Raw genomic sequence first — 144179 nt, 5'->3', positions numbered from 1 at the left:
ATTTATCATTGAAACTTCATTTTACTAAGATGGTAAATTCAATATAATAGGTAATACTATTTTAAAGCAGAACTAAAACTTTAAATTACATGTTTACATGCGTCTTAACAAATATTTAGAAGGCTTTAGAAAGCTGCATTAATGAAAGGCAGACAGAGCCTTCACTGTGAATCATTATTTGGGTGATATAACACAAGAATCAAATTAAAATTAGGGTTTTCTTTCTGTAAAATGACCCAACTCATTTTGTGCCCAGATAGTTTCTTCTTAAAGATAAAAATATTGTGAAATCTATGTGTTTTTGGTATACTCTTAAATAATTTTTTCAAAAAGAAGAAACTTTGTGTTAAAGTTTCCTATAATCATCACTTATTGCTGCTGTTTTTACATTGTCATCTTGTAAAAACTGCAGTTAGATACTTCTTACTATGTTTCTATCTTGTCTCCTTGTCAATCTTCTTTATTTTTGCCTTTCCCAATTTGAGAACACTAAAACTTCCAATGTGTCTTTTACAACTCAGTGTTTTTTGGGTCCTGTAATGGTTACAAGGTAACTTGTGATTTGCTTCTTCACATTATAAAAGGAAGAAAAGTAGAAATAACTTAATTTGTTTGGTAATTTGAATTTTAACTAACTTAAAAGTATTCTGAGAGCTCTCTTTAATTTTCAAAACTAGGGCTAAAAGAACAAAAACTTACAAATCATAAGAGAAATTTTAAAAGTGTTTTAATATCAGAGAAAAATTATCAATACCTTTGAGTCCTGATGAATAGACCTTTCCAGGAGAGCTTAAGCTCGAGTCTTAACAATCCTCTAGGAGCAGATGATCTGCAGATGAAGACTGCCAACCCGAGGTCCTCAGATCAAAGAGATGACGACAAAACAGACAGCCTCCACCCAACGTGGCAGAATAAGATTAATTTCCTGGTATCTCAGATTTTCTTCTTTACTGCTCATCTTATTTGTTACCGTACTTTGGTGCCCCCTAGCCATCACCTAATGTTTTCACAGAATGCTTTCACAATTCTCACTGCTCTATTTTCATTCTCCCACTGTCTCTGCGGTATAGGAAAAGGCAAAACCCCTCCTGTGTTCTTCTCAGTCCAGTTACTGCTCTACATCTGACTGACTGCTAGATTATTTTCATCCCCAACCTGACCTCACTGACAAACATTTAAACTGACAGCTGTTACTTTATATGCATCGGAGGGCAGGTCTTTTATGATTTTTGAATTTTCCTCACATTTATTAACCCCAACCCTTCAGTCTTATAAAAATTGGAGCCTAACCTCAAGTCAACAAAATACTTCTGCTGACATCATTACTGTACAAACATTATAAGCTCATTAGGAGCGGGAACAGATACTAGCGCTATCCTGGTGGCAATGGTCAGTCTGTTCTCTTCAGAGACTCTTCAGCCTGATTTGGAAGAATTCTTTGTCTTCACTCAGGGAATCTGTCTGCCTCAAGAGACAAGCAGTTGGCTCAAGTCTAATGTGATAAATGTTATTTATACTACCAATATAGTCTACCCCCATCCTTGTTTTCAACCAACCTTGTTTTCAACCAGCATATCACAGTTTGTGGGATACAGCTAAAGAAGAGCACAAAGGAAATTTTACAGCATTCTATACAAACTCTTTCAGAAAATAAAAGAGGAAGGAACACGTCTCAACATCTTTTAATGAGACTTCCATTACCCTGCAAAGATACTGCAAGAAAAGAAAACTATAGACCAACATCCTTCCTGGCCATAGAAGAAAAAAAAAAATCCTTAACTAATATTAGCAAATTGAATTGAGAAATATATAAAAGGTTGGTTCAACATTCAAAAATCAGTGAAATTCATATTAGCAGATCAAAGAAGAAAAACCTCATAAGCATCTCAATAGATGAGAGAAAAAGCACTTGACAAAATTCAATATCCATTCATGATAAATTGTCTTAGGAAATAGGAACAAAAGGCAACTTCCTCAATTTTATAAATGGCATCTACAAAACACCTAAGCTAACATAAACTTAGTAGTGAGACTGAACGCTTTCCTTTTAAGTTCCAGAACAAGCAAGGTTCTCAGCTTTTAGCATTTTCATTCACATCACACTGGAGATCCTAGCCAATGTAATAAAAGGGAAGTAGGAACGGAGAGGAGGGGAAGGAGGGAGGGAGGAACTAAAAAAACTAAAATATTTGGTGGAAAAAAAAAGAATAAAGTTGGAAGACTCACATTACCTCATTTCAAGACTTACTACAAAGCACAAAGCTACAGTAATCAAGATAGTGTAGTACAGGGGAAGGGCAGAAACAGAGGCAGAACAGAGAATCCAGAAACAAACCCACACATGTACAGATAATTGATTTTTGACACAATATAATCAAAGAACAGTCTTTTAAACAAGTGGTGCTAGAATAATTGTTCATATGCGAAAAAAGAAAAATAAAAGTGCCTTGACCCATACTTTGTACCACAGTTAAAAAAAAAAGGAAATGGATCACAGGCTAAATATAACACCTAAATCTCCTAGAACACGAGTCAGCAAACTAAGGCTCATAGGCCAAATTCGTCAAATATGTGATATAGAAAAAGAGTGAGGCAGGGGAAGGAAAATAGGAGATGTGAGGGGAGCTCAGTGGGCTGGTAAGGTATTCCAGTTCTGTACTGTATGGTTAAGGAAAGTCTCTCTGATACGGCAACAGCTGAACCAAAGCGACAAAAAAAGTGGAAGAGGATGCTTGTGAGACCTGAAGGAAGGTCACAGGCGGAGAGAAGAGCAAGTGCAAAGGCTCTGGTGCAGGGGCTTGCCTGCTGTATTTTAGGAACATTAAATGATCAACATGGCCACAAGGGAACAGGAGGAAGAGCGGGGGAAACGACTTACAGCCACTGGAATGTATACGTCTGTGTATGCATGCACACACTCCAGATGTTATAGGGTCTTTTAGGTCATGGTGAAGACTTCAGCTGTGGCTTTGAGTAAGATGGGATCCATGGAGGATTTTCAGCAGAGGAGTAACATGATCTGATAATACTTAATGGAATCCCATGAACATACAGGCATAGAATAAGAGTCTGGAATGATACATACCAATTAAGGGGGAAAAAAAATTAAGGGAAATGGGGAAGGGAAAAACATGATGTTTTCTCCTTTGTGCTTTACTCGTATTTTTGAAAATTTCTACAACAAATATCCAGTATTTTGCTGAAATTTTTTTATTTTAAAATTATCAAAAGGATTATTAGAACCATCAACTAAAATAACCTTTTTCTTTGCTTTACCTTAAGCTCCAAACAATTATACACAGCCCATTTCAGCTCCTAGGAAAATAAGCAAAAATGAATATTAACTAAGCAGCATGTATGTGGCTAACAAATATCTAGAATGAGCCACTGACATTCAGGAAGGGCTTAAAGAGAACAAGGTTAACTGTCCTCAACAACTGTTTTAACTTGTACTACTTTCCTTCTTGCTTGAATTTAGTAGTATCTTTATTGATTTAACTTTGCTTGCCCATTTTTGGAAAGTTGTGTGTACATCTCTTGTAGCTGCAAGGATTCCAAGAGCATGAGGATGCAGAGACAAAGAGAAGCTTTTGTAAGAGCCCTGGTCAACAGAGGATTTAGAAAAAACACATGCCATGGGCACTGCTTGAGAAGTAGCCAAACATGAAGATGGTGAAGGACCATCCCAGTGGATGTTCTCCAGTGTTTCTTCTAGAGGTCTCTGTTCTAGTGACTGCTGTGTAACAAACTACCCCAAATTTAGTAGCATAAAACAAAAATATCATGTATCATCATCTCTCACAATTCTGGGGGTCGAATGGACTCAGCTAGGTAGTTCTCACCCAGGGTCTCTCGCATGGTTGTAATCTGATAGCAGCTGGGGTTGGAGTCATCCAGAAGGCTTCCTCACTCAAATATCTGGCATCTGATATGGCCTGGACTTCCCCAGAGCATGAAAACTTGGCCCCATGGGAAAACCTCCTGAGAGAGCCAGACAGAAGCATACTGCCTTTTCTAACCAAGCCTCAGAAGTCATACAGTATCACTTCCACTGCATTCGTTAGAAATTAGGAGGGCCAGTCTGTACTCAAGAGAAATGAAGTTGATATTTACCTCTTGACTGGAGAAACACCAAAGAATTTGTGGACATGATTTAAAACTAGTTCACCCTCTGGCTTAAAGGCTATTAGATGGAATCAGACAAGAAAATAAATAGCTAATGAAAGGCATTAGGCTAAGTGTGATGAAGGAAGTATTTACAAATTATTAATTATGGGGTGTGGTTCATAATAGGTTAGCACCATCAGAAGCAGCTTTCTCTAAGAAAGGACATTTTGAAAGGTCTTATAGAATGGCAGAATGTTCATAAGCAAAGATGTGAGGGAAAAATAATCTAGACATCCATTCCCTTGGATTGCTACAAAGGTCTTTTGAAGATATTGCAAATGATTTTAACTGGGGCTTAGGGTACATGGAAAAGTATAGTGTATGTGGTTGAAAAGATAGAGTTTGGTTACAGTATTAAAGTACTGTATTTCAAATCTGAGGCATTAAAAGCTCCTAGGCACACTCAGGTGAGGTTTACGAAGGGCCTTATTCTCCTCAGCTACAAATTAAGTGCCTAACTAAATCTGTAACCATGTAGCCCCCTACAACTTCTCCAAACTGACCTTCAACTTAGGTCCTACTCCCCCTCATTGGGCTTTGAGGTTTCCACTCAATCTGCCTTTGGAGATAGAGGATCCTCAAGGTCCTTGACACATCTGTGCTCTGTTTAACCTCTATTGAGGCATCCCATGACTAATCAAGCAACCTACTTACTATAAGATAGCTTCACTGATCAGCTCCATTAAGATAAAAGGGTTTGCTATTTCTGATACTAGGAAATCCTAGACTAACATCAACCTCTGCTTTTATAACCTCTCTATAATCTTCTGGTGGTACACTATCAAATTTCTGGAGCCAGGAACCCTAATATTCATAATCACAATTTTGGTTCAGTCACCTACCTACCCATGGTTTTCCCTTGGTCAAATCACTTAACCTCAAGCTTCCTCATCTATGAAGGTAAGGATAAAAATCCCTTTCTGACAAGGCTGTTCTAAGCATTAAATGAGATACCTGTGCTTAGCATGACTGTTGGCACACAGTGAGTGTTCCAAAATACAAGATATCATTTTTATTAGCATAAGCTCATTACACAAAATCCTAATAAAAGAACTATCAAAGGGCTGATGTGAAAAGCTTAATTAATAGTTTTATTTTTATCATCATGTGTGGTTAACTTATGCCCCTGGCATTACACAACTCCAGTTTCATTTTGTACTCAATTATACTCTTCAGTTGTCCTCTTTTTAATTTCAAGAGATATTGGTGGATAAGTAAACTTCTTTCACACATCTTAACAGAAGAAAATTAAACAGGGAAGAGGATATAGAACAATGGTAGATATAGCAAAGATAGAAAAATAGTGACAAAATTCAGTTTTGCCCAAAGTAAAACTTGAACTTACATGTCCTGTTGGTGGGAGTGTTAAGTTGGATAAAACTTGAAATTTCAACAATAAGAGTATTAATGAAATTACAGTTACTTCAACAGTGGTATAATGCTATCATCAAAACTATGAAATACATCTGTATTTAATGACAAAGATATCTATGGTATATTTGTTGGATGTGCAGACTGAAAGACAACAAGTATGGTATGACACTATTTATGTAAAATTATGTTTGCACAGGTAGATAAGTGATATATTCACCAAATATTAACAGTGGTTTATACTGTAAGATCTGAGGTAGTATTACTTCTTAAGTACTTACATATTTACTTTTGCAATTGTCTCAAAGAAAGATTTTATTTTTTTATTCCACCAGGTATTTTTAAATTGAAGTATAGTTAATTTACAATGTTGTGTTAGTTTCCGGTGTACAGCAAAGTGATTCAGTTTATGTATATATGTATAAAACTGTCTTCCATAGTGGCTGTACGAATTTACATTCCCACCAACAGTGTAGGAGGGTCCCCTTTCCTCCACACCCTCTCCAGCATTTGTTATTTATAGACTTTTTAATGATGGCCATTCTGACTGGTGTGAGGTGATACCTCACTGTAGGTTTTTTTTTTTTTTGCGGTACGTGGGCCTCTCACTGTTGTGGCCTCTCCCGTTGCAGAGCACAGGCTTCGGACGCGCAGGCTCAGCGGCCATGGCTCACGGGCCCAGCCGCTCCGCGGCACGTGGGATCTTCCCGGACCGGGTCACAAACCCGGGTCCCCTGCATCAGCAGGCAGACTCTCAACCACTGCGCCACCAGGGAAGCCCAACCTCACTGTAGTTTTGATTTGCATTTCTGTCCCAATTAGGGAAGTTGAACATCTTTTCATGTGCCTACTGGCCATTTATATGTCTTCTTTGGAGGAATGTCTATTTAGGTCTTCCGCCCATCTTTTCATAGGGCTTTGTTGGTTTTTTGTTTGTTTATTAAACTGTATGAGCTGTTTTTATATTTTGGGAATTAAGCCCTTGTCAGCTGCATCATTTGCAAATATTTTCTCCCAGTCTGTAGGTTGCCTTTTCGTTTTATGGTTTCTTTTGCTGTGCAAAGGAAGCCTGTAAGTCTGATTAGGTCCCATTTGTTCATTTTTGCTTTTATTTCTATTGCCTTGGGAGAATGACTTAAAACACTGCTACAATTTATGTCAGAGAATGTTTTGCCTATGTTCTCTTCTAGGAGTGTTATGGCGTTATGTCTTCTATTCAAGTCTTTAAGCCATTTTGAGTTTTTTTGTGTAGGGTTTGAGGGAGACTTCTAACTTCATTGATTTACAGGCAGGCGGCTGTCCAGCTTTCCCGACACCACTTGCTGAAGAGACTGTCTTTTCTCCACTGAATATTCTTGCCTCCTCTGTCGAAAATTAATTGACCTTAGGTGTGTGGGTTTGAGGCTCTCTATTCTGTTCCATTGATCCATATGTCTGTTTTTGTGCCAATACCATGCTGTTTTGATTACTTCAGCTGTGTAGTATTTTCTTAAGTCTGGGAGGGTTATGCCTCCACCTTTGTTCTTTTTCCTCAGGATTCCTTTGGCAATTCTGGGTCTTTTATGGCTCCGCATAAATTTCAGGATTACTTGTTCTAGTTCTGTGAAAGATGACATGGGTAATTTGATAGGGATCACATTAAATCTGTAGACTGCTTTGGGTAGTAGGGCCATTTTAAAAATATTAATTCTTCCAATCCAAGAGCAAGGGATATCTTCAAAGGAAGATTTTTTAGAAGCTGTCCTGACTTGACTGTCAGCTAACAAATCAAATACCAGCAACCATCAACATGGTTTGAGGTCTCACCTTGCTAGACAAGGTAAAGTACAGTATAGTATTTATGAAAATACTATCAAGCAAAAATTCATCAACTCTAATAGTGGAAGAGTGCCCAATCAAGGATCTTCCTACCATTTGGATTACATCATCATTTACTGTGTACAAAAATGTAAAGCTATGCTAATACTTACAAACTGGTATCACCTTATCTTTAGGTCAACTGCCATGGAAAACTTCCTACATTTCTAAGCCAAGAACACTTCCCAGCTTCAAAACATATTACAGATAGTGATCAGGACTGTGTGATACTGGCATAAGGACAGACATAGATCAATAGAATAAAACTGAGTTGAGAAATTAATCCATACATTTATAGTCAACTGACTTTCAAAAAAGGAAGATGCGGCAAAGAACAGTCTTTTCAATAAATAGTGCTGGAACTGGATACTTACACGCAAAAGAGTGAACTTGGACCCCAATACCTCATACTATACATAAAAATTAACTCCAAATTGATCAAAGACCTTACCTAAATGTAAGGGCTTAAATTATAAAATTCTTAGAAGAAAACACAGGTGTAAATCTTTCTAACTTTGGATTAGGCAATGGTTTCACAGATGACACCTAAACACAAGAAGCCAAGGAAAAAAATAGATAAGACTGTACTTCATCAAAATTAAAATCTTTTGTGTTACAAAAGTCACTTTATCAAAAATGTGAAAAGACAACCCAGAAAATATTTAAATATTTGCAAATCATATATCTGATAAGGGTCTAAGAATCCAGAACATATTAAAAAGAATTCTTGAAACTCAACAATAAAAAGACAAATAATTTAAAATGGGGAAAGGATCTGAAGACATTTCTCCAAAGATATACAAATGGCCAATAAGCACATGAAAAGATGCTGAACATAGTCATGGAAATGCAAATCAAAGCCACAATGAAATACTACTTCACAAAGTCACTAGGATGGCTATATTAAAAAAGATGGGGCTTCCCTGGTGGCACAGTGGTTGAGAGTCCGCCTGCCGATGCAGGGGACATGGGTTTGTGCCCCAGTCCGGGAAGATCCCACATGCCGCGGAGCGGCTGGGCCTGTAAGCCATGGCTGCTGAGCCTGCGCATCCGGAGCCTGTGCTCCGCAACGGGAGAGGCCACAACAATGAGAGGCCCGCGTACCGCAAAAAAAAAAAAAAAAAGATGAACAACGTGTTGGTGAGGATGTGGAGAAATTGGAACCTTTATGCATTGCTGGTGGGAATGTAAATTGATGCAGCCATTTTGGAGAAAGTTTGGTAGTTTACAGAAAGTTAATCACAGAGTTGCCATATATATGACCCAGCAATTCTACTACTAGGTGTATACCAAAGGTAATTGAAAACATACTTTTACAAAAAGACTTGTACACAAAAGATCGCAGTAACACTATTTAAGATAGTAAAAAATGGAAACAACCCAATGTCCATCAAAAAAATGTGGTATATCCATACAATGGAATATTATTCAACCATAAAAAGAAATGAAGTACTACTATGTATTACAGCATGGATAAACCTTGAGAACATCATGCTAAGTGAAAGAAACCAAATACCAAAGAACACATATTCTATGATTCCATTTCATGAAATATCCAGAATAGGTAGATCCATAGAGAGAGAAAGCAGTTTAGCAGTTACCAGGGGCAAGGGGGAAGGGGACATTGGGTGGGACTACTGATGGGCATGGGGTTTCCTTCTGGAGTAGTGTACATGTGTTGGAATTAGACAGTCGTGGTGGTTGCATAACCTTGTGAATATACCAAAAACACTGAATAGTACACTTCAAAATGGTGAATTGTATGGTATACAAATTACGTCTCAATTAAAAAATTTTTTAAAAAGAATGATGGCAAACCTCTTGCCTGAAGCTATGTAAGAGAGAAGACGATGAAGCAGTATCTTTAAAGTACTGAAGGAAAAAAAAATTACAATGTAGAATTCTATGCCCAGCAAATTTTTTTTCAAAACTGAAGGCAATGATTTAAGACTATACAATAATCAAGACAATGTAACATTGGCATAAGACATATAGTTCAATGGAACAAAATAGATCCCAGAAACAGATCCACACATATCATTTGATTTTCAACAAAATGCCAAGTTAATTTCAACAAAATGCCAAGTTAATTCAACAGGGAAAAGAGAATCATTTCAACAAATGATCTAAATAAGCTGGAGAGTCATATGGATAAACATAAACCTCAATACTTACCTTCACACCATATACAACAATTATCTCAAATTGTATCACAGATCTAAATGTAAGAGCTATGGACAAAGATCTCTGTATTAAGCAAGGATTTCTTAGGACACAAAAAGCATAAACAGGAAAAAAATAAGGAAATTGAACTTCATCAAAATTGAAAACTTTTGCTCTTTCAAAGACACTGTTAAGAAAATGAAAAGGCAAGCCACAGACTGAAAGTATTTGCAAATCATATATCTGATTACAGATTTGTGTGCAGAACATATAAAGAACTCTTGCAACTCAATAATGAAATGATGCACAACCCAATTTAAAAATAAGCAGCCCTGTGAGACTTTAGGAATAACTGGTAAGAAGTATGGCAAATTTCATCCCCACAAAATAATGATAAAATATGACAAAACTATCATTTCAAAACTGGAAACTGGCCAAAGGCATGCAAAAAACAGGCAACATTTACTTAAGAAAACCTACTGAATCTTGGCAAAATCAGTGGGAGCCCAGCACTTCAGCCTGGAGCAGCTCCACCTCTCCCCAGAAATCTCCCAAGTTGGTGGCACTGTAATTCGACCAGAGTGGGCAGGCTGTATCTGCAGCCTTCCTGCTGGAGGGGTTGGACTGATTTGGAGCAAAATGTAAGAAAACTCATGCTCAGGGGTATTGTTGGAAAAAGTATCATCTTGGGGGCAACCAGAGAAGGCCAAACATTACAGCTAGCCTGAGGATGAGACACTACTTGTGCCAAGCAAAAGGTGAACAGAACAGCAGAAACTTAACATAGTGATATGGGAATGAGATAATAGTGAGCCTCCACCATATCCTCAGGCTGGGATGGGATGACGACTACATGCATATAACCCAACAATTCTACTTCTAGGTACTTACCTAAGACAAATGAAAAATATATATCCACACAGACTTGAAGGTGAATGTTTCTAACAGCATTATTCATAACAAAAAAGAGTGGGAACAACCCAAATTTTATCCATCAGTAAAAGAACAAATGTGGTATATATCAATACATACAACAGAATACTATTCAGCAAAACTAGGTAAAGAATTATTAATACATGCTAAACATGTGTGAACCTCAGAAACACGTTAGGTGAAAGAAGCTAGATGCAAAAGACCATATTTTGTATTATTCTCTTTATATGAAATATCCAGAAAAGGGAAATTATGGTGACAGAATATAGACTAGTGGTTGCCTAAGTGCTGAGAAGGGGGAAATGAGGAGTGATTGTTAATGGGTATAAAGTTTCTTTATGGTGATGAAAATATTATAGAATTAGACGGGTTGAGGATTGCACAACTTTGTAAATATACTAAAAGCCACGGAACTGTGCACTTTAAATGGTTGGATTTTATGCTTACGTAAATTATACCTCAACCAAACTGTTAAAAGTAATAGGATAAATACTTGAACAGACCTTTCACTAAAAAAATGAGTGGCAAATGAGCACATAAAAAGATGCTTAACATTATTAGTGGTTAGGTCTATTCAAACTGAACCAGAAGATACCACAACATACCCCACTAGAATGGTCAAAATTAAAAAGACAGTGATGTGGCAAAATCCTCATGCATTGCTGGTGGAAATGTAAAATGGTACAGCCAACTCTGGAAACAGTCTGGTGGTATCTTATAAATTTAAACAAATATTTACCATACAATTCAGTCATTCCACTCATAGGTATTTATTAAAGAGAAATTAAATCACATGTTCACATAAAGATTTATATATAAATGTTCATAGCCACTTTATTCATAATAGCCCCAAACTAGAAATAGCTCAGGTGTCCACCAACAGGAGAATGAATAACACACTATATGATATTCACATTCATACACTACTACTCAGCAATAAAAAAGAACTGATTCAAGCAACAACACTGATGCTTCTCACAAATATGCTGAGCCAAACAAGCCTGACACAAAGTACACACTGAATGTTTTCGTCTAATCTATAGTGGCACAAAGCAGATCAACGGCTGTCCAAGCCTGAGGGTGGATGGGTGGAAACTGACTGTAAAGGGGCTTGAGGTAACTTTTGAGGGGGGATGGAAATGTACTCATCTTGGTTGTAGTGATAGTTTCACAAGTGTATGTGTGTGTCCAAACTCATCAGATTGTATACTTACAATGGATGTTATTGCCCTATGTAAATTATAAAGTATCAGTTGCTTTTAATATGCTGAGAAGAAAAAAATTTGATTAGAAATATAACACCGTTCTCATTGAGGAAACAGGCCTCTAAAAATGGAAATGAGTTAACAAATCTATCTGCTTGTCTTTACTGTAATCCTAGCATTTGGAACACTTTCATCTGTTTTCACCTTTGTTTTAGCAGTACTGACACATACCCAGGTCTGGCACAAGGTATGCAACTGTTACCAGATGCACAAATATTTTCTGATGACTTTAATAACCTTAGGCCTTGAAAGATCTGACACAAATGCTTATTCAAGAACCAGGCTAGGGCTTCCCTGGTGGCGCAGTGGTTGAGAGTCCGCCTGCCGATGCAGGGGAAGCGGGTTCGTGCCCCGGTCTGGGAGGATCCCACATGCCGCGGAGCGGCTGGGCCCGTGAGCCATGGCCGCTGAGCCTGCGCGTCCGGAGCCTGTGCTCCGCAATGGGAGAGGCCACAACAGTGAGAGGCCCGCGTACCACAAAAAAAAAAAAAAAAAAAAAAAAAAAAAAAAAAAAGAACCAGGCTAGAAGGTGGTCAAAAGGCACAAACTTTCAGTTATAAGATAAATAATTATTAGGGATGTAATATTCAACATGATAAATATAATACTGATGTATTATATATGAAAGTTAAGTCAGTAAATCCTAAGAGTTTTCAGCACAAAGAAAATTTTTTCTTTTTCTTTTATTCTGTATCTACATGAGATGATAGATGTGGTAATCATTTCATGATGTATGTAAGTCAAATCATTACGCTGTACACATTAAACTTACACGTGCTTGATAAAACTGGAAAGAAAGAAAAAGAGCTAGATTTCATGCATCCACGTTACTTATGTATCTGCTGTGCCATAGCTGATTACCAACTTCTGCTATAGGAATAATGAACCATAAGCTCCCTAAAGGCAGGATCTATCTTTTTTCCTGATCAGTGTCCACACAGTGTCTCACACAGTATCTTCCATCTCTCAAATGTTCAATCAATATGTGCTAAATGAATGAACCACTTCAGTTTACCCTGCATTCTAGTTCAAGTAACTCCCACACATTCTTCTTCATGGTGAGAAGACTTCTGAACATCACCAACATTAAGAATGAAAACTATACGAGACTATAGCTACTCACATGCCCACACAGTTACCACAGTGCTTTCTAGTGATTGATGTGAGTGTAATAAAACACTATCTTTGAATTATTAACTGCTACATTTTTCATTCCTTGCATTCCTGGTTGCTATGGCAGCTTACTCAGTGACTCATTGGCAGCTGCTGCTTCAGTAGGGAGAGACAATATGGATTAAAACAAAGACAATTTCAATTTCAATTTCAAGTGTCAAAGCTGAGTTTTTGAAAGCCAAAGGAAGAGACGGGAGCCTGAAAGCCAAAGGGCTTTTGATTTATCAGAGCCGTATTCTGGAGGCAGAAAGGGCTTTTAAGAATCTATAAACTTCGCTGTGCAAATCAAGGATGTAAGCCTGGCTGAATAAAGTAGTTTATTCTACGAACCACAGAGCTGGGAAGAATGCATAACAATACAGGAGCAGTTCTCTCATTCAAAAAGATCCAAGAGTTCGATCAAGCAGGAAAGAGAATTGGAGGGGATGAAGCTACAGCTTAGTTGCAGAGGTCTGAAACATGTCTGGCACTCTCCTCCTCAACGGCTGACACCCTAGTTTGGGGGTATGAGGAAGCCCTAGATAAGGGCTGTACACTGGCTACACAACAGGATCACACCAGAACAATCAACTCAAGAATCTCTGGGGTGGGACCTTTAATATCTTTAAAAAGCTGCCTCTGATTCCCTTCCTACCTTCTGAGTTGATCTAATGTTTAGCCAAGTGCTGAGAATCACTGGCTTATGAGGATCCCAAAGCAGAAGAGTATAATAACTGTCTTCCCTCGGTGTAGTCCATTCTTGCAGACAAACTCCCTGGCAATCCCACCCCCTGACTCCTTTCAACAGCTCACTTGAGCACAGAATCCCACACAAACTAGAGAACATCTTACTGAAGAGAGCTTAGAATTGACTATTGGTGACTCTCAAGCTGGATTCTGAAGAGTCTCAGTTTTGTGAATGAGGGTCAGGTGAACAAGTTTAGAAGTTTAAGCATGGATGTGGTAAAAAAGTCAACTACTGGCTAGAAGGCCTGAAACTCATGAAACTGCCCCCACAGAGCTCGACACAGGGGACAACTTAGACTAGTGCTATCATCAGCACTGCTCACAATTCCTACTGGTCATTTGGCTAAAACTTCATACACTAATTCCTAACTATCAAACTGACCAGTTATTCAGAGCCTGTGTGTGCTCACCAAAAAAACTGATGATGACAAAAGCCAGTGACATCTATAAGAGCACACAAAGAGGATTCATTAGACCATCAACCTTTTCAAGATATTTCCACCCCTTTTCATTGAAAAAAATCTGGCAACTCTGCCTCAATTTAGTAACAACATAGGACCAATTCTGCTCATGCGTAGTAGCTACATTAACTTTGAGAAACTCAGGTCTTCACAAGTTGGAATTACAAGGCTTTCAAAAACATTCAGGTTAAGGACAGAGTAGAAAAACAACCTCCCAGTCATCTAGACCTGTGCAACCAACACGGTAGCCACTGGTTTCATATGGCTCTTGAGCACTTAAAATATGGCTAGTTCTGAACACAGATCTGCTATAAATATAAAATATATACCAGATTTCAAAGACTGAAAAACAAAAAGAATGTAAAATATTTCATTGATAGTTTTTAAACTGATTATATACTAAAATGATAATAGTTTGGATACTGAAGTACCTCAGGAAGGCCTTTATAGCCTTTGCAATGTTTGAGTTCCAGCAATGGTTGAACCATATACCATTTGACTTCCTTGACGGCTATCCTCTGAATACCTGGACATGAATATCCTTAACGTTTACAGATTTAATAACATTTCAAATATTAATGAGTTACTCTGAAAGGCTCATGACATACAGTAACTTGATATTTTTCCAAAATACAAATTTACATTGCTAATACTGTACAGTTTGCTTTCAGTTATCCAGCTACTAAATGATCAAGACAATCCAAAAGTATTTAAATCTCAAACTGATTTTGTTGGAAAGATTTTTTGGTCAGGTAGTTTTAGAAATCTCACAAAATAATGAACACTGAATTCATAAGTTTACAGGAAAGAACCACAGAAATAAGGCACTGTATGGTATAACAACTCTGTCATTAAGGTACTTACTGCAGAAAAACTGTTTTCACTCTATGTGGGAAACCAAATTTTAAATCATGTGGTAATATTTATGAATATAAGCATTTTTGACATTTTAGAACAATTCCCTTTCAGGTGTTAAGTTTCTATTATTCTCACAGGCTTTCCTTGTAGAAACTCCTAGTCTAGGAAGTTCCAAGTTATCTTCAGGAGCACCTTTGAAACAATTTGGAGATTTTGTGAAAGTTCCCATGGCTACGCTGTATTAGATTAGTGAATGGGGGGGGCGGGGCTTGACTCCTTGACCTAATCTAATACAAAGATATCCCAAGGTCTTTCAGGAACTAATAAACCTCTTCTGGCCCTCCTCTTGCATAGCCTAACCCTCTCATCCCAACAGCAATATCCATCAGGAAAGCAGGATTCATCCTTCCTATTACTAAAAAGACTCTGCTTCCAAGAGTAGTGGAAGACTGGTACAACGCACAGGGTATGGGACAAATGAATCAAAGAGAAAACCTCAAGAATGCTTCAGAAAAAAAAAAAAAAGAATGCTTCAGAGTACATCTTGGCATTTCACTAAGCAAACCTACTTAGTGAAATGGCTCTACTCCAACAGGTATCTGAGGTTAAGGGAGAGATTAGTGGTGGAGGAGTCCAAGTCACCCAACCCACCCATTTGAGATCTTTCATGTTAGAATTGTTGTTCTTTATCTCTAGTTCTCCAGCAGATACTTCTGGCATAATTGGCTTTTCCCAGGGAGAGACATTCTGTCCTTAAGAGTCCACCCTTCAGGGACTTCCCCTGGTGGTGCAGTGGTTAAGACTCCGCCTGCCAATGCAGGGAACAAGGGTTCGAGCCCTGGTCCGGGAAGATCCCACATGCCATGGAGCAGCAACTAAGCCCGTGAACCACAACTACTGAGCCTGCGCTCTGGAGCCCACGAGCCGCAACTACAGAGCCCACGTGCCTAGAGCCCGTGCTCCGCAACAAGAGAAGCCACCGCAATGAGAAGCCCGCGCACCACAACTAAGAGTAGCCCCGACTCACCGCAACTAGAGAAAGCCCGCACGCAGCAATGAAGACCCAACACAGCCCAATAAATAAATAAATAAATAAAATAAATTTATATATAAAAAAAAAGATTCCACCCTTCAAGATGTGGAAAAAGTACAGCGGGGAGTACAGCGGGGAGTTGTCTTGGTCTTATCTGTCATCCCTTACATCTAAATGACTACCAAGGTGAGTTAAGTTCTTCCATCTTTGCTTTCCCTATTGTCATTGCTTTAGTTTTGCCCCTCATCATCTTGCCTGAATTACTATAAATTTTCTACAGGTCTCTCTGCCTCTAGTCCCATTCGTCTCTAACCTGAAGGGTAAATCTGATTGTCTTTTTCCTGCTTAAAATCCTTCAATCATAGTTTGGCACATACACCTCTTCATGATTTGTCACCTGCTTACCTCTCTACACATAGCAACCCTCCAAGAGTGCCATGCTTGTATGTGCTAAGCTTTCTGCCTGGGAATCCCATTCACAGCCTCCTGCTCCACATGTCCTTTGATCCATATCCCTAGAGCTATGATTATTTCTTCTTAAAGACTTAGTCATTCTCTTGCCCAGTCTGAGTTTAATGACCCTTCTCATTACCTCCACAACAGCCTCTGTGTGTACTGATGGCTATCAAGGCATTTACTACTCCTTATTTGCTTCACCCACTAAAGATTAAATTCCTAGAGGTCAGTTTTCCTTGATTTCTGTATTCTTGGCTCTGTAACAGCCCACAGAACCAAGCAGTGCTTAATATATAATTGTTGAAATAATAAATCTCTAGATTTCAGCAAGAGCAAGATCAGAATCCGCACTGTCCTCTGGAATACTTAGGTTTCTTCAACATATCAGTTAAGGTTTATGAATTACTCCTACACATCATGAATGAAGAGAATAACAAAATTCATTCACAGATGGGCACAACTATTTTTATTGTTTATAAAAACTACTAACATTATTAAGTGCTTACTCTGTGCCTGGTGCATACACGTACTTTCCCATTTAATCCTCACAACAACCCTGAGGTAGGCAGAAGTATTACCTCTTTTTATAGGTGAAAGCGAGGCACAGAGAAGTATCTCACCCAATGTCAAGGAGATGGCAAAACTAGGCAGTCTGGCTCCAGAACTCATGTGGTTAACCATTATGCTACAAAATTCAATACCTCTTCCATCATGAAAATTGTGCTTCAAAAGATTAATAACTCTCCTTTTAAAAACATAATGGAATGTTACTAAAATACAATCTAAATTTTAAGAGTTATGATTGTGCACTGGCAGACCATCCCTCCCCAAAACTTAATAGCTCTCCAGTAATATTTCAATTACAAATTTACAGAATAGGTTTTACATTAGAAATTTCACAGTACATCTTTCCTAATGGTTACGGTAAAAAGGCCTCTTTGTCCATTACCACTACAAACAGTCGTTTATTAAGCTATTACAGAATTTCAACTAATATTTTTAGATCCAATTTTTGTGGTAATGGGTTGAATTGAAAAAAATTCAATTTTTTCTGTATACAAAAATAAACTGTGACATCAGTTAATTCATGGTAACCTTTCAGCATTCAGGTAATTCTGTTTTACTGTAATGCACTGTCAACTTCTAGACATAAGGGTGGATGTGATAAACTTCCTTGAAAACATTCTTCTCATTTTCTACTTCTAAATAATGGGATAATTTGGCAAGATCATTTTGAAGTCTTATTTATTAAAATATCAATAATGAATTGTTCCATTTTAGTTTAGAACATACTAATACAAGTTGTTCCTAACACATTTTCTATATTTCTTGTGATTGATGCTTTTGATACCTTATTTAACAGGAAAATATTTTCTAATAGAGGAAATTATAAAGTATTACAGAAGAGTTGAGGAAACCATGAGAAGAGCAGTAGAGGTAAATATCTAACATTATCATGATTTTCAAATAAGGAAACTCATATAGTCATTGCAAAGCAATAAAATGTAATGGACTGCTATAATGCAGATCAATATCATCATCAAGTTCCAAAATCTCTTTTGTATCTCTCTATAGGGTCTGCTAACTGTATTACATGCACATAGATGCTCAAAATGCTTTTGACTAATAATGAAAGCTTTTCAAGATGCTGGCACCAGATTCAATGGTAACAGGATACTGATAGAACTCTAAGTTTATAAATATAAATCATCAGTATTTATCAATCTCAGCATACCAAATCAAAAAGGAAGTCATGAGAATTTAGTAACAGAAAAAATTAATCACTTCTGATTCTAAGACTCGGGGTCCTGAAAGGTGCCTCACAGTCCAGGGCAGAGTTAAGAAGCACAAGGTCGGTTAACAGATACTATAATATCACTTTTTAAAATTTCATTTATTTCTGGGATGTGAGTTTATGCCATGCCACTCTTTGCCTCTCTATAAACAAGCAACCAACAATCTATCTTATTATTAGCTATTGGTCTAAAATTAATGATGGCTTAAATATCTGAAAATATGCCAACTCCCCTAAGTATAGTAATGTTGCATTTTCAATAAAACTCAACATTAACGTATCTGGTTTTCACTGATGCCTTCTACTTTCCATAGAGAATCAGATAACTTAAAAGACAAGGTATTTCCCATTCATATAATACAGGAATTCTGTGATTTGAAAAGAACATCCAGTTTCTTAGCTTAAGCACAGCATTCACAGAATATGGTATTCGAAGTATTGTCTGGGTAAGTTATTACCAAAAAAATTTTACCAGCGGTTCCTGAATAAGGATCACTACTAGGAGTATACGAAGTAGCAATTTCCTGTAAAGAAAACCAAGTAACAATTTAGTTTCAGAATGAAAAGATCTGGGTAGAGAAGGAAAGTGGACAATAACACAGATAATGTAACTACCATAATGTTCCTCACAGTATGTTGTAGCAAAGAAAAAGATCAGAAGTTACATACTTCAGAAACAAAGGGGAATGGGCCAAAGACAAAATATTGGCATGCTAGATTTTTTTTTTAACCTTAGAAAATATCTAAGAAAGAACAAGGGACACTTCACATTTAACCACCCGCTGTCAATATGTTCTGAGTTTACCTCAGGATAAATCAAAATGCAAGAAAATGGCCCAAATGAATTAGAAAACTTCCTGCAACTAACAAACTGTACTCATATTTAAAGCAATATTTACCTCTATGTAGTTTTATAAAATTCCTAATCATCTGATTTATATGGAAACTTTCTCTTTGAAAACATAAGATGACTGGATATTAATATCCACATATAATGTGGATGTCAATCAGATGGTAAGTTCAATTATTCTTTAATTTTAAAAAAGAGTTTCATGCATTGTTCAAATGTAGCTTATTGTTAGAAAACTTCCCTTCTTTAACTCTCTTCTAGTAAATAAAATTAGGTAATATTTACATTAAATTTACAGTCTTTTTTCATTTAAAGGAATATCCCTGTGACTTGCTATAATATGTTAAACAATTGCTCTTAAACTTCACTAAACCCAAATTTAGCAAGCAAACTAAGCTTTGAAAAAAATCTGGTATTTTCATTAACTCATTTAAACTGGAATCTTTTTGAAATACATACTGCAAGTATGCTTCTCAGGCATTTTGGGGCTACATTCTAGTAGACTGTTTAGTAGGTGAAAACTGAAATAACTGTAAAACATTTAAAAGAAATAGAAGACTTGCACTAAGAAACTAAAACCTACCCAGTACCCAACAGTTAACAACATGACTTTTTAGTTGTTTTGGCTCCCACAAAATAATGAGTTATAGAAACCATTATTTATATTTCAATCAGACACTGCTCTTAAAACACAATCTATATCTGATTTATAACCAGATCTGAAAAACATAGATTAAGACTATTCTTAGTTTATTTCTCTGGGAAAGAGCCAAAAGAAGACAATAATTGTACTCATATACATTCTTACACTCTCTTACACATTTAGGGGGAAAAAAAGCCAGATCACCGTAAGATGAGTCAAAATTGGCAATAAACCCATTATGAAGAAAAGAGCGGCACTGAAGTGAAATTTCAAACACATTGCTTTCTATATACCCAACTGTGATCTTATTTGAAAACAATTATTTACAAAGATTCTAGAAAACTATAACCAACTTGAAACTAGGGTTTCATTCTTTATTTTGTCTCCATAATATTCAGTTGTCAGTAGTTTCAGCTACACATTTAAACATGTAATGTGATTTTATGTCCTACATACACTATTCAGTGCCTGTATATAAATTTACAAATATTATAAGTGACATTATGTACAATATTACTTATAATATTTTCCAGATTAGCATTTTTGACTTTAAATAAAAACTGGAGCATCTGGGCTTTAAAAAAATTTCAATTTCTAAATTCTTCTTTTTAGGAAGTCACTGATGGAGACTGAATTTAAAGTGAAAAAAAAATGCTACCTTTTGTAAATTTTAACAAAAAAGGGATCACTATAAACAGATTTAAGTAGACACTGTTCTAGACAAATAATCAAGTAGCACCTGACACTGACAAACACTGAACTTTCTCTTAAACCACAGGAGCTTCTACTGTAGGAGCTGCAGCACAGAACCTTATGACAAACAAAGAAAGGCTAAGTAAATACGATTGTGAGAGTATCGTACAGGATAAAGAAGGAAAAGAGAATTTAGGCCAATAAACTTTAAAAGTCAATGAGTAAATTATATGAGAAAATCAACTTCCAAGAGAATATCAATAGTTAACTACCACAGCTATAGTAAATCTTTTCCTTTAAGAATGGAAGACAACAAAATAATTCTTACCATAACAATATACCAGTAGAAAAAAAACTTCACATTCTAAGAGGTTTTTCTTGGTGTGTGTGTGTGTGAGAGAGAGAGAAAGAGGGAGAGCGAGAGGGAGAGAAAGCTTACAAAATTGAAAATGTGAACTGAAGTGTATTCATATTAAGATTTCATGATAACAGAAAAAATTTAAGGCAAGGAATATTTTCTTTGAGGGAAGAATATTTTCCATAACTCGTTAAAAAAAGCACCTATGAAACTGTGCTGTCAGCTGTCACATGGAGATTTTGGACTCTTCTATCAACTGCAGCATAACAAAAGACATTTCACAGTAAAACTTTAGGGAAAACATTACCTGGTTTAGAATCACACTGAAAGCAATGAAAAACTCTTTGTTTATAATATACATATTTTTCTGGGTAGCAGCAGTTGCTCCTGTACGTGCCCTTTTAAAAAATATGAAACAGAAGCAATAGAGTAGAAAAAAAATTGAGAAGGATAAGAATAGCAGCAATAAACAGAAAAGCAAACACAAATACATTAGAGTAAAGAAAGCTTAAAATAAGGAAACAGTACTGTGTAACTCTCAATTATACTGAGTAAAGTGCACTGCTTAAATTGATCACTGATAATATTTTCCCTATGTTGAAAACATGAAATCTATTTATTGGTATTTTTGATATTAAAAAAAAAAAGACATCCACTGTTGCAGCCCTGATAGCTCTCCTCCAGTATTTTTTAACCATTCAGATGTATTTTGTGGGAATATTTATTCACATAATTTTGCTTAATACATTTCTTTCTAAACAAGACTGAATTTAAAAGTCTCTGTAACATTTTCAATTACAGTAGTAACACATTAATAAATTATAAATTAACAAAATCTTCATGTTTGCTTTAAAAAATCATTTATCAAATGCTAAACCCCAGATTACCTGGAAAATTAAAGATGCAAATTGCTATAAATCTGGCATCCCAATTAAATTCTGATTTTTAAAAGTATATAAAAATGTCCCTCAAATTATTCCAAGTTCCACTCAAGAAAATTTTATTTTACCCTTTTCATAAGTTATTAAGTTTACAACCTGCTAAACATTTTACCCAAATGTAGGAAAACTGCCTGGAGATGCAAAGCACAATAAAATAATTACATGAAAAGAACAAACAAAAATACCCGTTAAAACAAAGTTACTGTAGCTGGAAGCACTTAAAATTGGTAATTAGTATTTTTTTAAAGTTGTATAGCTGCAAAATGATTCATTGCTGATTAACTGTTGAGCAGTTTTATTTAAAAAGGAAACAACATATTTAATAAACTGCAATTCTGTAGATAATCCAAATTTAATTAATTAAAATATAATTATGTAACTTGATTTTTTTACTCTTTGGAATGCATTCTGATAATCTTAAACCTTTAATTTAAAGTATTAACATACTTTAGCTTTCCTATGTAGAAGTCTATTTTCCACTCTTGGGGGAAAAAAAAATCAAAGAACTTGAGATCATGGTCTACATTCAGAGAATGTTTTACTGCTTGATTATATTTCTTGGTTTCACATTCAAGACTTTAATTTTTAAGAAGTAAATTACGTGGTCTTCAATTTAAGAATAGATGAATGCAGGAACATCATGTTGGGGAAAATAAAGGGACCCCAAACTAAAAACCAAAACAAATTAAAAACAACTAGTTGCGCAGCTCTAGAGAACTTAATAAAAAGTAAATCAACTTTTAAATCAATTAACTTTGGTGTCTGAATATAAAATGATCATCAGTATTACCTATGTAGATGACTATTAAGGGATGTGCAGCATTTTCAAAATCCCTGTGTGTCCTTTATATTCATGTTTGGTACACTGAGTTCTGTGACAATTGTCCTCTCCTCAGCAGGATTTTTTTTTCCTGTATGATTGTCCATCTCTGCATTACTGAGTCTCACAGAACTTAGATTTCTGGCTGAGTGTGCCTGCATTTTTGTTTTTGCTTTTCCAGAGATAATCTTCGTATCCTCTCAGTTTTTCAAGCATCTTGAAAAAGACAAGGAAACCTGTGTAAAAGTGGATACATTTAGTTTAAGCAATCGTCCATGATAGTAATACAAATCAAAATACAACATCCATTTCCCCATGAACACTGCTTTAGAATGTAAATTTTCATACACTTACTTAGTATTTTAAAAACTGATAAAAATTTGTTTTCTGCAAAAGAACAAATCAAGGACACAGACGGACCAATTAAAGCTTAAAATAGTTACAAAAAATAGACACTAAGTAACAGTCGTTCCCCCTCCACAATAAAGACTACACCAAACTACAGACAACACACACACACACACCATTTACTAAACCCTCTCCAAGTAACTAAAAACCTCGAATTACAAATAGTGAACAATTTCTTAACTAATCAAGACCTTAGATATTCATGTATCTCTGTTTTGGGCTGACTACTAAATTCGTATGCTGAAGAGTATCAGAAGTGCTACTTACATGTTGCCTTAAAAAAAAAAGTTTTAATAACACTGAATCCTCTTCAAACCCACACATTTTTTTTTTACATTTTTATTGGAGTATAATTGCTTTACAATGTTGTGTTAGCTTCTGCTGTACAACAAAGTGAATCAGCTATATGTATACATATATCCCCATATCCCCTCCCTCTTGAGCCTCCCTCCCACCCAAACCCATACACTTTTAATCTAGGACAGCAAAAGGGATAGGAAGAATTTATCATTTGACAAATAAGGGTAGTCAGAACAAAAGCAAAAATGTGAAAGAGTTGAGATATTCCATGTCTACACATCCTCAAAAATGACTCTTCAAGACCCATAGAGAAAGATTCCATTCGTTCACATTTCTGAGGGCAGCTCCCACCGAACTCAGGTTCCACAATGAAAAAAAAAATGAGTAAGAAGATAACATTGATATATAGGGTAAGGAAACTGAAATGCTGTTTAAAACCAACAGACATGCATATTGACCATGAGATGAGATGCATGTTCCACATATCCCATAACCTCATTGTGACACTAAAAGAAAAATTTAGCTGATTAGACTATGTAATAAAATATTTTATATCATAAAATTCCATTTTCACACAAAAAAGTTTATTGACTAAAAAGATAAATTTTATCTATGGGTGAAAGATTTAGACATATTATTTTGATATGTGGAATACTAAGATAAAAATTTCATTTTATTAGCATTGGTTTTTTGTTTGTTTGTTTGTTTTTTGTGGTATGCGGGCCTCTCACTGTTGTGGCCTCTCCCATTGTGGAGCACAGGCTCTGGACGCGCAGGCTCAACGGCCATGGCTCATGCGCCTAGCCGCTCCACGGCATGCCGGATCTTCCCGGACCAGGGCACGAACCCGCGTCCCCTGCATCGGCAGGCAGACTCTCAACCACTGCACCACCAGGGAAGCCCATAGCATTGGTTTTTAGTACTTAAAAAGCTTCTAAAATTTTAGCTATAGCTTTACTTTATTGGCCCAGATGTAAGGTGACCCTGAAGACATTCCAAAGCATCCTCCTCTTCAAAAAACCCTTTACACAGTAAAATAAAAACATACATACATGCATGTATCCTCAAAATACCACTCCATCACCACACTTCTCTTATACAGCAACCTAATCCCAATTCGTACCTCAGATGTGTCAAGGTATGATCTGAATCATCTCACAGTAAAAGGTTCAAAAGCTGATAGTTTACCCAGGCCTTCACATTTCACAGGCATAACCCTAATGTTATTAAGACAGAGGTCTCTCTCAATGTTGCAGCTCTTATTTCAGCTGCTATAGCTGCTATTAAGTTATCTCAAATATATTTTGTCAATATTCTAATCTGCTGCTATTAAATGACCCTCATTAAGAGGGAACAGAACTCCTTGAATGTGTTTATTATCTCAACACCTCAAATTTAAGACCAGGAGTTATTGAAATAAAAGGAAATGGGGGAACAGCACAGGACTAGATCTCAGGTATTATCTGCTCTCGTTTCCTGCCTCCGGTCTTAGACATTGAGAAAAGATTGTTGTCTGTAACTATCTTGAGGCTCTGAACACAGAGGTTCTAATTCCTTCCAAAACAATTCCAAGATTGGCTAAAATATTCTGCCTTCATATAAAACACAATGTTTTATATCATTTTTGAAATGATAAAGATAAAAAGCTTTCCATATACACGAAAATAGCAATTAACTTTTTTCAAAGCTAAATGATGGAATATGAAAAATAGCAATACTCAAGTGAGGTTTTCATTTCAATTTGCTAAACATTTTCAGAAAATGCAGAATCATGAATAAGCTACATCAATAGTGGAAAACAAATTCTGTATTTGGTTTAAAATTCAATTTTTTTTTTTTGTCTACTGTATAGGTAGGATACAAAAGTGAAAGATTAAATTGAACGAATGAATACAAATGCAACTTTCTCAAGAAACTGTTCCTACCTAATAATAGCAGAATAGCAAAGAACACAGTCTTTTGATTCAATTCCCAGCTCTACTAAGGAACTAGCTATGTGACCTTGACAAGTCAAGTTTCTTACCCTCTCTAAAACTTAATCTCCTCATCATCTGCATAACGTGAGTAGTTAAGAGTACTGAGCTCAAAGGGTTGTTATACCAATTAGATGAGTTATAAATAGATGTAAAATGCTTAGACCAATCCCTGGCACATAATAATGCAATATAAATGCTAACTAATTATTATGATTAGAATTATATTATATTGCATTACCTAAAAACATATCTGGGAAGTTATGGATAAGAGTATGGAATTTGATTCTGTTGCTAACTACATGTCCTTGGACTGTTGGTGCAATGTGCTTCTTAATGTCATAGAACTTAATTACTCTGACCCTTAGGTTTCTCATTGGTAAAATGGGGTCATGATATTTACTTCATGGGGTTTTTTAAAGTATTAAACTAAAATTAAATAAGCTAAAGTGTTTTAAAGTACCAAAAATGTAGAGTTTACTTAATATATGACTCTCTTCGGGAAATCAAGAAAGTTGTTTTTATGTGTCTTTTAATGTGAGTTTTCTATACAGTAGCCTAATACAATGTCTGGAACACATACACACACACACACACACCCCTTAATTAATAAATGAGTGAATAAAAATGGTGGTTGAGAATGTATAACTCAGGTAACAGTTTAAAAAGCAATTAAAACAGAAAATGGGAGAATTACCTATAAAACAGGAAGCTGATGCTTAATCTGAAGGGTGCTCAGGGCAAGATCTATTTACTTCAAACCATTCATCTATGCAGCTAGAAAAGAAAAAAACCAGAAAAATTGAAACACTTATGTTTAATTATTTATATCATAACAGTCATAATAAAAATGTTTACTTCTTGATATTAATATATCTCTGTGGAAAAAATATTCAGTATTTTTAATGACCATATTTGGCATATAGAAATAAAAGATAAGAATATGTTTATTACATTCTGATTATTCTAAGCAGTTAGGGAAATGAATCTTTGCAAAATTATGCTATAAAGTACTTTAAAGTTTAAACAGAACAACCATTCCCAAAACAGAACCTAAAGAACTACCACTTTACCAATATTCAAAATAAAAGGACAAATCTGGACAGATATTTCTCTCTTCAAACTAGTTGTTCACTTATGCCAATGTCAACCAGTTCATGCCATAGATCAAGCTTTTAAGCTTTAATTCTTGACAATACTGCATTATATTTTAAAAGGCCATATTTATGTGATGTATTGAAAACTTAATTTAATTCTATCCCTTCCTTCCTGTAATACATATACATATACAAATAAATATAGCATCATCCATTTGTATTTATAAACTATTGATTTTATAAGAAGTTAAATATTAGGGTCTGCACTGTCCAGTGCAGTAAGCCACAAGCCACAGTGGCTATTTAAATTTAAATTAATTAAAATTAAATAAAAGAAAAATGCACTTCCTCAGTCACACTAGCCACATTTCAAGTGCTCAACAGCCACATGGCTAGTGGCTACTCTACTAGATAGCACAGATATATAACATTTCCATCACTGCAGAAAGTTCTAATGATAAACTCAAGGCCTTAAGAAGGTTAACTAACTTGCTCAACAGCTAGGAAGTTACCCAAGCAGATTTTAAACTGTTCAACATTCTCACTGTTGACACATTGCAAATTTGCATATGCCACAAAGCTAGAAGGCTTGGCTAATACGTTGAAGGGTAAAATTAATATTTATCCAACCTCATATCCTGACAGTTGGTTTGATAGGTAAAAATGATGGATATATTTAAAAGGAAAGAAGGTAAAAGATCTCAACCATATGACATTCTTTCAATATCTAAAACAATTTCTGTTGTCATTAAGAATTTTGCTGTTTAAATAAACATGCCCAATTTGGCTTATGACACTTTTTTTATTCAGCCTGCTCTCTATTCGACTCACTTGGCTCTAGACGTCCTCTGGTCTACCAGAATACCTCTTACAACAAAGTACTGAGAAATGAACAAAATACTCCAGATGTGTTAACAATTCCCAATACATCTGAATAGTAAACCTCTGTGATCTAAAATGGGTACTTCTTATTTTACAATCATATGATTTTGGCTCATCTAGACAAAGAAACCATTTAAAATCCCAGGTCCTTCTTACATAAATTGCTATCAACCCATGTTATTTAAAATATTATATTCCTCTCTCCAAAATCCAGCAGAAAATCACTCTCCTGATTTTGGTGCTTTACTTCCTTAGGCATTTTCTTACTCTAAAACTATATATATGAGTATTCCAAAACAACGTATAGTACTGTTTCCATGTTTTAAATTTTATTTGAATACTACTATAAGGTATGCTTTTTTCTAGTGGCTTTTTTCCAGTCAATTTGAGGTTCACAAAATTGTTAATAAATAAGGCTCTAGCTTTTACATTTTCACTGTGTATAGTGTTCCACTGTATAAGCACACTGCAATTTATGTATCCATTCTCTTACCAATGGACACTTTCAGTGATGCTATGAACATTCTTATACATCTTTTAGCCAGCACTACTCAAAGGGTGGTACACACAGTGCTAATCCTTGAGCTATTTGTTACCAGTCCTCTGAACACACTGTTTTGACTTTTTTTTTTTTTTTTTTTTTAAGCACTACACAGCTTTCTCAATGAAGACAGCACTGTATTGATTTATTTTCTGGTAAAAGCTCCTTGATCTCACCCTGTACCTGCACACTAAGTAGTAGTAGCAGCACTGTCCTGGAGCACAAGATCAAAAATCCCTCCAGAGCACATACCTAGGAGTGGAATTACTGAGTTGTAGGATATGTACAGCAGACACATTTGTATGCTTACTGGACACTTGCGGCTCCTTTTTATGAACTGGCTGTCAACAACTTTTGACAATTTTTCTATTTTGATTTGTCTTTTCCTTATAGACTTGTAAGAAGTTATTATCCAGATATTTCAGCTGTAACATAATATACACATTTTTGATGAACCTTGCTTTCTTCAAAACTATTCACTAAAAATAACAGGGTTTATGAGAGAAAAAAAAACAGGTTAAAGGCAGACCACTCAAATAATACAACCCTGTAACCGGAACAAAGCTGTGTTCCTTCCAAACAAATAAAATACCTCTGTAAATATAGGATTTTTTTTAAAAGGGTGAGGTTAGCTTGATATAAAGAGGATTAAGGAAGGACTGATACTGTTTGAGTTACGGAGACAAAAGCCAAAGGACAAAATTTGAGAACTGTGAAGTAAACAGGCACTTCCAAAAAAAATCCCAGAGCCTAACTGAATTGGGTGTGAGACTACTTGGTGAATGGGCATCCTTAAAGTTAACTGTATTCTTCCATGGCTTGCTTCCATATTTGCTTTTATTTGATGGAGCAAAGCATTAATGTGTTGAAAAATATTATATATGAACCAGTATGATGTGATTATATTGTCGCTCTTCTATACCATTTACCAACTACAATGAGCTAACTGCATTACAGAAAGCTGCTGAAGGAGAGTACTCTTTCAGATGGCAAAACTCTGTTGTTATGAAAACACTCTGAGGTCTAGTTTTTAACTTTTCCACAGTATCATGATGCAAAAAAAGTTTTAAATTTTAACGTAGTCAAATTCATCAACTTTTCTTCTTTTTTTTTTTTTTAATTAATTAATTTATTTATTTTAGGCTGTGTTGGGTCTTCATTTCTGTGCGAGGGCTTTCTCTAGTTGTGGCAAGCGGGGGCCACTCTTCATCGCGCTGTGCGGGCCTCTCACTGTCGCGGCCTCTCGTTGCGGAACACAGGCTCCAGACACGCAGGCTCAGTAGTTGTGGCTCACGGGCCCAGCTGCTCCGCGGCATGTGGGATCTTCCCAGACCAGGGCTCGAACCCGTGTCCCCTGCATTGGCAGGCAGATTCTCAACCACTGTGCCACCAGGGAACCCTCTTCTAACTTTTTATGGGGAGGTTATCTTAGTCCCCCAAATAATTCCTTACCATGAGGTTAAGAACATCTCTCTATATTCTTTCCAACACTTTAGATTTTAGTTTCCACGGGCAGTTAATTTGGAATTCTTATTTCAAATGTAAAATAGGATTCAATTATTTTTTCATATCAATAACAGTATTTTTTCATATCAATAACATATCAATCGATCCCAGTGCCATCCACTGAATAGTTCATTCTTATGAACTAATTGGGAAACCAATTTTTCCATTTATTCATGTTAAACAAACCTTATATAGCACCTATTACGTGCCAGAACTTTCTAAAAATAACTCATTTAAAACTTCAGAAGAGGGACTTCCCTGGTGGTCCAGTGGTAAAGAATTTGCCTTTCAATGCAGGGGACACAGGTTCGATCCCTGGTCAGGGAATTAAGATCCCACATGCTGCAGGGCAACTAAGCCTGGGCACCGCAACTACTGAGCCCACATGCCTCACTACAGAGCCTGCGTGCGGCAAACTACAGAACCTACGTGCTCTGGAGCCCGCATGCCACAACCAGAGAGAGAAAAACTGCACGCCACAACGAAGAACCCGTGCCCCGCAACGAAAGATCCCACATGCCACAACTAAGGCCCGACGCAGCCAAAAATAAATAAATAAATAATAATAATAATAATTTAAAAACCTCAGAACAACTCTATGAAGTTGGTACTATTGCCTCATTTTACACATTAAGGCAGAGAAAAATTAAGTAACTTGACCAAGATGACACAGTGAATTAACAGAGGGGTTGGAATTCAAACCTTAGGAATCCTGACTCCCAACAGTCCATGCTCTTAACCTCCATGTTATGCTGTCTCTCCATATATGCATGAGTGTTTATGGACTATTCATTCCCACTTACCCACCTATATCCTTTCCACACTGTCTTAATTAATAGTTCTATAGTGAATTTGTACAGGACAAGCTCCCTGCCCCTAGCATCGCTTTCTTCTTTATGCGTGTCTCGACTATTCTTGGCCCTTTGTTCTTTTATCCGTATATATTTAAGAATCAACTTGTCAAGTTACATGAAAAAACTAGTTGAGATTTGACTGGAATAGCATTAACTACATAGATTTGGGGTGAAGTGACATCTCTATGACACTGAGTTTTCCTAGCCACAAAAAGGTACCTGTATTTATTTTAAACTTTCTATAATATCTTTCAATAAAGTTTTAAAGTCTTGAATATCTTAAGATTTATTCTCAACATACTTTATTCCTATTGTAGTTTCTGTTGCTGTTAATGTTTTTATTCTAAAAAAAAGTTATATATATTTTTTGTACTGGGATATGAATGCAGCTGGTTTTCATATGTTGAGCTCATACCTGGCAACCCAGCTAAATTCTTATTAATTTTATTATCTAATATTTATTCTTTGCTTTTGATTTTAAATTATTAATAATATAGAATTTATTAATATGGTCCTCTTCCTCTGTTAATGTGGTAACTTATATACATAAATTTTCTAATCATATATTTCTCTGCATTCATAGCATAAATCCAATTTGGTTGAAAGGCATTATTTTCAATCTATATTGACGAATTTGGTTTGCTAGTATGTTTTTGGATTTTGCATTTATGTTCATAAATGAGAGTTTCTTTTAATTTTCTTTCTTATCCTGTCCTTGTCTGATTTGGGTTATCAAGTTTATACTATTCTCATAAAATAAGTGGGAGAACCTTCCATCATCTTCTACTTTTGGAGGGAATTTACAACTGTTAACATGGTGTTCTTTGGATATCTAGTAAATTTGCTGTCAAACTGTCGTCGTGGGCCTGTTTTTAGGTTTTTGGTTTGGTTTTTTAAAAAATATTTGTGGTTTTTCAGGGTTAGTCTTAATAACTACTTATGATAGTTATTAGTCTATTCAGGTTCCTATTTCTTTTTGTGTCATTTTGGACAATATTATATTTTTAAGGAAACTGCCTGTTTTAAATTTTTTACTTGAAAAGTATAAAATTTTTCACAGAATTTTCCAATCATTTTAAATTTCTGCCATATCTAGAGTTATGTGTTCCTTTTCATTCCTATACTGTTTATTTTTTCCTTCTAGAGATAATCTTGCCAGAGGCTAATCTATTTTATTATTCTTCTCAAAGAACCAACTTCTTTGTCAGTCTCTACTCTGTAGTTTTTTCATTCAATTTTTTTCTTCTCTGATCTTTATTGTTTTCATTGTGTTTATTCTGTTACCAATTTTCTAATTTCAGTAAGAACTTGGATTATTGATTTTCAGTCTTTAAAAAAATATTTTAAATTAATTAATTTATTTATTTATTTTTGGCTGCGTAGGGTCTTTGTTGCTGTGCACGGGCTTTCTCCAGTTGCAGCAAGCATGGGCTACTCTTCGTTGCAGTGCGTGGGCTTACTGTGGTGGCTTCTCTTGTTGCGGAGCATGGGCTCTAGGTGTGCAGGCTCAGTAGTTGTGGCACATGGGCTTAGCTGCTCTGTGGCATGTGGGACCCTCCCGGACCAGGGATCAAACCCGTGTCCCCTGCATTGGCAGGAGGATTCTTAACCACTGCACCACCAGGGGAGTCCCTTTCAGTCTTTCTTTTAACACAAGCCTTGGTTTTCACTATTATTCAGTTCAGATTATTTTCTAAGTTCCCTTATGACTTCTTTGATCCCAGAATATTTATCTTTTCTCACTGACATCAAACTGAGCTCAGAGAACAGCTTTCTGTATGGTACCAATGTTTTGTGGTTTGTTAAGACTTGTCTTATGGTCTAGTACATGATCAATTTCTACAATACTTCATACGTACTTGAAAAAAAAAATGTACTCTCTAATAGCTGGGTGCAGATATACACATACACACCATTAGATCAAATCTGTTAACTGTATTGCTCAGTTTTTCTAGGTCTTAACTAATTTTGTGTATGTCTGCTTGACTCAGTGAGAAGTGTGTTGAAATTTCCCATTATCATGATGGATTTGTCAATTTTTTCTGACAGTTCTACGAATATTTTGAGACTGTGTTCTTTGGTACACAAAGAATTGAATTTTATATACTTTTATCATCATAAAATATTAATAATACTTTCTGCAATAAAGTTAATTTTGTCCAATATTAATTTAGCTTTGTCAGTTTTACTTTAGTTAATATTTTCCTGGATATAGTTTACTATCCCTTTACATCCATATTTTTCTATATCCCTTACGTTTAAGTGTGTTGCTCATCAACAGCATATCCCAATCTTTTGATTTGTTTTCAATTGGTTACTTTGATCTATTTGGATTTATTATAATTACTGATTTTGGATTTATTTTTGCCTCTTTGTTTTGGTACTATTTACTATTTTCTCTATGTTTTCCCCAACCCCCATGCCCTGCTTTTAAATAAAATTCCACATTATTTCTTTTATTGCTTTTAAAGTTATAGTTTTCTATTCTTTTTGTAGGTTACCTTAAATCACCTTAAATCAAATTTTTCCTGAAACCAAGAACACTTTATGAGAAACCAGATGGGCTCTGAAGTCAAACAGACATGGCTAGAATCTCAGTTCTTCCATTTATTACCAGCTATGCGACCTTGGAGAGATTGCCTATGGTCCCCCAGCTTAATTCCTCAGCTGTACAATGAGATTATTACAAGGCTTATATACGATAACCTATTCAAGAAGCTATGGACAACACCTGGATCACAGTAAATGCTTAACAAATGGTAGCCTTTGGGATACAAACAGATATGGGCTTAAGTTTTAGTACTAGCAGGTAAAAGAAGGCCATTTTTTTAAACATCTTTATTGGAGTATAATTGCTTCACAATGGTGTGTCAGCTTCTGCTGTATGACAAAGCGAACCAGCCATATGTGTGTGTTTGTGTGTGTGTGTGTGTATATATATATATATATCCCCATATCTCCTCCCTCCTGTGTCTCCCTCCCACCCCTCTAGGTGGACACAAAGCACCAAGCTGATCTCCCTGTGCTATGCGGCTGCTTCCCACTAGCTATCTATTTTACATTTGGTAGTGTATATATGCCCATGCCACCCTCTCACTTCGTCCCAGCTTACCCTTCCCCCTCCCTGTGTCCTCAAGTCCATTCTCTACACCTGCGTCTTTATTCCTGTCCTTCCCCTAGGTTCTTCAGAACTTTTTTTTTTTTTTTTAAGATTCCACATATTTGTGTTATTTAGCATACGGTATTTGTTTTAGTCTTTCTGACTTACTTCACTCTGTATGACAGTCTCTAGGTCCATCCACCTCACTACAAATAACTCAGTTTCGTTTCTTTTTATGGCTGAGTAATATTCCATTGTATGTATGTGTCACATCTTCTTTATCCATTCATCTGTCAATGGACACTTAGGTTGCTTCCATGTCCTGGTATTGTAAATAGTGCTGCAATGAACATTGTGGTACATGACTCTTATTCAATTATGGTTTTCTCAGGGTATATGCCCAGTAGTGGGATTGCTGGGCCGTATGGTAGTTCTATTTTTAGTTTTTTAAGAACCTCCATACTGTTCTCCATAGTGGCTCTATCAATTTACATTCCCACCAACAGTAAGGCTATTGTTTTTTAAGAAATGGGGAAAGGGAGTTTCAATGAGGAAGAAATCTTTTCAGCCCTAACTACAAAAGTGTGAAACTTGAGAAAGGTCTTTTAGTCTAACATCAATTTGGTTAACATAAAAATAAACTTACCCTTTATGATATATGCATAGACAAGGCAGTCGTGCTATAGTATCTCCCTGCTGCAATTCTTCAAGGCATATTGCACATTCCCCAGCATCTTTACTCAGCACATCCTCTGAGAAAAAAGAAAATGAGTTTAGGACAATAAAACTGAAAGAAAATTATGTGAATGCTAATTTATGAAGAGTGGTGACTGGCATATTTTGTCAGAAATACATAAAACTCAGCACCTATATTTGAAATGCTATTCACAAATCAGTGAATAATGTTTACCTTTACTTATGGACAGTGTCTCTCATTTCCATTTAGATTTCACTGAGGCATTGCAGTTAGTAATTAAGAACAGTATGGAATCCTCCAACTTGCAAATGACTTTGCTATAAAACTTTATCAGTAAGTCAGTTATTTGGAATTTGGAATTTATTGCCCTTATCCTACTAATCAATATTAATCTGGTGCCCAAGCTAGTTCAAAAAAGTGTATAGAGTATAACATGGCAGAAAAGACATGAAAATACTATTGTAATTTTTAAAATTCTAAAATAACAAAACTGCATAAGTTAAAGAAATCATCTTGAATACAGGACTTTAAAAAAAATCTGCTTAATTCAAGAAAATACAAAGGCAAATCAAAGCTTTTATGTAGAGTCTGAAAGGGATATTTGGAAACTTGAGGATTTCAGGCATTAGGCTCAACAATTCTTCTTAATCCTTTTTTTTTCTTTTTAACATTAAATTTCCCAATTTTAATAACTGTACTATATTTAGGTCTTAATCCTTTCCCATGACAATGCCAAGTCTACTCCAGGCGGCAATTAGACTAACTTGCAGGGTATTTGAATCACTTTGTTTAAAATATTCCTATGGTGAAACCCTTTATAAAGCAAAAATTCCTTTCGAGGAAAAAAAAAAAGTTCTCTCAATTTATGTTTTATACTGAAAATTTAATTTAAATTACCTTTTATTAACGTTAAATTTTAATTTTAAAAGGATCTTGCCTAAAATAGAGTATATTAGCCGGACATACTTTGTGACTCTTTTTAAATGAGGAATAACTAAAACATGCCATTAAAACTGTTGAAGAGTACACACTTAGTAAGTTTAGAGAACAAAAAGCAAAAGCAGGAACATGCAGTATAAATTTATATCACAAATAGATAAATTACTGCTTTTGGAAATAAAACCAAACAAGCTAAAGGGGAAAGGCTGCATTAATCTCTACCTAAGTGCTTAAACACAGAGCAAGGTAGGAAAGTTTCCTAAAATTAAGTACTTATCTGCTAGTCCCATACCTCTTATAAACACCAACAAATTTAATTGTGCACATATCTGTAATAGTTCCTTTTAGAAAAATCCATTCTATAAGTAGTTCCCCCTTTAGTTATTCATTTTGAGATAGCACATTAAGATGAAATACAGACTCTATTTGGTCTACAGAAAGTAAGGTACCAGCAGATGATTTACTCATAAGGCTAGAGGGGGTAAGAGGGCAACTTCCACAGAAAAAGGAAAGGCCTTAGCAAGAAGGCTTATGCTTTCAGAATCTAGGGAATATGGTTGAAGTAATTTTAGCTAACTATTGGGTAGCTCACAAGCTAATATATCACATCAAAGACTTAACCAGAAGAAGATTTTTGGGCAAGTGGAACTGGGTAAATGGAAAATGATGCCTATTGACACTCCCCTCAAGAGTCCTCTCCCCATTTTTCTTTTCTTGACCCTGGAGGTCCCAACCACAACCCCGACCCCACCTGCAACCCCAAGTCTTTCCTCCTTCTCTTGATCTCCATTTTCCTCTTAGTGTTCTTGATAGCTTTCCACAGACAGGGAACCAGTTTAATGTAAAGCACCTAACTAGTGTTAAAGTTAATTGGTATATTGGAACCCACAAAATGGAAGTCATCTCAGTGGCTCTGACCACGTCCCAAACCTATACCTAAGTCAGCCTGCACTACAGAAAATACCTCACTCTCAGGGAAACCCAACACCAATCACAATCCTCCAACTCAGCTTTAGCTAGCCTACTTTGCCCTAGAAAATAGAACCTGCTAGCCTTATAAGGAAACCCCCAGCCTCCTAGCCAATCGTGTCCTGTTTTCACAGTGCCTCTTCTAAGGCCCCATAAAACTCACTCTTGCCCAAAATCCCCTGGGGAGGTGCTTATTAGGCACTGTAGTCCCCCATCTATGGACTGTTTTTCCCATGAATAAAGGACGTCAAACTTGTTACCAAATTTTTTAGTTTTATTATTTAACACTAGGATGATAGCAATGAAGAAAAGAGGAAAAGATCTGAAGGAAACACTAAAAGATCATAGTACAGGTATAATTCCAAATAATATGGAATTTTTGTGGTACGTTCTCACCACTTAGATTTTTTTCACCACAAAGATATACCACATCATAATGTAAATCTAAGTCCCACAACTAACTTCAAAAAATTAACCATCACTTTTTATCAAGGCTAAGACATCAATAATTATAAGATGCACCATGAGTTTTATATTTCACCAAGAAAAAAATGCTTCCGTTAAACTACGACACAAATCAATTTTAATACATGTCTCATTTTTCAGAGCTGTTAAAATTTATAAAAAGAAGTGTGTCTTAGAATTGGTGGACTAGGGTATCAAATTTTCTACCTTTTGCAATACAGTAACAATGCATCTAGATTTAAGTATAAAGGAACCAAAAAATCTCTATTAACATAAATTAGATAGACCAGCTTTTAAAAAATAAAAAGTATTGCCACAGTTTTGCCATATAAATCTATGTAACAGATTCTCAACACAAAATAAAAAGAGGTAGAAATCCACGAAGTAAAAGCTTCTGAATTCATTGTTCACAGAAATGTAAGTGTCTTACAATGCTTTTATGTTGACCTATAACTACCAACTCTCATTTCTTTATTGGGAAAATTTTAATATCTTAAAAGGCCTTGGTTATCCTGTTTATAAGAAAATTTATTTATAGTACAACAAAGACAAATCCAATCTGCATATAATTAACAGAATAATATATATTTTAAGAATATAAGGCTTCCCTGGTGGCGCAGTGGTTGAGAGTCCGCCTGCCGATGCAGGGGACACGGGTTCGTGCCCCGGTCTGGGAAGATCCCACATGCCGCGGAGCAGTTGGGCCCGTGAGCCATGGCCGCTGAGCCTGCGCGTCCGGAGCCTGTGCTCCGCAATGGGAGAGGCCACAACAGTGAGGCCCGCATATGGCAAAAAAAATTAAATTAAATTAAAAAATAATAAAAATAATGATATGCTTTGCAGGTGCTAATTACAAAAAATCTTTTTAGTTTAATCTAGAATGACATATTATTGTCAGTCATTTTAATCAGAAGGTCCTAAAGCCCAAGTAATAAAAAATATGCAGAACTGTATTTTCTATGTTAAGATATATATATATACACACACATACACATATATGTGTGTATGTGTATATATATATACACACATATACATATATAGAACATTCCAAGCACATTAATTTCAGTGCAGAAGCAGCCCAATATCCAAAGTAAACAGTTTGTAATGAAATGATCTCTGCTCAGAAAATTAAAAGTTAACATTAACATATTATAGCCACTGCTCAACTGCATTTTGATAAGCAACTCTGAATTAAAAGACAGTTCGTTCTCCACAGTTACTGCCCCAAGTAGCAAATGCTTAATTTTCAAATTTGAAAGTCTTATTTCCAAAAGAATCTGTCTTTGTATGTTTGAAGGTAGTTTTTATTTTTGAAAAGTTACTATGCAACGTGATTAACTTTTGACTGGCAGTTTTCTAGAGTATGCCCCTCTCCTACCCCATTGTGACATTGTACTTTCTTTCAAAGGGAAATTTTCAGCTTAGTAATGAGACACATGCAGAGTTAAATAGGGCCTAGAAATACCACTAAATCCAGGACATTGAAACATCTTTAAGACAGCTAGGAAAAGGTTATTAAAAGTCTTTAGCTAATCAATTGAAAACATTCATGAAGAAACCATCTCAGGCAATAAGGAGTCAATGTTTTAGGCCTAGAATACCTTAAGGGTAGACTACTAACTAGCCAAAATTAATATGAGAAAAGCAGAGAAGGGAACACAAATAGATTGAACTACGACGGTTGGCTAGTATGGAATTCCCGCTCTCCACAAGCACTGATGAGTGGAGAGATACTCAAGACTGTGAACAGGAAACTAAACTTGTGTTGCTTTTTCAAAAGTGTTGTTGATGTCCCACCTAACAGCTGGAATCAGTGTATTCCTTATCAGTCTAATTCTTTGATTTATTCACATGGTCTATGCATTGATTTAGAGGTACTGATACAGGAAAAGAAGAATTTAACCTAGAATAGAACAATGATTTTATCAAGAAGTAGGCACCAGAATCACTTGGGTATGTATTCTGCTCAACAGAGAAACAAAACAAAACAAAAAAAACATATACCTGCTGGGCCCCATCCCTAGAGATTCTGAAATATACACCTGCTTCAGGAAACAACTGCTATCAAGGAAAGAGCATGCTGAAGTAGAAAGAGCATAAGATTTAAAGCTGCAAACAATATATGAATTTCCATTCTATTAGTTAGGTACATAACCTCCAAAATGTTGGTCACCCATGAGTTTCCTTTTACTCTTCTTTAATACTAGCATTAATAAAGGTATTCAAAATATTATAGAGATGAAATTTTAAAGACTCTTGTGTAAAAATTCATGTTATAAAAACACTATACAAAATATCAGTTTTTATCATTATTATCAGAAAAACCTTTATGGACTTCTTGAAAAACAAAGTTGGTCATTTTTCTCTTTCCTCTTCTCCCCATTCTGGTTATTCTAGTTGTTGCAATTTTATAAAGTGTCATAAACAATCCCATGGCCAACAGAAACTTCTATAGGATACTGTCGACCCAGCCATTTCTAGAGACCTATTATAATTGCCAGACTGGTAACAGCTCCATACAAACGATACTGCCTAATTAACTTTTAAACGTTTTGGCTTCATTCTATATTTAAAAGTATTATAAATGTCCACTTTGTTACATGCTTTTAGACGTACTTAAGTCTTTTATTAATCCTATGAGGTAACTAAGGTTACCTCCATTTTACAGATAAAGAAACTGAGGCTCAAATAAATTAAGTAACTTACCAGAAGTTACTAAACTAGTAAGTTCTAGGGTCAGAATTCAAATTTAGGGTAAGTCTTTGGCCTTTCTACAACTTCATGAATTTTTCTACAAAACAATTTCACTTTAGGAGTATACAGAAGCAAACTGTTTTAGGCAACGTTAGGTTTGAAATATTAAAGGTGAGGATGGTTATCTATTTAGAGGAAGTATGTTAAAACTGGTCATATGCTTTATCTTCTGGAGTTATTAATCTGCTATAAAAACTGGTATCAGAAATGAGCTCACACTTTACCACTTACTTCCTTCTATGGAAAAGGAAAACAGCCCTGTCCAATAGAACTTTCTATGATGACAGAAATAATCTTTTATCTGTGTTGTCCAAAACAGTAGCTACTAGCCACATATGGCCTGAAAATAGCACTTGAAATGTGTGCAACTGAGAAACTGAATTGTAAATTTAATTTTTGTAAAATGTGAAATCTATATATTTCAATACAGTAGATAAAGAACATACATTTATAAACTAAAAACATCTGTAAAATGTTATTTTACTTATAGCCTCAAGCTCTTAATTTGCATCACCCAAAGAAATTACTTAAAATTCAAGCAGCCAAATATGCAAAATTAAAATATTTAGCAAGTACAAGCACATATCCATATAGTTATTGCAGATCAAGACAACATGAAAAAAAGCAGACAGCCAAAATCCTTCGGGGTGGTGGGGGAGAAAAACAATAAATAAGACCAAATTTGTTAGAGGCAGCCAACAAAACTCCATGCGAAAAATTCATAATCATCACAACCTTATTTTCAGATCAAGCATCCAAAGGTGTATGATCTTTTCAGCAAAATACAATGCCAAGCACTATTATGGATCAGGCATTTTACCTGAAGACTTATTTTTTGTTCTTGAACCCTCAATGATAGCAGTAGAAAACAAAAGCAGCTGAAATGTGAAATAATCCCTAGAAAAATCAAGAATTAAAAAAATTCACAACATTAGTAAGAAGCAATTACTCAAAGAATGAAAAACTGCGGCTCACAAGGTTTATTAATAAAAACTTTCAGATATAAAGTTATATCTAATGGACTTAAGAGAAGTCAACATTAATATTCTAGATTATAGATCCTTGAGATGTTACTGCACTCAAGTATCATTAAGGGGAGTTAGAAATGATATTTAACAAAGGGAAACAGTCATTTTCACTGTAAGATTAATATTTCAAATAAAAACATGGGGATAACCTTTACTAAACTGTCTAAAACTCAAAGTTCATGGTCAGTGTCAAATTTTACCCTGTTTGGAAACTTCTTATTCTGGTTCCATGAGAAATTGTGGACTTCCTCTGCCTCGATGCTACTGACATTTACTGCATCAATGCTTTCTTTAGGTTAAATATAATTGAGAATTGGCTAAACACATAGCCACTTTTAATTTGCATTGTTAGAAACTTACTTTAAAATTAAGACTATTGGGCTTCCCTGGTGGTGCAGTGGTTGAGAGTCCGCCTGCCAATGCAGGGGACACGGGTTTGTGCCCCGGTCCGGGAAGATCCCACATGCTGCGGAGCGGCTGGGCCCGTGAGCCGTGGCCACTGAGCCTGCGCGTCCGGAGCCTGTGCTCCGCAATGGGAGAGGCCACAACAGTGAGAGGCCCGCATAATGAAAAAATAAAAAAAAATAAAAAAATTAAGACTATTCTTCAAGAGGAGACAGAAGTTGTGACTCTTGTGATGACTTTTAAGGAAAGATGTGTACTCTTGGGAATATTTTGGAAATTGACATTTGGCACCTTCTCCAAGAAAATGTAAGTAAAATAAAATGGAACCCAAAGTATATACTCCAAAAGGTAAAATATACAAAAACAACACTAACTAAAAAGTTATAGATTTAGCTTTCTTGGACCTTTTTGTTTCTAACTCGCCTAAAAAAATAGCTCAGGATTAAGTATTTTATAAAACCAGGTACCGTGACTTCCCTGGTGGCTCCGTGGTTAAGAATCCGCCTGCCAATGCAGGGAACATGGTTCGATCCCCGGTCCAGGAAGATCCCACATGTCACGGAGCAACTAAGCTCGTGCGCCACAACTACTGAGCCTGCGTTCTAGAGCTGGCGAGCTACATTACTGAGCCCATGCGCCACAACTACTGAAGCCTGCACGCTTAGAGCCGTGCTCCGCAAGAGAAGCCACTGCAATGAGAAGCCCGTGCGCAGCAACGAAGACCCAATGCAGCCAAAAATTAATTTTAAAAAAAGGTACTAATAAGCTGCAAGAGGTTATACAAGTCATCTAAGAAATTTTTAAATTACCAAATTACTCCCCAATCTTCATACCAAATTAAGATGACTTTCCTTTACTCCCTCCCTGTTACAAATCGCTGATTTGCTAAACCCTGAACAAGTGTTTACCTAAATGAATTGTCCACATTAAAAAGTTAAAAAAAAAACCAAAAACCAAACAAAAGAATACCCCAAAACACACACGTATAGAAAAGAAAAGAAAAAAGAAACTCCTGAATATATACAAAAATAGAATAAAATATACTTTGAACTAAAAAGTTTCAGGTCCATTTTTGTTTTGAATCAATTTAGACAGAAAAACATCAGTCCTAAAAAAAACCAAAAAAGCTGATTTTCAAACTTAATTTATGATTGTATACTTTTAGAATTAGATTAATGTATTAAATTATAATGTAGACTTTAATGGCAATAACAAAAGAGTCAAACAATCTGGGTAATATAATGTAGCAAATTTTTAAAAAGTGTTACTTATAGACAGTTCTAGGTTCAAATTCCAACTCTGCAACGGGTTTAGGAATATAATGGGGTAACAATACCTACTTCATAGGGCAGTGGTAAGAATTAAATAATATCCGTTAAATACCTACCACTGTACCTGGCAAGGAGCAGGTATGTTCTGAATACTAGCTATGTGATTACTGGCAAGAAAGGACACTTCCTGAGTTTGTTTTCTCCAATCTAAAGAAATGATGAAACCTGCTAGACTTGTCTCTTAAAAGTGTTATGAAGATCTAATGAGATAACGCAAATGGAATGCAGTCTTACGGAAAAGAACAGGCCTGAACTTTGGACAATGCACAAAATTCTGAGTCTCGTTTTCTTCAAATAAATTGCAAGTCATAATACCTGCATCTCACAGTCTTTCATATTGATGATTAAAAATAAAAGAACTAATTAATATAAAAATGCTTAAGGCTCTAAATGTTAGCTAAATTAAACAAAATTCTACTATCATATTGAAACTGAAAAATGTCAATACAATGGTATTGTATTATAGCATACAACAAAACATATTATGTCAGAACTATTATCAGATTTATGAACTACGATTCTATCTATCATTCTGTTAGAATGAATCTGAGAAGGCGTATTACAATGTGTATGTATACGTACTGAGGCTAAAGCGTGATGGTCTTTCCCTGCTGCTTCCCCCTGAGGCTACAAGGTAATTAGCAGGCTGACTGGTAGATAATGTACAGGGTCAAAACTCAAAATGCCTAAAGGGGGATAAGCCAGAAAACGTTCAAAAAGTAGCTCATCTTTTAAACTACTTCATAAGAAAAAAGAACATCACAGTTGTGACAATAAATGCCAACTGAATTTGGCCTTAGTTTTAGGGGTTAACAGGTAATTGTGAAAAACTGGTGCCCACAGTCCTATCAAAAGGGGCAGTTGCTACTACAGTAGAATGCCATGTGGGAATAAAGAGCCAGTGTGGCTAGGTATATTTAAAGCAGCTGCAAATTTAGGTTTTTAAATGAAATTTCTTCATTTTCAAAATACTGACTCAAAAACATTTTTGATACTGTGTAAGCAAACAAAAAAGTCTGTGAGCCTGATGTAGCCAATACTTTGCAACCTCTGTATTCAAGAAACAGTGAATTCCATGAGGGCAGGGAACCTTGTAGGTTCTGCTTACTCAGGCAGGTAGCATAGTGTTTTGTACACAGTAACTGCTTGATAAATATTTTTTGAATAGCTAATGAAGCAAAAGATCTCCGAAGACTAAAGAAAGCAACAAATTAACCAATGGCAGAGAAAATGCCCCAAAGCCAGGGGGTTGGTGTTTCAGTGACTTGGGCACTTCACTTGCAGTCTGGGGACTCAGCTGAGCTCAGACCTATTTTTTTTTTAAGTGTACTAACTTCTTTATCCAGTGGTTCATATCAGCCCATCAACCAGAAAGCACTGAATATATGCGGAGTTTGCCAATAAATAATTATAGGTTGATTAGCATGTATGGGTAAAGAATTAAAAGCACTATGTATGCACAGGAGATTTTAAATGTCCCCTCCTAAGATAATAAAGCAAAGTGTGAAACTCAAATGTACCTGAAGGAAAAAGCAGGAAGGTGAGAACCAGTAGCTCTGACAACAGCCATGTAACATTAACTACTCAGAGTTCTTTCTTGATCCCTCTTCACCCTGCTACTAAATGACTAAATACTGTGACTAAACTACTAAAATAACTGTAACTAATTGCTGGATCCTGGAGAATCTAAATCTAGATTCATCTGAAACTTCAGATAATGAAACCTCATGAAAAATCAAGAGAGAGCAAGTGTAAAATGGGTTTATAAAAAAATTGTTTCAAGAGGGGAAACACACTGATTTTGAAACAGGTTTATTTCTTTCTGCTCAAAGTTTACCAATCCTTCAGTTGCCCAGGCAACTTCAGTACCTGAGTGAATCCCACTGGAACAAGGGAAGAAGGCTGCTCTGACAGTGAAAGCACTACTGAAAGAAAGAAGCTACTGAGTTGGCCTGAGGACAGAACTCTCTCTGCACCCAAGAACAGGGAAACTTCTTTCCTCACACTTTTAAACAAAAAGGGCTAGTGTGTGCCAAGCTAATGACCACAAGGCTCACAAGAGAAGAATATCCTACATTCTATCCACTTAAATATTTGAGAAAGAAATAATAGTATGATCTACATGTGTGCTAACATTATGGAACAGAGAAAGGTCATAAACTAAGTATACACAACAATGTGAATGAAGGTGAAGCAAGCTGATAAACTGAAATAGACACCTACTATAATATCAGAACAAATGAATGAATGGAAGAAAGGGAAGGAGGAAAGGGATGATGACTTTACAAGTAGAAACTCCTAGAACCAAAACCCGTTATTTTTTAATATTTCAGAAGGGAAAAAGGAAGGCCAATGCAGAACACTAAGTTAGTAATCTAGAATAAATATCATGTAACTAAAAAAAAAAAATTAACAAAAACATAAGACACAGAGGATAAACCCAGGAGCTCTAATGTTGAAATGATAGGAATCACAGGAAGAGAAAAAGGAACAAGAAAATAATAATCAAAGAAATACTAGAAGAAAATAATCCCTGAGCTGACTAAACATTTGAGTTGCTAGACTGAAAAGGTTTATAAAGTCTCAAGCAGGATTAATAAAGATGGGAGTAGAGTGAAGAAACACTTAAATAGATGCATCCTGGGAAAAAAAGAGGATTTCCAACCTTCAAAAAAAAATTAACCTGTAAGCTTCCAAATGGAAAGAACAGGTAAATTAAGATGAAAAAACAATGAGACCCAGCAAGACTTCACACCTATAATACTGGGAGTAAGACAGTACACAATTTTACAGACTTAAAGGGAAAAGGAAAAGAAAAAGAAAAAGAAAATTAAAATATCCTATATTCAGCAAAAGATAGTAATCATATATGAAGGTGAACAAGAAACACTTGGGAATCCAACAGCTCATTAAATATACCATCCATGAAAGGCTTTCTAAGGAAATTATTCATGAAAATGCTTTTAACAAAAAAGAAAATTAAAATAAGAAAAAAACCCTCAATATACAGAAAGAGAAAATTAAAGAGTACAAAAAACAGCAGTGAGCAATGAAATATGTGTAAGTGAAATTTAAATCTAAATAGATAATACTGTGACTGAAACTGTAATATAACTAAGGATTTTTGAAACAAAAGGAACATCCTGCCAGTGCAAAACTTAATATGTAATGTAGGATGTAGAGTCTAAATTATTTCATAATATCCAGGACTTGGAGATAGAGGGGGAGGGGAGTAGGGGACAGGAAAGTGAGCAAGAATAATATATTAGGGGGATGAGCACAAAGAAAACTCCTAATTTTGATAGAATAAAACAGAAGTATATGTTTAAAAATATATATTAGGGCTTCCCTGGTGGCGCAGTGGTTGAGAGTCCGCCTGCCGATGCAGGGGACACGGGTTCGTGCCCCGGTCTGGGAAAATCCCACATGCCGCGGAGCAGCTGGGCCCGTGAGCCGTGGCCGTTGGGCCTGCGCGTCCGGAGCCTGTGCTCCGCAACGGGAGAGGCCACAACAGTGAGAGGCCCACATACCGCAAAAAATAAAAAATAAAAAATAAAAAATAAGAATATATATTAAAGCAAGGTAATCAACAAAGGAATGAAAGATGTATAGTAAAAGTTCCGAACTAATCTGGAGGAAAGGGAAAGTAACTTGATCAATCCAGAGAAGGCTGGGAAGAACAAAGTAAAACAGACAATAAATACAAAATAAGGGAAAAAACAACACTAAATTTACCAGTTATAATGTAAATGTATGTGTGTTGAACAGTATAATAGGACATCATATAACTACTATCTAGCCTCAACAAATCAACTTATTTACTATGAATTTAAAAAAAAAAACAACAGGGAAACATAGAGAAGCAACTGTCCTAGAACACATGCCAAGATATAAGAGCTCAGGAGTGAAGATGAAAAAGAAGAGGGAAAAAAGCCTATTACAAAATGAAGGTGAAACTAGAAGGAGAACAAGAAAGAATAGACATACCTGATATCACAGTTAGGATCACAAGGGGTCAAAAGTGAGGACAGTAAACTGGAAATGAAAAAAGCTTTAATAATTACAGAAAAAAATGTTACTTAAGGAAGACAAGAAAAGGAGATCCTATTACACACCTACAGTTTTGTAAAAAAAACAAAATTACATCACAGAAACAAAAATAGATCTAGATCTATATACTTAAATCCTAGAATTGAATTGAATCCTAGAAAAAACTAATAATGAAAAATCAACACTATTTAAAATATATGCTAGTAGATATTGGTCATAAAAAATAGAGTTCTTTGGGCACCTTGGCAAAAAGACTGTCAATTCTAAAAGGAGGTGAAATCAGGCTGGTCTCAGACATCTCCACAGAAGCATTTTACACTGTAAGACTGGAAGAAAGCTTATAATATCCTCAAGTAAAGGAAGCGCAACCCAAAGATTTTACACCCAAACTGTTATTCAGAAACAAAAACAAAAAACACAGACAACCAATATTAAACATGCAAGCAGTCTAGTGAACTGTTTCCCATGAGCCCTTCTCAAAGGATTTATATGAGGATAAACCTCAGCTAATCAAGAGATGCCTGGAATAGCTAAAGCAAAAGGATTTGCAGTGAGAACTGAATCTACTTAACTGTAAGATTAAAACAAATGTGGGAATTATGATTAGATAATATATAACTTATACACCTAAAAAATTAAAACTTCATTATTATCTATAATAATTGGGTGTAAAAAAGTATCATTTGAAGTTGACAAGGCAAATAAGAGAAGTATAAATATATTTAATAGCATAAGAGTAAAGATTAAGATAATGTAATAACTAAAATTGGGACAGAGCGGTACGAAAGGCAGAAAGAGGAAATATATTCAATTTCATCACTGCTCATAGAAAGAAATTAATAGTGTCTAAAAATATAAACTTAAGGATACTATATAGTTATATTTATGAAAATAATCTCTAAAGAAACAACAATAGTTCTTCCTAAGTAAAAGAAGAGGCATATGGAACAGAAAAACTGGCCACTTGGTGAAACGTTTTTTAAAAGCCATAAAAACAGAAAGTATCAATACATAACGACAGAATTAAAACTAGCCATATTAATAAATGTAAATGGACTAAACCAACACAATAAAAAGGAAAGATTAGATTGGATCCTAAATGAAATTAACCCTGCATCGTATACAAGAAGCATATGTGAAACAAAAAGATGAAAGTTGAAAGGAAGAGAAAACATTTATCAGGCAAATACAAACTAGACAAACTAAAAGAAATAAAGAATTACAATCTTAACATTAGACAAGGTTGAATATAATGAGATAGCATTAAAGAAGACAAAGGGCCGTTTATAGTACTAAAAGGTGCAACGGCACCTAAGTTGTAATAGTTAGGAATAACATTCATTCATAGCATCAGCATTCATAAAGCAAAAAAGTATAGGCAATACAGATAAAAACAGAAAAATTAGCAATAGAAGCCTTTAATTTACCTCAGTCCATGACAAACAAAGTGAGAAAAAAGATGGATATAAAAGACCTTTTAAACTGAACACAAATATGGAACACTTGCCCCAAATGACCACATATTAAACTACACAAAGAAAATCCTAATAAACTAAAATATAGAAATAGTATAGATAACATCCACTGATCACAATATAGTAAAACTAGAAAATAGCAAAACCAGAGGGAAAAAGCCCCTCAGCCCCTAGCATCTAGGAATTTAAAAACACTCAACAACTTTTGAGTCAAAGAAGGTATTCCCCCAAAATACAGAATATCTGAATAAATTTTTAAAAAGTAACAATTTTTGCAAATATCCTATATATTAGCAAATACACTCCAGCATTAAAATGAAATACTAGAAGTATTACCAGCAATACAAATGTACATACATCCTGACGAAGCAAGATTTCAAGGACTACATCCCATAGACCTACCATACACATACAAAATACCAGGAACAACTTAAACACCCATCCACAAGAGACTGGTTAATTAACTGTGGTTCATCCACCTATAAAATATAAGGTAACTGAACATCCCTGGTGGGGTGGTGGTTAAGAATCCACCTGCCAATGCAGGGGACACGGGTTCGATCCCTGGTCCAGTAAGACTCCACATGCCACAAAGCAACTAAGCCCGTGCGCCACAACTCCTGAGCCTGTGTGCCACAGTTACTGAGCCCGCGCACCTAGAGCCCATGCTCCACAACGAGAAGCCACCGCAACGAGAAGCACATGCACCACAACAAAGAATAGTCCCTGCTTGCCGCAACAAGAGAAAGCCCACGCGTAGCAAGACTCAACGCAGCCAAAAATTAAACGATAAATTTATTTTAAAAATATATACATATATATAAGGTAATAATAGTAAAGAGAACGATGAAGATCATTTGGAATAATTTCCAGGATATATAAAAAAATCTCAAGGTTCAGAATGTTTACAGCATGATACCATGGTGTAAAGAGTGTGTGGGAACAGAACATATGTATATATTTGTTTGCATATGCATTAAATATCTCTGGAAGGATCACAAGAAATTGACAGTATTGGCCACCTCTGGAAAGGGTGACTGAGGGACTGAGGTGAGGGGAAGACTTCACAGTACATCCTTTGTACCTCTCTGCTTTGGCAAACGTATTACCTATTTAAAAATAAAATTTAAATTAATTAAAGAAAAAAAGGAATAAGCAAAGATAGGCAAGTACAAATAAAAACAAACTGTTGGGTAACAATTCTCCATGGGTCTCTCCTGTTTAAGTCTTGGACTATCTTTTCAAGGATCTCTGTAGAGCAAACAGCCTTGAAAGATACAGTGTCCCCTCCAGCGCAAGGGTGGACCTGCTTACTTCCCTAAGCTCAGGGTTCCTCTTGTGTAATGCAAATCGCTGAGCATGCAGATATCCCCTTGCCCTCTTCACCATCACCCTGTGGGAATAGGGACTTTAGGAAGTGGCACAAGAAAATGCTCATACTCTGGCTGCTGTTATGATTAATAATAATAGAAGTCCTTTGATTCTCCTTTTCTGCCAAAATTCATGAAACTGTGGCAGGCTGATATGTTAACTTACAAGTAGGGTAAAATCTCAGACCCTTCACAGTTTCTGGTAAACGTAAGTCAAAATAATCTTGGAGAGGGCTTCCCTGGTGGTGCAGTGGTTGAGAGTCCACCTGCTGATGCAGGGGACACGGGTTCGTGCCCTGGTCCAGGAAGATCCCACATGCCGCAGAGCGGCTAGGCCCGTGAGCCATGGCCGCTGAGCCTGTGCGTCTGGAGCCTGTGCTCCACAGCGGGAGAGGCCACAACAGTGAGAGGCCCACGTATCGCAAAAAAAAACAAAAAACAAAAAAAAACTTGGAGAATGCAGAAGAGAGAGACGTGTACTTTATAATATAAAAAGATTCAACTCAAATGGAAAATAAGTCATAAATAGTTTTTCAAATAACATAGCTATGAAATATATAAAGCCAGAAAAAGATTGTTGCAAGGACACTATCACCAAAAGGAACTTAAAAATAAGAAAAAATTAGTAAAACTATGCCACAGAGGGGACAGATACTTTAACAAACTTCTCCCCAAATTTGTCAGACTATGTAAACCAAAGCAAGGATATAGAATATTTCAATAATACAACCAAACTCAATTTACTGGAAGTACTTATATACACATGAATTAAAAAGAATAATGGCAGAAGTAAATTTTTTACTCTACAGAAAACATATATGCTTCTCTTATATTCATGATTTACAGAGGTTAGTGAAGTACGTGGTCACAAAGAAAACATCAATGAATTTCAAAAACATAGCTATTATAGGCAGCATTCTCTAATATCAAGATCAAAAAGACTTCCCATTATATATACCCCTCCCCTCATAAAAAAATTTATCTTCAAAATTAAGAAGGGGGCTTCCCTGGTGGCGCAGTGGTTGAGAGTCCGCCTGCCGATGCAGGGGACATGGGTTCATACCCCGGTCCAGGAAGATCCCACATGCCGCGGAGCGGCTGGGCCTGTGAGCCAAGGCCACTGAGCTTGTGCGTCCGGAGGCTGTGCTCCGCAACGGGAGAGGCCACAACAGTGAGAGGCCCGCGTACCGCAAAAAAAAAAAAAAAAAAAATTAAGAAGGATTTTTTTCTAGTTAACCTCTGAATCAAAATAAGATTAAAAGTTGAAATGAGAAATTATCTAGACATTAACAAAAATAATATTTCATATTAAAACCTCAGATACAAATAAAGCTCTTATAAGAAAATATTTCTATTTCTAAAATACTTTTATTAAAATTTAGAAATTGAGAAGAAATAAGTAGCTTTATTCAGTACATAGTACTAATAAATTAGTAGCTTTATTTACAAATCTAAAGTAGCTTCTTTGAAAATATCAATTAAACATAAGCCCTTTTAACTAGCCTAAGGTTCAAAAGTACAAAAATATATAACATTAGAACGAAAAGGGCAATATAATCAAAAATATTTTAAAAATTAAAATATTTGTAAGAAAACGTTAATGCAATGCTATGGCAATTAATTAAGACATTCAGAAGAAAACAATTATTTTCTAACAAAATACAAATTCCCAAAATTGACTGAGGAAGTAGAAGAACATGAATATACTAATAATCACAGAAGTTATAAGGACTGTCAAAGATCTACCTTAAAAAAAAGGGGTAGATGGTTTTACAGTCAAATTCTATCTGATATGAAAAGAACAGTCCTTCCTGGGTTTTTCAAATTATTCCAGAGAAGAGAAAAGATGGAAACCTTTCCCACTTATTTTACTAGCATAATCTTTAGCTAGCACAAACTTGGTAGCATTGTTTTAAAAAAGTAATAATCCATGATCAAACAGTTAAATCCAGCAACATTAGAAATCAACACAATTCAACTGAAACATCAGAAAATCTACCAACGTAATTTATCAACAAATAAAAAGGGGAAAAAGCATTTACTAAAATTAGGCTGTTTCTTGCCCTAAGTAAAAAAGAATGAGACAAGAATGACATACATACAATAAAGATGATTTACCAAAATTCTAAGCAAGCACCTATGAAACAATGAAACACTACAGACACATAAGACGGGCATGTCCACTGGCACCACTGTTATCAACATCATTTGTAAGCTTCAAACTAATGCAGTAAGACAAAGAAACAACACATGTGCATAAACTCATGTGCATAAACACTTGAAAATATTATCTTCATTTGCAGATGAAGTCATAAATCTAGAAAATCCAAAGACTCGCCTACAACCAGCCTTCTTTTTCTACCAGCAAAACCAATTTGATATTCAAATGGTAAGCAAATGTCATCCATAACAGTAGCAAAACTATAAAATACTAGACAAAAATTTAACAAGTTTAACACTAAACATATAGGTTCTCAATGAATCAAAACAAATGTAGAGACAAATCATGCTGCTTAATAGATAAACTGAAAATCTTAAAAAAAAAAAAAAGCATTGAGCAAGACAGTGAACATCTTTCTTTGTAAGATTTAATAAAGTGTAAAACATGTAGAGTCCAGTTGAGTCTTATGTTAATGAATAATAGGCTATACTTTATATTCACTCATCTGTATTCTGTATGTAATAAACATAAAATGTCTGAAGCTAGAAAGTAAGACTTTATAAACAGGAGCCCTTCACTATGAGAATTCCACAATATAAAACCTAAGAAAATTAACTCGTATTTTCCTTCTAAAACCTGAGGAAGAGAAAATTACAAAGTCTTTTGTTGCTGGGGCTTACAACAGTAGCTCTCATCCCCCTGAAAATCCCTTTCATCCATTATTGAAATGGTGATAATAAACTAAGATTACGTATTTCAAGTTATATTTGTGCCATATACAATATGTCTTAGTGTGTCTTGGGGATACTTAAAATCAGAGAGTACCTACGGCCCATTAAAAAATTCTTTTAAATCACCACAAATAGGAACGTTAAAATTTTTTTTTAAAAAACAACTTTTTTTTTTTAAAGAAATATCTCTTAGGCTTAATCTCCAAGTTAAACTTTTACTCTTCTGTTTTACTGACTGATTGATGGAACTAGATATATTTATTTTATACTTTGAGTTATAATCCAATACCATGCTATATTAATTTTCTTGCTCAAATTATTCACTGGGAGCTCATTCAGGTTGGCTCCTATGCCCTCATCTTTTTGATTTTTGAGCACTTTCCTGCTTTCAGACAACACAAGATCTCCAGGCTTTTATTTTCTCTGCTCCAGCCCTCGAAGCAGCCATTTCTCCAAGAAGCCCTGTTTTCTTTTTACAGGAGAATGGTATTTAGAAACCAAGATCTGGGTACTGGGTGTCAAAGATTTTTCAGCTACAGAAAGGTCTCTCATACCAAAAAGCATTATAAGGAAAGGTCTAAGAACTGAATACCAAGAAATATAGTTTAAAGGGAGCAAGATAAAAGAAATCCTAAGTAACAATAATCTAGGAGGTATTTAGAGGTCAAGAAACCTAGAGATCCCAAAATCAGTCCAGCAAAAAATGGAAAAAATCATAAATATTATAAATATTTAGATAGCAAAGGAGTGAAACTACCTAGAATATTTTTATTATGTTTATTGTTCTATTACCTTAATACACTGTTAAAATGTTAAGAGTTAAATACAATTCACCAAAAAGGCAAAGCCACTCTGTTAATACTGCCTTCCCTGAAACCAAACCACTCGGTAGCTGGGAAGATATTTCTCAAGGCCATCTCTGAGGCAAATGCAGGGCAGTGTTGTGAATTATCAGGGCCAAGATGACTTAAAGGAGAGAGAAAAACCATTAAAAAAAAAAAGTTATACAAGTAATAAATGGTCATTGAAAAAATATTCACAAGCCATTTCTTCAATAGTCCTCTGTAAAATCTTTCTTGAAAGCAACAAAATACTCAGTGACCCTAACCCTAACCCTTACTCATTTTGGAAAAATCCTTTGAAAAAAATCACATTTCACAATTTTCACATTTTGCAAAGACCAACATCCCTGGCACAAAGTTTAGAGCAGCTAGGTACTCTCTTACAATCTCTTTACCTGAAATTGAGTCCTCCACTGCCATCCTCGAGTCACCTGTGACACCTCCCTCCCCATTTCCAGCACTCACTAAACCCAGTTCATTCTTTCTTCATCTGTCTCTTTCTCCTCCTAATACATCATCTAACCACTTCCTACATAAAATATCACACCACTCTCCAAACTGGTCTTTAAAGAAATTACATCCCTTACAAACATTTCTGCACATGAACGCAAGATTAATCTTCCAAATTCCAAATAATTTTTTAAAAACTGCCCTAAATTTATCTTCTCACCTACAATTCCCTTTTATCATGCTCTGCTCCCCTAAACTATACCTACCTAGTTGTTATTTCTCAGCTCACCCTGCATTTCTCTCCAAATCTTATTAATCCTTTGAAGGTCTAGAATAAATATCTAAATAGACTAGTTTACCTTTTACTATGTACATACATATAAAATATTTTACGAAGGGACAAAACTGTTGATAGACTTGAGCTGAGTCCTACGTTTGCTCTAATATAGAAGAAACTTAAAAATGAGATAAATTTGGAAATGCATTTTATTAATTTGCATTAGAATTTCTTTAAGATGAGAGTCTGCCAATACCACATCCCAACCAAAGTAAGAACTGGGACCAGAGGAAAAAATAATTTCCCACTGTGGACAGCTCTAAAGGTTTACTGGGTTTCCTTGAACTCCAAAAGTCTTTTCAATGTCTCTGTGTTGTTACTTCTGATTTCTTATGATCAGGAAAACTTGCCTTGAATGTTGGAATGATTTAAAAAAATTATCAAAGTAATATGATAAGAAGAAAACAAAAGGCAAGACATAAAGATTTATGAAATGGAACTACAGTCCTGCAGCCTGTCAAACAAAAACCACATTCACAGAAAGACAAAATGAAAAGGCAGAGGACTATGTATCAGATGATGGAACAAGATAAAATCCCAGAAAAACAACTAAATGAAGTGGAGACAGGCAACCTTCCAAGGAAAGAATTCAGAATAATGATAGTAAAGATAATCCAGCACCTCGGAAAAAGAATGGAGGCAAAGATCAAGAAGATGCAAGAAATGTTTAACAAAGACTTAGAAGAATCAAAGAAAAAACAAACAGAGATGAACAATACAATAACTGAAATGAAAAATACACTAGAAGGAATCAATAGCAGAATAACTGAGGCAGAAGAACGGATAAGTGACCTGGAAGGCAGAATGGTGGAATTCACTGCCGCGGAACAGAATAAAGAAAAAAGAATGAAAAGAAATGAAGACAGCCTAAGAGACCTCTGGGACAACATTAAATGCACCAACATTCACATTATAGGGGTTCCAGAAGGAGAAGACAGAGGGAAACAACCTGAGAAAATATCTGAAGAGATAATAGTCGAAAACTTCCCTAACATGGGAAAGGAAATAGCCACCCAAGTCCAGGAAGCGCAGAGTCCCAGGCAGGATAAACCCAAGGAGAAAAACGCTGAGACACATGGTAATCAAATTGACAAAAATTAAAGACAAAGAAAAATTATTAAAAGCAACAAGGGAAAAATGACAAATAACTAACAAGGGAACTCCCATAAGGTTAACAGCTGATTTCTCAGCAGAAACTGTACAAGCCAGAAGGGAGTGGCATGAAAGTGATGAAAGGGAAGAAACTACAACCAAGATTACTCTAACCCAGCAAGGATCTCATTCAGATTGCACAGAGAAATCAAAAGCTTTAAAGACAAGCAAAAGCTAAGAGAATTCAGCACCACCAAACCAGCTCTACAACAAATGCTAAAGGAACTTCTCTAAGTGGGAAACACAAGAGAAGAAAAGGACCTACAGAAACAAACCCAAAACAATTAAGAAAATGGTAATAGGAACATACATATCAATAATTACCTTAATGTGAACAGATTAAATGATCCAACCAAAAGACACAGGCTCACTGAATGGATACAAAAACAAGGCCCATGTATATGCTGTCTACAAGACACCCACTTCAGACCTAGGGACACATACAGACTGAAAGTGACGGGATGGAAGAAGGTATTCTATGCAAATGGTAATCAAAAGAAAACTGTAGTAGCAATTATCAGATAGAACAGACTTTAAAGAATGCTACAAGAGACACAGAAGGACACTACATAACGATCAAGGGATCAATCCAAGAAGAAGATGTAACAATTATAAAAATATATGCACCCGACATAGGAGCACCTCAATACATAAGGCAAATGCTAACAGCTATAAAAGAGGAAATGGACAGTAACACAATAATGGGGGGGGGCACTTTAACACCCCACTTACACCAATGGACAGATCATCCAGACAGAAAATTATTAAGGAAACACAAGCTTTAAATGACACAATAGACAAGATAGATTTAATTGATATTTATAGGACATTCCATCCAAAAACAGATTACACTTTCTTCTCAAGTGCTCATGGAACATTCTCCAGGACAGATCACATCTTGAGTCACAAATCAAGCCTCAGTAAATTCAAGAAAATTGAAATCATATCAAGCACCTTTTCTTACCACAACGCTACGAGACTTAGAAATCAATTACAGGGGAAAAAAATGTAAAAAACACAAACATACGCAGGCTAAACAAAATGTTATTAAATAACCAAGAGATCACTGAAGAACTCAAAGAGGAAATCAAAAAATACCTAGAGACAAATGACAACAAAAACACAGTGATCCAAAACCTATGGGATGCAACAAAAGCAGTTCTAAGAGGGATGTTTATAGCAATACAATCCTACCTCAAGAAACAAGAAAACTCTCAAATAAACAATCTAACCTTACACCTAAAGGAACCAGAGAAAGAAGAACAAACAAAACCCTAAGTTAGTAGAAGGAAAGAAATCATAAAGATCAGAGCAGAAATAAATGAAATAGAAACAAAGAAAACAATAGCAAAGATCAATAAAACTAAAAGCTGGTTCTTTGAGAAGATAAACAAAATTGATAAATGATTAGCCAGACTCATCAAGAAAAAGGAGAGGACTCAAATCAATAAAATTAGAAATGAAAAAGGAGACGTTACAATGGACACTGCAGAAATACAAAGCATCCTAAGAGACTACTACAAGCAACTCTATACCAATAAAATGGACAACCTGGAAGAAATGAACAAATTCTTAGAAAGGTACAACCTTCCAAGAATGAACCAGGAAGAAACAGAAAATATGAACAGACCAATCACAAGTAATGAAATTGAAACTGTGATTAAAAATCTTCCAACAAACAAAAGGACCAGATGGCTTCACAGGTAATTCTATGAAACATTTAGAGAAGAGCTAACACCCATCCTTCTCAAACTGTTCCAAAAAATTGCAGAGGAAGAAACACACCCAAACTCACTCTACGAGGCCACCATCACCCTGATACCAAAACCAGACAAAGATACTACAAAAAAAGAAAATTACAGACCAATATCACTGATGAACATAGATGCAAAAATCCTCAACAAACTACTAGCAAACAGAATCCAGTAACACATTAAAAGGATCATACACCATGATCAAGTGGGATTTATCCCAGGAAGGCAAGGATTCTTCAATATACGCAAATCAATCAATGTGATACACCAATATTAACAAACTGAAGAATAAAAATCACATGATCATCTCAATAGATGCAGAAAAAGCTTTTGACAAAATTCAACACCCATTTATGATAAAAACTCTCCAGAAAGTGGGCACAGAGGAGCCTACCTCAACATAATAAAGGCCATATATGACAGAACCACAGCAAACATCATTCTCAATGGTGAAAAACTGAAACCATTTCCTCTAAGATCAGGAAGAAGACAAGGATGTCCACTCTCGCCACTCTTAGTCAACATAGTTTTGGAAGTCCTAGCCACGGCAATCAGAGAAGAAAAAGAAATAAAAGGAATATACAAATTGGAAAAGAAAAAGTAACTGTCACTGTTTGCAGATGACATGATACTATACATAGAGAATCCTAAAGATGCCACCAGAAAACTACTAGAGCTAATCAATGAATTTGGTAAAGGTGCAGGATACAAAATTAATGCACACAAATCTCTTGCATTCCTATACACTAGCAATGAAAGATCAGAAAGAGAAATTAAGGAAACAATCTCATTCACCACTGCAACAAAAAGAATAAAATATGTAGGAATAAATCTACCTAAGGAGGTAAAAGACCTGTACTCAGAAAACTATAAGACATTCATGAAAGAAATCAAAGATGACACAAACAGATGGAGAGGTATACCATGTTCTTGGATTGGAAGAAGCAATACTGTGAGAATGCCTATAGTACCTAAAGCAATCTACAGATTCAGTGCAATCCCTATCAAATTACCAATGGCAATTTTTATAGAACTAGAACAAAAAATCTTAAAATTTGTATGGAGACACAAAAGACCCTGAATAGCCAAAGCAATCTTGAGGGAGAAAAACGGAGCTGGAGGAATCAGACTCCCTGACTTCAGACTATACTACAAACCTACAAGTAATCAAGACAATGTGGTACTGGCATGAAAACAGAAATATAGATCAATGGAACAGGACAGAAAGCCCAGAGATAAACCCACGCACCTATGGTCAGCTCATCTATGATACAGGAGGCAAGGATATACAGTGGAGAAGACAGTCTCTTCAATAAGTGGTGCTGGGAAAACTGGAGAGCTACATGTAAAAGAATGAAATCAGAACATTCCCTAACACCATACACAAAAATAAACTCAAAATGAATTCAAGACCTAAATGTAAGACCGGACACTATAAAACTCTTAGAGGAAAACACAGGAAGGAAACTCTTTGACATAAATCACAGCAAGATCTTTTTTAACCCACCTCCTAGAGTAATGGAAATAAAAACAAAAATAAACAAATGGGACCCAATGAAAGTTCAAAGCTTTTGCACAGCAAAGGAAACCATAAACACGATGAAAAGACAACCCTCAGAATGGGAGAAAATATTTGCAAACGAATCAACGGACAAAGGATTAACCTCCAAAATATATAAACAGCTCATGCAGCTCAATATTTAAAAAAACAAACAACCCAATCAAAAAATGGGCAGAAGACCTAAGTAGACATCTCTCCAAAGAAGACATACAGATGGACAAAAAGCACATGAACAGATGCTCAACATTACTAATTATTAGGGAAATGCAAATCAAAACTGCAATGAGGTATCACCTCACATCAGTCAGAATGGCCATCAACAAAAAAATCTACAAACAATAAATGCTGAAGAGGGTGTGGAGAAAAGGGACCCCTCTTACACTGTTGGTGGGAATGTAAACTGGTACAGCCACTATAGAGAACAGTATGGAGGTTCCTTAAAAAACTAGAAACAGGGCTTCCCTGGTGGCGCAGTGGTTGAGTCCGCCTGCCGATGCAGGGTACATGGGTTCGTGCCCCGGTCCGGGAAGATCCCACGTGCCGCGGAGCGGCTGGGCCCGTGAGCCATGGCTGCTGAGCCTGCGCGTCCGGAGCCTGTGCTCCGCAACGAGAGAGGCCACAGCAGTGAGAGGCCTGCGTACCGCAAAAAAAAAAAAAAAAAAAAAAAAAAAACTAGAAACAGAACTACCATGTGACCCAGTAATCCCACTCCTCAGCATATATCCAGAGAAGATCATAATACGAAAAGATACATGCATGCACCCCAATGTCCACTGCAGCACTATTTACAATAGCCAGGACATGGAAGCAACCTAAATGTTCAAGAACAGAGGAATGAACAAATAAGATGTGGTACATATATACAATGGAATATTACTCAGCCATAAAGACCAAACTAATGCCATTTGCTGCAACATGGATGGACCTAGAGATTCTCATACTGAGTGACGTCAGACAGAGAAAGACAAATATCATATGATATCGCTTATATGTGAAATCTAAAAAATGGGTACAAATGAACTTACTTACAAAACAGAAGTAGAGTCGTAGATGTAGAATACAAACTTATGGCTACCAGGGAGTAAGGGGATAAATCGGGAGATTGGAACTGACATATACACACTACTATATATAAAATAGGTAACTAACAAGGAACTACTGTGTAGCACAGGGGACTCTACTCAATACTCTGTAATGATGTGTATGGGAAAAGAATAAAAAAAAGAGTGGATATATGTATAACTGATTCACTTTGCTGTACACCTGAAACTAACACAACATTATAAATCAACTATACTCCAATAAAAGTTTAAGAGAACAAAAAACCCAAACAAACAAACAGTGTTTCTCAGGATTTCTTCTCCCGCATTAGGTAGAACAGGATGGCTAGAGTGGGCCCGAGTTGAGTATTACCCTTCTCCCAGGTCAGTTAGGCTCTGGTTAACTAGTTTCCCTTGAGGCAAACCTTGTTAAGAGTCCTCTGGCATATTTCAAGATAGTTCATTTTCCCTTCCCCCTGCCAGAAGGAGAAGGGTATTTTTCTCTGACATTTACCGTGGGAACCTGCTTCAGCTCCTAGCGGTAAATCTTAAAATATTGTGGGGATCTCCCTGGAGTTTTTAAACTCTCAGATTTGTCCACGCTGAGCCCCCAGCAATTCAACATTTACAGTCCAGGTTTTCCTTACCCTGACACTGGTTCCCACTGAGTCTGCTGCAGTAAGCTGAAACCCGTGACTCTCTGTATTTGCCTATCTCCACAATCTGTGGGGGGGCGGTGGTTTGCCCTGTGTCTTCCCATCTCTTTTGGATCTAAGAAGAGTTGTTGATTTTTCAGTCTGTTTGGTTTTTACTTGTTTTTAGGACTGAGTGGCTACTTCCAGACTTCTTACATGTGGAACTGGAAACCAGAAGTCAATTCCATCTCTTTTTAGGAGACTACTGTATGTATGGTAGATCTTTTGTTACAGGCTCCATGCCATGTACCTCGCTATTACACTCTGTGTCATTTCCTCAGATCCATCTTATACTTTACTAATTCTCCTTGCAGCTCTGTCTAATCTTCTGCTTAACCTATCAGTTGAGATTTTAATTTCAGTGACTAATGTCTAAAGAGTTCAATTCTCATCTTATTCACAATATATCTTATGTTTTACTTACTTCCTATTCATTTTTTAATGATTTAAAAACAAGCATTTTGGGCTTCCCTGGTGGCTCAGTAGTTAGGAATCTGCCTGCCAATGCAGGGGACACGGGGGTTCAAGCCGTGGTCCGGTTAGATCCCACATGCCACAGAGCAACTAAGCCCGTGTGCTATAACTACTGAGCCCACGAGCCATAACTACTGAAGCCCACATGCCTAGAGCCTGTGTTCTGAAACAAGAGAAGTCACTGCAATGAGAAGTCCGCAACGACCCCACTTGCCACAACTAGAGAAAGCCCACGTACAGCAACGAAGACCCAACACAACCATAAATAAATAATTAAATAAATTTTTAAAAATAAATAAAACCACTATTAAGGAATCCACATTTTGTGGTTAAAACTCAACCACAGGGCTTCCCTGGTGGCGCAGTGGTTGGGAATCTGTCTGCCAATGCAGGGGACACGGGTTCGATCCCTGGTCCGGGAGGATCCCACAAGCCGCAGAGCAACTAGGCCCGTGAGCCACAACTACTGAGCCTGCGCTCTGGAGCCCGTGGGTCACAACTACTGAGCCCGCGCTCCACAGCTACTGAAGCCCACGTGCCTAGAGCCCGTGTTCCACAAGAGAAGCCACCGCAATGGGAAGCCCACGCACCGCACTGAAGAGTAGCCCCCACTCGCCACAGAGAAAAGCCCGCACGCAGCAACGAAGACCCAACGCAGCCAAAAATTTTAAAAAATAATAAAATAAAATTTATAAAAAAAGAAAAATGAAAAGAAAACTCAACCACAAAAATTAATGCAAATAGATGAACAGAGTCATCAGATCAGACAGTAGATGCCTTCCACAGAAGGCAAAGGTCACACAAATTCAGGCAATGATAACTACCTCCTTATTTAAAATTCTGCTCCATAATTGACAAATATATTTTTTAACCTTAATTATAAGAGACATGCCAATTTCAGAAAGCCTCCTGAATTCAGAAAGATTAAAATGTGTGTGTTGGAGTGCCGACGGCGTGGGTGGGGGTGGGGGGGAGGTCTTAAAACCAAGAAAATGTAGTATGTAAGGAAGAAAGCAAGTTTATAACTTAAGATGAGACCCACAACTGCCTGGAAAGCCAGACAGTAATTACAGAGGGAGAAAATACGTACTTTCTTGCAAACATGCTACACGGAGGAAAGCCAGGTCATTAGAAGACTGCATGTGCACATTGGAATCAAGCACTGACTGTCTGCTGCAACTTTTCTTCAACATCCAAGTAAGCAGATAAGATACACTCTCCCACCGACAGCACAGAAGATGAGATCCTTTTCCCTCACTTTTATTACAGTACAAGTTTGCTTCGAAATTGGCTCAGTCTTTGGGATTGACATGTACACACTGCTGTATTTAAAGCAGATAACCAACAAGGACCTACTGTATAGCACAAGGAACTCTGCTCAATATTCTGTAATAACCTAAATGGGAAAAGAATCTGAACAACAGATACATGTATATGTATAACTGAATCACTTTGCTGTACACCTGAAACTAACACAACATTGTTAATCAACTATACTCCAATATAAAATAAAAGTTAAAAAAAAAAAAAGAAATTGGGGCTTCCCTGGTGGCGCAGTGGTTAAGAATCTGCCTGCCAATGCAGGGGACACGGATTTGAGCCCTGCTCTGGGAAGATCCCACATGCAGCAGAGCAACTAAGCCCGTGCGCCACAACTACTGAGCCTGCACTCTAGAGCCCGCGTGCCACAACTACTGAAGCCTGCACACCTAGAGCCCGTGCTCCGCAACAAGAGAAGCCACTGCAAGCCCGCACACCGCAACGAAGAGTAGCCCACGCTCATCGCAACTAGAGAAAGCCGCGCGCAGCAATGAAGACCCAACGCAGCCAAAAATAAATAAATTTATTAAAAAAGAAACTGACTCAATCTTTCTTCAAAAATGATTACTGTAAAAGAGTAATATTCATCTTACTCTGTCCATAAAGTCAGTCTTCTTTCTGACGATTGTGAAAAGCTCTCTTTTGATTCACTATATAGGTTTATAATTAACTCCCAGAAGACAAACTTATTTCAAGTTACACCTCCTTCTGGTGCACATGCACACACAGAGTACTAACTACAAATAAAACAACACAAAGATTTCTTAAATACAGAGTTCAATCACAGAAGTCTAAAATGAAAACTGAACTTTATATGATGCAAAACATGCTAAGATCCAGTAAAGTTTAAAGACCAAGAAAATCAAGAGTAAAAATTTGCTAGCAATATTTATTTCACGTTTGTTTGTTCTGAAATACTTTAGAAGATGAGGAACAAGGAAATAGAGACTCTATGCTTGCAACATTTATATTACGTTCATAAGACCATACGTCAAATTACTAGGTCCATGAACTAAACAATGAAGCCCATGAAAGAGGGGAAAGTAAATGAAGCAGGCAGTCTCTGACTTAAGGGCTATCTATCTACGAACACTCATTGTGTCATTCTGAACTTTTTTTCCATTCTGCCAAAAATACCACCTGCAAATACATAACCACTCACATCACTCTGAATCATTCCCTGCCATGATTGCTTTGGGCCTCCTACCTGAACTTCTGCTGAGCCAGTTGCCTAAATCCTGAGAGCTTTCACCTGGCGAGTCAATTTTCTTCTTCAATTGCCAGGACTTGGGTATTTGAATATATTACAGATTAAAAAACAGTAAGAAAGCTTCTGTGGGCTAGCCTGGTAAATCAAACCAACATTCAGAATATCATCTCTGTGAATATGAATTCGAAACTCCGAATCACCAAGTTATATTCAAATTTCTGGAATTCATCCTATTCAGGAGTTTGACTATAAATAATACCCAGCCTGAAAAATAAGCCCAACTATTCTCCTTGCTAACTGTTAATGTCTGTAGACAGTTCAATTAACATACATTTAACAAATAAATTTAAAAATTATAGATCTAGCTACTTTAGGAAAGGCTGCAAAAGGTTTTAGTTAATAAGCACTACACTGAATAAAATTCTTGTTTGAGTATTTAACACTATTTAGAGACCCAATCTCTCTAATGCATCTCGCTCTATGAAATCAACTTTTAGGAATTAAAATATGAAGCTGTGAGGAGTCCAGCTGACTAAAAAGATTCCATTTCAGGATTCTCCAACTCACCTTGTTCTAAACTTCATAATAATCCTAGATTATTGCTTAGGTGTTAAAGGGGCTGGTTCTCACACAGGCTCATATCCTTGATAGATCAGATTTTGGTGACTGAAGGGTAGCAGAATATGCTACCCTAAAATATGCTTCTTTGGCATAAGGATTATTTTTTAAATGACTGAGAAATAGCAGACTCAAGAGAAGCTCTGAAAGTAGAAGTTACCCTTTAGTAAGGGAAATTTACATTAAAAAAAAAAACTATTTTGGGGCTTCCCTGGTGGCGCAGTGGTTGAGAATCCCCTGCCGATGCAGGGGACACGGGTTCGTGCCCCGGGCCGGGAAGATCCCACATGCCGCGGAGCGGCTGGGCCCGTGAGCCATGGCCGTTGAGCCTGCGAGTCCGGAGCCTGTGCTCCGCAACGGGAGAAGCCACAACAGTGAGAGGCCCATGTACCACAGCAAATAAATAAATAAATAAATAAATAAATAAATAAATAAATAAAACTATTTTATATTGGAGCATAGTTGATTAACCATGTTGTGATAGTTTCAGTTATACATATACATGTGTCTATTTTTTTCCCATTTAGGTTGTTACATAATATTGAACAGAAGAACTCTCCATTTGCAAAGGTGTCTTCCTTCTCACTACCAGGAAGAGAAGGAGGGCTGCTCTAAATCACAAAGTTTACCCCAAGAGAATCTTCTCAGTGGAGCAGGCACTAACCTATATCCGTGTAACAGACCTCTTGTTTGTCATGATTTTCCTGGTGACCCCCCACAACTGGCCTCCTCACCCTCACTTTCTTCTTTGTCTTTAGCTGAAGATGCTATTTAAGCCCACACTCTAAACCACCTTGGAGATCAGCTCATTTTTCCCCTGGGTACCTCCTATGTACACCAGGAGGTATACTTGTTAATAAATTTGTATTTGTTTTCCTCTTGTTAATCTGTCTTTTATTACAGGGGTCTCAGCCAAGAACTCAGAAAGGTAAAGGGATTATTTTTTCCTCCCCTACAGGGCTCTGCCCTCAAAACCTTAGAATTCTCCTAGCCTGTGATGGGAAAGTACATTACCAATCTGCCACCTCTATCTAACCTAAACCCATCAATCACAGCTCCTCCTTCTTTTAACTCACAGTTGGCCACTGTCCACATTTAAAAAATTCAAGAATCATATATGTTTATAAAGAAGCTGTTTTTGCCTCTTGTTGTGAATGTTTATAGACGTTAATCTATAGGTAACAAATTTAAAAATTTCAGGTCTAACTACCTTAAAGTAGGAAGCCATTCCTAAAAATGGCTGCAACTTTATTTACTTTTTGTATTAAGTTTACTAACTTCTAAATTGGAATACTGTCAAATATTTAAAACCTGAATTCTTGGATCACAGTAGCCCCAAGCAGAAGGTTACATATTGCTTTTTAAGCCACCACACAAGTGATCTAGTAGAAAACTTTAATGACTTGAGCACAGTTAAATCAGGAAATTAAAAACTGCCAAATATCAACACATAAAAAGACTATATCCAAATATACTACACAAAAAGTAAATAAACAGAATACTAAGATTATATGCAAATATATTATATGGGAAAAGGAAATACACTTGGCTTTTAAAATTCAAGGCCAGAGTCTTAAGATTTAAGGATATTTATTTTAAAAACACTTGTAATAAACATAATAATTATGGAGGGTAATGATAAGATAATAGAGTAAGTATAAGAAACAAGCCCAATCAATTTTACCTCAAATTTTGAACCTGAATAAAAATGTCTTTTATTTCTTAAGTAACTAAATCTCAGTTAGATTATGAAAAGTAGCCAATTCAATTTCCTAATGCAGAAAGGTTTATATATAATAATCAACAGGTACATTTACTATTCAAATGAAATGCTAAAAGCTACTTATACACTGGAAATGGGAAAAAGTGCTCAACTATTACTGTAATAGTGTGGCTGAAGCACTACCTTATCAAGACAGAGATTCCTAACTCATTTTGCAAAAAAGCTACTCAAAATAATGTGTTCACTTCAGTGTTAAATTTTACCCCAACAAGATTTCTGTAATCTGAGGAGAAATCTCAGATTATTGACTAACTGTTACTACATTGATTAACCTTTGGTTGATCCTAGGCTGTAGGATCCATCTGTTTTATTCACTGCTATATTCCAAGTTCCTAATACTATATACCTCATACCTGACAGGTACTGAAAAAACATTTGCTGATCAAGAAGTCGATCTTTCAATTGGCTTCATTGTTTACTGGTACTCTTCTTACTCATTCTATTTCAAACCAAATTTTACATTTGAAAAATCTAAAATTTCTCCACGGATTTTGAAGTTTGTCTTTTTATCTATAAAATTTTGAAAAAAGCTCTCATTTTTCCTTTATTTCATTCTATTCATCTAAAGTCACGAATGAGCTATTCCTTTTTTTTTTTCAAGTCTATTTCAAAATGTACCAGGACTACACTGAAAATCTCTCCTACGGTTTTGAGTATCTGGAGATTGTGGTCAGGTCAGAATGGCACAGCCAAAGCACCAGACCTAATTAGGATACCAGTTAGCTCAGTGCTCATAGATAGTCCTTCCTGGCCTTTTAACTTTTACCTGAAACATGAAATTCATAAAATCTAAGATAATTCTAATTTAAAGTATTATTTTAAAGCACTGGACTTACCATTATAGGTTATTCTTGGCTTTGTTAAACACATCACAAGATGCAAATCCATTTCATCTGAGGGTACAAATTTTGAGCATACAGGACACTTAAATCCTAAAAAGTAAAAGAAATCCATGTTACTTCACTATTTTGAATATCCAACTATGCTTTTTAAAAAAGCAGGGAAGAAGAAGAATTTCAAACTTCAGTATTACACTTACACTAATACACTACCTATGTGCAACTTAAGTTGGGAAAACAGTTTGTGACTATAATATCTGACTTAAATCAGTTTATAAACAGCATCCGATTTCAAATATAACAAGTTTAAATGAGGAGAATTTAGTTCACTACAAAACTCTCACACCCTTTTCTAATGTATGGGTCCAATCATTCTGGTTTCTAATTTTTTACATTAATCTGAACTTATGATTTCATTATAATAGTTGTGTATTCTGACCATCCTTGCGGAAGGTACCTTTCCCAGCTTAGTTATAGTACAATTTGAGTCGCAAGGTTTTATAGCTAGGTAGTACCTTAGAAACTATTCTACTCCACTGACCTTTTAAAAATTTATCTAATGAAGAAAGTGAAGCCTTTCACAGAACAGCAAAATCAGGTCTAGAATCTATCCTGACTCCTAGTATAGGGGTCTTATGGCCATACCATGCTACTAAAGTCACAATGCAAACAGAAAATAGCACCAAACAGCAGATTTCTCGTCAATTTTGACACAAATATTAGCTAGTTTCCTACAATATTCAATCTGTACTAAGTATTTGCCTGAAGTACTCTATTAAAAATAAACCGGTAGACTGAAGGAGGAGATGTTATGCGTTCAGCTCTATCCTGCTCCCTCACTTAACAAGGGCAACTGTCGATCCATGGTTCCTTGCTGCTTCCCTGCTGACCTACTGCTCCCTTCTCCAACATCCCCAACCTGCTTGAGAAGTGAACTGATCCAAGAAAGTCCATTTATGGTTTGGTTAGGAACAACAAACCAGGGTGGCACAAAAAGATGGTCTGGGCCAATTTGTTTTTATTGGAAATACGACTTAAGAAACAGCAGGAGGTACACTGGTCAGCTGTAGACAGCTGAAGCAGAAAGGTCACATGTAGGTAAAGGTAAGAGAGACTGGGGTGGGGTGTCTATTCTGTAGGCTGAATTTATAAGAGAACAGAAACTATCAGTAAGCACAGGAAAATGGTTCACATGGAGATCTTAGAGCAGATGTGCAGAGAGGAGCAAAGTGCTGTGAAAGACAACAACTAATAAGAAGGGTGGTGAAAAAAAAAACAGTCCCTAAAGCTGCCTCAGATTCTAGTAGCTCTACTTCTAGCACATGTGTGTTCTTACAGACACTCTCCTCCCTTTGTTGTGACATGAAACTCACTGCAACCCAACATGTCAGACTAGAGTCATACCTCGTGCAAAGCTTTACTGAATACGAAAAGGTTTTGGCATGGGTACTTAATCCAGTTATTCGACTTCTTAAATGAAATACATGTTTTTGAGCCCTGATTTTCACACTGTATTAAATACATTTTTAAAAGAAAGGAACAAAAGTATGTTTACTTCCCACTTCTTCAAAACCACCAAAATGAAAAAGAAGAAAAAGCAAAGGGGATTAATCTAAAATCAAACTACAAAATAGCTATAATCCCCAAACACAGACTATAGCAATACTGCAAAATATGGATCAAATGGGGAGAAGACAAAGAGACTCTCAAGCAGCATTCCTATTTCCAGGACCAATAACAATCTTTTGCTTAAAATTGTAAAAACTTTCTTCCCTTGAAGTTACACAGGACTTAAAAAAAAAAAAAAAAGTAACCAATTTTCCAACTGCTGATCAAAATCATCTGAGTACTGGCACATAAACTCTAAATTATCAAACAAAAGTGCAATACCATGAACCATTGAGAGCCATCCAACTGCCCACAAAGTAGAGCCTAAGGAGAGAAACTGTATGTATAAAGAACCACTGCATTTCTAATTAAATACAATGAATTGATGTGTTTCTTTCTCCTTACACCTAAAATCTGCTGAAAGTGAGAATAAGTATAACAAGATAAAGAACTTGAAAGGAGACAGCAGCAGATGAGAACAGATGAAGGAATTAACAGGATTGAGAAAACAGACATCTTAAGTGTCTGCAGAAGCCAATTCTCACTACATAATTCTCGAAGGACTCAGGAATCTATACCTCCAATAACTTCCCAAAACAATGGTGAGGCATGAGGTTAAAATCTAGACTGACTGAAAGACTTAATAAAAAAGATCCCCAAGTCTCCAATGCATGATAAATAGCCAAGCAACTACAGTTCCCCAAATAGAGCAGGAGAATGAAGGTCTACTACAGGAAAAAAAAAAAAAAGACCCAAAATAGATTGGCTTGAGGACACCAGGCACAGTAAGGGGAAGGGAAAAAAACAAGGGAATAAATAAATATCTATGTATGGAAAAGGGCCCTTCCCAACAATCTCCTTTTCTCTATCTCTACCAAGACATTGGTAGAGTCTTCTCTTAAATCAAAAGTTCCACAGAATGAAACAGCAAGAGATTCTTGTCTGTTCACAAGTCTTAGTCTTACATATAGAGCTTCCAAATAGCTTTTCAGGGCTTCTCTCATAAACATAATGCAATAAAAGAAAGAAATTTGCACATGAAAACACAGCAGAAACAAATTCAAAAGACTAATGAAAATATTTACAACTCTTATAACAAAAGGACAATATCCTTAATATACAAAGAACTCTTAAAAAATGAGGAAAACCAAACACCTCTTAGAAAAATGGGCAAAAGTTTTAAACAGGCATCTCACCAAAAAGAAAGATATGCAACTAACCCTTAAACACATGAAAAACTGCACAGTGTCATAATGAAAGAAGCACTTTCCTCTCAAGTTCTTCTGTTTATTTCTTTACCCTCATTTTAGTGTGTTAAGGAGGGAGGAAAGAAACACATGTGTTTAATTCACTCTGTTTTAACTAAAAATCCAGGTGGTTCTTTGTACATACTGTTTTCTCTCCTTGGGCTTTACTTTATCTCTACATTAAGATATCATTACTCATCCCAGATTGGCAAGAACTCAAAAGTTTGACAACACATGGTTGGTGAGGCTGTGGAGAAACAGGTACTTTCATATGTTACTAGTAGGAGTGCAAAATTGTACAACCTCTACAGAGGGTAATTTCACATCTAACTAGATTACATGTGCATTTACCTTCTGATCCTGCAATCCCACTTCTAGGATGTCTCCTTGAAGGTATGCCCCCAACAATACCAGAAAACACATGCACAGATAGAGGATATGGGAAGATGGCAAAGTAGGAAGCACTGAGGGAATCTACCTCCCCACCTAGACAAAAATTGAATGGGCGGAATTTGTTTGAAGGAACTATTTTGGAAGTCTGGAATCTGTTGAAGGCTTGCAACTTCCAAGGGAAAGAAGACTTGGACAATACATTGTGGTTCATTTCAGCTCTTAGCACAGAGGCAGTTATCCTTCCCCCCATCCCAGCCACATGGCAGGCAGTGGTGCACTTGTTCCTGGAGCACCTTGCACACAGATTATAGGAGGGCAGGCAAAAAGGACCCTGTGCTCCAAATACTGGGAATCTGCACTCTGATTGCTGCTTCTGATCCAGGAGGTACAAAGAAAAAGGCAGTCACTGTTGTTGGACCTCCCTCTATTGTTGTAAGCCCCTTCCCCTCTAGCTGAAGAGACTTCAAGGGGATTTAAAGGGATTGTGCCTCTCTGCCCCTCTTCGTTTTTCTCTTTTTCCCCTTTGGAGAGCCAGACATTAAAGACTAGCACATTTCAAAACAATTGGTTATATGAGGAAAATTAAAAAGTGACTATGCAGATTCAGAAAAGAGTCCGAAAAGACCTGAGAAGTTTATACCTCAGGCTGATGATCCTCAGCACAGAGACAGCCTACAACACCCCAAAAAACAATAATAAAAAACAGCAGGCCCCAGGGAAGGGGCAAAATCTGATTTCCAGAGTTACCACATTATTAGATTTAAATGTCCAGTTTTCAGAAAAAAAAAACAAGGCATACAAATGAACAAGAAAGTATGGCCCATTCAAAGAAAAAAAATCAGCAGAAACTGTCCATGAAAAAGAACTGATGGCAGATATACTAGAAAATGACTTTAAAATGCCTGTCTTAGAGATAGATGCTCAAAGAACTAAAGAAAGGTGTGGAGAAACTCAAGAAAATGACATATGAACAAAATATCAATAGATAGAAAACTTAAATAGAAACGAAGAAGAAATTCTAGAGCTGAAAAGTATAACAACTGAAATGAAAAACTCACTAGAGGGATTCAAAGGCAGATTTGAACAAGGCGAAGAAAGAATCAGTGAACGTTAAGATAGAACAACAGAAGTTATCATATCTGAGGAACAGAAAGAAAAAAGTTTGAAAAAGTGAACAGAGTCTAAGAGAGACCTGTGGGACACCAACAAGCAAACCAAAATATGCATTTGGGAGTCTCAGAAGGAGAATAGAGAACAGAGTAGAGAAAATATTTGAATAATAGCTGAAAACTTCCCAAATTTGATGAAACACATGAATATAAACATCTGAGAAGCTCAACAACCTCCATGTAAGATGAGGCCACATCAGGATACATTATAATCAAACTTTCAAAAGACAAACAGATAATATTGAAAACAGCAAGAGAGAAGTGAGTCATTGCATACAAGGGATCCTCAATAAGATTACAAGCAGATTTCTCATGATACACTTTGGACTCCAGAAGGCAGTTGGCGGATATATTTAAAGTGCTCAAAGGAAAAAACTGTCAATTAAGAAACTTATATCCAGCAAAACTTCTTCAAAAGTGAGGGAGAAATTCTGAAATTCCCAGATAAACAAAAGCTGAGGGAGTTTGTTACCACTAGCCCTGCCCTACAAGATATGTTCAATGGAGTCCTACAAGGTGAAATAAAAGGTTACTAGATAATAACTCAAAGCCGTATGGAGAAATAAAGATCTCTGTAAAGGTCTTCAGGTCAAGAGAAACTGTTTACAAGGTGCTGTACTGGAGGAACTGCACCTAAGAAGCTTCAACCATATCTGGACTTGACTTAGATAATAAGATCCTGGACCTCAAATTGATCCCTTAATGGAATGAGACTGTCTGGGTCTTAGGAACAAAGTGAGTACGCTTTACACATGGAAGGGATGTGAGTTATGGTTGCTAGAAAGTGCACTAGCAACCTACCTATATAGAAATACACACACACACACACACACACACACAAACTTATTTATTAGCTCAGTCCACTAAAAGAGCCTAGAAACAATGACATTTCAGTTGCAAAAAGGATCCACCCCCAGATTTTGGGTTCTATCATTCCCCCCACAAAAAGCTATCCAGAGATAGCTGCTGTCAATTTCATGCATCCTGTTCCTCACATTAAGGAGTCTAATTCTCCTCCCCTTGAATCTGGGCCAGCCTTAATAACTTGCTTGATCAATGGAATGCATGACTGATATTCTGGAATTTCTAAGATAAATCTTAAGATGGCTTACAGCTCCCATTTGGGCCTTCTGGGATGCTCACTTTGGGGACATTCCCTCTCAAACCCAGCTGGCATGCTCTGGGAAGTCCCAGGCACACAGAGAGGTCATGGGTAGGCATTCCAGCTGACAGCCCAAGCTGAACTCTGAGCTAACAACCAATATCATTAAGTTCAGGCATACTGAGTGAGCTACCTTGAATGTTGAGTTACTCTGACTTTCAGATGACTCCAATCCCGACTTCCAACTGCAACTGCCTGGGAGATCCCAAGTGGGAAGCCCATCTACTGGTCCTACCTTACTCACAGAACCTCAAGACATAATACATTTATGTTCTAATTAAAACATACACACACACACACACAGTAATTTACTGTGGCACTCTTTGAAATAGCATAATATTGGAAACACATAAGAGATTCAGTGAATAAACAATTATGCATCTATGCAACGGAGTTACCACACAACTATAAAAAAGAAATGAGAACAGTCTCTATAAACTGCTATGAAGAGATACCCAGGCTATATTAAGTGGAAAAAACAATGTGAAAAAGCAGGCATATGTTATGCTAGCTACTGTGCAAGAAAGAAGATTAACTAAGAATACATGTGTATGTGTATACCTGCAAAAAGAAAAAAGGATAAATTTCTAATTAAGGTTTACAGGGGCTTCCCTGGTGGCACAGTGGTTGGGAATCTGCCTGCCAATGCAGGGGACATGGGTTCAAGCCCTGGTCCGGGAAGATCCCACATGCCACGGAGCACCTAAGCCCGTGTGCCACAACTACTGAGCCTGCGCTCTAGAGCCCGTGAGCCACAACTACTGAGCCCATGCGCCTAAAACCACGCTCTGCAACAAGAGAAGCCACCACGAGAAGCCCTCGCACCGCAATGAAGAGTAGCCCTCGCTCGCCACAGTCAGAGAAAAGCCTGTGCGCGGCAACAAAGATCCAACACAGCCAAAAACAATAAATAAATAAAATTAAATAAATAAAAAAAATTTTAAACTATAAAAAAAAAAGGTTTACATACATGTTACCTACAGGTGGTAAATGAGAATGCAGTGAAAGAAAAACTTAAAGAAGGTACTCCTGAGTCCACCTTTTTATTAAGTTTTTAAAAAAATATTCATTTATTTATTTGGCTGCACCAAGTAATAAAGTTTTTGACTTTTGAACAATGTTAATAATATATGTAGTCAAAAATTAAAAATAAAAAAGGATGAGGAAAGTCCCTAGTAAAAGTAAATATAAATGGAAACAAATGAACTTAACTATATATCAAATAGATACAAAGAAAAATATATACATACACACACACACACACACACACAAACTTATTTAGCTCAGTCCACTAAAAGAGCCTAGAAGCAATGACACTTCAGTAGCAAAAAGGATCCACCCCCAGATCTTGGGTTCTAAATATCATTCCCCCCACAAAAAGGAACCAGGGATCCTTGAAAAAATGGCTGGTTCTAAGTCTGGGGCAGGGAGTAAAAGGTGAGCCTTGAATATCTTGTTGTGCCAGATTAAGAAGTGCTCAAAAACTGATATGGACACACAAAAAGGCACAGAAGCCAGTTTCAAAGGGCTTCTCCCTGTCAAATTTGGACAATCTAAACATCAAAATGGATGACATAATAAATTAAATATTTTAAATTTAATAAGAATGCAAAAGTACAAATGGATAATTACACATTCTGAAATATCAACCCTAAATCACTTAATTAACAAAGATTAAAAGGTACTTTTAAAATGGAGAAACTGGCTGACATTACCTTAAACAAATGTCTAAACTTAGTATCACCAACAAAAGGGCAAGCTGACTATCTGTGCTCCCTGATATGACACACTGAGAACATGATACTTAAGTATATTACTGCCAAATATAATTTGAACCTAAGTATGAGGAAATTTAGAAAAAGCCTCCAACATATAAGATGTACACCAAAACAAATTAATAGAAAAGGGAAACTGATAAAACAGTCAATGCAGAAAACAAAAAAACTTCAACACTGCTGACACCCCAAAAATCTTATAACTAATTAAAAGATTTCTATTTATTTTTGTTTCTATCTATTTATTTATTTAATTTTGTTTCTATATATCTGTTTTGGTGTCCACCTTATATGTCGGAGGTTTTTTCCAAATTTCCTCAGTTGTCCCAATAATTCAAGATGATACTACATCCATGAAATAAGAACAAGAGGCTATAAAACTAGGAACAGAGAAACAAACAAAAGCTCTGGAAAACTAAACTTTTGGTAGAAATTAAGAATTCGAATAGATGGTTAAAGTATTAACTTTGAGGTAATAATGATGCCAAACGATAATAACAATTAACATTTACTATGTACCAGGAAATTATCTAAGCACTTTGGATGAATTAACTTATTTATCCTCACATCCTTTGAGTTAGGCATTGCTATTCAATATTAACCCTATTTTACAGATAAAAAAAGAGAAAGGGCAATTAACTTATATAAGATCACACAGTTAGAAACTGGCAATGCGGAATTCAAACAGGCCTTCTGGATCCAGAGCCTAATTCTTAGCCTAATCCATTACTCATCTTTTTTAATCTCCCAGGAAGTAAAACCAAAAGTCAAACAGGAGAGTAAAATCAGAAGATCAATCCAGGCGGTCTAACATCTAATCAGCTAGAAACAGAATTGAAAAAAGAGGAAGAAACTATCAAAGACATAATTTCCCAAACTGAAGCTCATGAGCATACAGATTGAAAGAATGTACCCATCAACAACTGAAAATAAAGAGCCATACCAAAGTACATTACCAGGAAATAACAGAGCATTAGGGAATAAAGAACAAAATTTAAAAGTTTTCAAAAAGAAAAAAGATCAATGTAAAGTATCTAAAACAGTTTCCCAGACTTTTATATTCTGTCTTTCATGATAGTAATATTTTTGGAGAGTCTAGTCCAATTGTTTTTCAAAATCAGAATGGCATTAAGTGTTCTCAACAGCAACACTTGAAAGAAGATGTGAAGCAATAACTTCAAAATTCTACAAAAACTTTCACTTAGACTATATATACAAACTATTACATATTCACACTTGATTGATAAAAACATATTTTCCTGATTAAAAAAGCATCAAAAACTTTCCTTCCCATGTGCACTCTTGAGAAACTTCTAAGAACATGTGATCCACTAAAACAAGGGAGCAAACAGAGCAGAGGAAAACAAGACAAAGACACCAAGATCAAGGAAACAAGATCTCTCACAGGAGAAAGGTGAAGGAAAGTCCTTGGATAGTTGTATAGCAGGTCTGGAAGGCTATTAGTCCAGACTGTAAGGAGAGTAGACTGCTCAAGAAGCGGGAGAAGGCAGAGGAGAGGAGGACAGAGAAGAGGAAGGGAGGAGAGGGAAATGCAGGGGAGGAGGGGATCAGGGAGGAGTCGGGAGTGAACTGATAAGGTTTCTTCATGTGTTTAATCATGTGGAAAACAGTACTGTACTTAGTTTTATAATTCTTTGGGCAAGTTTGGGAAAAACTGATAGGAACTTAGAAAATTAAGTAAGCAAATAGATGAGGCAATTATTAACTATGAGACAAACACACAAAAGGAAATATAATCCATAGTCATAAACAATGAGCATCAACTTAAGCAAACTGTCATTTAAAAAGACATTCAAAAGGTGGAAAGAGGGCTTCCCCGGTGGCGCAGTGGTTGGGAGTCCGCCTGCCGATGCGGGGGACACTGGTTCATGCCCCGGTCTGGGAAGATCCCACATGCCGCAGAGTGGCTGGGCCCGTGAGCCATGGCCGCTGAGCCTGCGCGTCCGGAGCCTGTGCTCTGTCTGCAACGGGAGAGGCCACAACAGTGAGAGGCCCTCGTACCGCAAAAAAAAAAAAAAAAAAAAAGGTGGAAAGATAAAAATAAAGCCAGGTGAGGTATGTAAATCCTCATCTTCCATAATAGGCAGTTAATAGTTAGCATCTAAAGTAAATTAAAAACAGGAAAATAGGCATATTATTTATAAATAGTAATATTCAGTAAATATAAATAGTAATATTTATAACCAACCAAAGTAAATGTTATAACCAACACCTACAAGTGTTGAAAATAGGTGTCCCCAGAAATTAAAAACTCGGAGTTGGGGAAGGTTGACGCAAGAGAACGATGATTTTTATTATTAGACTATTTTATCAAAATATAGACATATATTAATTAGTTTACTTTTTAAAACTATTTTAAATGAAGAAAAGCATAGAACATATTAGCGAAGTGAAAATGTTTCTGTAGGAACATGTCTCAGCTGAAGCTGTAGGTTGCCCCAGATCACTTCCTCTGCCCCCTCCCCCCCACACACACAATGTCTTCACTTACAACAGGCCCAACTAGAATTGGCTCCATTCTTTGATGAATAATAAGAAAGAATTCATTATGGGACCTAACCATTGAATCTACTACTTAAGGAAAACAAAAACATTAAAAAGGCAGATAAATTAGACAACTCAGAAAATTAACTCAAGAAACAGCTGTCATAGTTCAGGAAATAAATTAAATATAACAGTATACTGGTAACAGAAATAAAAACTACAGAAGAAATCAGAAGGAAGTAGAAATAGCTAAGGATAACATCACTGACATGGACTGCAGACTTATGAAAAGCAAAACAGAGATGACAGTGATTTGAAAAAAGATGAAATGTATGGAAAACAAAAGGCTAATTGGTTCTCTCAAAGAAGAGACTTGAATCCAAAGCACAGAACAAAATTACCAAAGGTAAAAAGAAAGAATCCTAGTGAATATCTAGACAGAAAATGTAAGATGTCTACAATTGACAGTGAAGATGGCAGAAATAATACTGGTCTCAGAATTATCCACAGAATAATACAGATTTTACTTGGGGCACATTTTATGTGTGGGGGGATGGGGGTGTCTTCAGAACTCTTAAAAAGGGGAAAAAAATTAGGACTCAAGTAATCTATATCCTCAAAAGTTCAAAGACTCAAGACCCAAACAAGATCAGAAAGAGAAAAACAAATATCGTATATTAACACATATATGTGGAACCTAGAAAAATGGTACAGATGAACCAGTTTGCAAGGCAGAAATAGAGACACAGATGTAGAGAACAAACGTATGGACACCAAGGGGGGAAACGGTGGGGGGGTGGGGGGGGGGGGTGGTGGGATGAATTGGGAGACTGGGATTGACATGTATACACTGATGTGTATAAAATTGATAACTAATAAGAACCTGCTATATAAAAAATAATATAAAATTCAAAAATTCAAAAAAAAAGATTCCACATAAAAGTGAAAAAAAAAAAAGACCCAATCAAGAGATTAAACAAAATAAAGAATTCAGGAATGGACAAGCTGTGGTGTTTTACATATATATATACACACACACATACATACATACACACACTTATATGTACACACACATACACACATACACTGGTACTACACTAGACACATTATTACTTATTTAATTGAATAGGTATAAAGAATGGTAGGAATTATTGCTACCGTATATAAATATTAGGAATGTCTACAATGTAAAAATGATATAACTAACAAAAATTGAGATGAGAATCGCATGATCTTGTTGTGTATAAAAGGAACAAGAAAGACTGGGATGCAAGAAGAGAATGAACAGTAGAAATGAGCTAGATCACCCTGTTCTTTTTAAAGCTAAGTACAGAGGTATTGAAACACTAATGTTATTATTCTCTCTCTTCTACCCTAGAGAACTTCTAGGTTGTCATCAAAACCCCACACAGGAGTCACCTTTCTCCAAGAGTCTTTCTCTAAAGGCTACAGAATGCTCCACCTCAATGCTGATTTAATCATCCCCTCTCTTTGTATCTCTTCTGTACTTTGATGATACTTCCAATACTGCAATATAGCACATGGCACTCTAATTACTTACTTGTATGTCTATCTTCCTTACTAGCTTTAACAGTCTAATGAAAATACAGTCTTTGAAGTCCAAAAGACCTGGGTACAGACGTAGATGTGTGGTTTCTACTACACACAAACTATGTGACCCCAGGGAAGGCAAGTACTTAAGTCCTCCAGGTCTGATTTTTTCCCTATAAAACATTGATAATATCACTTACATACACTGGCAATCTGATGAGGATTAAAGATTACAATAATGTATATAAAGTGCCTAAAACATAGTAGGTATTCAATAAACAGTCGTTATTATTTATTGAAATTGTCCCTTTTTCAACTTTCAGGCAATTCACTTACTCTTCGTTAAGTTCTTAAAACAGTACTGTTCTAAAATGACATTCTTTAATGGTAAAATCCAGATTCTTTGGACTGAAGGAAAACTTCCTGTAACAATTCAGTGAGATGTACCTGTGATATCAAAGTTACTTTATATAGTAAAACAAACACCAGTAGCACCAGTAACTGTGAATACCTATCCTTTTCCACTTTGATGACTAAGGCAAAAAGATTCTTTATATTTCCTGTGGCCCAACACTACATTTACTTAGTATTTGTACATTTCCTCCTTCCACAAGCAATAAAGGATTGCTCCTACACCCAAGTCTGGTAAATATAGTAGGCCCTCTGTATGAGCAGGTTCAGTAACTGCAGATCCAACCAACTGGGATCAAAATACTGAGGAGGAAAAAATATTCCAGAAAATAAAACTTGAATCTGCCATACCCTGGCAACTATTTACACAGCATTTGTATTGTATTAGGTATTACAAGTCATCTAGAGATGATTTAAACTGTGCATAGGTTATATGCAAATACTACATCATTTTTTATATAAGGGACTTGAGCATGGGTGGATTGTGGTACCCATGGGGGTCCTGGAACCAATTCCCCTGTAGTCACCAAGGGACACTGTACACCAATCAGCAGGAAAAATCTGCTACCACAGTCAGAATTTGTTGGGTAAGACCAAAGATGAAAGAATCAGGTCCTATTATGAGATTTAAATATCAAATCGTCACTCTACAACTGCAAACAAGTCATCTAAATGTACTTGCTTAGTTGATAGTTATAAAAATACAAAATAAAGAAACCAGCCAGAAAGGGTCATACTGGAAAAGCTATCCTCTCAACCACTACCAGAATTCAGGGGGAAAGAACAGGAAGATAAACTGTGCTGGCTGCTGTGGAGATAAAATAGATGCCTGATTTTAGTACTCTTCTACTTCAACCTTTATTAAAAATCCAAATATTCTGCCCCTCCCCAGGTGTGCTCACCCTTCTATTACCCCCAGTGGTTATCAATGTTCTCTACCCAAAGCTGGCACTCCACGTTACCCAAAATCAAAACTATTCATCTACACTTTCCCTTAAACAAAAGTCTATTCCTTCTAATCTCAATTAGGTGATTTAACTGACTAATATAATTCCTAAAGAAAACTATAGGCTTATAACTCCCTTAGGTATATGTGCACTGAAAGTGACAGAGAATGGAATGAATCAATGACAGAGGACTATATTCTGGAGATTTTTACAGCAGGTGACCTCAATCTGCTACACCAATCTCTCCAAGTAATACAAAACAGTAGTTGCCATTTCCTATCTTCAATATCGGAAATGAAGAATATTAAGCTAAAGGAGTCTACAGACTGTCTTGGCCTAAACTGCTCATTTAAAGAGAAGAGCAGTCTAAGTGCAAAGAAATCAAGTGACAGAACTCAGCCCTTCTGATTCCTAAGCTATCAAGCTTTCTACCACAGCATCCTGACTTGTGACCATCTTTTACATTACTGCACACACACACACATGCGTACCGTATTTTCCCCTACACTAGATATTTTGCATAATCACTATTACCCTAATACAGACTTGGTGTAGGCAATTTAATCCTCTTCTTCCAAAAGAATACACCCATTCATATCTCTATGCCTTTGCTCTTAAGTCCATATCCTTTTCTCTTATGTATTAAAAATCTACTCCCATCCCTTCAAGCCCAGATTGTCTTACTACCTAAATAAAACCTTTTAAAAGAATTCAAAACCATGTCCTTCTCTGTCCTACTATATTCCATTTACTGATAACACTCATTTGATATATATCAGCAGCTACTACATTTCTTCTGTGTAGATTTTATCTCCCAAGTTTGATAATACCTGTGAGGCAGAAACTGTATATTCTTCTAAGTATTCTATACAACCACCCTGCCCCAGCATCCAGGTAGACCTATAGTCAAGACTTGATAAATATCCAAATGCATGTATGAATGAATTGCATAGTTGACCTGAGCTCTACACAGGCAACAGTGGTACAATTAAAGGCAGATTAGGAAATTCTAATTACTGGTAATTCTAACTGCAATTTAATAGTCCTAAGCATTGTCTGCAGGAATAAACTGCACTTTTTTTTTTTTTGCACTTTTAGAAATTTGGTTTAAAGGTAAAATTCTAAACGTGCCAATAAAAAGAAACGTAAATAAAGCAACTTCCATAAGCAAAGTTTCATACCATATATGACATACAGCAAAAGGTCTGGAGTGTAAACCAAGATCTCATTTGACAGTAGGACATGTTCAGAGCTTGGCAAATATAGGATTATCTGATTTGAAAAACTTCCTCAGAAAATGTAAGCCAGTTTACCTAAAAAAAAACCAAGATGAGCTGTAGACTCTTTTCTCTCTATCATGATTTTCTAATTGGTAAAACTTCTGCTACAAGAGAAAAGATGCTCAAAAAGTCAAAGGGAAACACTTAGGTAAAATCTATATTACTTAAAAATGACAGCTACTTAATAAAAGACAAAAATATCTCTAACAAAACTAAAATGGCAGGATAGCAAATGTTTCCACAAGATAGAATACATTGTTTACCTTGCTCAATAGGCATATTTCCCAGAGTAAATGTTTAAATATCTAATTCTATAAATCATCGAAAACAATCCTTGAGAACCTACAAAATAACATCAGTGTATATCAATTTGCATAATGAATGTTACTGAAGAGCTTAGTTTATGTCAGGATCAGATTTTAAGTCCATTAGGGAAAGTCATTATTTTCTACCATGTACCCACTTGTGATAATTCTGTTACTTTATTATTTTTTCATATACTAACTTTTTTCTTTTCTTTTCTTTTTTTTTTTTTTTTGCGGGCCTCTCACTGTCGTGGCCTCTCCCATTGTGGAGCACAGGCTCCGGACTTGCAGGCTCAGTGGCCATGGCTCACGGGCCCAGCTGCTCCGCGGGCATGTGGGATCTTCCCGGACCGGGGAATGAACCCGTGTCCCCTGCATCGGCAGGCGGACTCTCAACCACTGCGCCACCAGGGAAGCCCCATATACTATCTTTTTAAAAAGAACTATTTCCAATGAGAATGGAAAAAGGAAATGGAGCAATTTTAAGTGAAAATTATGATCTATTTTTTGTAGTCCCAAAGCCATTAGTATGCCTATTATGACACTAGCAGACATTCAAATACTGGATTGAATGAAAGGCTATCCAAAGAAGTTTTATTTTTTTTTATTTTTTCATGTTAAATATGAGCACACTGAAATGTTTCATAAAATATTCTACAAAGGTACTTTAAATATGTCCTGGAGGTTTCTTTGTAGTTTAAAAAGCGGGGGAGGGTATAATTTCTTTTCCCTCTTTTGGTTCCTAATTTTAAAACAACAAAAATACTATGGTTTGGACATTTTTATATGCTTTATGCTGAGTTCACCTAACAATGACCTCAGTGTTGTTTAAAAAGAGCCACTTCTCCATGCTCACTATAGTTACTCCCATGCCATTTAGATACAACTTTATGAGAACGTGGCTGGGTCCGAAGGGAGCATCTACTCTAATCTTCTATAGATACGAAAATCCAGAAGTAAAAAAATGTTGCCAAAAGTTATAAAACAAGTCAGCAGTAGGGCCAGAACTAGGGCTCTTTTCATTACACTCCCCAGTCTATTCATCTACCAGACCTCTCCCGTAAGCATCTGTAACCAATTAAACTAACAATTTACAATACCTTATACATAAAAATGTTATAACAACCATTCAACCATTGTAGGGGATCTATTTTGAACTTGTTTGTTTTCAAGAAGAGGTGATATTCCTTGTGTACAGTGGCAAAATTCTACAAAATGAATGGCTAGGATTAAGAACATACACCAGGAACCACAAGCAAATCAAAATCCAAACTGGGACCAATTCCTGGACATCTTAACAAATGTACTTCCCATATTTGGGAAACTCTTCAGAAACCCAAAAAAATTATTGGAGATTCAATAATTTTCCCCCACCAACTGAAAAAAATTTTGTAGTCATAAAATGAAAGAAAAACATGTCTTTGGCATGTTTACGTCTTTGGCATAACCACAATCTTAAACAACACTGCGAAGATGCCCATCTTTTTACTTTTGTTTCCTATTATTTATTTTTCAGTATTTTACTATTCTTTTTATTGTCTTCTAGCTTATCAATCAACTCTCTGTCAACTTTTTTCTCTTTCCCCCACCCCACTCCCCAAAATATCCCATTACTTTTATTTCTCATCCTATATTTTGTCTTTTCTATTGTCTAGACTATTTTAAATACATATAACCTACAAATGTGATAGATTAGAGTAACTATATAAGTTCTTAATGGAGGGCCACAACTGACAGAGGACGCTTCTCTGTCACTGTCATTTGTGTGAGCCCTATATTACAATATACATAGAAAGATAATTCTGTTATGGAAAATTACAGCTTCATTAGAAAATAAAGATCTTCAGCAACATGGATGTTTTCTCTGGGAAAACTAACAATTAAATCTTTCTCTTTTAAACTTGTATGACTGAATTAAGAAATTAATCTACCTTACATAAGAATGCCAAATAGGATACAATTGTCTGCTCTTTTATATACCTGGAAAGGGGAACAGAAGAACCAAACGATACTCAGAATGGTAGAAAAGTAAACAAACTACAGTAGTATGCAGCACGTCTGCTCCTGTGGAAAATTAAATAAATTCCATGTGGCAACATAAACAAGGTGTCCTTAATTTATAGTATGAGTAGTATGCCAATAACAGTATAAGGACATAGGGATCAGTGGTTTAACTAGTACAAATGAGTCTTGTAAAATTCAATATATTGAACATCTTTGATCAGTGAACCTCAAAATGGCCACATATCCCCACTGGGGGAGGAGGGTAGTGAGACAGGGCAATGAATGACCAAAACAGAGACAAAGGCCAAAGGGAGGTAATTAGTTTTTATCCTTCATTGATGGAAACAAGTCCACTATCAGAATAGGGGGAAGATGCCCCAGTGCCAAGGGTAACTTAGTCTCTGAATTCTCAGTTTTAGAAACTTTACTAGATACATGTCTTAGTGCAATCAGGCTGCTATAACAAAGTATCAGAGACTAGGTAGCTTATAAATAACAGAAATTTATTTCTCACAGTTCTGGAGACCAGGGTGCCAACATGGTCGAGCGAGGACCCTCTTCCTGATTGCAGGCTTCTCATTGCATCTTCTCATGGAGGAAGAGGCTAGGGAGCTCTCTGGAGCCTCTTTTATGAGGGCACCAATCCTTTCCATGAAGCCTCCATTCCCATGGCCAAATCATCCCCCAAAGGCCCCATCTCCTAATACCATCATCATTAGGTTTTCAACATATTAATTTCAGAGGTGGGGGCCCAAATATTCAGATCCCAGCAGTATGCAAGGCACTTTTGGAACCGAGCTTCAACAGTAGTCAGTTTATTCATTTTTACAAATAGGACAATAACCTCTGCTCTGGAATTTTTCTCTTAGGGGAAGAAGGGAGGCAGGGGACAGAGTAATGGCATTTGCTCTGGGAATTCACATACTAGATGGAGAAATGCACCTTTGAGCCACGGCTTCTCATCCAAGACACAGTACCACTGCATAATGCCCACTAGCCTATGGCATCATATGTAACATATAAGCCACATGTTAGTTTTGTCATGGCTCTAGATTAACAAAGAAATCAAATGAAGGCAAAAAATTTAAATAACTATAGATTTAAGAATAATTATTACAATGAACTCTAACCACCACAGTTATAACTTTTTACACTCGTTGGCTTGAAGCAAAATACTTTGAAAAATCTGTACAACTAAAATTCTCAATAAGCTCAATGTCCCAAAATAGTTTGCTTCAAAACAGACATGTTTCCGGTTCCCTTGAGTTGCAGAAATCATATGACCAAAGCTCTAGAAACAGAGTATCAACTTGGGTACAGCCCACATGCCTTATAATTGTTTATCACCTGTTTCATTTTAGGTTCTGCAAGACACACATATTGTTCCTATTGTCCCTATCATATTTACAAGTTGTCTTACCATGTGTTAGCTATTCCAAAACTGATTTACTAAAGGTTCAGTTAAATTTACTGAGGCTCTTTAGGTCTTTTCAAAATGTAAATAAGATCAAAATTACTACTAGCATAGTAACCAGACTTCATTAGACTTAAAATTTTTTCAAGAACTACAAGCAGTTAATTATATTACAGTCTTAATGAAAGTCAAATGTCTTTAAAACTTTCAAATACAGATATAAAATATACAAAATATTCTGAACTAAAAAATAAGGAATGGTTTTAAACTATATCTTCTTCATGTTTTATATCAAGATATGTACCTCTCAGCACCATGCCAAAGTACAGCAGACACTCAATAAATATTTATTGAATGAATGAACACCAAAGTACTCCTTCTAATGTATCCTTCCTCTTGCCCAAATTTGACGATGAAGTGTGGAATTTTTTGTCTCTCCACAATTCTCTGCTTAGTGTTCAAGTTAACAATGGCAGCTCTGAAGAGCTAGCTAGATGACATTTTTAAAGCATGGCTCACTTATGTTTCTCTCTTTCTCTCCCACCACCCCATTCCTCCCTCCTCCCTCTGCTTCTCTCTCTCCCTCCCTCCCACCCTCTCTCCCTCTCTCACACACAGAGGAACACCCCCACACAACATGGATGTTTTACCATGCTGTCAACTATCAGAATTAAACCTAAATTAAAGACAACAAAATATGTGACACTTAATTTTCTAGAAAGTAGGAGAAGATGGAATGAACAACAGTTCACTGAATAACTATACAATAGTTATTTGGTGAACAATATCTGGCGCCTTTCTGTTGCTGTTTCAGGTAAAACATACATTTAACTGGTTTAATGTTCCACTCAGCCACGAAACATGAGGGAGAAGCGGACATAATGAGGTACGTATTCTTCTGATAAGTAATCATAGTATAAATTCTCCCTCATCGACCATAAAAACATGTTTTTCAAAAAAGATCAGGGAATGATATGCACATTACATTCTTAGAGGACTTACTTTTTAATAAAATCCTAACATTTTTAGTGTGCACTTTATTTCTAAGGGAGATAATCTTTTACCACTCATCCTGATCAACTAAATTTTAAAATCTTTAATGATTCCATTCACTCACATGAATTAGAGACTTAAAGAATTCCCCAAGAATAGCTGCTTAAAACAAAGAAGCAAAAGAAGAAAGGTTAAGATCCAGCTGGGAGGGCTTCCCTGGTGGCGCAGTGGTTGAGAATCTGCCTGCCGATGCAGGGGACACGGGTTCTAGCCCCGGTCCGGGAAGATCCCACATGCCGCGGAGGAAATGGGCCTGTGAGCCACAACTACTGAGCCTGCGCGTCTGGAGCCCGTGCTCCACAACAAGAGAGGCCGCGACAGTGAGAGGACCGCGCACCGCGATGAAGAGTGGCCCCCGCTTGCCACAACTAGAGAAAACCCTCGCACAGAAACGAAGACCCAACACAGCAAAAATAAATTAATTAATAAACCCCTACCCGCAACATCTAAAAAAAAAAAAAATCCAGCTGGCAAGGCTTAAAGAGCAAGAGAAAGTATAAGAACTTGGTGCACTGGCTAAAGCAGAGCTGTTAGAACACAGGTGAGAAAATAGGAAGATAGAGTAAAGAATAAAAATAATATATCCTCTCTTCTCACTGTACTCTATACTGTCCAAAAATGAAAAAAAAAATTTTTAATTGGAAATGCAAAAAAAATGTTGAAAGAAAAAATACTGGGGCACACATTATATAGAGTGACAAAGTATTCAAAATATTTACATTTTTTAAGCTTCTAGAATTAGAGTTAAATTATATTTGTGCCACCACAGATATATCTTACACTTGAATGAGTAAACCTACTTTTCCCCATGTACTAATGTACTAATTTGAAATGTGAGACAAAAATAATAATTAAAACAAAAATTGTAATTTAAATAGTAGCAGATATTTTAAAATATTTTAAATATTATATTGTTTTCTGTTAAAAGTAACATGGCTTTGATGTTTAGATTTCTTATCGACAATATTAATAAAGTAAGTCACAAGTATGTGAAAATTTAACATAAATCTATTTATCACTTTCTTTACCAAATAACTGTTTTTAGATACCCAATTGAATGCAAAATGTAGCTAACAAAATTTGACAGGATTTTTTAAAATACTCTTTTGGCAACTGGGGCTTTAAAATCTTACATGTGTTTGGCTAAAAATATTTTCTGTTATTGTCAATAATTTAATTTTTTTATGGCCACCAGGACAAGGAGGTAATTATGATGAGGTAATTGTTAACATACATTAACAATTTAGTATTGGGAGTTCCCTGGTTGCCCAGTGGTTAAGATTCCGGGTTTTCACTGCCACGGCCCAGGTTCAATCCCTGGTTGGGGAACTGAGATCCCGCAAGCCACAACCAAAAAAAAAAAAAAAAGAGAAAGTTTAGTATCACAATTAAAATCAAATGTTAATTATAGCAGTTGGGCACCTAACTGTAATCAGTATTGCTTTTTCATAGGTAAAACTCTGCCCATTATGTTTGTACTCAAAAAATCTGACTCAATGTTGCCAGTATTTCCGAATACCATGCATACATAAATTAATTCTCATGATTTACCATGTCGAATTTGATTTACAATTAAAGGCTGATTCTATAAGCATTTTCAAGTTTAGCAGAAGATGTGAAATCACTAGTCTATGGTATTCCAAGAAGAGCAAAGGCTAAAAGAAATGCCAACTCCCAAGTACAAATCAGGTTCCTTACTACTACAATATAACCCAACTCCACTTTCTTAACACATCTGCAATTAGTTTGACAAAGTTACTGACTTTCTTTCCCATAAGCGCTGACCTCTGGAAACTACTTCTCATTGGTATGGCGTTAATTACCTCCTTAAAGATACACTTCTTCAGGGAATTCACTCTGCATTAAATATTTCCCCAGCTATACTGAGTTTGCTGGGAGTTTCCTTGTTCCTATGTGTATTCCCTGTCTCTTGGGTCCCCCCAACCCACAATGAAAGGATCAAATAATAGCATTACAGACTTAAGGATTTATGTATCCTCAGGAATGAAAGGAATTAACATCTTACAGCCTACTGGCTGTAAGTTTCTTAAGTTTCTTGTGAAGAAACCGCACCTGGGGTAACTGGCAAACTATGCGCCTATGAGGTAAATGCAGTCTGCTTTCACACAGCCCTTGAATCAAAAACAGTTTTACATTTTTAAATGCCTGAGGAAAAAAACAGAAGAATATTTTGTGACACATGAAAATTATATGAAATTCGAATTTCAGTGTCCACTAATCAAGTTTTATTGGAACACAGCCATGTGCGTGCATTTATGTATTTTCTATGGCTGGCTTCACACTACAAAAGTGACAGATCAAATGGCCTGCAAAGCCTAAAATATTTATTATCTGTCCCTTTACTGAAAGCTTGCTGATCCCTGGAATAAGTCATTAAAAATTGTTCAAAATGCCTGAATATTTGTTTCAAAGAGGGAGCTAGGAAAACCACTTCAAAAATTTTGGGTTACAACAAGAAGTGTTTGTAAGCTGCCAGTGAACTTGATTAAAAAGTTTAGACTATGAAAGAGTTGAGGAATAATGATGATATTCCAGTCAGGCCAATATTATTACTGCTTCCCTGAAGCCAAACCTATTTATCCTCAATCCATCACAAACCTGTAGATTTTACCCCCCAAGTATCTGTCAAATTCAACCACTTCTTTAGACATCACTGTTCTGTATCTAGCTACTATATTTCCTGGACAACCATAGTAACCTCTATACACATCTCTGCTCTAGCCCTCCCCTTCCCCAAACTGTCTTTACAGCCCATCCTCATAACGCAGACCCAATCTTGTCACTATCCTGTTTAAAACACAGAGAGAAGACTTCCCTGGTGGCGCAGTAGTTGAGAGTCCGCCTGCCGATGCAGGGGACACGAGTTCGTGCCCCGGTCTGGGAGGATCCCACATGCCGCGGGGCCCGTGAGCCATGGCCACTGAGCCTGCGCGTCCGGAGCCTGTGCTCCGCAACAGGAGAGGCCACAGCAGTGAGAGGCCCGCGTACAGCCAAAAAAAAAAAAAAAGAACACACAGAGAGAAGGAATTCCCTGGTGGTCCAGTGGTTAGGACTCCACGCTTTCACTCAGGGGGCCTGGGTTCCATCCCTGGTCAAGAACTAAGGTCCTGCAAGCCAAGTGGCGTGGCCAAAAATAAATAAATAAATATAGAGAGAAACTCTTTATTCATTACACAAAGCCTGTTCCCTCCCAACTTCAGCCTCATTTCTCTCCCAGCCATTAACTGACACTTTTTAAAATAACATGTATTACATACTATGAATCTGTAGTTTCCTGATCAGCATGATTCAGTATTTAACTGAATCACAATAATGCAAAAATCAACCAAATACTACTGAGCTTTTTTTGTACTGAGTAATAACAGTGATAGAGTATCTCATTTTTGCCTTCCCATCTACCCTGAAAGTTACCTATACTTTCACTTTTATTCAACAATGACCAACAAACTAGACCCACTCAAAAAATACTCACTGCTGATTCATTATAAAACCATGCATGTGTTCTTAATTCTGCTATAAGTTTAGACTGGGCTATGTTGATTCAGGGTACTAAACTCAGCACACCTCAACAGCAAGCCAGTAGCAGATGTGGAAGATTGTAGGTCGAGGCTCTTAGAGGGTTGCTTTTAAGAATAAATAGTCAAAATATTAGTAAAATCTCTTTTAGCAGCCTACTCTGCTCACCTACTAGGACACCATTACACATGTTGAGTTTTATCAGAGAAGTAGTGCATTTCTAAGCACTCAAAAGATTTTCTTATCCTTAAAATGATTAACTAGGTTTTACTTTTAAGAAAGCTACATTTCTGACTTTATTGGTGAAAGAGACAATATTCAGTAAGATTATCTAATTGAATACATTAGAAGAGTGCAGAGAATTGCTGAAAGACTGTAGTTCATTCAAAATCTCTCACTCATAATATTCCAAATAATAAGTTTATAAACTGTGCTTTGTCATTATTTTAGAATTTGTACATGTTTTTAATATGTTTTTTAAACTTTTTAAAATAAAAAAAAAGGCCCTCTCAAGATAGTCTCATCATGTAAAGAAAATGGTATGTATTTCAGATATGCACATTTGAGTATATGGGGTGAAATGATACAGCATCTGGAATTTGGTTTAAAATATTTCAGAGAAAAGAGATGGATAAAGCAAATATGGAAAAACATAATTAACTGGTAAATGTGGATGATGAGTATATATAGCTTATTATTAGTTCACAGTACTATTTCTACTTCTGAGAATGTTTGAAAACTTTTCTAATAATATTTTTAGAAAGTCTTCAGTAAATCTAAGAAGTCAATTTTTTCGATAAATCTGAAAAGGCAAAATTCAACTGCAATTAAAAGGGAACTCAGAAAATACTGAAATTTTAAAAAAAGTAAAAAACAAAACCCTAAAACTTTGACAATATTCTTACAGAGCAACAACAGGAGTTCTCAAACACCACAGGCCTAAGTAAAAACTGATACAACTACACTGGAAAACTTAAATAAAGCTGAAGGTATACATAGTCTCTAATTCAGCAATCCACTTCAACGTATAAATCTCAGGGCAGTGATTCCCACTCTAATGTGCATAAGATTCACCTGAAGAACCTGTTTCAGTTCACTGGATACCAGAGATTCTGATGCAGTAGGTGAGGGTGTGGCCCATGAATGTGCATTTCTAGTAAGCTCACAGGTGACAACACCAATGCTGCTGGTTAGAGGACCACACTTTGAGTTAATACTGTCCTACAGAAATCTGTGCACATGTGCACCAGAATGCATGTTAACAAAATATTCACAGCAGCAGTGTTCATAATAATGAAATGGAAACAAATATCCAACAATGGAATGGTTACATAAATTGTGGTATATTCATAAAACGGAATGATGAAATTAACCAGCTACTGAAGGGTAGCAGAATATGCCACCCTGAAATATGCCACTTTGGTATACTGATTTTTGAGCTGTAGGCACTTGAAAAACAACCAATCCATGGAGAGACTCCCTCCAAACTCCTTTCATTTGTCTAAAGACCTATCCTCCAGAAGGAACTCAACTGGGGAGTTCCTTCCTCCCTGTCCCAGGAATTTCATCTACCAGAAAAGACTGACTCACAGGAGAGAAGACTAGAAGTTGACACCACATCCAGACAAACTTTGTCACAAACTATCATATCTTCCATCCATTCTTCTAAAAGCCCATTCATTTTTCTTAAAAATCATTTCTCTCCCCTGAGATACCTACAATCCCTCTCCCCTTTCCTTATTAAGATGACACTTAAGCCTCACTTCTAAGCCACCTTGGAGAGTTATTCATTTTTCCCTGGGTTCCTCCCATGTATACATAAAGCATACATGTTAATAAACTTGTTTGTTTTTCTCATGTTAACCTGTCTTTTATTACCAGAGTCTCAGCTAAAAACTCAGAAGGGTAGAGCGAAAATTATTATTCCCTCCATATACTACACACAATATAAATGAATCTTACAAAAATAATACTGAGGAAAAGAAGATCCAAAATAAGAATATGATTCCACTTATACCAAGCCAGCAAAATTAAAGATATTCTTTAGATTGCATATGTAAATGATAAAACAGACAAAAGCAAGGAAATGGTTATCAAAAAAATTATGATTATTCTAGGAGAAAGTAAAAGTTTCATAGTCAGGAAGACACAGGGGAGGGTTTCTGGGGTACTGGCAATGTTCCATCTACTTCAGGACATTGCTGATAGCTGCATTGGTATTCATTCTGTAAATATGAATTATTCTACTTTATGCATCTTTCTTGTGTATAACAAAAAAATTAAGATATTTTCTTTGATAGGATTTTATGAAAATGACTTCCCAAAGTTTACTATTTGAAGCTCAGTGCTCTAAATCTAGCCTCATCCTTTTAATCAATTAAATTATATTTCATAATCTAAGTGCAAAGAAATAAGTATTAGTCTTGGTGGTAAATGCAATGGTAATTTATCATTAAAGTACAAAGCTTTGAGGGAACAGCATAACAAATAGACATTGCTATGATAAATCCTAAAAAACCTATTTCTACCTTTTAAAAATACTTAAAAGGCTCAAACACCTTGAAACTTGAAATGAGAACTAAAGCAACACAAAATCTGATGCAAATTTAGCAGTGAAGAGTCAATAGATGAAAGCAGTATCACTTAATGGATATTGAGCAATGGATATTGCAATGGATATTGAGTAGAATCACTCAATCTATAACTCTGCCCAAAGATAATAGTAATTATGTTTTTAATTTGTATAGAACAAACATCTTACAGATATCTAACTGGCAAGATTTGGAAAGATTCCAAATATTGTAGGAGGAATAAAAGTGCACGTGTGAGAAAGATTTTTCTTCTTCCCACCCCAAAAGCCCCCCTCCTGCTCCCCCCCAAAAAAACAGCAGAAAGAAGGGGAAAAGGAAAGTGCAAGCTCCAAGAGAAACATCATTATGAAACACACAAACAATGGACGCCATTTGACACAGCATGCAAGGACAGGAGTACCTCAAAACTAAAGTTCATCAGTCTACACACAAACAAGGCAACAATGAAAACCTGGGAAACCACAGAGACCATCTGGAGTCTACAAAGTTTTCACCAACATAGGTGAGGGTAAAAAATTCCTCACTAGGTCAAAAACTTTGTAAATCTTATTTAAATACTTACCATTAACCTACTGGTTCCAGAAGGAATAGAGGTAGCAGAGCAGAAAAAAGAGGGAAAACCCAATCAATACTAAGAATAAAAAGTGGCAACACAATATCAACTCTAGGCACCTAGAATAGCAAATAAATAGAAAATATGAGGTTAAGCAGCCAACCTTCTAAAAGTATTGAGAGGTGGGTTATTGGTAACCCCTTCTGCTTCTTACTCCTGTTTTGCTTGTTATTTGGACACAGTTCCTTAGCAGCTACACTAAAGAGCAGACTTGGGAGGGCAAAGAAGGTAAAGTCTGTAATTTTCATTAAGGCCAACAAGTCAGTATGAAACTCAAACTACTAAGGGAACCAAGAATCCTTAAATTCTATTCTATAGCAATTGGACTACCTAATCTTTTTGGATAATCACCTAAGTTTATCCAGAATGTATCTATACAACTAAAGTAGTGGTTTAACATTTCAGTGAATAAAATAGATGGTTTTCTTATTTGCTGGTATGGTTCATATCTAACCATTACACTGAACAAATGAAAGGTGACAACACTTAATCACCTTACTTACGTGCACATAATATGCCATAAGACTGAATTTTACTCACAACTTTGTTTCAACAGCTTTTATTATTTTACAAAGTATATCATATAATCTTTTACTTACTACTAGTTTTCATACCCACCATTCAAGGCAACTTGTAGATAGGAGGATTTATTATTTTGGTAATAAGGATGTTAGCTCACATTGGCAGAGCACTTCACTATAAGCCAAGCAATTTGCTGAATGTTACATTATCTCATCTAATCTTCAAAACCACCACATGAGGCAGGTACTGTTTATTATCACCACTTTAACTGAAGAAATAAGAGGCTTTGAGTATTTAAATGATTTGGCCAAAGTCGAAAAGGCCCAACTACAGATCCAAAAATGTAAACCACTATGCTACAGAATAATAAGTAAGCAACTTAGCATAGTACTTTCACAGTATTTCAATGTTATTTTCTTATTCCAGTGAGTGCTGAAAATATGTATGACAGATCAATGCAACGTGAATCAAAAGTTTTATGGGGAATTTTCTAATTCATTGATTTTCTAAAGTACCTGAACATAAAGACACCAAATATACAAGTAGGAAATAATTAAACAACACTACTTTAATCTTATTTAAAAAAATCAAATTCTAGTCATAAATAAAAATACTAGAGAAATAAAGTTTCTTAGTGTTAACTGGCCAACTTCATCAATAACACTGCTATAAGAATTAAATCTCCCAATCTCTCTCCCTCTCCTCTCTCTCTCTCTCACACACACACATCCATGTTAAAAAGGACAAAAAAGTATATTCTTGCTACAAGGAACTCAATAAATGAAACTAATGGCTTACAAGAAAGACAAAAATTTATCAAGATACCTTTAAATAACGATGTTTTAAAAGACTAGGAGAACAAGCTTTCAAAAAATACAGTCTACATACAAGTAAAAGCTAAATAAAAGGCATATCTTCCTTTAAATTTAAGATACTTTTAAAACAATTGACTATTTCCCTAAGAACAGTTAAAGCTTTACACATAATATTGGAAGGCCTAAAACTTCAGAAAGTAAGTACATTTACAGAGATAAAAAGCAATCGGTATCTCAAACAGCAAAATGTTATACCCAATGGTGTCCTGGTGAATGTGTAACAACTGCTTTCCACAGGGAAAAAAAAAGTCCTGACTTTTGGTATTTGCTGATTTCCATGATTTCTATGTCCGATTTTAAGCCACCGAAGTGTCATCGCTGAACACAGAATTGGGAAGAGATGAGCAGTAGCACATCGTTATATAGTATTTCCACCATACAGGTACAATCAATAGATGTCAATAACCTCAAGAACACATTAATAGTAAAATGTAATAAAATAACTAGGAAGTGCTGAGTTTTGATTATTTATTATCTTTCTTCAAAATGTAATTTATCTAATTGTAAGTTTATATAATTTTAATGATGGCTGCCAAAATCCTGAATTTAACTATCAACTCCACGAAGAGCTGGTTCCAGCACACCACTGGCATACAGTTCCCTTTTTAATTCACCCCAGTCCTTCATTCATTTCCCTCACTTGCCTATTATACTTTTGATGGATTAGTAAGGAAGATGTAACAGTTTAATCCATCACTGCTTTCAATTATTTCTTCCAAGCCTATGTAAATGTCCCCTAAGTCCACCTACTCTTTTTGTTCAGTTAAGCAAACACCACCCCTAGGCCCTAAACATAAGACAATCATTCATTTCCAGTCCTCACCAAAGAAAAATGAAAGCAGTGGTCAGTTGCAATTGCTGGAAACATACTTCCCCCCAACCTATTCCTTTGACATGATGGGTTTTGCCTGACATGAGCTGGAAACATACTTCCCCCAAACTATTCCTTCGACATGATGGTTTTTGCCTGACACGAGCTGTTTTTAAGTCAAAAACACCGGAACAATTGACATTTACACCAGTATCACTTACAACCCCTGTCACCTGCAATGTGTCTTACTACCACTTTCCCTTCTGCCAATCTGACAGGAATAAAGTGCTATCGCATTACTACTTTAGTTTGCATTTCCCTAGAAAGCAATCTGGCAAAATCTATTGCATTTAATAGGGAATGCTGTTCCAGGAATATCGTAGAATAGGTACTTAGGCTAACCCTAACACCCACAAAAAAAATCAAAATCCAGGATTAAAAAAAAATCTTAAAGACACTAACAAGCTGGCAAGAAAGATACAAACTCCTAGGCCAGAATATGAGAGAAGGCTGAAAACCCATAACAGTACAGTGAACAGCGACAGGCTTTTGCCTTGAGTTAGGATACCCTTGATTGGCTACAACTTCACTATTACAGTAAATTAGAAATAACCTTCCTCTCCTTACCACCATCTCCCAAGCAACTTCAAGGAAAATCCACTGAACCTTGACACTGGGTGGGGAGGAGATGGCAAAATCACCACTGAGAATTTAGAACCACAAATAGAACTCTTGCTGCATTTGCTGTCTAAATTCATAATTCCTGGGTGGTCTAAAAACCCTACATTGAAATTCTCACACTTTAACATGCATCAGAATCACCTAGATGGCCTATTTAAACAGATTGCTGCTGCCCCCCCCCAAGAGATAAATATATATATAAAATTGGTGTAATTTCCATGTTATTTTTGACCAATTGTCTATTATTATCAACTGCAATGTTTAATATCTAGAGCTTGATGGCAACATAAAATTTTTAATGAAATTTAAAGTATATTTAAAATATATTAAGTTTTATGTATAAGTACTATATAATATACACATATGTGTATATAAATACATGAAGAGGAGTATGAAAAAGTGATCAATGAAGACTCAAACATAAAAGTACGCTCCTCTGGGGTAAAATTCTGTGGGGGGAAATAAAATACAAATATGATTTCAAGGTGAAAAAGGAACAATGTAAAATATACAGCAATTATAGACTAGATTGTTCATGGATGTTTTAAAGGATGCAAGCAAATCTCCAGACACTAGAGTATTTATATTTATATTCCATTGGATACATTTAGGAGTGATATTAATATTTTAAAACATCAATATTTTTAATATTCCTGAAACTACATCCCTGGCAATTATTTAAACATTATGATAAAAAAAATTAGATGCCAACTTAAAAATGTAAAAGGAGGTAGTTTAAAAATTTATTTGGGCATCAAAAAATGGGCATTAGACCTAAATAGACATTTCTCCAAAGAAGACATATAAATGGTCAATAGGCACATGAAATGATGCACATCACTAATTATTAAAGAAATGCAAATCAAAAATACAATGAGGTACCACCTCACACCAGTCAGAATGGCCTTCATTAAAAAGTCTACAGATAATAAATGCTGGAGAGGGTGTGGAGAAAAAGGAACCCCCCCTACACTGTTGGTGGGAATGTAAACTGGTGCAGCCACTATGGAAAACAGTATGAAAGGTCCTTAAAAAACTAAAAATAGAGTTACCATAGGATCCAGCTACCCCACTCCTGGGTATATATCCAGAAAAAACTCTAACTTGAAAAGACAGATGCACCCCAATGTTCACAGCAGCACTATTTACAATAGCCAAGTTATGGAAGCAACCTAAATGTCCATCAGCAGATGACTGGATAAAGAAGATGTGGTATATATACACAAGGGAATATTACTCAGCTATAAAAAAGAATGAAATAATACCATTTGCAGCAACATGGATGGACCTAGAGATTAGCATACTAAATGAAGTCAGACAAATATATATCACTTACATGTGGAATCTAAAATATGATACAAATGAACTTATTTAAAAAACAGAAACAGACTCACAGACTTAGAGAATGAATTTTGGTTACTAAAGGGGAAAGGGGGGAGGAGGGATGAATTAGGAGTTTGCGATTAGCAGATACAAACCACTATATATAAAATAGGTAACAAGCTCCTACTTTACAGACAGGGAACTATATCCAACATCTTGTAGTAAACAATGATGGAAAAGAACCTGAAAAAGAATATATACCTATATATAACTGAATCACTTTGCTGTACATGAGAAACTAACACAACACTGGAAATCAACTATACTTCAATTTTTTTTTTTTTTTTTTTGTAGTATGCGGGCCTCTCACTGTTGTGGCCTCTCCCGTTGCGGAGCACAGGCTCCGGACACGCAGGCTCAGTGGCCATGGCTCATGGGCCCAGCCGCTCCGTGGCATGTGGGATCTCCCCGGACCAGGGCACGAACCCGTGTACCCTGCATCGGCAGGCGGACTCTCAACCACTGCGCCACCAGGGAAGCCCCTATACTTCAATTTTAAAAAAATTATTTGGGGGATAAAAAAGCAAAAAGGTTTAAAGATCACTGCCCCAAAGTACTTGCGAACATGTGCAGCAGGAATCATGAATAAAAATGTTCACAGCAGCATTGTTTATAATAATGCAAAATGAGAAACACCACCAATTCCATCAACAATAAAAATGGATAAATTGTGGTATATTCATTCAACGAAAACAATGTATCAATGAAGATGAATAAACTACAGCTACAAACAATAACATGGATGAAATGTACAAATAATGTCATATATTTAGAATGAATCCTATAATATTCATAACCAAGCCTATTATTTGAGGATACTTATGGTTTAGAGATGCATAACTGAGTGGTGAAGCTATAAAGAAAGATAAGGGGACTTCCCTGGTGGCACACTGGTTAAGAATCTGCCTGCCAATATAGGGAACATGGGTTCAAGCCTTGGTCCGGGAAGATCCCACATGCCATGGAGCAACTAAGCCCGTGCGCCACAGCTACTGAGCCCGTGAGCCGAGAGCCCGTGCTCTCCCAACAAGAGAAGCCACCGCAATGAGAAGCCCGCGCACTGCAACGAAGAGGAGCCCTCGCTCGACACAACTAAAGAAAGCCTGCACGCAGCAACGAAGACCCAATGCAGCCAAAAATAAATTAATTTTTTTAAAAAGTAAACAACTTAAAAAAAAAAAAAGGTAATGAAAATATTTGTTTTTCCCAGAAGCAGGGATAATACAATAGAAGGGCACAGAGGGAGATTCTAAAAAACACCCATTCTATTTCTTACAATGGGTGATGGTACAAAAGGATTCACTTTATTAGTCTTTAAAGATGTATATATGTTTTATATACTTTTCTGTATGTAAAATATATTTCATAATAAAAATTATTTTTAAAAATTACCCTTTGATCCAGCAATCTCTACCTGGTAATTTATCCTAGGGATAACATCAGTATACAAAGAACATATGCACAATAATTTTTATTTGTTTGTAGTAGTAAAAAAATTGACCGTCAATAGAAACAGCTAAATACTTTGTCCGACATCCCTACTATGGAATATCTTGCAGTCATTAAAAAGAATCTGAAGTATATTCCTTGAGGAATTTTCAAAATGTTTTAAGTGAAAAGAGCAAGATGCAGACAAGTATTCATAATACAATCCACTTTTATAAAACAACCACAAAATCCCTATATATGTGTATATATTATTATATCCATGCATAGCACAAAGGTTCAGAAGATAAACACCAGCTTAGTTTATCTGGCAGTTAAAGGTGTGGGGGATAAAAAGAAGAAAAAGAAAACAAACTGGTGTGCACATATATATATGAATAAAGAGATGTACCAACTAGTGTACCAAAGTGTCAGTGGTGTTTATCTTAGTGGATTTTCAAGTAATTTTTCAGGTAATTTATCTTAGTGGATTTTCAGGTAATTTTTATTTCCTTTGTTATACTTTTATGTGTTGTTTCAAGATTTTAACAATAGAATTCAAGATTTATAAATAGCATACATTACAGTCAGGAAACACTGAAGTAGATATCATTTGGGACAAAGTATTTCTAAGCTCTAGAATAAATAATATTCCAATTGGTAACATCTATACAGAAACAGCCCTGGATGGTCAGTTTATAAAGCGGAGAGTAAGTCACACACTGCACTAGGGAAGCTTTTTTCAAGGTGTATGCTACCATCGGTGCCTCCCATGTGGTAATGTGCATACAAATCGCCTGGGCATTTTTAAAATGCAGATTCTGTTTCAATATGTCTGGGATGGGGCCGATATTCTGCATTTCTAAGAAGCTCCCGAATGTAATGCCATTGGTCCACAGACCATACTTTGATTAGCAAGGTGGTGAGCACTTGGAATGTGAGCACTAGGTGGTGAGTACTAGGCACTTTTGCAAATATTACATCATTTAATCCTTACTACAACTTTCTGAGTTGTATCATTTCCATCTACAGATGGCTGAACTGAAGCTCACACAGTATCAGAAGAATACTGATGATAGAAGGGAAATAATGCCCCTTGGGTAATGAAGCCCCCTTTGAGGGCTCTTTCCATGCTAAACACAATTATTTCCGATTTTTAGATACCTTCTTTGATCAGGAAAACACTAGCATCATAATCTAACATAAACGTTCTACAAGTTTACATCTCAAGGCAAAACGGGATTGCAAATCACCTAACAAAGTGAGTACTAGGTGTGATTCTCGGACCAGCAGCATCAGGAGCACCTCGAAACTCGTTAGAAACACAAATTCTCAGACTCCATTGCAAACTTACTGAATCAAAAACTCTGGGGGTGGGGGTCAGTCTCATGCCCACTAAAGTTTGAGAGCCACAGAACATCAATAAAGGACTAATGAAAAAAAGCGTCAAATGACTATTAAACTAATTTGGGAAATACTGAATTAAAATGAGTTAACCAGATTTTTTTTTACCGCAGAACTTTGTTATAAAACATGCTTGGGGGGCTTCCCTGGTGGCCAAGTGGTTTAGAATCTGCCTGCCAATGCAGGGGACATGGGTTCAAACCTTGGTCTGGGAAGATCCCACATGCCGCGGAGCAACTAAGCCCATGTGTCACAACTACTGAGCCTGCGCTCTAGAGCCCACAAGCCACAACTACTGAGCCCACGCGCCATAACTACTGAATCCCACACGCCTAGAGCCCGTGCTCCGCAACAGGAGAAGCCACGGCAATGAGAAGCCCGCGCACCGCAACGAAGAGTAGCCCCCGCTCGCCACAACTAGAGAAAGCAAGCGCGCAGCTATGACGACACAATGCAGCCAAAAAAAAACCCCAAAACTTGCTTGGCTACAGGACTCTCTCTTCCAGGAGAATCTTATAGGACCAGTGTTTAATAGGATTAAACTCTCAATGATACTGTCCCAAAGCAGATTTTGCTCCCTGGGGCCTGAGGGCTAAAGGCACACACCTGAAGTCAGATAAACTTAAGTATGAAAATGAGCTCTGAAAGTATGAGTAATGGTAGCACAGGAGTAGTAATAGTAAGAATAGCAATGATGATGATACTACTACCAGTTCTTTTCTGTTTATAAAAGGTATACAGGTATTACTATAAGAAAACATATGACAAAACCTAAGAAGAAAATATAATAGCAGTATTCCTACCAGCCAGATAACCAATATTTAGTATATGGATATTACCTTCTGGTCTTTTTTCCTTATGGATACAGATATACATGAATTTGGTAACAAAATTACCAAAACAAAACCCATACTACTTTACACTTATTTTCATAGTGTTATATTTTTGTTTCCAAACAATCTGTCCACTAGACTTCTTGAGGACAAAAGTTATTTTCACCTTTGCATTCTCAGTACCAGAAAGCCTACCAAGCCTACTGCAGCTGATACTGAATATTTTTTTACTGAGTGAATAAGAAACAAAGAAAAATCAGATGCAGACTGTGTATGATAATGAGAACAGTTCAAGTTTCCTCCATACTCAATTTTAAAGCCAGCTAAAGTACAAAAGAATATCTAAGTGCTGTGCTTTGGCTTATAAAAGTCCACTGTCACATTTTCATATATAGTATAAGAAATATTTTTTTCTAGTCCTTGCCACTTTATAAAACTACTTTCTTAAAAAAAACCCTTAAGACATTAAGTATGTGGATACATAGCAAAAGCAAGAATAACGTCTATGGAGTGCTAGACAATTTGGTTCCCAACAGACCTCAACTTTCCGTGGTGGAAGCTTGTCAGATTTCTCAAATTCCTCCAGAGCTCTTGACTCTCCGACAGAGGAAGATTGCTTTCAGAACACCAAGGAATAATGCTGATAGAACTAGTTCACCACCCCCTCTGAAAAAAGTGAAACCACCTCCTTCTCTGAACAAGCAACAACATGCCCCTTTCTACAAGTATCATTAGGACTCTCTTTAGTGAACTAACCTACAAGAGGATACTCCTCTAGGCTGCTGTCCTAATCATTTGTTCTTATACAGCAAATTTAATTACCTTTTTGGAGTATGTAATAATGGGAACTGTCTGCACTAGTATATTCAAATCCAAGACATGGACATAGTTGTAGTTGTTTTTTTAAGCCTCATTATTCTTTAGTCTATCCTGGAAATTGAAGCCCAAGAGAATGAAAGATGAAGGTCATAAAACAAGTTTTATTGACCTCAAAGTAGAACTCTTCTCACCATAACCAATGACCCTTCCAAAAATATTTAATATATAAAAAGTGAATGCAGCTAACCATGCCCCAGATTGCTTTTAGGAATTTTAGTCAGGCCCTTTTACAAGCCTTTTAAGAACACTCTTCTCCACAGGTACTAAAGGAATCCCTAGGCTGAGGTTCTGCCGTCCTAATCACCTTTCTCAATCCATGTAGCTGAATACATGCATCATATAAAAAATGAGCAGATCCTCCTGTTCTCATCCTTGGTGAATATGGAATCCATATTCAAGACTTGGTACATCTGTCTCATTGTCAAAACAGCCATAAGAACTCCTTTTTCTGGTTCTTGCATAAGACTGGAATTTCTACAATCTAGCTGTTATTTTAGATTACAGTTAAGTTGCACACAGAACTTAATATATCTTTGACTCATTTATACTTCCTGGACTCATATATGAAAATGAAATACATAGGCAGAAAGAAAAGTATGTGTCTAGCCACTGTCTACTTAATTTTTAAAAGATTTAGACTAAACCAAAAACATAATAAATTCCCAACTCCTGCATCTTTGTTCAACCCCTTCCCTACATTCCTTGGACAAGTTAAATTTCTCCCATGCTTAGAAATACTGACCCTAAAAAAACAAAGTTTCCTGAACTTTGTCCTTTTCCTGAGAATTGACAATTTGCAAATAAATTAACCACTATATCCCACTTTGATACAGTGTATACCATCTAAAACATTTAGTATGATTCAAAAACTTTGCCAATGGACAAAGTATAAGGATAAATAAATTTAAGCATTAATTTTAAAATTAAATTTCTCTTTGAGATATTTACACACTCAAGTGTTCTATTATAAATCTATCATTAAACACTTTGGGTATTCTTAGGCTTAGTGTCCACACATTACAGTGTTACTGTACAGTATCTGATTAGGGAGGGAGTGGCGTGAAAGGGATAGAGAAAACGTGAGTGGCAAGAGAGAATTTTATTAACCTTTACAATGTCTCCCATTTTTAATTTACTTTACAATTACCCCAAACCCTCAACATGAAAAAGTACGTTATATGACTCCATTTATATGAAGTTAAAGTACAGGCAAAACTAATCTATGATGATAGAAATAGGTAGTACTAATCAGCCTCTTGGAAGTAGTGTGGAAATGACTGAGAAGGAGCATTAAGAGAACTTTTGGGGATGAAGAGAGTGTTCCCTACTTTGATAGTATGTTGGTTACACAGTGTATTGTCAAAATATTTGTCAAAACTCTTCAAATGTACACTTAGGATCTGTGCATTCCAACATATGCAAAATAATCCTAAATTTAAAAAAAGGGGGAAAAGTAGTTGCTTCCTTTCCACAAAGAGGTCAGTTCCCAACAATAATAAAATTAGAGAAGGCTCAGGGAAAAAAAAAAAAGAAAAAAGACAGAAAAGAACATGACAATTACCCAGCTTGATGAAAACAGGGTCCATGTTACAATTACTACTATCAGCACCGAGTATATAACAGATGCTCAATAATTTGTTTTATACATAAAATTTCAAGTATAATAATAGAACTATACAAAAACATCAGAGAGCTTTACAAAAAAAGTAAAGAATTTCATCAGAGATGAAAAAAATTCACAGACCAATGGTTCTTAAATCAGTTTAGGATGATAGACCCCTTTGAGAATCTGATGAAATCTATGGATTATTCCTACTAAAAAATGAACATAAACCACAAAATTTTGTATGTAATTTCAAAAGCTTTATGGGCCATCTGAAGTTTATCCATGAAATACTCTGGGACCTACTGACTGTAAGCAAAGAATCTCTTTCTATAACCAGACAATTTCAATATTTAATATGAATAAAAATTGTTCAATAAACTACAGCAGATGATCACTGCATTTTTTTCTTTTGTTCGTAGGTTTTTAAAATTTTACCAGCTCACTCATTTTTACTGTTTCACAGAAGATTTCAAATATACTCATTTAACCACCTTTTAGATAAAGAATTATTTATAACTTTCTTTTAGGTACAACAGCTATCTCAAAGTACTTTCTTTACAGTTCTAGCTCAATCATTTTTCTTCCTCTCCTATTGGTAACATATTATATAAATAAAAAGACTGCATTTTCCTTAAACAATAAGGATGTTCAAGACTTATCATAGTGTGGTAGGCAGAATAATGGCCCTCCAAAGATGTCTACAGCCTTATCTCTGGAACCATGCTAGGTTACATGGCAAAGTAGAATTAAGGTTGCAGATGGAATAAAGGTTGCTAATCATGTTCTTAGAATAGGGAGATTATTCTAGATTATCTAGCTAGGCCTAACTTAATCCCCAGGGTCCTTAAAATGTGGAAGAGTGATGCAGAAGAGTCAAAACCAGGGAGCTGGCAGTATGAGAAAGACTTGGCCCAATGTTACTCACTTTGAAGGTGGAGGAAGGGGTCATAAGCCAAAAAATGAAGGTGGTCTCTAGAAGCCAGAAAAGGCAAGTAACAGGTTCTCCCTTAGAACCTCCAGAATCAACCTGCTAACACTCTGCTTTGAGCCCCGTGAGACCTATTGTGTACCTCTGACCTCCATAACTATAAGATAATAAATGTGTGGTTTTAAGTCACCATGTAGTCCCTGGTGGTCCAGTGGCTAAGACTCCACGCTCCCAATGCAGGGGGCCTGGGTTTGATCCCGGTCAGGGAGCTAAATCCCACATACAGCAACTAAAGATCCTGCATGCTGCAACTAAGACCCAATGCAGCCAAATAAATAAATATTAAGTCACCATGCTTATGGTAACTTGTTACAGCATCCATAGGAAAATAACACACATGGTGAAACGAAAAAAAGCACTGAACTGATTCAGAGCCATTATGAACTAACTAATGACTTTTAAGTCATTATACCACTTAAAAGCCAAGTTTCTTAACATCTCAGAGCTTCAGTCTTCTCATTTATAGGAGGAAATTACGTTCTCTGACTCTTGCGAAGTGTTACTCAAAGATATAGAGTACATAAATATGCTTTTATAAACTATAAAATATCTAGATATGACAGCAAAATTACACAAGATCAATATGAACACAATAACATTCATGCTATCATATTAAAATATATTCAATACATACACAACTAAGAGTTCTAGAAACAAAGCTTGATTAATATTTATTGGGGCTATTTATCATATGTGTTTTTCAAAGTTTTATGCCAAAAAAAATCAGCATTTAAACTTCTAAAATATCTCTTCAGTGGTAAAGTTTTAAATGGGAAGAACTAAGTCTTCTACTACATACTTCTATATTCCATAAAGAACATACCACATAGCAATTTATAAAGATGCTATACATATAATAAATTATAATAGAGAAATTAATATTTACAGAATTATGTCACTTGGAGTTATGGACATTTCTAAATCATCTTTAATAAAACAGAAGAGGGATGATGTGGATAAATACCATCCACAGAATTTTTAAGAATTAGTTATTACTTTTGGACTTCTCCCATCATACTGCCACAATATTCTCCTCTTCTTCTTACTCTTAATTACTCTTTAAAGGAGTTCAAGTGTTCCAAAAAATGGGAGAGAGACAGCCAAGGGCCCATATAATTTAAATCTCTATTAAATTAGACCCAATATATCTAAGATATTTAAAAATCACCAAAAAATCTTGCCATTAATAAAGACCCTTTCTTCTTCATTTATAGGAAGCAGTAGACTTTTAAGTACCATTTTAATAATTTAAATTCATAACCCTGCACCATTAGAATTGACACAATAAATCTAATACATAAAAATTTAATCTTAGAAGTCAACAGCCTGGGAGGAAATATTTAAAACATATAAACAGCCAAAGGCTAATCTGTAGAATATACAGTAAACTACAAATTGATATAAAATAGATGAACAACCCAACAGAAAAATGGGCAGTCACTGAGTAGGCAAGTCAAAAAATATACATGGCTAGTAATAAACACATGGAAAAATGCTCATTTTCACCAGCAATCAGGAAATGCAAATCAAAAATTTTCAAGTGAAATGGAAGAAAATATAATAACATCTAACACCAGCAGAGCTATAGAAAATTTAGTACTGTCATACACTGGTGCAGAATATATTACTAATGCCTTTGAGGGGAGTTTCAATATCTATTAATAATTTTCAACCAGAAAATTCTACTTCTGGGAATCTGTTGTATAATAAAGAACCTGTCTGGTCTTGGTTCCTGGGTTCCTGACACAGAGCTTCTAAAACCCTTGGAATTTTCCCAGTGATGAGTGTTTTCATTATTCATTAGCTCCTTGGATGGCACCTGACTTTATGCTAATGAGATTATTCAGGATGGAGTTAATCATCAGAAAGACCAACCACTAGAGAAAAGGGATGGGGGCTTTGAGCCAGGTCAATCTCTGCAGAGGAGAAATGCAGGTGGCCTAGGGACCCCCAAAGAGTGGCTGACATCTGAAGTGAGGGCAGTCTTCTCAGGTCAGAGCCCTTAAACCTGTTGAGTCTGACACTAACTCCAGATGGTTGGTGTCATTATAGTATCCACCTGAGAAAAATCTGTACATATGTACATTTTCATAAAGATGTTTATCCCAACACTGGAAAAGTATAAACATCCTAAATGCTTACCAATAGAAGAATGGTTAAATAAGCTACGGTTCGTGCATATCACAGAACAGTAAGTAGGTAGCAGTTAAAAAAAAAAAGTTACATTTCCATGTCCTCCCACATAAAAATCTCTTAAACACATTAAAGAGAAAAAAGCAGGGTTTACAAGAATATACTATGACCACATACTGTTATTCTTAACAATAACAGCCTCCCTTGCAAAATCACATACAAAACTGGTTTTCTCTGTACTTATAAGTAAGTGAATTTGTTAAAAAGTTAGGAAGTATACATATAAAAAATGATAACAGTGACATCTGGGAGGAGAATGAGATCACCAGAGGAGGACTGAAAGGGACTTACATTTCATCTGAACTGTCTAAATTTCATAGAAATGGATTCATCTTTCTTCTGCAATTAAAAAAGAGAACTTGCAGTTAATGGCTAAGACTCTGCGCTCCCAACGCAGGGGGCCCGGGTTCGATCCCTGGTCAGGTAACTAGATCCCGCATGCCGCAACTAAGAGTTGGCATGCCACACGAAGAGTTTGCATGCGGCAACTAAAGAACCCACATGCCGCAACTAAAAAGATGCCACGTGCTGCAATTAAGACCCGGCGCAGCCAAATAAATAAATAAATATTTTTTTTAAAAAAAGGATGACTTCCTGAACATGTTTATCAGCCTCTGTTCAGTCCAAACATCCTAACTAAAATCATTATAAATGTATTTTTTAAGGGAATAAGCCTGTAAAAGGATGGAGTAAATAAATTTAAAAAAAAAAAAAAAGCAATGCCATCCATTAGACTATAGAAAGAAAATAAATGAGTGGTAACTTTCACCACAGAACCAGGAAAGCAGAGTAGCAACCTGATTTACACCAAGCACAAGAATTTGCAGGCAGGCAGAAGAGGACAAAAAAGAGTAAGATTCACTGCAAGTCCGTGTAAGAAGCAGTGAGAGCCCCCCAGTTGTCCTCCCTGACTTCAAACAACTAGGCAACTGTTCCTTCTCAACCCTACCACTAGAGGTTTGAAGAGGGAAGTTTCTGGACTTGGGGACAACAGGAATAGCTAAAGGCAGAGGTACCTACTGATACTGAATATGAAGATTAAATCAAAGTACCATATTGAGCATTAAGTCTCCCAACTTTCTTCTCAATCTGCTCCTAGAACATTGGTATAAAAAAGAATGTCCTCCAGGTAAGAAAAGAGAAAAGCCATTCTGGAAAATATGACCAGCCAAGAGAAAAGACAGTAATTTACTATTCCGAAGAAAATGGCCCAGATAGATGACCTTACCTGCAGAGAGAGCTTCCAATCAGCTTTTCAGTGCCTTAGAGAATGAGTAACAAGCCAAAGATGATCAAACATTCGAAGAAAGAACCTAATGAATGACTGAAGCTAATAAACAAAAGGAAAATGCAACTGGGAAGAAACTAATCAAGAAGGAAAAAAAAAAACAAAAAGCATATGCATACACACATACACAAAAACACATTTTAATATTCTTAGAAAAAGATATTATACCCACAAAACAAAAATGGAATGTATGAAAAAATTCATTATAAAAAGAAAGCTTTTGGAAAGTAAAAAAGATTACAGAAACAAAAATTCACTAAAAGGTTAGAAATCAAGTTGGCGAAAAAAATCCCCCCAAAAATAGATTGAAAGAGATTTTTTTTAAAAAGAGAGAGAGAAAAGATAAAGCAAAAGATCACTCTAGGGCTTCCCTGGTGGCACAGTGGTTAAGAATCCACCTGCCAATTCAGGGGACACGGGTTTGATCCCTGGTCCGGGAAGATCCCACATGCCACAGAGAAACTAAGCCTGTGCGCCACAACTACTGAGCCTGCGCTCTAGAGCCCGTGAGGCACAACTACTGAACCCACATGCCACAATTACTGAAGCCCACGTGCCTAGAGCCCATGCTCTGCACAATGAGAAGTCCGCGCACCGCAACGAAGACCCAACACAGCCACAAATAAATAAATAAATAAATTTATTTTTTTAAAAAAAAAGATCACTCTAAGTGTCCAACACTGAAATAATGAGAAAGGAAATTGGAAAAAGACATAATCACAGAAATAATTTTCTAAAAACTACCCAAAATGAAAGACAAGAGTTAGCAGATTGAAAGAGCCTGCCAGTATGCAGTGCAATGGATGAACAAAGACGTATCTTAAGATATACAATAATGAAATTTTATAACCCTAGGGCTAAAGAAGATCCGAAATGCTTGGGGTCGGGGGTAGGCGGAGATGTTTCACACAAAGGATCAAAGACCAAAATGACATGGGTGTGCTCAACAGCAACACCAGAAGCCAGAAAAAAGAGCAAATTTAAAAAATTAAAATTCTGAGGAAAAATAATTTCCAACCTAGAATTCTATATCAAGTCAAACTGTCAATCAAGAGTGAGGGCAGAAATAAAATATTTTCTTTCAGACACTGAAGTCTTAATGTCATTTACTTTACACACATTCTTTCTCAGTAAGACATAGAAGAGTGTGTTCTACTAAAAACAGTGTAGTACATGAAGAAAGAAAAGACATGAGACCAAGGAACTAGGAGATTTAACCTGAGAGAACAATGAAACTCCCAGAATGATAATGAACAGAGACCTCCCCCAATAACTAATTCAGAATGGGGTTGGTCAGAAGGCCCCAGGAGAGATTTAACAAAAACATGAAATTCACAGAATACATACCTTATGAACAAATGCAAATATACAACTGAGGGAGGGTTTGGCGACTACATGCAAAACTAAACAAAAAATTTTTTTAATTGTACAGGAAAAGAAAAGCAGCCAACTGTGAACAGGATGCTGAATTAGTATAAGTTAATTACACTTTACAACTAAGATACAGAATAAGTAACATTTAAAATACAATAAATGCAGGTAGTTCATCTAACTTCTGATTCACATCTGCAAATAACCAAGGAAATTATCTACCCTACACACTTCTTATGAGACGCAAATGAGTTAGTGCTTGTGAAATCACTTTCCAAATCCATAAATTAATACATAAAATAGTATTAGTTCTATATTTAAAAAGACACTAAAAGTGGTCTATAATATTAAATATTCTTCATTTACGTTTTTTCTTAAGGAAACTAACGACATTCCTCTGAAGAACTCTTTAAGTGGCAAGATGGTGGAAAGTGAAACATGGGAGTTACTAAGGAACTGAGATTTCAAGGTGACCAGATGTACTTTCTGAAGACATGTTATAATAGACGGGAAATCTGAAAAATTCCAAATCAAGACCTTAGAGATCTCAGACCAGAGCGTGTCAAAACACCAGCAAAGCAGTATATTTCTTTATCAAATGCCATGTCAACCAGGTTGCCTGAGATGCAGTAAATCATACAATATAAAAATGCTAAGTTTCTCAGATACTTCCCTGGAGAAGTAGCATACACTTAACAAAAGGACTGACCTGCCTTAACTTCTCACCAACCATCTCCCCCAACCATCTCCAACCACTCATAAAACATATTCAGACTGATTAAGAATGTTTTGTAACACAGTCAAATGGTTATGAAAAAAAGAGCTATTATTAAGCACAGCATAATTTTATTTCTAAGACAACTTTATGATTGTCCCCATTTGTATAGTCCACATCATACCTATTTTCTTTGGCTCAAAAATTCAGTTTACATATACCTACTTTACACAAATAAAAACATAACACTTCTCTCTGGAGAAATAAGTTTTTATATATGATGTAAATAAACAATAATTTTGGTGATCATTAGCCTTGTTATCAAATACAAAATGTACCTGAAGAACACTGAATATTTACAAAGTTTTTACCATCTGACTAACACAGTAAATGCACTGTAAAACTTAATTCAAACATTCAGGGGAGATTCGTGGAAACAGAGACATATAGAAAAACTAAAACTAAAATTTTGGATTTTTTTTTTGCAAAATCTGAGAAGTTGAGAAGAGTAAAGGACATGGTCTTCCTGAAGAGGGTGAGAATGAGAAGAGGGATGTGAGTCTTCAATGTTTTCATTTTTGATGGAGGTTCAAATGTTAGGTTAAAATAATGATATAACATACCTTATACAGATTACTTTAAGCCTCACAATACCACAAAACAAGATTTTTATCCTGATTTTAGAGATGAAAAAACTAAGGTAAGGAGGGATTAAATAACTTGCTTAAGGCCACACAGTATGGATGGACTTAATCCAGGCAGCCTGACTTGAAAACCCAAACTCTTCCCCATAATAACAGAATACCGCCTGCACATACAGAGAGAGCATTCCATCTCCTTCACTTCGGTGACTGATTTATGGATAGGCACAGAACTCAAATCAGAGTCCTTCCACTGGAGCTGGAGGGAAATATACCCTTCAGGCCACTCAGATAACATGCAGATGGAAGTAAGGGCGAGCCTTCAGGCCATCAGCTTAAAGAAGGCCTAATAATCAATACAAGAGGATAAAACTAGGTAACAAGCAAAAGGAAACCAGGGTGTGGATGTGCACGCACACACACAGAATCGCTCCATTTCAGCTCCACGGACCCTGGTTCCCGAACTTGTTCCTTTGATTCTGTGGGCTATTTTAGGATCCTTTCTAATAATTTGAGACAATATACTGTTTTTCCATTTAATGCTATTTTGCATTGTATATCTATCATGTGCAGTTGAAAAAGTCTTCAGATTCTCTGACTACAATGTAATATTCCTAGTTAATACTAGAGCTGTGCAGCACTGGTGACATAGTGGTGCACAGAGCTGCCTTCCTAGTTGACACTAGAAATAACAAAGGGTAGCAAGAACAACAACAGTAAATTTACCACCTAAAAATTTACCACAGCTACACTTGAAAATAACTCGCAGGTTAAAGAAAAAAATCTAAATGTAGTTAATAAAATTATTCCTCAACAGAGTTGATTTAAAATGAAAAAAGTATACTTAATGACAATGAAAATACTAAATGTCTAAAGCTGTGGGAAGTAACTGTATGTATTGAAGAGTAATCATAGCCTTAAATGCTTTTATTATTTAAAAAAAAAAGAAAAATAAATGAACTAAGAAGCTAGGAGAAAATAAAATTAACTACAAAATGAGAAAATAAAAGATAAAACAACTAATGAAATAAAAATCAATAATAAAAATAGTAACATTTATTGTTCAAACCAAGACCTGGCTCTTTCAAACAAATTACATGTAACAACCCATTATATATATATATATATATATATACACACACACACACACACATATATACATACATACACACACAGATATATATGGTTTCTTTGTTCTTTTTCACATACATACACACACAGATATATATGGTTTCTTTGTTCTTTTTCTCAGCTCACATGTATACAAATAGGATAAATTAATGAACTATCACAGACTAATCACAATTCAAGCAAAGATTAGGAATTTATTAAATTCCTAATGGTCAGAATTTATTAAATTCAAATGATGCAATGTACTTACTCTTTTTTTTGATATACTAAATTTCTTTATTCTAAAAAAAAAAAGAGAGAGAGGGAGCGCACACACACACACACACACACTGAATAAAACAATGATTCTGACAGCTATTACTCAAAATGCACCTACCAATATGCACTTGTTAAGTACCAAAAACCTCATTTGAGTTTTCATGGGGAGAAAAAAAAAAGATATGGATAGTTCTAAAAATTATACCTTGCTTGAAGAAGTTGCCCCTTCTAAAGGGCAATTTCAGCAATATAGATCAAATGCCTTGAACAAATGCATATCTTTGGTTCTAACGATTCCTTGTCTCTGAAAAATTTCTAAGAACTAGAGAAATATAAAAATTTGCATGCCAGGATTTTGACAGCAATAGTATGTTTAATAGTACCACCAAACTGCAAACAAACTGCAGTTGACCACTGAACAACACAAGTTTGAACTGTGGGAGTCAAATTATCCATGGACTTTCCTCAATATAGTAAATACTGCAGTACACCATCCGCAGTTGGTTGACCCCCCACACCTAACCGTGGATGTGGAGGAATGGTGATTTCAGAGGGGGATACAAATGAAAATGGACTGCCCAGAGCACCTGCACCCCTAACCCACATGTTGTTCAAGGGGTGGCTAATCCTTCACTCCTCTACATCTAATCCAGTTGGCTCCATCTTCAAAGAACCGGATATCTAGAGTCTGGCAACTCTTCACCAATGCCAGTGCCGCCACCACGTCCAAGCCACTGTTATCTCTTGCCAAGAGTTTTTGCGTCTTTGCTTGACTCTTGGTCTCTAGGGTCTACTCCCACAGAGCGGCCAGAGCAATCCTTTAAGAGCCTAAGTCAGGTTACGTCAATCCTCTCAAAAAAACTCTCTAATGCTTCCCCATCTCTCTCTAAAATGAAACTCTAAAAACCAGGTCAATGGTTATGAGGCATTTCATGAGACTGCCCCACCCCACTCCTCTCATCTTCTACCACCCTCTGCACTCCAACTACACTGGTTTCATAGCTGTCCCCAGAACACATCAGGTACATTCATTACAATCACACCTTTGCGCCTTTCTAGTTACTGTTCTTCTGCCTGGGTTTGCTTCTCCCCTAGAGATCCTTCATGGCTTACTCCTTAAGTCTCTGCTTGAATGTCACCTTATCAGAGAGGTTATCCCTAAAACCCTATTTAAAATAGAGACAGGGGCTTCCCTGGTGGTGCAGTGGTTGAGAGTCCGCCTGCCGATGCAGGGGACACGGGTTCGTGCCCCAGTCCGGGAAGATCCCACATGCCGCGGAGCGGCTGGGCCCGTGAGCCATGGCCACTGAGCCTGAGCGTCCGGAGCCTGTGCTCCGCAACGGGAGAGGCCACAACAGTGAGAGGCCCGCGTACCGCAAAAAAATAAAAAATAAAAAAATAAAATAGAGACAAATCTCCACCCCACAATCTCCATCTACCTTTCCACTCCATTTTCTCCATCACATTCTACGCCCTCTGACACACTATATATCTTACTTGTTTGTTTACTGTCTCCCCCAAGTAGAATATAAGGCCCATGAAAGCACGGAGCTTTCTTCACTTCTATATCCTCAGGACAGTGCAAGGCAAAGTAGGTCTTCATTAAATATTTATTGAATGAATTCTGGAGTAGCAGGCAGTCATTAAAAATAATGCTGTAGGGCCTCCCTGGTGGCGCAGTGGTTGAGAGTCCGCCTGCCGATGCAGGGGATACGGGTTCGTGCCCCGGTCTGGGAGGATCCCATATGCCATGGAGCGGCTGGGCCCGTGAGCCATGGCCGCTGAGCCTGCGCATCCGGAGCCTGTGCTCCGCAACGGGAGAGACCACAGCAGTGAGAGGCCCGCGTACCGCAAAAAAAAAAAAAAATAAAAAAAAAATAATGCTGTAAAAAAAAAATGATAGAAGAAACTGATGAAGTAGAAAGAGGATTTTATCAAGAAATATGTAACCCATGGATCAAAGAAGAAATCACAAGGGAAATGAGAAAATATTTTTAACTGAATGTTAACAAAACACTTCAAAATTTGTGGCATTCAGCTAAAGCCAATTCTTGGAGGGAAATCTGTAGCTTTAAAATCTTTTACTAGAACATCAGAAAGGTTTAAAATCAAAAGAATATACAAGAATGACTTTCAATTTTTCTATCGAAGACATATATATGGAAAAAACAGACATCAACATTTTATTCTGGTTATTTCTCGTGGCAGTATTACAAATGATTTGCAATTGCTTACATGTGTTTTTCTGTATTTTCCACATTTTACTTTTCTCTAATGAACACATATTATTTTAATAAAAAACATTTTAAACAACTTCCTTTCCTTTAATTTCCTTTAATTGTAGTCGCTGGCCTCCTACTCTGCCTGTGTCTTAAAATTCTTGCTCCCCGGGATTCCATGCTTGCTCCTCAATTTACATCCATCCCTCAGTATCTTTTTTTTTTTTTTTTTTTTTTTTTTTGCGGTACGCGGGCCTCTCACTGCTGTGGCCTCTCCCGTTGCGGAGCACAGGCTCCGGACGCGCAGGCTCAGCAGCTATGGCTCACGGGCCCAGCCGCTCCGCGGCATGCGGGACCCTCCCGGACCGGGGCACGAACCCGCGTCCCCTGCATCGGCAGGCAGACTCTCAACCACTGCGCCACCAGGGGAGCCCCATCCCTCAGTATCTTAACCACTGTTCAGCTTCACTTATAATCTGCAAACTGACAATTTCTCAATTTTTTGTAATGTCCTAAATTAGAGACTTACAGTTCCAATTGTTTAAAAGATGCTTCTAGATGGAAATCCTCAAAATTTAACAAGCCTAAAAGGACTCATTATCATTTCCTAAAACTTGTTCTTTTCTTCTTTATTTTTAATATTGGTTAATGACAACACTACACACCCCCGTTCTCAATTCTATCAGCTGTATATTAGAAATCTCAATCAAATCCTCTTCCTCACCTATGCCATGATTTCAATTTAGGCATCTTCCACCAATTATATTCTAATAGAGTCCTAGCTTACCTTCCTGCTACCACTCTCCCGCTCTTAACAAGCAATTTAATCATGATCAGGGCAACTGTATACAGCTTTGAAGGCTGCCATCATATAAACTATGATTGTAATGGTGCCCCTGGCCTGATCATGATACCACCCTGCTTTAAAACTTGGTTAAGTAAAACAAACTTGTGGCACTGCAAAATCCTTCAACAACTGGTTCAAGGCTATTCTTCTAGCTTCATGTTCTCATCCATCATTCCTCCTTGCACCCTACAATCCAGACACACAACTTTTCAAGATTCCATATCAAAGCCAAGGCTTTTGTGGATTCTTCTTTAGTCTGTACTGTCCTCCCTGCAGAAAACTTCTAAATCCTTCCAAACACAGTTCAAATGTTATCTTCCTCTGTGAGGTATTCTTAGACTGCCCTAGTATTGATACCTCAACAAAGTATTTTGTTAACAGTCCTATTTATTATAGCACCTGTTACAAGTGTATAATCATCTCAAATTCAACTGAGAGCTGAGCAAGAACAGCAAGAAGCCCCATGTTTGTACCCCTGACAACTACAATGCCCAGCCCCTAGGAGGGGCTCAATTCATGTTTACTTAAACAACCCTTAGCACCTACAATATTACAACTTCTTCAAAGTAAATAAATAATGAGTTCAAAAATACGGTTAGAACAATTGTATGTTTAGCTGGTCAACCTAAGTCTATAACCAGTGTGGCCACACGTGATCCCTGCCTCCTGATATTTACACCTTTCTGTCATTCCCTCCCCCTTGAGTATGAGCAGGACCTGTGACTTGTTTATAACCAATGGAATGCAGCAAAGGCAATGGGCTGTGTGTGATTACATGTACATATTTACATAAGAGTGTAGCACCAGCCCATCTTGCTAGTCTCTCCTTTGCTGGCTTTGAAGAAGCAAGTTGGCAAGAGCTTAACAACCATGATGAAATGAATTCTGCCAGCAACCTGAGGGAGGGAGCTTGAAAGCAGACCCTTCCCCGGCCCAGACTCTAGATAAACACCCCAGTCCTGGCCAATACCTTGACTGCAGTCTTGCCGAGGACCCAAGCTGAGCTGCACCCAGACTCCTAACCCATAGAAACTGTGAGATCATAAAGATGTGTTGCTTTAGGCAGCTAAATTTGTAGTAATTTAATAAGCAGCATAGAAAACTATCTGCAACTGAATACTATCAAACCTAAGGTATTTCTGAACACTTTTTTCATACAAAGGGCATGTTTGCCCCAATTTCTAAAGACTTAAATAAGCGTAGAACAAATTTAATTCATTAATAACACCAGTCAAGTACATACATGCAAAATTAAAACATTTAGGAGGTACTGTGCTACAAAAAGCAGTTCCTATACTTCTTTAACTCATTTGCTAAAATACCCAGCTGTACATATACCCAGTATATACAATAAGTATAACATTAAGGCAATTCTTACAAAAACAAGATAAATAATAAACTGAAAAAACCTGGTATCTAATTAGTGGTATTGGCAACCAGAAAATAAATAAGAACCTACTTACTTGTTACCAGGCAAAGCAATCAAATTGGAGGCAGATGGAGGACTTGCTGTAGACACTACCTGTGAGTAAAACAACAGAGCTCTTTCTGGCTACGTGGACAGCAAGGCATCAAAAGTACTTAGGTCAGGCAGCTCTCATAACAGATAATGCCCAGTGCAACACAAACCACTCCTCCCTCTGGCACACCTTCCACCTTGCAGTCAAGAAAACTCAAAATACTCCCAAAGCAAAGACTTCCATGGCAGAGTCCACACCTTAGCATAACAAAGCATACAACACAAAGTATCTCCCTAGAGTGTTTAAAGATTATGTGAGATCACAAGTGAGAAACATTAACCATCAGAGTTCTTGTGGGCTGCTTTTGGGGGGGCGGTTGGTGACGGGATAGTGGTTAGAAGAGTCATTTTTCTTAAGCAGCAGCAGACATTTCTCTTCTACTACCCCATAAAAGCCTTCAATTTAATAAAAGAACATTCAGGAACAGAAAGTAGATTAACCACAACATCCCCAGTTCAAACATTTTAGCACTAGATACTGGTAAGAAGTAGTGACTGAGTACAATTCAATACAGTTAATTAATGAAGATAATCTAACACCTGAAAACCCACATCCATCTTGAAGATTAAGAGAAATAAGTCTGCCAGAAGTACAAATTTTATTTAACATATTGTTTTAAGTGATAACCTAAACTCCTCCAATAAAAGGAAGCACGTTTCCTAAGTAACAGGAGGCACCTGTATTACAATCAGACGACTGAAATACTCATAGGCACAACACGCCCAAAGAAACTCAAGCCAATCAATTAGGAGGAGGCCAAAAGCAACCCAGTACCATCAGTAAATTGTCTAGATTAATTCATTTTACCTTTTTACTTCCAAACTCATGGATGTAAGAGAAGCCCACATGGTTTCTCTAGAAATGAACTCCACTGACTGGTATAATTTTACAGTCCAATTTACCTCTGCCATCCTTGCTGGATCATTAAACACTATTTTACCACGCATATAATTGATTTTATGAACATTAGCAACTTGATAGTGGAAAAAATGTAGACACACAATAGAGCCAAAAAAATCCTAAGATACCACCAAGTCTTTTAAATATTAGACTATTCCCTTAAAGACCTGTTTTAGAACAAATGTGATAAACAAGAAAAGGCTTTTGTTCACTGTAATAGTATTAAACTCAGCACTTTGAAAAGAATAACTGAAAGAAGAAAAATCTACTTGACTTAAAAACTCCTACATGTTTTATAATCATATTCTGATATACAATAATTCAGTTCTAAGAAGTTCTAGGAAATCTCTGTAAACAGAAATATGTGAATTAAGCACCTCCCTTCTGGTTCTCTAGAGGGAACTAAATAAGAGCGAATATAGCCAAAATACATGTCCCAAAGAGAGAAAAACATAAACCAACAAAGAAAACCTCATTTAATTTGGTAATTCATTATGACAGAACTAGTAACAATTCAACTTGTCAGACTTCTAAATTTTTTTTTTAGAAAGTGGTACTGTTTAGGTTTTCCTTTTCTATAAGTTACATGACACCCTCTAAAGGAAAGATAATTTTGAATCTTATTAGCACCATATTTCCCTATTAGGAGACAGTAACAATACAAACATCGATTAAAATAAGTTTTATAAACTTATAGAAATAACTTTCCACTAACTTAGAAACATTCCTTTTCTCAATTTTCAGATGGAGTTACTTTATAATGCCCAAACATCTGTACAATTTGTAACTGAATCAACACATTAACACTATAATAGATACTAAAAAATTAACTCAATACGGACTATAATAAAGCCTAGGTTTTAAAATAATAAGATTCATCACCTGGTTCCCTAAATCTCAGGATGATGACAAACATGCTTCTATTAAGTTTCCCTAATGAGCCCATCCACTGAAATACAGGTAAAAATCTCATTAAAGCAAATGCCGCTGGAAAGATGCTTTTTCACCTAAGTGTATTCCATCTTCCGGTCTTAACTAGGATTTAAGGTACTGGCACTTTGATCTGTTCCCATAATTTAATAAGAAAAAGTAATTTGTGATCCTCTTCCAAGCTTTCTCAACTGGGGTTCCTCATCTGAATCACCAAACACAAGATTATTTGAATGACTGTCTTCTTAAATTTCCTAAGAAAGATACATAACTAGAAACATTCTAAATGCACAGGAGAAAAAAGTTAATTAATTGCATACAATAGATGCCTTAAGACATCAGGGCTCCATTCTCTACAGAGACTTGGTTCAGAAAGGCTGCCACAGTTCTCAGTGTCACTGTGCTTCCACCAGGCCCCAGTCATCCTAACCCCCAAAATACTAAAAGAACTAAGTGCACAAATCTAGGAATTTAGATAAGAAAAAAGATAAACGCTATACTTCTCCAACTTTCAGCAACTAGGTCTTCTTCATTTGCTCTTTTACTATGAATTAATAGCACAGGTGTCAACTATTTGCCCCTGCTCTGAATGGAACATATTTCATAAAATAAACCCATACAAATATACTCTTTGTTAAAAGCAATTATCAGCCCTATAAAAAAAACTGAATTAAGACACTCCATCAGTATACCAAAGAAATAAAAACTACTGATTTAACAAACCTTTTCCTATTCCCCCTTCTTTAGCAAGCTTCTAAATATACATAACTGCTAAATGCAAATTTTAATCTTAAAAAGATAATCATTTTTTAAAAAACAGCTTATTAGCCTTTATTCTTGCACTAATCTTCCATTCTCAAGAAACTATCTTTTGTTATTCTTCGATGTGGTGACTACAGTACCTTCAGCTGTGTTAATTACGAATCACAAATCACAGTATGGTCAGCACTAATTCTTTTTCTCAAAAACAAAAGTTCTTTTTAAGGGCCAATCTTAGGAAAAGTCAATATTTTTAGTTAAATGGCAGAAATCACTTTAATAACAAGTAATTAAAGTAAGGTGACTAACGAGTTGCTCTATATTTTGAATATACAAACCAGTATTAAGAAGATGGAAAAAACTAGACATGTCATTCCCATTTTTAATTTATGCTAAGGGGAATGCTGATAGTACAGAACAGAGCAGATAAATTACGTTGTTGAATATTCCACTTTACCAACCACCTACTCAAATTTCTCACATTTATAAGCACATGAGTAAAAGGGGTACAGAAATGGAAATGATGTTTTCACTATTCATCTGTGCTCAACTGTGAATGCAGATAATATCATGAGGCATAACGCAATGATATGGAAACGTTTATCTTCTATAGTCTGCATCTCTAACCAGAGTTAACTTCTACTTCTTTTCATGAACTGGGAAGCGAGGGTGTCTTAATTCATTTATCATTAACCGTTTGGACAAAAAGTTCATAAGCATAAAACATAATTGAAGAGGTAGAATTTGTTTTCCTCAGATCAGGGGCACCCCTACCCCTCTGTTTCTACATAAACACATATCGTTTAACTACTAAAATTTCCATTTTTCAGTGTCTTTTCCTGAACTCTAGTGAACATGGCTTTTCAAAAGCACCCAGAGCTTTTACTGCATCTTGTAGACAGAGTTATGATAATTAGTTTATCTCCTTAAGAAACTGTTTTCAATTTTTTAATGCTCTGTCCAAATTAAGCAGGACTCACATTAACCATTATCTAAAGTAGCAGTTTACTGAGGTTAAAAATGTACTTTTCATTAACACATTCATCCAATTAAAGTGTACGCAATAGGTGGGACTATTTACACAGACCTAAGAATTACAGTTTTATAATATTAACAGTCACTCCAAAGGCGATAACTCCCTTCTTCTTCAAATACTCATCTGTTCATTTCAGACTCTGACTTTTGGCCTTTAAAAACTGCTCAGCACTCGAGTCACCAGATAGAACTACATTTAGCAACGGGTCTTCTCCTGACTTCCTGCTACTAAAATCCACAAGCACCAGGGCTGTTGCGTCGGTTTGTTTTTAAAACAATATTTGCTCCCTTCACCTCCGGGGGGCAAACAAGGTCCTTCTGGACTAAGGAGCCGCGAAGAGGTGAGAGTGAACGCTGTGTTTAAAAAAAAAAACCAAACACAAGGGTCGCGCGGCAGCGGCGCTGCAGGGGTTAAGAGGCGATCTCTCTCCCCCCGCTCCCTGCCTCAAGAGGGGTGACCCGGCCCGGCAGCGCGGCGAACCCCCGGCGCCCAAGCTGAAGGAGAAAAGGAGAAGGGTAAAAATAAGCGCAGCCACGGCCCACGTGCCGCCCGCGGGAGCCAAGGAGGGAAGGGGCCATACCTCCAAACATGTGCGGCGAGAGGTGAGCTGGTAAGGAGCCGATCACCAGGCGTGGGCCGCCGGGACCCCCGCCCGCCGGCCGGTCCCTGCCGCCGCCGCCGCCGCCGCCGCCGTCCTCGGGGCTGCTGTGAACCGAGTCCTGGGAGCCGTACGGGCCGCTGCTGCTGTTGGGGATGCTGAAGGTGGACTGCGCCGCGCGGGCCCCCGACGCCACGGTCCCCACGGCCCCGCCTAGGGAGCGGCTGCGCGGGGCCGCCGAGGCCGCCGCGGCGCCACCGGAGGCGCTGGGCTGGTGCGCGCCGGGCACCTGAGCCGGAAACCTCCCGGCGGCCGCAGCTCGCGCCCCGCCGCCCGCGGTCCCGTTGGCCCCTCCGCTGCTGCTGGAAGGTAAATCCGAGCCCGAGTACGCGCGGGTGCGGCCGTTAGCAGCGGCCGGGCCGCTCTGCTTGGCGCCCATGTCCGCCCTGTCCCGGGCCGGGCCCGCGCGCAGCGCCCGGGGCGCCGGGAGGGGGGGAGCGAGCGCGTGAGCGAGAGGGCAGGGTCGAGGCGCCGAGGCCGGCGCAGACAGAAGCCCGCACGTCCAGGGCCGCAGCCCGGCGCCCCGAGGGGCGATCTGCGCCCGGCGCGCTCTTCTCGGGGTTGGCAGGCGAGACCTGCTGCCTGACAGGGGGCGCGGGAGACGAGGAGACGCGGAGAGGAAGGAGGTCCCGGCTCCCGTGGGCACCGCTCGTTGGCTCCGGCGGGAGGGGCGGCTCAGGTGGCTGCGCAGCTGCCGCTGCTTTCGGTTCTGGTGCGCCGCGACGGGCCGCTGCCGCTCTCTGCCGCCGCCGCGCTCTGCGCCGGGAGCCTCGGCACCGCCTCCTCCCGGGCGGCCGCCGCTACCGCCGCCATCCTCCTGCTCCCACGGCGGCTCGCGGGTGAGTGGGAGGCGCCCGCCCAGACTCAGCCAAGGCCACCTTCCCTCCTCCCCCAGCCACCCAGCTGTTATTAACGGAGAAGGAGGAAAAACGGGTGGCGCGTGAGGGGAGGACGCAGGAGGGGAGGGAGGGGCAGCGCGTGCTTCCCGGCAACCGTCACCGCGCTCCCCCGGTGAAGGAGGGGCGGGGGTGGGGGGGAGGTGGGCCACGAAGGTAGGGGTGCCCAGGAGGGGAAGAGGTTCTGCGGCCCTCTCACCGGAAGGCGGAGAAGCTGCGCTGCTCCGGGATGCGCCAGGGCCCGAGGGTTTGGGTCGCGCGCGGTGACCCCGCCCCCTGGCGCCGCCCTGCGGATTGGCTCCCGCCAGCCTGGCCCCGCCTCCCCTAGCCGCGGCCTTCCCGCTTCGGCCTTGTCTCGCCTAGGTGCCTTGGTGTGGTAGGTGCTGCCACCCGCGGAATCGGTGATGGACAGGTCGCTGGCCCCGCCCTCTCATGCAGGGCGCGCGTCCCCTCTCCAGCGCAGGGCCTACGCCGATTGGAGGGACCGAGCCCCTCGGAGCGCCAACCAGAAGGCGGCCCCTCCTGCCGCACGTGGCCCTCGGACGCCGGACCCGACCGTGGGTCTACTTCACCTTTTTCCAGCTGGGGCTGGGAGTGGCTCGGTCCTGTGTCCCGAGTCATTTAGTTTGGGTGGGTGTCAACTTCCTCCTTGGTGTTACTCCGAGTGTCGTTTAAATAAAACAGAAGCTCACCAATGCTGATGATAAAAGACTGAAAACAAAAGAACCGAGGAGGCAGAAGCCAACTTGATCTGAATTAGATCTATCCCATTTAAACACTCTGAGTGTGGAGAAAGCACAGAGTTGATAGAACTAAGGATAATCCAGCCTGATCTTCAGTTGTAGGGCAAAAACTGTGGTGCAGAGAAAGCACCCGATTCAGGAGACCTGAGGTCTAGGTCTGGGACCAAAACTAAGTTACGTGTAATAAGCAAATTATTTTACCTTTTTGAACTTTAGTTTCCTTACCTGGGATCTTGGTATCAAATCTCGAGGGTACCTGCTGTTTTAAAGTCCTGTAATTTCTCTAAAATGGCAATTAATAAAATTCTCACTCCATTCGTAACTGTAATGTGGTGTCTTGGTAGCAAAGCATGGTCTGGATACCCAGTGGACAGCCTGCTCTGACCCTCCCATTTTTAAAATGCCTAAAAGTGTCCTCTATATGAAAATAATTGCAACTGGTGTTTTTTGTACAAAATGCAGACATAAATACTTTGTCGTTTTTCCATATTTGTAATGAGTCATTTATGTAATCATTTTTATCAAGCTTTGTAATTATTTTTATCACTCTTTGAGGTATGAGAATCAAGTTTTTAAACAGAAGTGAAGGATATATGTATAGATATTGATGTATTGTGTGTGTGTATATATATATGTATACACACACACACACAAAGCTACTCAATTCAAATCTAACATTCTTTCATCTTGGGTATGAGCTTACTGAAACCAACGTTTACTTGGTAAGCAAAGAAAAGTTTGAAACGCCAAAGTGTTACCAGAATGACAAGCTGTCATTTAAGAAGGCATCTAGTGATTTGATCCGATTTAACTTTTATTGAATGAGGCCTTGGGTGCAGAACTGTGGTTCAGCAGGAATTTGTCACCAATATGGCAAGAACTTACTGTTAATAGAGAAAAGTAATAAACTATGATTTTTAAAAAGGAGTAAAAGACTTTTGCAAGTCTCTGAGGAGCTAACAACTGATAAAGAGTTTCATACTCATCATTATATACTTTATCATGTATAAAATTTTATACATCATTTATACATTATGCATTTTAAAAGTTTAGGTAACTATAATATGGAACAAACCCCATTTATTAGTTAAAACTATTCAATGGAAAGATTTAACTCTGTGACTCTTACTCATATCCAGATTTAGTTATACTTTGCTTCATCACATCCAAACCTATATTTTTAAGTGATTTTTACCCAGACATTAATTACACCTGAAAAGCACTCCACATTTATTCATTTATTCCTACCTAGGAAAAAAATCCCCTTTTAGTGCCAGGTTTCCAGCATTCACACCACTCACAACAGCTGGAATTTCACATTTGTTTGATTATTGATGTCCGTTCCTCACAAGACTGTAAGTTCCATGAGGGCGGCATGGAAAGTGTGGTTTTCTTGGCTCACCGTTGCAGTGCTTGGCACGCAGTAACCTCTAGGTAAGTATTTGTTGAATAAGTGAGTAGTGAGAAGGCCATTTACAGGCTGAACATTGGATTCAGAGGATAAAAATTGGAGTTGTAATGATCATTCATTCAGCTCATAGATATATGCTTTGTGTTCCTCAGTGCCAGGGACGGCATCTTAGTCAGGGCAGGCTAAGCCACGCAGTGGAAACAAGCCCCTCAACCTCAGGGTCTTGATGGAATGAAAGCACGTTACAAGTTCACTTGGTACACCCTCTCATCTCCCTCCAAACAGTTCCCCACTTAAGTGGCAATCCTGGGTGTCTCTTCTCCAAGGGGTGACTCAGGGACCCAGGCTCTTATCTAGTGCTAAGCAGGCCCCTGGACCCCTCACAGAGTCCATCACTAGATCCTGTGCACCTGGCTGGCCAAAGAAAAAGGGCAGATATTGGAAGAAGTTTTGGCCAAGCCTGAAAGGGTGTACATTCCTCTGCCCACTATCCATGTTGGCAGAAATTGGTCACAGAGGCTAACCTACCTGCAAAGGGGTCAGAAAATGTGGTTTTGTGTGTGTGCCCAGGAAGAGAAGGAAAAAATTTTGGCAAGCACATAGCAAGCATGTCTTTGCCACACACACGAACAATTGTCTGGCTATCAAATATCTAAGCTAAATATGAAATTTTAGTAAAACATTTTACAATAAACAAAGTTACATGAAAAATTTCAAGTGTCAGTTCCTGTTATTAAGCCATCAAAATGTCATAAAGAAAAATTTTTTGTGTCTGTGTAGATCAGCTAAATTCCTTCTGCTTTAAATTGTGTATCTAGAAACACCATCTACCACAACTGATTAGTTTCAAAACAGAACATCATGTTAAAATGTGGTTATCCAAAGAAAATAAAAACACTAATTCAAAAAGATTAAAAAAAAAAAAAAGATGTGGTCATCATCTTGACTAAATTCCCTCTCCATATGGATCTCCCCTGTCACCCCACTCTTAACCCCATCGTCACAGGCTAACTTCAGTATTCCCACTCAGTGCTGTGTTAATAATCCCTTCACAGCACTGATCTTCACAGCACAATTGTATTATTATTATTGATCTTCTGTCTGTCATTAAACAACACTGTCCATGATAGGCCTCACATCTGTACGCCCAGCATCTAACACAGTGCCTGGGACCTATGATGGTACAATAAATAAGTGATCTGTGAATGAATGAATGAATGAATAAAGGAGTGAATGAATATTCCAGCTTCAGTGATTGTTTCCTGAGGGTCACACATGACCTTATCTTCCTTGACATTTCCCCTGTGGTAGATGCCCCTTCTATTTCCTCTCTGGGTGGGACTTTTTGTTTCTTTCACCTTGAGGATTCTGGAGTTATGAAACTGGCCTGCTATGTTCTTTCCTTGGCCCTCTTTCCTCTCTCCTCTGTCTCTCTCCAAACAGGAATCCACATTAAGCTGTCACTGTGTTTTATTGTCAGCCAGACAGTTCTGACTTCATTTAAAATGTGTAGCTTCCTTATTCTACCCTACCAGTTCTTCAAAAATTAAAAGTGCTGCTTCATCCAAATCAGTATACATGTATAGAACTGAACAAAGTTTTATGAGATCATACCCATGCTACGTGGGATGCACTCCAGTTTCTAGTCTATTCCATTTCACTTTTGTTTGTAAAATGCTGGTTACTGCCTGCTGAGCTGACTTCATAACCCCCTAATGGGTTGTAATCTGCAGTTTGACAGACAATGGTCTAAATCAGTGCTTTGCAAACTTTAGTGCATGAAAGAATCAACTGGAGACCTTGTTAAAACAGACTGCTGGGCCCTACCCTCAGGGATCCTCCTTCCTTAGATCAGGGTTGGACCTTGAGAATGTGCATTCTAACAAGCAGCCCAGGGATGCTGATGCCACAAGACTTCTCACCGTCCTTGGAGAAGTACTGGTCTAAATGACACTCTCCTGTACATAATCAGAACTGTTGTTTTAATGGCTCAGTGACTCTTCAAGAGACCAGAGCCCCAGCTCTTTAAAATTTCTAGTATTTGAAGCTTTTTTATGCTTTGTTTTTCTTCCTCCTGACAGGGTTAAATGATGATATTTGACCACAGACTTTTGGGGTTCACAATTAGTTTGTATTGTTAAAGCACTTCATGTTGACAAATTTGGTGACCGGAAACCCACACTAGAACAGATAAGCTAGTTGTGGGATCCTCAATAAAAATACCTGACCGATCATTTTGCTGTTATCTAGTTGGATTGCAATTGGAGTGAGTCTCTTCCCTTTGGCACTTACTCTTTTTTGTGCTTATCTTTCCTCTGTTGCCCACTCTTTTAAAGCTGTGATGGATCAGGCCTTTGACACGTAGGACAGCAGATCTGCACCGGGCAGAAGACCTGTCACACCCCTTAATCTGCTCAGTTAGGCCCATAGCCTCCCAACCATGCTGTCCTGCAGTCAGCACCAGCCCTACACTGTCTGCTAAAGTCTCTGCCATCCCACTTTCCTTTCATTATAGTATTTAAAAGATGGCCATGGTTTTGCCTTCTTTTTTGAGGGGAGAGGTATTATATACTACCTAGTCTCCTTACCAAACCATAAGACTGTATGTATAATTACCTATCTTTATGTAGGCTTTTTTCCTATTCTTATATTTCATTTTTAAAGAAATAAATGAGGCATCTAAACATTAAAGTTTATCTTAATCCACCCTACAAAAGATTTTAGTGGTGATTAGAAATTTAGATCTTAAAAAAACTGAAGTCAGGGGCTTCCCTGGTGGCGCAGTGGTTGAGAGTCCGCCTGCCGATGCAGGGGACACGGGTTCGTGCCCCGGGCCGGGAAGATCCCATATGCCATGGAGCGGCTGGGCCTGTGAGCCATGGCCGCTGAGCCTGCACGTCCGGAGCCTGTGCTCCGCAACGGGAGAGGCCACAACAGTGAGAGGCCCGCGTACCACAAAAAAAAAAAAAAACTGAAGTCAGTTTAGAGGAATATTTAGGAATCGCACTGTTGGGTAATTTTTCAAAGAACATCAAAAATTTGGATAATACCTTTAACACACTTATTTTTCTGTCATGAGTAAGCCAAATACTTCCTTCCCTTTACTCTCATTGATTCTTTAATCAATCATACCTGTCTTCCAAAGGATGGAGCCATCATGACAGGATTATAAGCACACACCATGAAGTAGGTAAGCCCCTGGCTCTGCCTAGCACTGCTGTGGGGTTTAGGACAAGCCACTTAAACTGGTTAAACCTGTTTTCTCTGTAAAATGCAGATAATCATAATACCAGTCTCACAGAGTAGTTGTGAGTCTCAAAAGATTCAGTCTCTCTTTACTTTGAAATTTGTTAATAGATACACACATTTTAATCTCAATGTTATTATCCCTAGCAGGTTGTAATAATTTGCATATTACCTCTAGCAGGTTGTGATATTGTGCAGTTTAATATATACTGACACTGACTGGGACTGATTTTACCAATTTGTATAATTTTTTTAAATAAATTAATTAATTTGTTTATTTATTGTTGGCTGCACTGGGTCTTCATTGCTGCGCGCAGGCTTTCTCTAGTTGCGGCGGGCGGGGTCTACTCTGTTGCGCCGCGCGGGCTTCTCATTGTGGTGGCTTTTCTCTTGTTGCGGAGCGCGGGCTCTAGTCGTGCGGACTTCAGTAGCTGTGGCTCCTGAGCTCTAGAGCGCAGGCTCAGTAGTTGTGGCGCATGGGCTTAGCTGCTCCACAGCATGTGGGATCTTCCCAGACCAGGGCTCGAACCCATGTCCTCTGCATTGGCAGGCGGATTCCTAACCACTGCCCCACGAGGGAAGTCCCCTGTAATTTTAATATTGGCACTTGAGAATGTATTGGTAGTAATTGTTTAGTAGTAATTTACTAATATGTATATCACTACTCTAATCCTGATGACAATATGACATGTCATGATGACAAACCTACATCTTTCCATCATTGGATGGATGAATGTGTATGCATGTAAATATATGTATGAAATGTGAAAAGGAATTGTCATTAAGAGACCAGGGACTAGCTATTTGAAATATATCTAAAGCTTTAAAAAAAAAAAACCTCTTGATTCTATAGGATAATTAAATTACGCTTTCACTAAGGAGTCTTCGGAGTCCTGAACAGGACTAAATGTGTTGTGAAAGCATTTCATGTTAATCAGTCAGTGGCCAGATCCCTAAGCTATGTCAAACATAGATTCTGGGATCATTTTCCTCTCCAAAAATAGCACGAGATACAATGTAAGCAACTACTAATAAAAATAACTTAATTCTTGCTTATCAAAATGATATGGAGTATTAATAAGAGCTTAAATATTTATATTATGCTCTCTTCTCAATTAATCCACTTTGGATGGCAGAAAGTATTTTTTAAAAAATCTTTAAAAGCCCTTGTTTTAAAACCCTTAATACAAAACGACCACAACCCATGATGATTTTCCTCCATTATGAAGAAAACTCTCAGATTCCATACAGAATGTTTTAAAAGGAATCCCTGCTCTTTATGAGGGGCATACTGTTGAAAAAACACAACATTTAGTGGACAGGTGTGTCATGAGGTCAGTACCGAGGGGCATTTCCCTGCCTACAGAAATGAAGAACAGCTTGGAGAAAAAATAGCTCTCTGCTACATAATGCATGTGGTCCCTCCTCCAGTGCATATGCACCACCTCCCTGCTTCCTGTCACTTGCGGAAATCACTATGGTTATACATGAATGATTAAATGGTATTATAAGACATTTTCCCTTACCACTTCCTCCCTTACCAGGAAAGGTAGCCAAAAGCCCCAATAAAAGCAAGCCCCTTATTTTAGACCTAGATTGCATAAGCCTCCCAAATACAGAACTCTGTTTCTGTTTTATTTTTAACTCCCTACAGTGCCTGCTTCTGAGACAGTCTGCACACAGGAGACATCAGTAACTGCTGTGGATCACGAGAGACAGCAGTGACAATACCCATCCTGAATCACTACTGACTTAGCAGGCTGTCATTACCGCATTAAGTTTGCATGTGTCCCATTTGCCATCTTCTACATTTTTCATCCAGGGCAGTCCATACCTTAGGTGGCCAATTCCCTTTGAGTTGCTATTGATTGACGTATGCCCCCAGGTTTGGCCAGGTTGGAAGTGGTAAACTCATAACTTCAGGATGACCTTTCCCTGGCAACCAGAAAGAAAACAGAGCAAAAAGAGCTACTGTTCAACTCGCCCCACCCTCTATTTCCCAGAAACTAGCTGGGCTCTGGCTGCACTCTAGGGATACAGGTCTAAACCGTGTAGGTTTTGGAACACAGCCCTGAACTAGGTCATTCCCTGGTGCATGGAAACAGCAGAATACCTTGGGACCTGCACTGGAGATGTCTTCATCCCTTAAGCAAAAAGTGACTGCGCATTTGTCATTGCCAGGCCCTGTGCTTATCACTGGGAATGCAAAGCTAAGCCAGACAGGGTTCCTGCCTTCAAAAACCTTACAGCATAGAGTCAGAGGACATAGATATAAATAACGAGATGATTAGAGTGCAGTGTGGTAAATACATGCTGGGGCGGAGTGCAGGGATGGGGGTTGGGTGAAGGACAAAGATGAATTCCCAGAAGTGATACTGAGCTGAATCTTGAGAGAGAGAGTTGGCTTAAGCAGCCACAGGCATTCCAGGCTGAGGGAGCATGAAGCAAGGGAGAGCTTTGAGCATCTGAAGAACGGCATGCAGTTCATTACAGCTGGAACGAAGAGTAGGAGGCGATGAGGTGAGCGAATAGGCTGGAAAAGCAGGTTGAGGCAGAGTCTAACTGGCTTGGTGTGCTGGGTTAAGAGGTTAGAATCAATCCAGAAGGCAGAAAGGAACCACTTTCATAAACAGGGAAATAGTATGAGTGTATATACAGTTTAGAAGGATAACTCAAGCAGTATTTTGGAGAATTTCTTGATAGGATGGAGGAAAGCACAGGGAAGTGGAAGACTAGTTAAGAGACTGATGTAGGGCAGATTCAAAAGCTATTAAGAGAATAGCCACCATAGGTCTTGGAGACCAATTGGATGTTGTGCATGACTGAGAAGGGACACTCAAGAATGACAGGTAAGCTTTTGGGTCCCTGGGAGCACTAGGTAGGAAAGATCAATTTGAGAAGTGGGAGATGAATTCAGCTTTACAAGGCAGAACAAAACCAGCCTTTAGGTTGTAGCAAGGCATGGGGTTAAGTTCTGTTGGCTTTAGGCATCCAGTCCTACACTGAATTTGCACGGGGCTATAAACAGCTTTCTCAGAGCCCTGGATTTCATTTTGCACAATGTTTCTCAGTGCAGGAACCACGTCTCCTGCTCTCCCTGTGTCTTCACCCTGAACCAACTCAGTGCTATTCCTAGGATCGACGTCCTGAAAATGGGGATTCACAAGGGGTAGCAGAGGTAGTGCTGTGCACAGTCAGGTTGGAGGGCCACCAAATATTAATGCTGGGTGTGGCAAATTTATTTCTCTTCCTTGTTAACATTCCATGACTGAAGGAAATTTAGGCCTTATTATTTTCCCACACAGTTTACTACAAACAGCAGTTTTCTATCACATGGAATTAGGCTATTAAAAAGCTCATCAGGGCTTCCCTGGTGGCGCAGTGGTTGAGAGTCCGCCTGCCGATGCAGGGGACACGAGTTCGTGCCCCGGTCCGGGAAGATCCCACATGCCGCGGAGCGGCTGGGCCCGTGAGCCATGGCCGCTGAGCCTGCGCGTCCGGAGCCTGTGCTCCGCAACGGGAGAAGCCACAACAGTGAGAGGCCCGCATACCACAAAAAAAAGACCCTAAGTGGAACACAGCTGGGACTTCCCATTACTAGCCTCAAAACAGCCTGGTAGGCTGCCTTCCAAATGCAAACACAGAGATTAGAAGATTACAGCATTAAAAAGTACAGCCTTTGGTTCAGGGTTTCTGTGTTTTAAAAGAACTCTGAAAAGTTAAAATGTGTAAGTATATAATATCTTTGGTGGAATTACAGTTCTGAAAATAGCCCTGTGTTTGCCAGGACTTGGAGAAGGACCCAGGGTGCTGTCTGGTACATCTCCTGCAGAGAGAGGGTGGCGGTCGGAAAAGTCCACACTGACATCTAGTGATAACAAAACTGCACTGCCAAAGGCTCCAAACCTGAAACCATTTGTGTCAACGGGCTCCTCATTTTCGATGCACTTACCCACCAAGAAGGTTCAAGACGCAGCGCGGACCCGAAGACGGACCAGGTGATGTCAGCAGCCGTGGGCAGAGCCGAGGCTGGTCGGACTCCTTTATGCCGTGTGCACCGGTACAAAGCTCAGCCGTCTAAGAGTTTTGCATCTTAATTTTTAGAAATTATCATTTCTGCACATTATAAAGCTACAGATTATACTTCTAAAAGGCTTTTTGTGCTTCTGGTGGCCAGACACTTTAGTGCCAAATGAGTTTAAGAGCATTTATGTTTTCCAGGTTCACAAAACAATCCCTTAGACTGTGATGTCCAGAGCAAGAAATAATCTGCCTCAGGGATGCGCAAGTGCAGCAGATACATGCCCTTCTTTGCCCCTGGAACTTTATCTGCATTTGATCTTCATCAGCTATGTAGCCTAAAGCACAGAAGAAATGGCAAAGAAAGCCTCTTCCATTTTTTCCATTTTTCTCTGATGCATGGTGAAAATAAGTCAACACAGGTATTCAATTTCTATTTCTTTCCTTAAAGGGGGCAAAATTAGAAGCAAGACTGGATTCTGAAGGCTGTACAGGTACAAAATGATGACGGGGTTGCACAACCATGTGAATGTACTTAACGCCACTGAACTGTACACTTAAAAATGCTTTGGATAGGGGGCTTCCCTGGTGGCGCAGTGGTTGAGAGTCCGCCTGCCAATTCAGGGGACATGGGTTCGTGCCCCGGTCCGGGAGGATCCCACATGCCGCAGAGCGGCTGGGCACGTGAGCCGTGGCCGCTGGGCCTGCGTGTCTGGAGCCTGTGCTCCGCAATGGAAGAGGCCACAGCAGTGAGAGGCCCGCGTACCGCAAAAAAAAAAAAAAAAAAAAAATGCTTTGGATAAATAGCAAGGTCCTACTGTATAGCACAGGGAACTATATTCAATATCCTGTAATAAATCATAATGGAAAAGAATATGAAAGAGAATATATGTATGTATAACTGAATCACTTTGCTGTACAGCAGAAATTCACACAACATTGTAAATCAACTGTGCTTCAATAAAATAAAAATTTTTAAATGCTTTAAATGGTAAATTTAATGTTATGTATATTTTACCACCAGAAAAAAAATAAAATAATGAGAGGCTAACCCACATCAGTAACAGTGGGAATGGAAGAAGAGTCTACAGGCCTAACGAAATGATTGGATGCAGATTCATTACCATAGCATGGGCAAATTGTGAACCAATATTAAACTCTAAAAGATTAATGCCAACACGCTCTTACAACTGTCTCATTGAAACAAACAGACTTAAACAGTATGGAATAACTTAATCAGATTTTACAACGAAATGTATTTCTCTTCATACATTTAGAACATTTTCTTTTATGACATATAAATACCAAGCTTCAAGCAAATCATACAGATGGGAAATGTGCTGCACTAAAAGCACACAGATTTAGCAGAGAAAGGGCAAAAAGAAAACACACACACACATGCAACACTCCATGAGGCATCTCTGATTCAGTGTTGAGTGTCAGAAATAAGAGAGAGGTAAAAACATTTCCATAATTGAGCTCCCTGGGTGAGGCAAGCAAAAAAAGGAAAAGATATTTGAATAGGAAGGAACTTCAGACATGACTTTTGCAAACAGCAGATTCATACGTTTGGAAATGACAATTCTACTTTTTAGAATTTGTAATACATTGAAATTGTGATTCATTGAAATTCTAGGGAGGAATTAGGAGAGATCTGGAATTTCTTCAGAAAAACGCAACATTTCAATTAAATGTTCAGCCGTACATCTACCCGATTTCTCTAGTATGTCTTTTCACAAATGTCATGCCACTTATAAATTTTGCTCGGTTTCTTCATGCCTGCCCCCCTCCAATGATTGGGTGAAATGAAAAATACTGTCAAGGCCAATATTAATGAGGAGAATGGCAGCTACAATTAAGATTTCATTTTAAAACAGCAGGTTTTCTTCCTACTGAATTATAGTTATTTGATAATAACTCATGACTTACAGTAGCAGAAGAGTTTCTTCTGGAGCTCACAAAGAATTGAATATGTACAATTAAAAAAAATTTTTTTAAGCCCCACCATGCAGGAAATTTACTTAACTTGATACATATGAACTTCAGAGAAGCAAGAGTTTTGGAAAGGAAGATCATCTCCTCTAGGATGTTTGTAAACTCAGTCATTATGCAGGGGAAAACAAGTGTCTGTTATCTTCAATGCTCAATATTAGAATGATAATGCCCTATAGTCAAATTTGAAATGGCGATGGCTTGATAAAGTGAATAATAGAAACGGTCTTGTTTTTCATATTTTAGTGTAATCAAGCTAATGGTTTTTGTATACTTTTCCAAACTACTTACTGGATATTTTATGATGAAAAAATAATTATCTTTCTTGTCAGGCAAAATATAAAGAATCCAGATTTCCTCATCTGAAGAGTAAATAGCTTCAGGAAGAAGTTTATATCTGTTGGAGCAGTAATTCTAGGCACTAATCTACAGACCAATGCAGGTCTGTGATGAAGTTTTCCCAGTGAACTAAGAAAAATTAGGACAATGCAGTAGTTGCTTCCTTATGTAAAAAAAGCTAACTGTCTTCAAACAGTATGGTGGTACCTCCAAAAATTAAGCATTCAATTACCATATGATCCAGCAATCCCACCTCTGGGTATATACCCCAAAGAATTGAAAGCAGTGATTCAAACAGATTTGTTCACCCTGTTCATAGCAGCATTATTCGAAATAGCCAAAAGGTGGAAGCAACCTATATCTATCTGTGGATGAATGGATTAAAAGAATGTGGTATATACATACAACAAAATATTATTCAGATATTATTTTTTTTACTTAAACAATAGACATTAATTTCTCACAGTTCTGGAGCTGGGAAGTCCAAAATCAAGGTGCCAGTAGATCTGGTATCAGGTGAGAGAGCCTCCTGGTTTGCAAAGGACTGTCTTCTTCTTGTATTCTCACATGGTGGAGAGCAGAGAGAGAGCAAAAAGGAAGGAAATTGTGACACATGGTACAACATGAATAAAACTTGAGGACATTATGCTAAGTGAAAGAAGTCAGTCACCAAAAAATAAAAAATAAACACAAAAACAAATACTGTCTGACTCCACTTATATGAGGTGCATAGAGTGGTCAAATTCATAGAGACAGAAAGTAGAAGTGTGGTTGTCAGGGGCTGGGGGAGGGGGAAATTGTGAGTTGTTAAGGGGTACAGAGTTTCAGTTTTGCAGGATGAAAAGTTCTGGAGATTGGTTGCACAACAATGGAACATAATTAACACTACCAAACAGTACACTTAAAAATGGTTAAGATGATAAATTATCTGTTACCAAATTTAAAATTGCTTTAAAATTTCTTAAAGTTAAATATATTCATTTCACAAAACTTTCCTTTTTTTTAAGATTATGTCCTTTCTAATCTTATGACAGTTGTAGAGGGATTTGAGGGATTTGCTTTTTTGTTTATTTGGGATTTTTTTTTTTTTTTTTTTTTTTTTTTTGCGTTACATGGGCCTCTCACTGTTGCGGCCTCTCCCGTTGCGGAGCACAGGCTCCGGACGCGCAGGCTCAATGGCCATGGCTCACGGGCCAGCCGCTCCGCGGTATGTGGGATCTTCCCAGACCGTGGCACGAACCCGTGTCCCCTGCATCGGCAGGCGGACTCTCAACCACTGCGCCACCAGGGAAGCCCTATTTGGGATTTTTTTTTTTTTTTTTTTTTTTTTTTTTTTTTTTTACTTCCTTATTTGACACAATGAAACATTGGCACCCTGATATTGATTCCCAAGCTCATTTTGAATTTTTATTGGCCCGTGAAACCTAAAAGGTGGGGAACCATTGCTGAGGAGATCAGTGGTATCACCTTTGTTTTCCCTACCTTTCCCAACACACTGGTGTAGTATGATACACTTCCATCAACCAGAGCCTCAATACGGCATATTGTCAGCTGAAATTTCGGCCTTAAAGGGTCAGGGTGCATATCAGAATAGCCGAGAGTCATGTACATTAGACAAAGGCCCTGGGTGATTCTAATAAGGCCCTCTCCCCACTCCCAGGTGGCAATGACCCCTTCCCAAACCCAGCTAAACTGAGAATTCCTGCTCAGTAGTATTAATATAATAGGATATTTGAGTGGGTCTAGAAAGAACCTGGACATCTCATTTATTAATTCACCATCTTGCCTTCTCTACAGGGCTGTGACTTAGCCTCCCAGAAAATGGGTAGGACTTCCAGGGAAGGCAAGTCCTTCTGAAATATCCAGCAACCAAAACCATACAGAAGGCTTTCTTTGTTTCTGACACCAATCCTTCATACTGGAATTTGAACACATTTTTCTTCACTCTTCCAGGCTAAGTTATTTCGATATTCTGGGTTATTGTTTCCTCAAGGAAAAATGAAAGGGATTAAGTCAGGTCTTCCAAACTGCAGGTTGTGACCCATTAGTGGTGCAGAAAACCAGTTCAGTTAGGCATGACCAGTTATTTCTTTTCCTAACGAAAGAAAAGAGTATTGAAAGACTAGAAAACATCAAAGTGCATCACATGTAGTGAAGGTAAATATTATTTCATTGTACTCATCAAATCGTCTTTATAATCTGTTATGACTTCAAATGCTATGACTCTCACTTTCATAGTAAACACAGAACTCTCCCCTCACCCACTCCAGCTCACCATCCCCATCAACAAATCCAAGAGCTCCTATTTGCCCTTGAGACTCATGCGGTGTCCTGAGAGCAATCTTCCTTGTTTCTTTCATGCAGACTTGGATGTCAGGCTTTCCTCTGGATCTCCCCTGGCCCACGGGATAATGATTTTCATAGTGCTTGTTCTATGATATTGTAATTGTTTTTTCATCTCCCCATAAAGCTCTGCCTATACTTTGACGAAGTCAATTGCACATAAGAGAAATGAGTGAAGGAAGGAAGGAAGGAACCAACAAGCTATATTTGCTTAAGGGAATGGTTCTCAGACCTGGCATCACATCAGAATCCCCTGGGAAGCTTTTTTTAAGTTCAATACCCAGACCATACCCAGGCGAAGCAGAATTACCTTCAGTGGAACCCAGGAATCAGGATTCTTTCAAGGTCCCTATGGAAGTCCAATGTGCAGACAAGGTTGATACCCACTGGTTTAGACCAGGACCTGGGATCTTGTTACAATGCAGATTCTGGGTTCCTAGGTCTGGGGTGGGGCTCAAGAATTTTAGAACATACAATGCTGCTGGTTTGCATCATTGCTGACTTTGAGGAGCCATGGAAGAGTATCTTATGGATGCTGGCAATATAGAATGAACCAAGATAACAAAATCAAACAGACCTGGAAGATAGCGAAGGTAATGACCAGGCATGTGGCTTCTGGGGTAAACTGCCTGGGATAGTTCATTACTAGCTATGTGACCTTGGGCTAGTTACTTAAAGGCTTTCCCATCTGATAATGGAAACATGACAGTGTCTTAACTTATAGGGTGGTTGTGAAAACCAAGCAGCATACTTCATAAAGACCCAGGCACATACGTGTGCTTTATTAGTATTATGATTATGTATTCCCACTCCACTTACTAGCTTTGTGTCCTTGGTAAGTTACTTAACCTCTCTGAGTTTCATTTTTCTCAAATATAAAATGGGAACTCATAATATCCATCCCACAAGATTGGCTTTACATAAAGAAATGGTATGTAAAGTTCTTAGCACAGTATTTGACCCATGTTACATGGTCAATAAATGGTTCTTCAAATCAGTTTCATTTGTACTGGAATAAATCACTCTGACCCCCCCATAGGTACATTCTCTATTTAGCCATCTGCCAGATCTCAGAATCTCCTCCTGCCCCTACCCTCCACAGGCCCTAGGCTGTGGGGACAGATGACAAAAGATGGAAAGCTCATCTCTTCATTTCAACATGTTATAATTCAACAGCAGGACTTGTTTTTACTACCCTATTGAGTTCACATGGGTAGGTTTTGGTAGAAGCAATTATTTTCCATATTACTTTACAGATGAAGAAGACATAGACTTGGCTCTGACATGTCGGATTTTCTCAAGCATGTCCCATATAGAGGATAAAAGCTCTTGATTCTAATTAGAGCCAGAGAAAATACTCCCAGCTTCATGCTTCTCTAAAGCCTCTTTTTCAAAACACTTTGAAGACCTGCAATGTGCCAAGTGTTGTACCAGTTTCAAACAGAGGTTTGAACAAATTGCTATAGGATCACAGGTGGGGGTCTGGGGGATAGTGGGAGGCAAGCTCTGACACGTGGAGACAGGGCCAGGCAGGATATGGTATTTCACAGGAGAGGTGTTATTTTGGCTGGGCAATGAAGGTCAAGGAGGAGTCGGTAAATGGGAAATGTGGGGAAAGTTGTTCAGGAAGAGGGAATAGCATGGACAGTGATGATGAGGCGGCAACAGCTTGGTGTGTTTGGGGAATGGCCGGTGGCCAGAATGGAAGAATATGGAGCCAAAAAGTTAGCCCGGGGCCAGATTGTACGTCAGAAAAAAGAGTTTGGATTTTATCCTGTCAGCCATGGTAGTATGACCACATAATTCATCATCCAAATGGGTCATTTTTGAGAGTAGAAGGGCATGCTAACCAGATGGGATAACAGAACACCCCACATAAAACTGCACTTTCCCGAGCTAACAGGGTCATTCAGTCACCCTAGCTTTGGGAAACCTCTAAGGCCTGACACTGTTCAGATGTGTGTATTATAGAGGGGGTTCTGGTAGCAATGCAGATTGGAAAGCAGAAGGGGTGCCTATAGTCAGGAGGATAGCTAGGAACACAGTGGGGATGGAGAAGAGAGACATCTAGGAATGGTTTATTCAGAAACGGAATGAACTGAATATATGGAGGCGGGGGGAGAGAGAGAGAGAGAGAGAGAGACAGAGACAGAGACAGAGAGAGACAGAGAGAGAGAGAAATGTAAGGGCTCAGCGTTTCCAGGCTGGTTGATGTGGGGATTAAGGAAGGCAAGAAGAGAAGCAGGTTTGGGGGAAACAGCTTGTACAATCTGAGGCATGTTGAGCTGGAGATATTTGCTAAATATCAGAGTCAAGCAGGCAGAGCTGGAGGCATGGGGCTCACAAGTGGAGATGGGAGATATAGGGGAACAAAGGATCGAGTTATTCATTCAACACTTTCAAACACGTGGAGAACAATAAAGACTGACATCATCCTTGACAGGACAGCATCCCTCACTGTTGATCTTTTTAGAGTGGTGGAGGTGGAAGCCAGGCCATTGCTTACTGAAGACCACTTGGGAATGAGTACTAGAAGGCAACTATAGACCACTCTTTCCAGGAGTTCAACAACGACCAGCAGGAAAAGGAGTTACAGCAGCTTGAAGGGGAGGCAGTTTCCCTGCTTCATTTTCCTCATGCTGTTTACTCCTAAGTCTGGTATAACATGTGGTTAGAAAAAGCAGCTGAATTTACCCCAGGTCCCCTGGGTCTCACAGTCACAGTCAGGAGAGCTGAACTTAAAGTGCTTTTCCTTGTCCAGATTGATGGTAGCTTTAAGCAATTATGCTGAGAGTGTGTTTTCCAGCCCCAAATCTTGAGGTCTTGTATTCAGATGTAACTTGGTAATGGCCCAGTTAGGACATTTCAGTGCATAATGCTTTTGCACATGTGTTGTAGGCCACTATAGCTTAGCTATTATAAATAGTGAAAATGTCAATTAAAAGAATTTTATATAATGAATACTCATGATTCTGTGTGTAAGACCAAAGATGGATGAATCAGTGCCCTCAGAGCTTGCAGAAAGCAGTGACTTTCCAAAGACAGAGATAGTGTGGGGCACCTTGAATCCTCAAGGCCTTGACTAACCTTGGTCTACAGATATGCAGGTTACCAAACTTGTCCTCGTGGTGGGTCATCTCCAGCGACAGAAAGTGGTGGGCTCTACTATAATATAAAGCTAGAGAGAAACCCAGGTAATATAAAGTTCAGAGAATGAGGACTCCTTTGAAGAATGAATAAAGGGTAACTCTACGAGAAGATACAGCTATCAAGGCTGCAATTCTTGCCTTCACCTCCTGATGCACGAAGGGGTGAGTGAAAATAATTTGTTGGCATCAAGAAATGTTCCTACTTGGACTTCCCTGGTGGCGCAGTGCTTAAGAATCCACCTGCCAATGCCGGGGACATGGGTTTGAGCCCTGGTCCGGGAAGATCCCACATGTCGCGGAGCAGCTAAGCCCGTGCACCACAACTACTGAAGTCTGCGTGCCTAGAGCCCTGCTCTGCAACAAGAGAAGCCACCACATTGAGAAGCCTGCGTCCTGCAACGAAGACGCAATGCAGCCAAAATAAATAAATAAAATTAATTAATTTTTTAAAAATGGTTCTTAAAAAAAAGAGAAATGTTCCTACTGATAGACCATATTGGTTGTATTGATAACAGCTCTCCATTTTTTATCTTGGTATAATTTTCATATTCTTACAATTCTCATTTAAAATTTTTTGGTCATCTTCCACCTTGAGAATTTCTCTACCACTGCTTTATCATACTGGCTATGCATATAATAACTTTTATTTCTCAAATTTCAAACACTGACATTGCTACCATCCATCAGTCTCAGGTAACTCCTCCTCAGTCATGGGGGACTTTAGGCACCTGCTCAATATCCTTCTCTCCCAAGTAGTATCAATCAGGAAGATTTCAAAATCCATATGGACATCCTCTGTCTTAGTCTATTCGGGCTGCTAAAACACAATACCATAAACTGAGTGGCTTATAAACCACAGAGTATTATTTCTCACAGTTCTGAGTCTGGGAAGTTCAAGATGAAGGTGCCAGTAGATTTGGTGTCTGGTGAAGCCCTGCTTCCTGGATGGCCATCTTTTCACAGTAACCTCACATGATGGAAGGGGCTAGGGAGTTCTCTGAGGCCTCTTTCATAAGGGCACTAATCCCATTCATGGGTACACCACCTTCATGATCTAGCTGCTTCCCAAAGGCCCCACCTCAAAATACCATCACCTTCAGTGTTATGATTTAAACACATGAATTTTGGGAAGATATAAACATACAGACCATGTTACCCTCTCATCAGCCTGGCCTCAAAAATCCACTACCTGCCCCCTCCCCCACAGCAGTAATATTTACCTACACTCCACTCCAGCTATCCATTCCCATGATCTTACCCTGGATCTTGTCATTACTTGAAACTATTCCACTATTTCAAAACGTGTACTTGTTTTCCCCATTAAGACCTCATTGGAGTAATGTCAGTGAAAATGGCAGAGTAAGGATCTCCGAAAATTCTCTCCTGCATAAAAACAATGAAGAAACTGGCAAAAATTGTCAGAATCAACTTTTTCTTTTTTTTATTTCTTTTTTATTTTATTTATTTATTTTTGGCTGTGTTGGGTCTTCGTTGCTGTGCGCGGGCTTTCTCTAGTTGCAGTGAGCAGGGGCTACTCTTCGTTGCAGTGCGCGGGCTTCTCATTGCGGTGGCTTCTCTTGTTGCAGAGCACGGGCTCTAGGCACATGGGCTTCAGTAGTTGCGGCACGCGGGCTCCGTAGTTGTGACTCATGGGCTCTAGAGCACAGGCTCAGTAGTTGTGGAGCACGGACTTAGCTGCTCCGCGGCATGTGGGATCTTCCCAGACCAGGGCTCGAACCCATGTCCCCTGCATTAGCAGGTGGATTCTCAACCACTGCGCCACCAGGGAAGCCCAGAATCAACTTTTTCAAACCTCTGGAAATTAATCAAATATTGCAGCAATCCAGGGAGTTTTTATTCAAGAAAAGCAGTTGAATCTCAGTAAGAACAGTGAGCTTAATTTGCTCTGTTCCCATTACCCACATCTCCCAACTCTGTAGCCTTGAAAATCAACAGCCAACAAGCACAGTGAAAACCAGCATGCTGGCAGCAACTGGAGAGGGTAAAATAAAACCAGAGTACCTTCAAAGACTCATTCTCACAGAACTGTCACGATTTGACCTGTCTGGTGTTTCCCTGGAATATTCCAATCGTAAAGCAGTCTTTATTTGACTTCTTTGGAGCTCACCCAGTGTGAAAAGGACTTTTCCCTGAGGACTTTTGTTGAAAATACTTAGAGGCAACTATTTAATTTCATTACTATTTGAGGCAGTGGATAACTGTTGGCAAACAATAGGCTAAACTAGAAGCTTAAAAGGAAAAGCTGGGGAATGCCCATAGGGACTTTAAAAAACTCCAACACACTCCTGGGAAACTAGAAGGCCATGTGCATGCATGGGGCTCTACACATGCTCAAGCTGTGCAAGTGTGTGAGCTCAGGAGAGACCCGAGTAGGCCCTGAGTTTTCACCTCTGTGTAACCTAAACTTGAATCTGTGTGCAAGCAGGAAGTGTAGGCTAAGGCAGAGTTGTCAATTGCCTGACTAGATATTGAAGGCATGACCCAACATGTACACAGAGCCCCTTTGTAAAGACTGGGAGATTCATTGGTTCCCAACATTTAAGGAAATCTCTATCTAATAATTACCTAACCACTAAGCTAACTGAGGAGAGACTTAGGTGTCAAAAACAAACAAACAAACAAAAACTATCAGAAACGAAGGAAGAGGCAATTTAATAATAATATTTGGAGACTTCAATATGACACTTTCAATAATGGATAGAACAACTAGAGAGAAGATCAATAAGGAAACCAGAAGATTTGAACAACACTTTAAACCAACTAGACCTAAAAGACATTTATAAAACACTCCACTTGCCAAAAGCACAATACACACTCTTCTCAAGTGCACATGGAATCTCTGCAGGATAGACTATAATGTTATGCTATAAAACAAGTTTAAAACAAATTTTAAAAGATTAAAGCTATACAGCATGTCTTCTTGGGCCACTATAGAATGAAACTGAAGTCAATTAACAGAAGAAAATTTGGGGAATTCACAAAAATGTGGAAATCAAACAACACATTTCTAAATAACCAATAAGTCAAAGAAAATCACAAGAGAAATTAGAAAATACTTTAAGAGGAATAAAAATGAAAACACAACATACCAAATCTTATGAGATACAGTGAAAACAATGATTAGATGGATACTTATAGCTATAAACACCTATATTAAAAAAGAAGAAAGTTATCAAATCAATAAAATAAACTTCTACCTTAAGACTAGAAAAATAAGAGCAAAATAAACCCCAATTAGGTAGAAGGAAGGAAACAATAAAGATTAGAGTAGAAATAAATGGGAGAAAAACAATAGAGAAAATCAATAAAACCAAAAATTGATTCTTTGAAAATATGATAAAATTTACAAACCTTTGGCTGGACTAACAAAGAAAAAAAGAGAGAAGAATCAAATTACTAAAATCAGAAATGAAAGAGGGGGCATTACTACCAAATTTACAGAAATATAAAAGGATTATAAGGGAATGCTATGAACAATTGTTATGCCAGAAAATTGGATAGCTTAGATGAAATGAACAAATTCCTAGGAAGGCACAAACTACCAAAATGGACAAGAATAAATAGAAAATCTGAAAAGACCTATAAGAAGTAAAAAGATTGAATTAATAATTTTTAAGTTTCCATAAAGGAAGGCTCAGGACCAAAAGGCTTCACTGTATGAAGAAACTGATGAATTCTAACAAAGGTTTACAATCCTTCAAAATGCCTTTGAAAAATAGAAGAGGAAGGAACACTTCCCATCTAATGCTACGAAGCCAGTATTACCCTGATACCAAAACCAGATGAAGTCATCACAAGAAAAGTATATTATAGACTGATACCCTTATGAATCCAGATATAAAAATCCTCAACAAAATATTAGCCAACTGAATCCAGCAATATATAAAAAGGAGTATACACTATCATGACCAAGTGATTTTTATTCCAGTAATACAGTGTTGGTTCAACATATGAGAATCAATCAATGTGCTACACCATGTCTGTAAAGGACAAAAACCATATGATCTTAGCAACAGAAAATACTTGGAGATCATATATCTTATAAGGTCTGCTTTCTAGGATATATAAAGAACTCTTACAACTCAGTAATGATAAGACAAATAACCCAATTGAAAACTGAGCAAAGAATATTTACAAATGTCCAACAAGCACATGAAGAGATGCTAAACATCATTAGTCATCAGGCAAATGCAGATCAAAACCACAGTGAACTACCACTTCATAGCCACTAGGGTAGCTATCATAAAAAAGACAGACAAAAATAATTTAAAAGAAAACAGAATCATGAGGGTGGTGGGGAAGACAGACAATAACATGTGTTGGCAGGATGTGAAGAAACTGGAACCCCTCGGGTCTGCTCACAGAATGTAAAATGGCATAGTCACTCTGAAAGACAGTTTAATAGTTCTTCAAAAACACCCTACACATAGGGTGATCGTAATACCCAGAAATGCTATTTCTAGACATACACCTAAGAGATTTGAAAACATGTCACACAAAAGAGTGTAAACAATGTTATTCATAATAGCCAAAATGTGGAAACAGCCCAACTGTCTGTCAATGGATTAACAAAATGGGATATATTATACAATGGAATATTACTCAACCATAAAAAGGAATGAAGTAATGGGTGAAACTTGAAAACATTATGCTAAGTGAAAGAAGCCAGATACAAAGGGCCACATGTTATAGGACTCCATTTATATTAAATGTCCAGAATAGGGAAAACCCATAGAGACAGAAAGTGGCTTAGTGTTTTCCAGAAGCAAGCCAGGAGGAGGGGAAAGGGGTGTGACTGCTAATGAGTACAGGGTTTGGGGTGATGAAATGTTCTGGAATTAAATAGTGGTGATGGTTGCACAACCTTGGGAATATACTAAAAACCACTTTTATTTATTTATTTATTTATTTATTTATTTATATTTTTTGGCCATGCTGCATGGCATGCGGTATCCTGGTTCCCCAACCAGGGCTTTAACCCATGCCCTCCACAGTGGAAGCATGGAGTCTTAGCCACTGGAACACCAGGGAAATGCTAAAAACCACTTTTAAAGGATACCTTAAAAGGGCGAATCTTATGGTTGTGAATTATATCTCAATTTTTTAAAAAAAGACTTCATTAACGCCTTAAGGCTCTTGACCTCACCATTTCCTTCCAATTTATCTTAACTCCTGGTCTCACTGCCTTCCCTATACAGATTAGCTGTCTATGCTTTTGCCCTTGGTGTTTCTTCTACCTGGGAGGACCTCCCTTTCTCCACCTTGTTTGCAAGGCTAACTCCTATTCATCCTTCCAAACCTCAGGCACCACTTCCTTCAGAAAGCCTTCCTGAACACTCCAGAGTTCATCACTTCCTCCTCTGTGGCATCTCCATCCCTCATACACACTTTCAGTATTTATCACACAGCTCTAATTTCTTTAAGTCTCTGTTTCCCCCACTGCAATGAGCTCTTGGGGAACAAGAATTATATCTTAAAGAGTGTTGCATCTGCAGAGCCTAGAACCAATAATTGCAATTCAGTACATGTTGAATTGTAACTGAAGTTAAAACTCTTTATTGCATGATGCATATTGCACTGAGTAACAGTTTTTTGTTTTGTTTAGTTTTTTTTCGAAAAGCAAGGAAGAGATTGGTCCTGCATCAGAAGTCTTTGGATTTATTACTACAAAACTATTCCGACTAATTTTCCCCTAAGGATTTCCAAAGGACTAAAATACCTTAGCACTGAATCTCAACATTCCTGGCACACAAAACATCTTACTAAAGGACTCTTCTTTCTGGCAGGGCTGTCTCTATGCTGTGCCAGCATGCATAGACCTCACAGGTGAAGCTTCTTCAGTAAGTGCAGTAACCAAAGAAAAATTAATTGCTGTCTTCACATTGTGCTTGTATGGTCTATCAGAAGGTATGGTCGGAAAAAACACATACACTAGATGACTCTGCAGAGATGCTGCTACTACTTCTGCTATTGTCAAACTACCCTTCAATGCATTTGAAGTTGATCCACACCAGGCCAGTTTGTATAGGTCACAGCAAAGATTAATTCTTGCCAAAATAAATGAGTGAAGAGTACATGCTAACAGAGCCGCATCCAAGATATCAGTCTAATCTTGTTTGTCTGAGAAGTTCCCATTGAGATGAAAATAGGGCAAATCTTAAAGCACTGTCTCACTGGGAAGTAGCAGGGCTCCTGAAGTGGGAAAGACGAATGTCAGAGATCCCCTATGTCTGCCTAACCCAGCACCATTTTCCCCCCAGTCATTTGACCATGAAAATACCTGGATCGCTTGGAACTTCTCAGCAAACATAAAGCTTACAGAGGCTTGGAAATGTAGCCAGAAGGTGGGTGTTGAGGATAAGGGGAACAGGTCTAGTTTTGAATGGGGGAAAAACCACATTGTACCAAAACACGACAAAGACTCTGTGTGTGTGTGTATGGTTACATGTGTAAGTGGAGTAGAAGCGAGTGGGAGTGTGGTAAGGTGAGGTGAGTCAGATGAAGAAAAGGGAACCGGGGTAAAGGAGATGAGAGAGAATACTCCAGTCACCTTATGGAGCCAATCTGACTTCCCACCGAGTTGAGGGGCCATGACCACGGCTGACATTGTGTTTTCTCTCTCCATACATGACAACATGAAAGGGAGAGAGCCAGTGGGGACAGCTCTAGGAGGATGGTGATGGTTGCACAATATTGTGACTATACTTAATGCCACTGAATTGTACATTTAAAATGGTCAGAATGGTAAAGTTGGTGTTATCTATATTTTATCACATTAAAAAGGGGGGGGAAAGGGCTTCCCTGGTGGCGCAGTGGTTGAGAGTCCGCCTGCCGATGCAGGGGACACGGGTTCGTGCCCCGGTCCGGGAAGATCCCACATGCCGCGGAGCGGCTGGGCCCGTGAGCC

The 144179-nt window shown here is 37.5% G+C and overlaps 1 protein-coding gene across 1 annotated transcript; it reads right to left on the bottom strand.

The window, feature by feature from the left end:
• Positions 1–25963: 25963 nt before the first annotated feature.
• ZNRF2 (zinc and ring finger 2) lies at positions 25964–119491 on the bottom strand (the record flags this gene model as incomplete). The annotated part of the gene is made up of 4 exons (XM_079711357.1): positions 25964–26021; positions 33871–33976; positions 65672–65767; positions 119035–119491. The coding sequence occupies 4 exons, from the start codon at positions 119489–119491 to the stop codon at positions 25964–25966; spliced, it is 717 nt and encodes a 238-aa protein (XP_079567483.1).
• Positions 119492–144179: the final 24688 nt, after the last annotated feature.

Source organism: Hyperoodon ampullatus, assembly GCF_949752795.1.
Source record: "Hyperoodon ampullatus genome assembly, chromosome: 9".
In the NCBI taxonomy this organism is placed as follows: Eukaryota; Metazoa; Chordata; class Mammalia; order Artiodactyla; family Ziphiidae; genus Hyperoodon; species Hyperoodon ampullatus.
The sequence above is the reverse complement of the archived record's forward strand: the minus strand, read 5'-3'. Positions and strand labels throughout refer to the sequence as shown.